The sequence below is a fragment of the Stegastes partitus genome, unplaced genomic scaffold, assembly GCF_000690725.1.
Source record: "Stegastes partitus isolate 25-593 unplaced genomic scaffold, Stegastes_partitus-1.0.2 Scaffold1564, whole genome shotgun sequence".
NCBI classification, from domain to species: Eukaryota; Metazoa; Chordata; class Actinopteri; family Pomacentridae; genus Stegastes; species Stegastes partitus.
The window spans coordinates 58,562-166,866 of record NW_007579295.1 but is presented as its reverse complement, the minus strand read 5'-3'; the positions used below and the strand labels follow the sequence as shown (position 1 = coordinate 166,866).

At 41.3% G+C, this 108,305-nt stretch overlaps 1 protein-coding gene across 1 annotated transcript; it reads right to left on the bottom strand.

Moving 5' to 3' along the window:
- Window positions 1-2,143: 2,143 nt before the first annotated feature.
- Window positions 2,144-79,488, bottom strand: col27a1a (collagen, type XXVII, alpha 1a). Its single transcript, XM_008300599.1, has 61 exons — window positions 79,081-79,488; window positions 74,558-74,628; window positions 67,504-69,008; window positions 63,556-63,609; window positions 56,908-56,961; window positions 54,308-54,361; window positions 54,109-54,162; window positions 45,092-45,136; window positions 42,095-42,148; window positions 41,562-41,606; window positions 40,350-40,403; window positions 39,558-39,602; window positions 35,509-35,562; window positions 32,434-32,478; window positions 30,620-30,673; window positions 30,408-30,452; window positions 29,145-29,198; window positions 28,677-28,730; window positions 27,714-27,767; window positions 27,569-27,622; window positions 27,105-27,158; window positions 26,909-26,953; window positions 25,061-25,114; window positions 24,915-24,959; window positions 24,752-24,805; window positions 24,604-24,657; window positions 22,357-22,410; window positions 21,585-21,638; window positions 17,039-17,092; window positions 16,758-16,802; window positions 15,919-15,963; window positions 15,775-15,828; window positions 13,887-13,940; window positions 13,502-13,555; window positions 13,086-13,139; window positions 12,938-12,991; window positions 12,721-12,828; window positions 12,565-12,618; window positions 12,339-12,446; window positions 12,163-12,216; window positions 12,002-12,055; window positions 11,739-11,795; window positions 11,577-11,630; window positions 11,433-11,486; window positions 11,263-11,316; window positions 10,452-10,505; window positions 10,096-10,203; window positions 9,524-9,631; window positions 8,737-8,844; window positions 8,546-8,599; window positions 7,550-7,612; window positions 7,410-7,463; window positions 6,165-6,200; window positions 6,038-6,055; window positions 5,886-5,921; window positions 5,772-5,798; window positions 5,582-5,632; window positions 5,329-5,497; window positions 5,123-5,232; window positions 4,771-4,989; window positions 2,144-4,658 (listed from the first exon to the last, which is right to left on the bottom strand). Exons 1-61 carry the CDS (start codon window positions 79,131-79,133, stop codon window positions 4,512-4,514), a joined length of 5,289 nt encoding a protein of 1,762 aa, XP_008298821.1. The 5' UTR covers window positions 79,134-79,488; the 3' UTR covers window positions 2,144-4,511.
- Between the last annotated feature and the right edge of the window lie 28,817 nt (window positions 79,489-108,305).

Here is a 108,305-nt window from a genome sequence, read left to right as displayed (position 1 = left end):
AGATTAGTTTCTAAATTAAAATAATATAAAAACCTTGTTTTAAGAGCAACCAAAAGCCTCAGAACACAGGCACAGTTTGAGATCTTTCTTAAAAATGTCAGTGGAGGAGGAACGTTTGATGAAAGAAAGAAATGCCATTTCAAAGCATCTGAGCTGCCACTGCAAAGGAACGCTCCTCGTCCACTAACCTCAATTGTGGGACATTTACAAAGCAGCTGTTTTCAGGATCTAGGAGGCCTCCAGGTAGAGAAGGTACAGAAAAGTTATGCAGTGTACCCGGAAGGCAACCCGTGTGTTGCTGCATAACAAACAAACAAAAAATAACCTTAAAATGAATTGAAAGGATGGCCTGAAACAGATAACATGTGATGTGCGTGCCTTTAATCAAGATGTTAGGAGGGCCCTTCAACGTAATTTGCATGTGTGTGGTGAGTAGGATGTTGGGTGTGTTGCATGATGGCACAGCATAATTAACATTTACTCCAGTGAGTGGCCTAATTATAACATTCAGCTAAAACTGCTCCCAGTAATGACTACACTCAGAGAATTTTATTACCCATTTAGCTGAGTTCAGGCAAGAGTTGGATCTCTAACTCTAACTTCCTTGGTGTAAACAGCTGGCTTGGCTATACAGCGGATGATCCAGAAAACAACAGCGACATCATGTGGTGTAACTCTTAAGTTCAGCCTGGTTATAGAAATTAAAAAAAAAAAAAAGCATAACAGTTTCACAAGGGAAGTGATTGTTGCTGTTAATGTTAATCATTATTTTGTTTATTTTTCTGCATGGTGCAGCATTTTATATCTACCAAACACACACACATGACCTTTTTTTTGTGGAGCCATTCCTTTACCTAATTCATGGTTAGATTACCAACCAAGCACTGCATGCAGCTACGCTCGGCCTCCAGACAGTTACAACCCCTATAAGCATCTGTTTACTGCATGCCAGTTGGTTTTGATACTGGGATTAAATGCAGCTTTGTTAATGGATTTGCACAGCTACAGTGCAATAGGATATGCACAGTACAATATGGTGAAGTATTATTCCAGCGCTGGATTATTGCCACTGGATTTAGCTTGGAGGTAACAACGTACAGGCACACTGCACACAGATCAGTACATGTAGGGCTAAGTGGGAGTCCAACACTGAGTTTTAGCATGGAGTCCCCTCCCAATTTATTCTGGCCTTGGGATCAAGTCACCCTTGACTCCATGGTTGCTCCAAAGATCTATTTTTGACACGAGCTGTCAGTTGGATTTGGAAGCCTTTGCTGGTGTGAATATCATGATTCAGCTGGTGATGATGTTTGCATGACACATTGTGGAGAAGGTTAAACCTGTCTGGGGTCAGAGCAGTGTTGACTTTGGGTGCCTGTGTAATTATAGATACATTGTGTAACCAACGACCTTAACAATCCTTTGCATTGCGTACCTACACACTGCAACAGTGTCTGTGCTGATTGACCGCTTCGAGTCAATGTTCAGATTTTCACCTTTAACATTATGTCAAAAAGCACATTTGCTAATTGCAGGCCATTAAACCTGTGTACTAACTTGATAAACTGTTTTGCACAACGTATTTCACATAAGGGCCAAACAAACAATCAATGTTCGTGCCCCAAAATCGCAATTTGAAACAATGCAATTAGAAAATCACAAAGGCCTCAATTTAGGATATAAGAGGTGTGGCTTTTTTTTTTTTTTTTTTTTAAAGCCTATGTTTCTATTTTATTTAACTTGAGCAAATTGAAACTTTCAGAGATTGATTATTTTTTTGCCAACTGATCAATGTGTATTATTAGGTTCAGGCAGACAGTCTCACTGTGTAACAGCGACACTTTGTACAATATGCAGCACATCTGACCCAGAGTTTAAACTGCTGTGATGATGGTTTTTCAGTCATGCAGTTCACCTCATGTGACTGTCACACTTTTGAGAGTGTCTCATGTGATAATCCTTCATCACATGCTTAAAAATCTAAAAACACAGTGAACATTGACTTTAAAATTATATTACAAAACAAATGACAATATTTGTCAGAAAAATCAAATCTTTAACCCTATTTCACATCATGTATTTAATGCAGTTGGCTTGGGAGTATTCATGCCGTCAAAATAGGTAAAAAGCAACAATCCACACACAAATTGAAAGTATTTATTGAACAAATGGACATTGAACAATGACTAAAGAGTAAACAGATAAAAGATGAAGGCGCCAGATATGGTCTTGTTCAGAGTTTGATGACTTGCTGTATTTGGTTGATATTTCCAAACAGGGTTTAATTATAAAGGCAATAAAAAAATCTTTGCTCCAAGTCCTGTGAAAACTGTGAGGTATTCTTAGCTTGTTTTAACGTCTACAACAGATTTACAAAAAAAGAAGAAGAAGAAAAAAAAAATTCACATATTTGCATAATTCTTTAAAACACAAGTTATAGTATAGCACAGTCCTGGTACAGTACATGGTTGATTATCATAGAGGAAAAAAAAAAACAACATAACAAAAATTAAAAAAATAAAAGAATTAACATTGCAATAAATTTGTTCTCTGGAGCCCCAAATTTACACATTAAAAAAAAAAAAGAAGAGAAATCTATAAACTCCAAGACCAGTTGGGATAACTGATATATAAAGCTGTCAGAAAGAGTAGTATTGCTTTAACCAACAGAAATTTGCTCAGTCAGCAACCACGTTTACATCATTAAATAACATTAAATTAGCAAGAGGGGATCCACTGTATACAGCAAGGTTTACACAATTATACACACTTGTGTCCAGCTACAACAAAGAAATGTTTTACTTAATTAAAACTATCTCCACTAGTTGTTTTTCTAAAAAATATTACATACAGCTGTGGGGGGGCTTTGTACAGAAAAAAAAAAGGAAAACTTTATTCTTAGCAATACTTCAAAGCCTTTGATTTATATGGGACGCAAAAGCAATTTAGAGTTTTTATAGTTTTTTCTAAAATATTTTCCCTCAGAATTAGAATCGCTTCACAAAAACAGTTTGGAATAAACAACAGATGGCTGACTATTAAGGAATTATGTTGTGTTGGATTGAATATTACCATCGTAGTGCATTATGAAGCTATGGCAATATTTTATTTGGGCTTTGTATTCATAAGCAAGCATGCACTATAAACATCAGAATATTTTAGCAAAGTGGTGTAATAACAGCACTATGGTTAGCACCTTAGATCATTTACTTAGCACCATGCATTAGAGGGAGGATGGGACAAAAGATGGAGGTTTTATTTGAATTCCTGCACCCACTCTCCTCTCTCCTGTGGCTCAGTTCTCCCCTAAGGTCTGCCTGTACCTGTAGTCTGTCTGCTATAAGCGGGACAGGAGAGATTCCAGTCCCATGTGGTGTTGACTAAACAATAACACCTACCCTTCTACTTGTTAATCATAAGTAAGGAACTAATTTCACACTCCACAGTTAGAGGATTTAATAAAACGCTACTGAGAACTAGAGCTCCATAGTCATCGTCTTCTTCCTCAATTTGACCTCTAATCTCCATCTAATTCTCCCAAATCATCAGTGGCATCCGGTTTTAATAACGTATGAGTAATAAGTTTCGCAATAAGCATTTAACACACCGACTTTCTCCATGTGGACGGCTTTGCGTGCGTTAGTTTGTGGCTACAGTTGTAATTTACTGATGGCTGACTGGGTGCCACTGGTTTTCCCACATCAGGGAAGGAAACTGAAGTCTCCCGTGTGGAGCACAAGTGAATACAAATGTGACTTCTGCTCGTTTTTAGCGTACGAGTCTTCCTCTGGATTAATTCACCAATGCAAGACCATGAGCAGACGAGCACCAAAGGCAAATGAAATGGCACCCCTGAAAAATCCTTCCATATAAGTTTAAAATATCAAATTATCTTCTCAATTTTTCTATTGCACTTAAAGATTATTTCTTTACATAAGATATACATGTATAAAAGTTAATAATAAGCATATATATATATATATATATATGTACATTTAACTGATCCCAATTATTTTAATTCTTCTCTTCTGACAAAATTGAATTCCTGGTATTTCCAAAATAGTACACACAGTATACAAACTGTATACAGTTATAAAAATAAGTTACTATAATGTCCGCTGATTAACTTGGCCTTGGTCTCCCTTTACTCAGCAATGTTCTGGAGAGATTGTGTGGCATAGAGCCTTTTATTTTTTTCTCCAGGTAGGCGTAACATGTGGAGATCCTTCTTGAGGAGCCTGAAGAAACTTTTGCCATATTGAGAAGCTATTAGTGCAAGAACTCCCCCGCTCCTCTTCAGCTTTTCCTCGTCTCCCCCAGCTCCCCATGCTTCCTCCCTCTGTGTCTGCAGTCCGATGGGAGTTTGGCAGAGGGAAGCAGGATCTGTTTTGGGGGGTGGGGGGTGGCTTTTACTTGCGAGACTGCTCCGATCTCCACGCCTGCATGAATGTGTCTTGCAGGGGTGGTTATACATCCACCCCGCCATGCTCAGAAGACACACACTGCAGCCCTCACAGTAAGCATACAGGACCTACTTCTAGATGATAATGCGAGCCAGAACTAGTTTTCGGGAGGTTGTAGATGTCAACCACAGGGAGCAGGGTGGGGTCCAGGGAGTGGAACACGAAATGGGTCTGGTGCCAGCGCCCATCTTTTATCTAAACATCCAAAACACGAATACCACCATTAGGGCAATTCATTGGTATGTTATAAATATCTGAAATCCAGCAGTGATATAATCTGAAAGTCAGGTAACAATCTTATTCCTACCCAGCAAGAATCCTCCAAGACTTCTGGCTCGAGCTCTCCTCCCACCTCGAACACCTCCCCACTCCAGGCCTTAAATTTCACAGACCCCTGGGTAACCGGCTGATCCTCGGCTGACCTCCACACTGAGACGTTCAGGCAGTGGATGATGATGTGCTGCACGGCCTCGGAGCTCAGCAGGTGCAGAAAGTTCATCTGGACACGACCAACACTGATTGTTGGCTGTGTGAAGGAGAAAAAGAACTGGTTGACAAGTTTGTTTTGTGCTCATGTGGGTCATGTTTACCATTTGATAAATGTCATAATCATCTGGACTTTACTGTTGTCATTGGGGTTGTTATTTTGTCTTAAATACCTTGGATGCTGTTACTGGTTTCAGGCAGGTTTGTCCACCTCCAGTAAAGTTGCAGGAGACTTCTATTGTATCTGATGAGCAACCGAGGTTGGGGTCAATCCAGTAAGTGCCTGGCAATGAAAACATATGTAAGATCATTAGTCTGTCTAAACATAAAATAGCTCTCCCTCTCTCATTAGTCTAACCCAACATACACGTATCCTCACCATCATTTAACTTCTGTTCACAGCTGTGCAGGTCCCTGCAGATGCGGGCGGGGTTGTCCCGAGTGCCCAGTGGGTTCTTCAGGCTCTGTACCAGGTTACTGAGGTAGTGGAGGGTCTTAAAGATCTCTGCACCTTGGTCCAGCATCGGCAGGTCCATCACTGGCTTATGCTGGCAAACAGACAAAACGACAAAACATGAGTGTTTAACAGATTAAAAGATGTAACAATACAAAGGAGTGTTGACTCCGCTCACCTCAGTCCTGAGTGGGGTGGGTGAATCCACAAACAAAAGACCATCTTCTCTCTGTAGCAAAACAACAGAATTTGTTAACATCCTATTTAGTCAGTGCCGTTGTATCTTTCTGGATAACACATGACGGCATATTTTAACTACTTAAATCTGTATTGGATATAATAAAATGAGCAAACACAACATGTCTTACAAATGATGCAGGGACACCTGGGGGGCCCTAAAGACAATAAAAACAGTCATTCAGACAACGTATCATGAAACCTAAATGTTACATTTTGTGACACCTATAATGTTGAAAACTTACTGGAAGTCCAGGAGGTCCACGAGGTCCAGGAGATCCCTAATAAAGAAGAAACACATACATGCTGTATGAACTTCTATGTTCTCAATCAAGTGTCCGTAGTAAAATACAAGTCACTTGTAACAACAGAAGAAGAAAATGGTCTGCAAACATACCCTGGGCCCTTGGAATCCCTGTTCAGAGAGAGAAAAGACACATTTTTAGACTGCATATTATTATCAGGTCCACTTTTCACACAGATGAAACATAAAATAGACATGGTTAGAGGTAAGGAAAACTTACAGTCTCTCCACGATTGCCCTTCTCTCCTCGAGGACCCTGTAAAGAGAGATCACAGTACCATCAGCAAGCTGAAGAACAAGAGCACAAGCCCTTTTCAGACAAGGAACATGTAATAGTCACTTTAATGTAAATGTCCCTCATAGATTCTTTCAGACACATCCAAAACAGTGACAGACAGAGCCATGGTTTGCACATGATATTTGTAATACACATGAGATGGACGGTAGATTAAGTGGCATAATGCATAAGACTGCACAAATAACAAAATCCATGCAACCTACACTTACATCACATGATTTAAGTGCAGGTTGCACGTTATCAACTGCAACTGTATGTGACAGCTCGTCTGTCTGATGTGAAGAACTTTACACTTGCCATTAGATCCTATCAGTCCTGTCTCCATGTCAGGGATTATTTACAATTATAAGAAATTAATGAAGCTGCTGCTATTGTTTGATGTGTAAATACCCACAACTCTCTAACTTCGAAGACATTCATATGGATTCTGCTGTTGTTTGATCCTGCAAATGTTTAATAAACTCAGAAGAAAAACTTCCACAAACAACTGAAACCAACAAACTAAACTTCAACTCTTGTTAGTGTTTATTCAAAACTCAGATTACATTCCTATTTTGTGAGTCTTCACCGCAGGACATTTCAGTTTGTAATAGGTTTGAAATGGTCGTGCAAAGTGAATGATGAAGGTGTTTCATAGTTTTGACACACAAACTGTGTCTTTGGTACTCTGGCCTGGCTCAAGGCTAAACAAAAGAGATGAGTTTATTTTACAGAACCCACAAGAAAACCCAACTTAGCCTAAGTACCACCAGAACAAAACCAATCATGGTGGGAGCCTGGTACGAAAGAGAAAGACTGCGTGACCAAAGCAGCTGAACTGAAACCCCACAACTCTAACCTGTAGACTCCTAGAGGGATAATTCAGCATAGAGGGTGTGTTTAGGTGCTGAAAGGTAGAAAAGTCTTGTGCCTAACACAACTCAAACTACTGTCACTTGTATTGTGTATCAGTTAATATAACAGCAGACTTACACTGTTTTTAAAGTGATACAGAAATGTTAGGAGGTCTGACTTAGTAAAATTGCCCTTTTAACTTTTGCAGAAAAGTGACTGGAGTGTTCATTCAGACACAAAGCCGACACCTTCAGTTGCTGTCAGATTAACAGAAAGATGAACTGAAAGTGGCTATAGAGAAATGTTAAAGCTCATCTCAAGGATAATACGTACTGCACTTCCACTGGGGCCAATAATTCCCACAGGACCAACAACTCCTCCTCTGCCCTGATGGAGAAAAACAAGAGAAACAGAGTGAAACAGAGGATCCAGAGCCTTTTTATCAACATCGTCTAGATCATTAGTCTTCTTACCATTGAGCCCTGTGGCCCCTTTGGTCCCCGTATGCCCTTTGGCCCAAAGTCTCCCGGAGGCCCCTAAGAACAGAAGTGATAAATATTTATACACAGTCATCACTCACCTGTTTAAAACGCTAATGCTCGATGTCAGTTTTGCAAAATGGTCCTTTTACACTCTAACTCCTATCTCTAACTACATCTATGCCTCACCATGGAACATCTGACATCCACTAACTGTTTCCATATTGAAGGCAGCGTTTCCAGCTGTCCTAACAAATTTTGGCTTTGGGGTCTGTGTTGTGATTTCAATAAAATACAATAGATCTTTACTGCTGCACAACCAAGACACAGATGGAATGTGTTTTTGGTACGTGATGGAAATTTTGCTTCATACTTAGATGCAGGACGGATGCAGCGCTAGTGTTTAAAATCATAAACCTATTCTTAAAACTGGTGGTTACCGACGGTTCCAGAGGGGATTATAAGGAACAGATCATGAGCAGGAAGTGAAGAGAAATTTTGTTGGCTTTCTTCAAAGTGTGTTGTTTATAAATGGGATCTTGTGATGGGAGAAAACAGCCTGTAATTTGGGAGAACTTAAGGATAATGTGCTGAAGCCGTCTCACGGAGAAACTGGCAGGGTTTCTTGTCTGACTAGTCACTGGCTCACGCTAGTGTGTTGATGTGTGGTATGAAATGCGACGTATAGTTATGTAATAATGAAACAGACTTGTGCAAGCAGACATGCATTTAAGAAAGCAAACTGTTCAGAACTGAAACACCTCCTCTTCTACAAAGGGCTTAATCTAAAAAATCTATTAAATCACCAATCAAGTTTTAGTGGCTCATTTAATGCTTACTTAAAAATGATGGCTTTTGTTGGATAAGTTTGTAGTGGTGAGAAACAACTTTCTTAGACTTCTTTGTGATTGTTGCACACTACATTTTAACATGTATGTTTTGTGGACACACATTGTGGAAAATTGTGTTGCTGTTTGGTAATCAACATACCCTTGGTCCAAAAATGCCCAGGATTCCTGGAAAACCTGGTTCCCCGGTGTCACCCTGAACAAGAATTTAAGCAGGAATCAGAAAACATAGCATCTCCAAACAGAAATACATATCAAGAAATCATAAAATTCAATGCATCATTGGCTAGTCACTGCCTACATATGTGTACTGTATCTATGGCTGATACTCACAGGCTGCCCTTTCGGTCCTGGATCTCCTCGGGACCCTGGCAGTCCCATTCCACCTTTAAAGCCTCTTTTTCCTGCAGATCCACTGGGGCCTCGAAGACCCTGCTCACCCTGGATGGACAAACAAGCAGTCAAACATCTGGGTTAAGCTGTGAGTGGCATCATCATTGACAATAAATTAACAGAATGAATATGCACACCACTTGCTTTGTCTCCTTTGTAGTGCAGGTAATCAAATTCCCCAGACATGGAACTTATTTGAAAAACTTGCATTGTTTTACTAAAAAGTTTCAGTCACAGGAACCTCCCTAAAGACATACCAATCATAAAGTGACATAGAGCTTAAATACAGCCCAGAGTTTGCACATAACTGCATGATAGACCACAGCTGTGTTAGAGGTGTGTTCCAAACACCCAAGATTCACCCAAAACACACGGAATATATATAATCTTCTTGACGACACCTTTGCAAGTCAGTATACTGTAGAGATATCTACAGTACAAATGCGTCTTGGGGTTCCACAACTTCAGATTTGAACTTCATCAATTTCAGTGTATCAAGGTTGTTTAGGCTGACATTTCTACTTTTTAATAAATTAATGCAGACAATATACAAATATGCAGATTTTTTTTTGAATAAACATCATAATTAAGGCTTTCATAGTCATGTATTCTTTACATAAGTGAATTAATCTAGCTATTGCTCACTTGTAAAAACAGCGTTTTTTTGGGGCTTTGAATCATTGTTTAATAAGGATGCATTATCATGCACACTACTTTTTCCTCTTACCTTTGGTCCAAAGCCTCCCTGATCTCCTGGGAGTCCTGGAACGCCAGTTTTACCACGTGAGCCAGCTTTACCATGAAGGCCAGTCTCCCCATCGTCACCGTGTTCTCCCTGGATACATGTGAAAGTAAGATGACAAAGGATCACAATAAACATGCTTTAGTCCAGATAATAATGGGGCAACAAAACTATATATATGAAAATAAAAAGTTCATTACTTTGGACGAGAGCAGAATGTTTTAACATCTACGGGTCAGACTGACATGAAATTCACTTAATAAATCAATGTTCTCCAGAGGATTCTACCTTTTGGTTTTGGACATTCTATGGCATTTGCTCTTGCACCACTCTGGCCAAAATATCAACTTTAAACAAGCAGCATCTAAAGATTTTATTTGCTGATCATTCATGGTTCCAAATGGATAAACCTTGAAGAACGCCACGACTCAGTGAACTTCCTTTTGGACAAACAAGGCATTTTTGCACCACAGGCAAGAATAGCAAGACAGCAGATTTATCAAGTTGCTGTTTGCCCAACACAATAGTGCTTAAAAACATTTCTTTGAATATCTCACCGGCATGCCTTTACTGCCATCTTTTCCTGGGACTCCATCGATGCCGGGTGCACCCTCCTGCCCCTCTGGGCCCACCACACCTCTGGGACCAGGAGGACCACCTCCACCCTGAGGAGACAAGCGAGCTTATCAGACCAGTACATTAAACAGGACAGTAAGTGTCTCAGACTTCTTTTTTAATGCATATTTCACTTGAGAGAATTAACGCAGTAGTTTTTACATGTCTATGTGAACCTATCTATGTTTTATTGATGCCTTATTTCCAAGAATATGTGCAACAAGTTTAAAGTTTTGAAGGCTGAGAGCCGGTAAAATATTTATCTTTTGCAATGAAACACTGATAATCAGTGACTTACCTCTGGTCCTCTGGTTCCTTTTTGTCCTGACTGGCCCTTTTTGCCTTTCTGACCCTAAAGAGAGAAAATAATAATTTCAAATGTGCAACAAAGAAGCAGCTCTTATTAAATATTACTGCTCTGTGATGAAATCAATTAACACTGGCAATATTATATGCAAAAAAATAGCATGGCATTTTTGTTTGACAGGCCAAAATTTGCCAATGACAGCACTGTACTAATGTATTATTACAATACTTATGGACTGCTAATAGCCTCTTCACGTCATGTTTCTTATCAAGTGCAATTTAAACTAATTTTCTCGCTTTGGAAGAGACGTGATAATGTTTTTTGCAACCCCACGATCAGTGATTAATGTACACAAAATCAGCTAAATATTGCTTTTTTTAATGCGACTTAGGTAGCATTACCCATTCGACTTGCATTTCATTAAAGCTTGCAGTGGAGAAATATTGCAAGCAAACGCTATGCACTAAAAATGTTCAGGAGCATTAACATATACTTATAAGTAAAAGTACAGCTATTAACACATTATTTCCTACATTGCTTTGATGTTCCAGTGGATAATTATAAGGATTAATCATTGCTGACTATCACTACAAGTTAGTTTTTTTTCCACATACGATATCTCAAGTTCTAATGAATAACATGAACAATACGAACACCCGAGTTGGTGAATTGAAGCCAGTGCATTACAGAAACTAAGAATCACTGCATATCCGACTGCACCTCTTCAATCATACACACAGAAACACAATCGCCCTCTAGCACACACAGCAAACACAAAATGTCACCGTTTTCACATCCTTACTTGATCTCCTTTGGCCCCCTTGGGTCCTTGCTGCCCTCGAGGCCCAGGTTGTCCCTGAAATTGGCAGTTATGTAAATGAGAGCATATAAAGACAACCTGTGTGAACATGCCTGGTGTTTGTTTGTGTAGACGTAATGACAGAACTGGAGATCACAAGTTTTAACACTCACTGGTAGCCCATTAGCTCCAGGTCTGCCTCGCTCTCCATCCACACCAATTTGGCCCTTAAACACAATCACAGAATAGCTACCTCATAAACCAAACACTCCCCCAAAAATATCTATTTTAAAATCATATGGAATGATGCTACTCACTTTGTATCCTGGATCTCCTGGTTCACCTCTCTCTCCTCTGTCACCTGGACGCCCCTGATAAAATAAGAAATATATGACTATACTGTAAATGATCTAATTTCTGCAAACTTATAGAAGACAAACAGGAGAAGAAGTGAGAAAAGTAAGTCAGGCGAGACTTACTATGTCACCTGGAGAACCAGGAGGACCCTCTACCTTCCCATCATCCCCCTGCTCGCCCTGCAGACACAGATCAGACCAATTAGACGTTTCATGTAAGACACACATTCCTGATACTTTTGAGCTCCTCAGCTTTAGGAATGTCTCATAAAATGTTATATATCTGAGTGGTGCTGGGATTTAATGGGGGCAGACTGAGGTTCTAAGTGAAGATACAGAGGAAAGAACAAGAGATCCATGTTACAGGTAAAATGAGCCAGGTGTACCTTTTCACCTTTTGGTCCTGGAGACCCCATGGAGCCCTGTGATCCCTGATGGCCCTGCGAAGAAAGACACCAGAGATCATGTTATGTAAAAGGACTATATCAAATAACCATATCAGACATGTTTAATGTTTAATGCCTTCTATTCACATCCAGACACTTACCTCATAACCTGCAATACCAGGTTCCCCCTGTTGACCCATTCGACCGGGAGCTCCCTAAAGAGAACAAACGTTCTATCTTGAGTCACGCTATCCATTAATCATCATTATGCAAAGAGCTTGTGATTTCAGCAGTGAATGATTCTGTAAATATTTATATCGTTAATGTTCCACTTTACCACGTGTCCAATTGTTCCTCTGGACCCCTTTTGCCCAACAAAACCTGGTGGTCCAGTCTTTCCCACTGTCCCAGTCTCCCCAAGGTGACCCTGTTGACCTTTGGCACCCTAAACAGAGGATAAGTTGGAGAATAGTTGACAGTGCAGCGTGTTTATGTCATTTCTTGTAAGTATTTGTGGTTATTAAAGGATTCATCAGGCGTCAGAGATCATTAGATGTTGATACCTTTGGCCCTAGTTTGCCTCGTTCCCCAATTTTGCCAGGTTTCCCTTCTGGACCCTATAGTCAGAAAAAAACATGAGGAAATTATTTAGGAGAGGCTTGAGAGCAGTTAAAATCAGTTTTACAAAAAGGAGTGTGCATGAATTTCAGGTGACTTACCCTGACGCCAGTGAGTCCAGGACTTCCAGGTGGGCCTTCCTTTCCCTTTAGTCCGATTTCACCTTTTTCTCCCTTGTCTCCCTCCTGACCCATGTCGCCTTTTTCCCCCTGAGCAAACGCACATACCAGCACTTAATCTTCTATACCTGTATTTTTACAGTTCTTGGCTCCACATCGTAACCATGCAAAATCAAGGACAATTTAGAAAACATTTCACCTTGGATCCATCAGGACCAGCTGGACCAGCTTCCCCCTCGAGGCCTGGCTCTCCCTGCACACATGCACAAAAATACATACACAAGTCCATAAAATGAGCACCTGCAAGGAATGATGAATGTTTGATAGTTTGATATAGATAAACACACCCGCTGTCCTATCAGTCCTTGTTCTCCAATGTTCCCAGCAGGTCCGATGGCTCCCTGACAAACACAGACATCAAACTTTGAATTGACATATTTAGTACATAAGCATTTGTCTCCCCCAATAAAACTAAATGAATGAAAAAACTACAATATGAATAGACTAAACAGTGCCTCAGCCAGGGGTGGGTCTTTTGTCACTCCAAAATATAGATTATGATCTCATACAACTACTAAATTGTGGAAAATGTAATCAGATCTATATATGTGCCATTATATTTTCTGTTGTCACCCAGTGCCTGACACTATGCACAAGCTGGTGCATAAAAAAATCACAATGTTTCAACGTTTCTCCCCAAATATTCAAATAAAAACCTTTGTTTATTCATCTGGATAAAACTGCAACAGCATTATTGCCTCACCTTCTCCCCTGGCTCGCCTGGTAGACCTGGTTCGCCCTCTTTGCCTGGAGGACCCTTAAAAATACACAGAGGATGAAGGGAGGAAAATGGTGAATGACTTTGGACCAGAAGTGAGGGCTAATTACTCTTTGGCATGACATATGAACAATACGTCAAGGGTGAGTTCCATTACGTATTGTCACAAGAGGGGGAAAGAGGGGAAGAATGAAATTTAATTGGACAAAACCGAGAGCATTATTGATCAAGTGGGATAGGGTGAACAGATGTCGCATATTTAATCATTTAGACTTCACAATGGCCTTTTTGTGTGTGTGTTTTGATGAACACCGTGACCGTACATGTGCTTAAGCGTGTGTGTATGGGTGTTGGTTGTAAAGTCTCTCACCTTTTGACCGATTTCTCCCAAGAGCCCCACAGTCCCAGGTGGCCCAGCTGATCCCTGTAGATGACAGTGCAGGTGCTTGAATGATAATCAGATTTAAAAACCGACCAGAGATGTTCCACACTCGTCAAAATCAGTTTATTGTGTACAAAAAAATAGGACGTTTCTGGCTGATGTTGACTGCAAACGAGCCAATGGAAGATAAATCAGCAAGCCATCTGTAGACAGTTTGGCTGAAAGTACCACTAATTGTGCTTCTAAAACACTGATGCCTTGCCATGGATACTTATTAATCTAAGTGTAAGTGAATAATGTTTGCTCCTTGGTTGACTTGCATTCAGTTCAAACAATAGTAATGATAAAAGCAAAGTCACTTGTGTGGTCTTTTATTCATATTCCTGGGTACGAGCCCAAAGTAAGTGAACAACAGAAGTCAGAAGTGTGTTGTATCAGTGAAGCGGCTATGCAGCACAGGAGATGGAGAATGATAAGGAAGGAAAAGAAGGTTCAAAGTTGCTTTATTTGTATCAGTAGGAAATTGAATAAATAATAAATAAATAAATAGGCTTCTGTCTAGTCTGTGCAATGTTGTTCTGACTTATTCATCTGAGTAATGGCTGCTGGAACGAAATTATTTTTATACAGTTTCATTCTGCAACTAGGGATTGTAAACTTTTGTCCAAGGAGGATGAAGCCAAAACTCGCTGTGCAAAAGGGTGTGAGTTGTCCATTAAAACTGAGCCAGTCAGATGCTGTAACTGTCTGGTGTACAGAGATGCCGGGTCAACCTGTGACTCACCAGTCAGCCTACGAGATAATCAACAATTTGATCCAAACCATGATACCATGATACCAAAACTGTGACGCTTGTTGCAGAAAGTTTCACAGTTTGCGTCAAAGTTCAGATTTATGCCAATAACTGTTCCAAAATATTGCATACCTTCCACTGTCTGACCCTTAATGAGTGTAGCTTTATGAGTATATATCTAATACCCAATATACACTATTGAAACAAACCATCTGCTTACAATGTGTAAAACTATGCAAATGAATAACATCTTCCATGGATATTCATGCACTTGTATATTTACGCCACTACAAACCAAGATACATTTAAATTCAGCCTATCACATCATATTTGTTTTTACTGCTATAGGTATAAACAGTTTGTTTCATGGCGTAAACCACTTGAGATTATAAGCTACAGTTTAATGTTTTAGAAGGAACCAGGTGGATACTAGCCTATGATTCCTTTATACGAATGCAAACAAAGAGAAGCTGAGTGCCTGTCTCTATTACTGCTGAGCTACACTCAGCATGCATGCAGGCTGACACGTCTTCTACGCCTCTGTTTCTGCTCTGACTCGCAAACTGCTCTTAAAATAAAACCACAGGAAGGACAGTAAAGCTTTTACAGTAAATATTGCATTCATTACGGCTATAATCGCATCTGTTGCACTTGCAAGTTCAGCAGTTTAGCACGAGCATTGCTTGCAGTTTGCTTTCCTGCCACTACAGAAGCAGATGTGTGAAGGATGAGACAATTCTCTGGCCACTCCGGAGGAAACATTTAATACTGGTGAATATATATTTTAATAAGCACTAAAATATGTCTCATAAACTACCTACTGGCTGTTATAACTTGGAGCTAACAGGGCTGGGCAGAGTAAACCCGGCTGCTGTTTGGTGCCAAAGAGAAACTAATAAAACTTTCTGAACGGGGGAAGAGGAAAAGTTTGATGAGCTGGAGTGAGAATACTGCAAAAAAGATTGAAAAATGGCGAGAGAGGATGAGGATAACAAGACTATCGAGACAGAGGAGGTGCAAAGATGCAAAGGAGATGTGAGAATTGTAAAAAAAAAGGACGGAAGGAGGGCTGGAGGGTCATACCGGCTCGCCTGCTATTCCCTTGTCACCTGGAGGTCCCGAAGGCCCTTGGATACCCTGGAGATTAAAAAAAAAGTAAATGAATTTAGAACACAGATACAAACAAACCCCAACAACTATTGCTACAGATGAGCATAATGAACTTACAGGAAAACCTTTAGGCCCTGTTTCCCCGAACTCTCCAATCTTTCCCTGCAGAGATAATTAGGATTAGGATTAATTGTACAATCTGTGATGTTCAAGAAATCCTGCAAAACCTGTTCTTGACTAAAGAAAGTAGATTAACACAGGAGCTTAAATGCCTTGTTTCTGACATACTCTAAAGATAAAGACCGGTTACTTTTGCAAAAGTCATCCATGAATATCTGATCTGTACAATACAATCCTGGTAAGTAAAATAACCTAAAAACTTCTCAGCTAACTTTGATGGAACTCTCTTTATATTTTTGTGTGGCTCCAGACAAATTTCCTTATAATTGTATTTGGGCCTTTCTAGTTGTATGTACAATCTTTTTTTTTTCTTTCTTCTTTTATGTCATTCTCTGTTTGTCTACATCTCATTTATCCTTTTTCTATTTGCCCCACAGTTAATATACAGACTCCTACCATGTTTGATTTACAAGCCTCTCTATAAATAAAGATGATTAGATTGATAGGGAACACATGCCCAAATATTTTCAGAAGTCAAGTGGAGTTTCAGAAGTTTAATTGCTCGCAGATAAATATTCTTAAATCCCACCAATGAGCCGTGAAAAAAAACAAAAAAACTGCCATGCGTGTAAATCTGGCTCACAGCTGAAACCTCCCAGTGACAGCTTTCTCTCCTCCGGAGTAATATGCTGTTTCTGACTGTGGGGCCTCCACACTGTGGGTATCGTGTAGGTCGTCTAAATCACGCTGATGTCTCACCCCTCCAGAGGAACATAAGCACCAAAAAATATATGAGAGGAAGGAGTGGGAAAGTAGAAAGTACCCCAGCGCTTTACCTGTGGTCCAGGGAAGCCTATTTTTCCTGGAGGACCGTCAGGACCCTGTGGAGAGAAGGAAAGATGAGAGATAGCCAGAGTCCAGACGTATCAATTTCTTGCCATCTGACTGGAAGGACATGATGTGCAGACTGCTATTTTTAATGCATTAGATCAATGTTCCCCTCCTAAGAATCTATTATCTGTGGAAAATTCAATAATTTTTGTGCTTATACATGTCATTTTAAGACAATGACTCTTGTGTCTTCACTATTTTATTTTGCGATTGCCAGCATCCTTACCTTCTTGCCCTCTAACCCGCTCTCTCCTGTTGGACCGTCAGGCCCTATCGCACCCTGAAACACAAGACAGCTGTCACTTCACCAACAGAGGTCACTGTAACACTGCCAGACAGCCGCAATACACTGTAAACAAACATTGCTGTATAGCCTGACACAACATGTTAGAGGCTGTGTGAGGGTTATGGTGCCCGTAAGCTGCAGGGTAAATAAGAAAGTAATTATAACTGTGCAGGCAAAGCAAAGCCGCGTATGTCTGCACAGAGGGCTGGTGTATGAGCAGCAACATCACCTCACTGTGGGGCGTTTCACATTTCACTGAGAGTCATTGATCTCCAATTTGCTTTATTTTAATACTAGATTGAGGGCACAAAGGCAGAGCACACAGAGTTCACACCTAAACACACACACACTGTCAGAACAGTCCGACTGTTTAGATTACATGGGCGCAGCTGTCAAACAAAATCAATCTGAAGTGCTTAAAGGCCTGCTAGTCCAGTGAGCAGTGATAACAAATGGGAGGCAGACACTGGACCAATACAGTCCATCTGCTTTCCACCTGCACCCAGATAAGTTTCTCATCTATGCTCCCGGACAGTCACACTGAGAGGATGCTCACTAACTGATCATCAACTCTGTGGGTCAATCTCATGTTACAGCAGTTATAAATAACAACTGTGACGCTAAGAAATCAAATATAAAATGACACAGCCGCAAAAGAGGCCTTGTTGTGTGACTGATTGATGACTGGGCACAGTGGGAGTTTGGCCCACTGAGAACACCACTAACCAAAGTGCTATAAGCCTATTATACATAGAGCTGGATGAGCACTGCTCATTAACATTCCTGTCTGGGGTACCTGCTACCCGCTGGTTGAGTTTACATAGCCTGATTAGCCGATGTGTACGGAAAACATCTTATCCTATCCAGCGATTGAAAAACACTCAAAAAGTTGCGCTCGAAAGTTAATTAATCACATTAAGTTACAGTAACACAAGTGCCTGACCTTTTTTAAACAAAGGCAGACATGGAACACGGGGAGCATTAATTCAAAACAATCAGCATTAACTATTTAAATCAGCTCCAAAATAACCGCAGGCTGCCAAGAGGGAGGGATGAGAAGATGAATATGCGCTTCAATATTGAAAACATTTGTGGAGCATTTGTTGGTTAGACGTCATGAGGAGGTACAAAGCACGATTAGTCAGAGTGGTGATTCCTCGTGGCCGAGAGCCACAAGTTTGCATCAACAAGATTAAATATTCAATACGAATGCAAATAAAACACAGACGAAGAAAACAGAGAGCAGCGTTGCTACCTTCCTGATGCCAATGTGCAGTTTTTTATCTACTGTTTCTGATTCCAAAATATGTCTATGTTAGAAAACAGTCTAGTGTCATATCTGACTAGAGCCAGATGTTGCATTTCTGTCAACAATGAGGCTCTGCGCCTCAAGCCAAGTAGCAAACATCTAAAAGACATATGGTGTTATAATCAGTGAAAAAATCTCCAGTTGTATAAGCTCTCATTTTACACTAAGATGTTTAATTCAGGAGCATGTAGACAATCACAGTAGATCAATTTTTTCCCGCTGAGGGGACATTAAAACGCCCTTCTCACCCTAAACGTCATGGTGTTTTGCCTTTTTAAAGACAAGTCAAGACATATCAAATGAAACCTAATTTATTTTGTGCTTATTTATTTTTAATTTAAACAAGGTGAATACACTGTTTAGGCAGTGGTGGTGAAATATGTGTGTGTGTCTGTGGTTGCACACATGTAAGATCACAGCTGTCAGAACTCCCTCTGTGTCTCCTGGCTTGCTACACTCAGGTTTCTAATCTCAGCCTAAGCAACATAAGTCATGAAGCAGCCAGCAGACAGATTTACTGGCAGTGGAAGCTGCTGACATTAGTATTAACTAAAAACACAGCTTGAGACATTAGACAGTGTCCAGGGCAACCACAGTGAGGCCCATCTCCACTGGATGCATCAGATAAGGACGCCCAGTGGTTTTTTTTTATCCCACTTTCTAGCTGGCTCAGTGGACCGTAGCAATAAAAATCCTCTACTGAAAGCTTTTGATGACAACAGCATCCACACATCACAAGAACACAAGCAGAAGCTGAGGTGTGTTTAAATCTGTCAAGCAAAAGTCACCACAAACACTATTGCCATCATCTTCCTCCAAATTCATTATTATTTCCACCATATTCACTTTGAATGCACCTGAGTACCCTTGGTGAATTGCGAATTCAAGAATTTATTTTCTGTATGTTGTTCCAGAGGCCAGATTTTATGAGCAACATTACTTCTTGGGTATAAAATTTCTGTTGATGGTATTCATCCAGCTGTTATTCTCCGCTCTGCTGGTTCTCATCTTTCACAAAATACTCTGGAGTTGTGTACGATTTCACTTGTGCTGAGACTGCAAAGCTGGAATTCGATAAATCTCAACACTGGGAAACTGTTTAGCAGGTTTTAATAGAAAAAAAAAGTACTAGCACTGCTAGAGAAATGTGTTACAGGTGTAACTTGCGCTGTAAAAATGATTTTGGAGGGTGCTAAATACAACTTCTCCGAATCATTAAAATGTAACTTAAGGATGTTATCCACCAAGTGAAATACACTTAATAGCCATAACATCAAAACCACTAACTGGGAAGTGTATAAATTCAGTGTTCTGCTGGGAAACCTTGCATCCTGACACTCATGGTGGCCGACACACAATCTGGAACCCCTGCCTGAACCATATGTAAATGTGTCCTTGTATTCAGTGTGAAACAATCAATGCTTTTTTCCCCCTTTGTCAACCTTAGATGCTATACTCTCAGGTGCAGTTGTTATAAATATCTGGGAGTCATTTTGTGCACTATCCACTCGCCAGTATAGGACGACCACCAAATATGATGACGCTTGCTAACCCAAATACAAAAACCACATTCAAACCTTTAATCAGTGTTCTTCCCAATGTTTGGACTTGTTTCACACGCTACAATATTTAACATGAGTCACTTTATTGTTATTCCAGCACTACTCAAAGGTGGAATTTTTCAGTGACCTACCATATGACTGCAAAATGGCCAGTGGCAAAGTCAAAAGCCATTTAATATTTTTTAAATTCATATCAGATTAAGTGGCGTTCGATATTAATAACACAAAACATTCTGACATAATTGACAGTTCAGTTGCTCATGCTGGATTTTATTTGCCTTCATGCTGGATTAGTGGAGCTGTGACACCACGAGTGCAGCGTTTTGCTGGATTGATGACAATCCCAGTGTTATAGATTCGTTTGTTTAGCATGATGCTCTATGTATTGTTGAAAAACTAACTGTGAAGAGTCACCCATGGCCGCGATGCTATAAATGTATTATTAAAATGATTGCTAAGGACAATGCAGTAAGTTTCTGGATATTGGTAAAAACATGTCCCTACCATTACTACTAAGAAATGTTAAGAAGACTTCACAAATTTTGTAGCTGCACAATATGGCCCAAAACCTCCTAAAATTATTTGAGATTAAATTGTTCACCCACATTTATTAAGTAGATTCTAAGAGTTTGCTAGAACATTGTGCTAACACTGAGTTCTCTTATGGAAGCATCAGTGAGGCACCTAAATGGAATTTTGCCATTTTACATTGTATTTGTTAAACCTGTGACTGATAATGCACAATATCACTAATATTTCTCTGTGCTTATAAACCACCTTTCATAGCAGTAAAGACTAAAACACAGAGTGATGGACTGTACAGATACAGAGTGTTTAATGTGTATTATAATGTGGGGTCTCAATAAAGATATACAAAATGCATGAATACCTAATCTAATATCATCTAATAATTGATTGACGGTCCTTTTATAAGTGCAGCATATTTACATTGAACTGTATGTCTAATAACGGTTACAAGTGTAAAGTTGCAATACGTTTTTTTTAAGATGCTTGCTAAAGTATAAATATTCACAAAACTTAAGAAAAGCTAATACAAGCCTTTGTCGATCCCCAAATAAATCCTGCTTCCCCAGTTCACTATATTTATCTGAAGGCAGTGCTGAGATTAACCACAAAACCCAGGTCACATTTTCCAACCACAACAGAAGTCATGAAGTTGGACTGACGACAGATCCTTCCTATAACCAGAAGGCATTGTTCCATTGTGAAGGAATAAAAAAAATGTCTTGTTTTACATTATTGGAGCTCTTCCAGCAGTTATAATGAGCACTGAAAAAAGGATGAAACGGACTCATTCTTCAACTCTGAACCTTCATATGCGCTGTGCTGAGCACCCATTGTCCATTAAACACACATGACATCAGTTCAGAGGCAGTTCCATATCACTTCATTATGTTCACCCGCTGACATTTTCCAACAGCTCAACGACAGCAGTAGGACAAGGCTGCTATAAACACACACCGGAGCGTACACAAAACAGAAATGTGAATGCGCACTCTGTTGCCAAGTTCTGCGCTTAGGGCTGGGAACTCTGACATGGTGACTGTAGAACACCAGGCAACACTTCATCTGCAAAAACAACCTTCAAACTTACCCGCAAGCCTTTAGGTCCTCTGGTACCGGCTGGCCCAGTCGCTCCAGGAGGGCCCTAATGAACAAAGGAAGAAAGGGGGATAAAGAGGAAAAGCGAGGGGGAGAGGAAAAAGGGGAAGGAGAGCTATAACAAAGGTTTACACTGACAGTCCACAGAGCCCCCTGGCTGTTGACCCTGGGGGGGCAGCCCGACCTCGGGAACACACTATGGGTTTTGTTGTTAGATCTGTCACTCACACCAATTAAAGGGTCTGCTCTGGAATCCTGTCCTGCTGCACCCCAAAGCCTCGTATTTATGTTTGTTTTGGTGGCTCAGTGGCCCCCACCTTCAACCAATGCTCGGCCCGCTCTCTGTCAAGCCCGGCCACGGCGAAGAGACCGCGAGGGGGAACGTGGGGCAGCTTCTAATTGGTTAGAGGTGTTGGGCTTTTGACTGACAGGAGGGTAATGTGGGTTCAGCAGGAGGCTGCCAGCTCTCATAATGCTCAGAGTAACCTCTGCTGCAGACTGCGGGTTACTAACACTATGCAGAACTATCACTACTGCTGAAAAGATGACTTTTGCTGAGAGACATCGACTCAGATAAGTGACTGTTTTATTAGCCATTTAGCTGTTATTGTTTGACAGTCTTCTCTAGTCACAGTTTACTTAAAGTGACTCTGTGCAAAACCTTCAAAACTACCATTCAGTATTATTACAGAGTGTCATGTGCAACTTTGAAGGAGTAAAACGAAAACAGGACATGCAAAATGTGCAAAACAGTGGGCACTTACTGGTCTTCCAGGTGGTCCAGGAAGTCCAGTCTCACCTGGTGTCCCTGGGTGACCCTACAGTACAAGCACAGACACACACACAGTACAAAGGTTACAACTGGTGCAAAACAGGATTACACAAATGATTGACTCCATTAAGATGAAGGATTTGGGAAAATAATGACACTGAGGGTCATTTTTTGTTGTTGAATCACAACAGAAAACACTTGCATTAAACTGTTTGTAGTTTTCAAATGTGACTTAATAAGAAAGATGTTGACATAAAGACACAAACTCAGTCTAAATTGCGAAAGAAATGTTTAAGAAAATAGATTGAACACACATCGGTAGCACAAAGATACCTCTGCAGAAATGTTCTGTGTATTGGGAAGCACATTTGAGGTAACAGTGAGAGCCAATAGGAAAAGAGAAAAACAGACAGCCTGAGGAGATGATTTTATATCAGAAAACATACAACTTCTGGCTAAGTTTCTCTCTCTTTTTTTTTTATTGGCACTCATTTTTTTGGTCAGGACATTTGTAGAAGCATAACTATATAATGGAGACTATTCTGGTCAGACTACTCAGAACAGCTGAGTGCAATAAAATCTATCTAATATGCAAAGCTATAGCAGTTGACAGCTCTGATGTCATGTGTTCATGGGAATGAAACATAGATGCCTACAGTATGAGAGCTCTGTTAGCAGCCATGGATGTCTGCTGGTCAGCTCCCTTCACTCTGAATGATGCAGTCTTTTCCAGAGGGTCTGTTTCTGTTTTGCAGCAGAGGGAGCGAGCCAGCAAGTGTGTGAGTGAGTGTGTATGTGTGTGTGTGTGGTGAAGTCCTCAGAGAAATCCAACTGGCTTTCTGCCAGCAGGAAACCTCTCTCTCTGTTTCAGCAAGAATGATGACTAAATTCTTATCTGCTCCAGCACAGTCATATACATTAGACGGCCCATATAAAATAAAGACACTGCATGACAAAGAAGCCACTCATTCTGTTTGAAAGAGTAAGTGTGTGACGGGCCAGAGTAGAGCTCATGAAGCTTAAACGTCCTGTAAGCTGAAAACAAACTATGGAGACATTATTCTCTTTCTTCATTTCTTAATTTCTGTGAACAAATCCCAGTAGGATTGTTGTTTAACCCTCTAAACCCCAAGTAGTTTTAGAGTGTTTTTGCTCCTGTCACATATGTATTCACTGTACATGCAATTTGAAGTCCTGCACCTCAATGTAAACAACACAACCATGGTTATAAGTAAAACATATCTTTTGGGCACTATGATGAAGTTATAATGCCACAAACCAGCCAAGAGAAATCTAAGCTTAATGTCTTTGATTATTTGTTTTAAAAAATTGAAACAGCCTGAAATCAACATGAACTATATTCTTCCAAAGGCCCACATGTGTTGAAACAGAAATGGTAACTCTACATCCCACAGATATTCTACTACTTACATTTTCAAGTATGTTTACAAACTTGTCTCCTATCTGCAGTGTGAAAGCACAGCCTGCAGTTCATCCCAGTTCAGCTAAAAAGCCCCGAATTACTGTCATGTGACTGTTGATCACAGCTGAGACACCAACAGCTCAGCTGTGATAGGGAGCTCAGAATTTTACATTTCTCACAGAGTTTGGTTGAAGCAAAGAGTTTATTTTTGGCAAATTTTTAGTTTGGACATGTAGAATAGAATGATTTTGATGACATATCACAATTTTAAACTTAGATTTGGGTCATTTTTCCAATCAAATCAGATGAATGGCTCAAGGATTGTCTGAAAGATGAAAAATCTAACGTTTCCTTGTGTTTTTACGGTTTCTGGCTCTGTTTTTTAAAAGACAACATGCCCTTCAAACCTGCTGGCGAGATGTGGGGTTCAGAGAGTTAAGAGGAATCAGCTGTTCCTGTGATATTTAAATACCATCGGGAATCACCATCATTGGCAGGATCCTTTGGAACTATCTTCTTTGTTTGAACCACCTTCAGCTTAAGGTTTCCTGCCAAGTGCCAAACCACTGCTTGGAAAGCACGCTCCTAAGTCATCCATGGGGTGATGTGTTCTTGTGGTATTGACCTAACCCCACACGTCAGTATATTCCCATGGGAATAACAGACAGTTTGGTTTAAGACGACCCTTTCTTTGGATTTCCTTAAAGACGAACCACTTTCTCCAGAAAATCACGCGTAAGCTCATACTTGTACTCCCAAATGCTGCTCTTTGTCAAACGGAAATCCCTCCGCTCTGTCTTCTTCATTATATCTTACCGTTGATCCCTTTTCTCCAGGTGGTCCAGGAAGGCCCATCTCCCCTCGATCGCCCTGTAAATGCACGAGCGCAACTTTCAGTCTTTAAAGTCACGTTAGAAGGACATCTCCAATAAATTTATGGACGGAACAAGATTTTTTTTTTTACCTTCTCTCCTGCCAGCCCCGCCTCTCCCACAGGTCCGATGAAACCCACCAAGCCCTGGAACACATAGACTCAGTGTTAGATGGATGCATGAATGGATATTTTGGGGGGGATAAATGGCTTGGAAAACGTGTAGTTATTCAAAGGAAAAAGCAGGGTTTCTTACTCTTTCTCCCATGGTCCCAACTTTGCCTGTGATACCGGGCTCTCCCTGCAGAGACAAATGTAATATTAGTCATGGCTTTGCAAAAATTAACACAATAGTCCTCTATATTTCAAGCAAAAACAACAAGCGAGTGTGCTTTTATTCACCTTTACTCCCTCTGGCCCAGCCTTCCCAGGAAATCCATCTCTGCCCATTCTGCCCTGAAAAAACATAAATATATAGCATAGAATGATTAATAGCGAATAACAGACATTCACTTGCCAGTTAATGCATCATTAACATTCATCACAAAAACTTACGCGAGTATAACGGATCTGTTTTCTACGAAATGACAGTTTGAAGAGGGAACTGGGAAGTAGCCTGCAGTTCACTGTACATGAAGCTGAAATAAGCACTGGCGTGTACAGGTAATGCTGACAGTACATCTTGGCAGGCCGTGAAAGTGTTCAATGACGATAATGTTCCTCTTGCACAGACACTAATTCCCGGGGTTAAGAGGGGATGGATGGAGGGGCGGTGGGGGGTTGGTGGTTCTGTCTAAGCCAAAACTCCTAAAGATTGAGTGACTCAAAAATTCCAAAGTTTTAGTCCAGATAGGAGAACAGGCAAACCTTTTATTTCACTCAGATGCACAGAGTAAAAGCAGATTTTTGTAGTAAAATGAGAATTAATATGATTTTTCCAGGATTTGTGACTTCTTATCACCTGATACGTCTCACCACATTAAAAGAAAGAAAGGAGCTCTTAGAGAACTTTGGATCAAGACAGAGTGAAGACGAGCAAACGAGAAGGTGTGGGAGATGGTAAAAGAAAAAAACAAAGAAGACTAAAAGGTGAAGAGAGGATGTCATTCTTTCCAGAGCAGTGGAGCTAAAAGACAGCTAGCTGATGAGGTGGAGGAGTGGGAGGACCTGTGGCACATGGCCAGAGATCAATCACAGCTCCAGGAGGAACAGTACACGGCTTCCCCTCGGATAGAGGATAGAGAAGGGGTGAGGGGATGAGGCAGGCGGGTGAGGGTGGAGGGAAAGAAAGTAAGAGGAGCGGAAAGAAGATAAAAACATGAAAAAAGCAGGTAGCATCTGGGATAAGGATTCAAGTCAGAAGCTTGAAAGTAGACCTATATTTGAAACAGTCAATTTTCTTATTCATTCAGTGGATAATTTGAGAAACAAAGTGATTAAATCTATTTCTGCAGTGGCACGTTACCATTTCTAGCATTTTATGACAGCTATAAATCTTGCCACCTATAAACATGTTGATGGCAGTTATCACCCCCTGGTGGCCAAGGTCGGGGATTGCATCGTGAGTGGATGGACTAATCATCCAGAGACAAGCTGCAACAACCCCTATAAAAGCCCATGCTTAACTTCCCTCTAACGCTGGCCAAGAAAAATCCATTATGACGACCTACTTTATCACCTCAGATAGATGTCAGACCAACTCTCAGCTGTGGTACAACAAATTTCGGGATGCATAATTAAAGCTACGCAATGAAATTATACTGCGTTCACTACTGGCTGCTGAGTTTAAAAAGTGAGTGATGCACGATGTAGAGCAAGCCATCTATTGATCTTATAAAGATCCTCCTCCTTTTAGAGCGATATGCTGCCTGGTTTGCTGTAGTTTTACTGCGGACCACCCTGCAAAGGTTTCGTTGACCGTCAAGCTTGCACAGATTTAGTTTTCTGCTGCAGCTGTGTTTTCCGCAGCCTGAGTGAAAGCTTCCCTTCTGTCTCTATTTGATGATGAGTTTACCACTGATGCATATAGGATGAATGCACATCATAAAGGTTTTGACTGTCTTGAAAGGACTACAGGTCAACCAAAAGTTCCAACAGTTCCTCGATGACCAGACACACATGTATAGAATGTTTTCCTTATACATATTATACTGGTGTGAACTGAACACATGAGTTCAGATGGCTTCTATCTGATCCCTTCAATCTCCTGTCTCTACTTCATTTCCACCAGGTGTTTATCTAATAGCTCACCTCGAGTCCTGCTGGGCCTGGTGGTCCGATTGGGCCCTCGTCTCCCTGGAAACAGATGATATTGATCTTAGCATGACTTATGTTTGGGGACATAAAGTGTCCCTCAGCAAAGAAAAGCACGTTGTGTCGTAAAACTTTTAATGCCTTTCTGGCACTTCGAGGTTGTTCTAATGTGGGCGGTGTCTAACGGCCTTACCTCCAATCCAGGCACCCCTCGTGGCCCCGGTAAACCTCTGGCCCCTAGTTTTCCCTGGAGGGGTGAAAAGGCAGTAAAATTAATGCTAAGGTGTAAAGGTAAATGTTGCATTTACACATGTTTTTAGACACAGTAGCAGCATGACTTAAGGGAAAGCTGTGTAGGAGTATTGGTCAGATTGGACAGCCATAAAAATTTGGGGCAGACATTTATTGTCCCCTGAGGATGAATCCTAGTGGGTCTGGTGATTCCCTGGCATTTCCTACAACAGCATCATTGGGAAAAGTTGTAATATGTCCAACACTTTTGTTTATGAACGGACACTTGCAAAAATACTGATATCATCATCAAGAACTGTTATGTCTCTGCTCGTGTGGCTGCAGCTTCTGAATCGGGTTCTGTTTTGTGTTTAGAAACATATGCTAATTGATAGACTACTTAGCTACGATGATGGTTTTCCTCACCTTTGGTCCTTCAAGGCCATTCTCCCCCGGTGGTCCCATGTCACCAGGGAAACCCTGTCATGATTAATAAAAGAATGAATCTCTATTGTCTCTGTGAAATACAGATCAACACACTGAACACAGCAGTCAAGGTGTAAATACAAACCTCAGGGCCTGGTGGTCCAGGTGTACCATCAGGGCCCCTTTCTCCTAGCTTGCCCTGCAAAAAAGACAAATAAAAACATGTCAAATGGGAAATCCTTGTATATAATAGGAAATAGCCATCCCTTTCTTGCAGAAAATTAGAAGTTGTGGTCAATAAAGGTAAAGGTAACAAAATCCAGTTTGTAGCACCTCTGATGCTCACTAATTAGCATGTTGTATTACATGTATTTACTGTGTAGTAAAACCAAAGTGTAAAAATAACAAAGTAGTGGTTTTATGGTGGTTATGAGAGTAAAGATACAAATTACTTAACAGAAAAAAAGTCATCAGTGCAGAGCATCAAACATACATTTCTCCCTCAAAGATAATACACAAAAACTAAAGGTCAGCTACGTGAGATGCATTGAATAGTTAAATGTAAAGAATTCTAAAGATTAGAAGCAAAGACAGCAAATCCACAACCTGCCCTCATTTTAAAGCAGACCTTAGGAACATCTATGCTGCTGATGAAAGCTTCTTGGCTGGATGCAGTGACTTCTGACTCTAATGGTTACCTGGCAACCTCAAGGTGACAATAAAACTTTAGGAAATCACTGTGTCGAGCCAGAAAGTAGCCCTGCACATAACCCCCGATAAAAAGTTTTTGTTATACTTAGAAATAGTATGGATTGAACAAACCAGATGTAATGAAGTGCTGGTAGGCAGATTTTGTTACTTCTGGACAGAACTGTTTTCCTTCTATTTCAAGCCTTTAAGCAAAGCTAAGCTAACCTGCTGCTGGCTGTAGTCTCTATTGAATAGACAGATATTTGACATTTGTCTTCTGATCTAATCTTCTGATTGGCGACAAAGCAAATGAATGAATTTTTCTAAATGCTTATCTAATCCTTTACATCAAAAGACCTCTGTCCACATTTTAGTATTCAAAAGTATTCCTGGTTAGTAAAGCCAGAACACAACTAACCTGCGGTCCTGGTTTCCCACGAATACCTGGTAACCCTGGAGCCCCCTGGATGCCCTGTCAAATGCAAACAACCCACTTAAAAACCAAAACAGACACTCAGACAGCATTCAGAAGCAAAAAAACAGAACCTCGATTTCTTTTCTGAGGAGACAGACATTAGACATGCATGACTGGGCTCAGTATTCTGTTATCTCTTGGGGCCACTCTGTTCTATGATGGGTTCGATTTTGCTTACACAGAGACAAATGTTGGGGGTTTAACATAAGAATTTCCACAAGCTGGACAGCAGACATCTGGCTAAGTCATTTAGCAAAGACACAGCACTGCAACAAAAGATGTGTAACTCGGGATATGTGTGTGTGTCGGAGGTAGCGCGCAGGACAGGGGTTGATGAGGTTAGAGAACGGAGGGTTTTGAGGACATGTGAGCATTTACAGTGTGTGCAAATGTGCAGCAGAAGTGATCTACCTTGTCTCCTTTGAACCCAATCTCCCCTTGTTCTCCGGGAATCCCAACGTCACCCTGACGGAGAGAGGAAGAGACGGAGGAAGATGGATGAGGTGCGGACAGAAAGAAAGAAAAATGGAAGAACATTAGGAGGATCTGTTACTTTCAACTTTGTCAATCACATTCAGCTTTTTTTTTTCCAACAGACAATACCAATTAGCAGTCTGTACATTAGGAAACACACACACAATGAATGTAGTTCACTGCATTAGCCAAGGTTTTCATGTGGTTTCAATCAGTCTTATGAAAGGCGCTGATAGCAATTGCTCCAGTCTGTTACCCCACATGTTTTACAGACTAAGCCAGTAATCAACAGTTAGTAATTAGAGAGTATTAATTGTTTTAACTCTCGTCTGATTAGTTTTGTTATCCATGCAGAGAGGGAAGCTTCTAATGGTGGTGTAGGCTTTTCTTCAGACTGTTCATTAAGTAATTACAATGGGGGGTATTTAAATAGGACACATCACTGAGATCCATTCTATGATTTGCAGATCTGGTAATGTGTGCTTTTATCTCCTTCAGACTTGATCAACGTATTGTGCACTGTTGTGGTTCTAGCAGGAGGAATGTCTGCCAAGTGCAGCAAATGCTAAAAAGATTTTGCTGTTGGCCCTAAAAGCACAACATGTTAAGGTTTGTTCAAATACTTAGAGTTATACCTACTGTATGTCTGTTCACATCTTGTAAAAACTCACTTTGTCAAGGTTTAACAGATCCACAGGGTTTCTAAGTTTTGAATATCCCCGCCTAAGAAGTTTATGAACAGTGTGATCTAATACATAAAAATTCCCCAACCATCTACATTGTGATATTTATGTTGGGATTTTTTTCATCCACTGGGTTATCGATGCAGGACACCCTTTTAAAATGTACAATAAATGTGCTTACAAGTGTATTATTTAAAGGTTTATATCTGACTATTCCTTGAACTTCATTCAGTGGCCTCTCGGCTGACTGTCTACCAATAAAAGTTGGGGTATGTAACAGTTCCTACAATGGATTCCACAACAAAGACATAAGAAGGATTAATATTGCTAAAAACTTGTCAAAACTCATGTTTTCAAAATGCAACAATCATCAGAGGTTTGCTTCAGTGTGTGCTGAAGGTGGGATCTAACGAAAGCATGCTCTATGTCGAAAGGTTCGCTACAGTTGGATGCAAAGGAGAACATATCCATCACATGCTGCTCAAACACAGGCCAATAACAGGAATATTCAGATCACCTTATCACCTTTCAGTCCTGCTTCTCCTGGATTTCCGGGCACCCCCTGGAACAAGCACCGACAGATGGGTTAAAGACGCATCTTCAAAGGCAAACCTCATCTAAAATGTATTCCCGTGGTACTATTTAGTTTTATATCACACATAAAATAACTACAAGCCCGTCCAAACAAATGAATGCAATCTGTGGCTCTGTGTGTGTGTGTGAGATTACCTTCAGTCCATTAGGTCCTGGAAGGCCCATCTCTCCCACAGGTCCCATATCACCCTGATGTCATAAGAAGGAATAAATAAGAAACATTCAGCAATATCACATGCATAAAATACAGATAAGCATGTGGCTTAGGCCCTTGACGCTCATTTAACAAACACACATACAACATTATTGCACATTGGGATTCATTAAATGCAAGAATAAGTCTATTGTCTTGCTTCCAGATCAGCCATGCAGCTATCACACTGCAAGCACCACAAAACAATAGGCGATGATATACGACCGATTTTGGGGAACAGATCTTGCAGACAGAAGCCAAGATTGTGTTACATCTGACGCCTGAATCAAAGAGTGGCATTGGCTCAGCGTATTAAACATTAGTCTCAGTAAACAGCGTGGTATCTGCATTTGTGACAGAGAATGTTATTAAAGTCCTGTCCGCAAAAATGCCCTCCCGCCCCCCCGAAAACGAGTCACTTCGTTTGGCACTGGGAGCTCAAAGGCAGAAAGGTTTCTTCTTCTGTAGTTGGGAAAATCTAATGCAATCTAATGCCTGGGAATGAAGTCATATCCTATTGGAGTGACTAAAAACAACAGGATCTGCTCTGTGGCTCCACTGCTGCAGACCTATAGAGATCCTACTTAGACTTAACTTTTCCTATCAACAACATATTTCCTGCTCACAAATCGCAAGAAATGCATGAAGAAAAACAATTCTTTAGCTGAATGCAGGTTTCTGCTTTTGTTATCAGTGTCTGCCACAGGGGGCACCCAGGTCCAGTTCCTGGACAGTACTGCAACGTTTCCAACCTCCATCATATCAAAGCAGGATGAGAGGAAGAGGGTTTGTGTACACTGTCTGGGAATAACATTTTTATACTGATAAACAAATGCTGAGTGCAAGCAGGGAAAGACGAAGAGAAACGGTTAAATATAAAAGCTACGCTGTTACTCTATCTCTTCTATCTTCCAAATTTCTAAGTGACAGTGGTCATCCAGATGCGTTCCCTTCTTCAACAGTGGCCTGACTTCACCCAAAGCTGAGGGCCTGCAGTCCCCAGATGAAGGGTGTTTGTATATTTATATCTTTGACGTTGAGCGCGGTGCTGCTGGTGTGTACTGTACATCATGCTGTCGGTTCAGATGGATGCAGCGGACACGGAGCTCAGACCAGAGCTGTAATCAGACAGTCCTCCAATTACAGGCCTACTACCACCACCGGTGGCCTAGAATAGACCGGGAGGAGCGGCAGCGACGGGAGAAGACGGGACACGACAAGAGAAACCAGGGAGACATTATAATCAGAGACAATTATGTGGCTGTCGGGCTGGGCAGGCATGGAGGGCAAGGTGATGGGTGGGCAGGGTGGGGGGGCAGTTCCTGTCCAAAAATAGTTAATACAAAAGGGGTTGAAGAAGAAAACAAGATGCATTGTTAAGATTTGTTTCACTGATCAATCTTTAGACAACTGTCATGAGAGAAAGAGCCAAATTGCGTAATTCAGGCTTTAGAGTTAAAGTGAAAAAAGTACTTCCAACTCCAAAAATCATCCACTTTCACTATTTTAAATATGTTTACAATAAAGTGGCTGGCAGCGTAAATGATGATGGGAGCTAATTGAGGGTGTTTTTTCAATTAAGCAGGCATATTGGGTTTCATTTAAACATAGTCCTTTACAGCCATGTATTTATGGAATACGTGTCTGGGAAAAGTAGATGTTTAAAGTGACGGGAGCACACGCACTGCACACAGAAACACACAGAAACACACAGAAACACACAGAAACACACAGAAACACACAAACTGCTACTCACAATAAGTCCAAGAACTCCGTTTGGACCGGGGGCTCCCATGTCACCCTAGACAGAGAGGAGGAGAGAGAGTAAGTGAGATGAAGGGAGAGGGAGAAGGAGTAAGTTTCATGGCTTATTGGCTCTTTTTTTAAACAAACATGCTCAGAAGAGTGGCTCAGTGTTCATCTCAGCTTATGAGAGGGGGCTGTGTGCATGTATGTGTGTGTGTGTGTGTGTGTGTGTGTGTGTGTGTGTGTGTGTGTGGAGGGGGATGTGTGCCCATCGTCCCACTGTGGCTTTTTCAAATATGCAGGTTCGTTCTACCTCGAAAAATGAAAGACAGTGAGAGACACAGAATTCTGTACAGACATTCGTGGACCCCAGAGGATGTATACTAATCTTTGCTACCTATTGATTGGTTCTATAGAGCCGCCAGCAGGTCAAAGCTTCACTTTCATCTCAAGATGAGTTGGTAAAAACATGCATAGCTTCAAGATGATTTATCCTGGCGACATTTCCTCTAGCGCCACCATGAGGTTGCCTCTGAAAGTGAAAGTTCTTGACAAATATGGGATGATTTGGTGTGTTTATGTTGTAAGTTAACATGTTAAGCTTCGATGGTCAGCCTGGTAAACACTGTGTCTACTGAGGCGACTTGATAACGGAGTGGTGAGGACACACATCATGGATGATAATGTGTTCAGCTGTCCTGGGTGTGAATTAAGGCCAGGCTGTGCTGCACATCATTCCCCTGCTCTCCTCCACATTTCCTGTGTGTTTCTACTACAACTATCCATTAACCTGAATCTAACCATGTGTCCTACTGGCAGATGTCAGAGGTATGCCTTTTATCACATCTAACAGGTGCTTTATTCTAGCATTCCAATTATCATGACTAAGTCAATTATTTCATCCCTAATGCCTTCATATCACTGTTTTGTGTTTCTGTTTTTAAAAAATGCAAATTTATTACAAACCCCAGTCAAAAGCATCCAATTCTTCCTTACACAGATAGGACTATTAATTGAGTTCACAGCCATGGGGTATAGTTTACATTTTTGCACACTATTGGACAGGGTGGCACTCTGTCAGACACATGATGATGAATTATCATTGTGGACTGAACTTGGGATAAAAGCTGAAGTTTCTGTTTAAGAAAAGATTATATTTTCATTTTACACAATATGGAAATTAACTACCACTGTCGTAAAAAAATAATAACGATTTTTCTCAGACAACATTATTCACATCAGTAATGTTTTGATAGAAATTAATTAGTTCATATTTTGCGAGGAAGGTTGTTCCTTGCAGTAGTTTGTTCTTGGGGTCACATTTGTGAGTCCTTATGTGTTAAATATGTTGGTAAGATGAGGGTTAAAGGCAAACGTGTCCTCAAAAACATCGACTAAACACATTGCTAGCATTCTCTTTGGACACTGATATTAACATTATGTTGCTCAAATAACCACTTAAGTGCTTCCTCACAGAGCCACTAGTGCAGCTGGAAACACTTGTTTGCCAAGAATTTGTGTTTTTTTTTTGTTTAAATTTCTAAAATTTTAAGAGACACGACCTCCTTCTCTCTCAGACGACAGTTTGCATCAATCTCTTTGAATTAAGACAACTTGAGCTTAAGTTATGTTCAACTGACAAACTACAATGAGTTAGGGAAGTAAGGTGTTTTTAATTACTCCATTATTGGGAGAATAAAAACAAGTTTTAAGTTGACAACTGACTCCTAAAAATCCAGGTGGAATTTCTACGTTATTTTAAAGTTGCTTTTTTTTTAAAATTGGCAAATATGAACATTAAGCTGCCCTAATGCTAAGTAGGTAGGGTAGGTGACTTGAAATCATGACCTCAATGTTAAGAAAGTGTCGGTATCAAGTGCATTTCTTTAAGTTATCTCAACTTGAATTTAGCTTTAAATCAAGCAATTCAGAAATCTGAGTTTAAATAAACAAAATATTAAGTTGAGGCAATTACCGACATTGTTACGTCAACACAACTCATCAAACATAATTCTTGCAGCGTAAAATGGTTATATAAATCATTAAATTATATTTTTTTCACCTTGTACCCATGCATTTAATTTGGAGGTGGGAATGGTCGCCTTTAATTAATGTTTAAAGTGCAGGAGAAAAACACATCTAACAGTTTTATTTCTCAACTGCAGGGACAGATTATGTGAAATATTGTACTTAAAAACTATTCAAGCATCTGTTAAGTCTAATGCATAATCCACAGGATGATAGGTGAGCCTCATTTTCAGGTAGAAGAAAAGCCTCTGGTCACAGAAAGGATTTATAGGCAGTTTCAATCTACAGGGCTGAACCACTGGAAAAGTCAGGGACGTGTGAATGAAGTGTTTCCTTCAACATGAATGCGCTTTATGTTTATTATGTACTCCAGGGTGTGTGAGAGAGCAACTTGCTGATGTGTTTATGTTTTCCTTTTAGAGGTTTCCTCTCTGACTGATGAGGTGCTACATTTGTAGGAGCCACAGTGAAAATCCCAAAATAGTAAAAATGCTAAGATCATATGATGTGATGTCTTCCATATGGACACAAACATGCGACAGAAAGTGTTTGCTGACCCATCGTTGCTGAAGAAGGAACAATTAATCAAAATTACATCCTATTACATCATTTACTATTCTTGGATATCACCTCCTAATAATACCGTATGTGTGTGTGTTGGTGGCCAGTTTACGGCGGTGAGCGGAAAAAGCTGCGTTTGAAACTGGTCTCCCCTTAATGCTGCAGGTTTTTGAAAAGGAGTGCCAAGGAAAATATCTACAACAGTGGAAGGCATGGGATGAAATTAAATACAGTAGTAAAGTGTGTCCAGAGCGACTTCAAAACACACACACACACACACATGGACACACACAAAAGAGGCAAACTGCTGGACTGCCAGATGATTTAACCACCAGCGTTGGCAAAAAGTCACAGCACTAAAACACCAGGGGACTTTGTGTGTGTGTGTGTGTGTGTGTGTGTACGTGTGAGTAAAACCACTGCTCTCCGTTTGTGTGTGTGGGCATGTGGATTGGTTTTGTATTTAGGTGTGTGTGTAACAGAGTGTGTAACATACAGGCTCTCCATCTGGTCCAGGTGGTCCTCTCTCCCCAAAGTCCCCTGGAAACCCCTGAGAACAGAGAGACAAACTTTTATGTTTGGCTGCCCACAAACTCAGACATCCAGTAAATTTATGTCCTTTTGCAGGTTACAGCTGATTTTTTTGGCCACTTGGGGGCAGTAGAAAGTTGGCGATGCCACATTTAATTGATATGGGCAACAGACAGTCACGTATTTCGACATCCAGTATTTACAGAGCAATATTGGTTCAACCCTCTGAACTCTAAAATCCGCCAGCAGGGTTTGAAAGACACGTTAGCTTAAATTTAAATCGCCATAATGACACCACTGATCAGAGCCGGAAACTCTAACAATAGAACAAATCTTTGGTTGATCAACTTTACGAAAGTTCTTGATCTTAACAGCTGGTGCAGTTCCCTCGGACAAATGAACCAAACCAAAGCATAAAATGATGATTTTACAACAAAATCAATTTATTCTACTTGGTAAATTTAAATACTCGCTAAAATAAATTGTTTGCAGGAAGCAAATTTTGCGCTAAACAAAAAAATCTGCACTCCTCAGCGCAATTAAAGACCCATGACTGGAACAGCTGTGACTTGTAGTCATGTGACCAACATTCAGAACGTTTTCAGCTGAACTAGATTGAACTGCAGGCTGTGTTTACAGTGATCATTTAAAATGCAAGTAGTAAATAAAGAAATCTGCATGTACTCGGAAAAATGTTGTACATGTTGATTCCAGATATTTTTTTTTAATTTATGTCTTTTATCTTTGCAAAATAAATAATAAAAAAAAAAACCATGAGTTTATTTCTCCTTTATGGCTGGAATGAAGGCTTTACACAGCAGCGAAATGAATAAAAATGCAACAGTGGCAAAACATGACCAGAAGCTGCTTGGGGTTCAGAGGATTAACTCGTCTTTTTGCTCTGTTTGGTCATCCTGAAGGAAATATCAAGCTTTTTTTTTGCTCCCAAATCCTCCTCTGTCTCACTATCTTCACCAGCTTTTTGCTAATTAGATGTGTATTATTTGTACAGTTAGTTTTTCGAGTCAATTTTACTGGTAATTGCTTGGCACAATAGGAGAGAACCCAAACAGCGGAGTTGCAGACCACGCTACCAAAAGAATGAGCTGAAAGATGGTGTAAAGCTCTCAGGAGCTGAGGGGAAGTGCAGCTAGGTGATTATTCTTTTGGGGCTCATCACTGCAATTCATAGGTGATATGAAAATATTTTGGTTCCAGCTTTTTAAATTTATAGCGGACATAGCTGAATGTAATATTATTGCATCGACTTGCGAAAACAAAATCTGCATTGAAGATGGGTGTGTTTAAGTTCTGGTCTTTCATTACCATAAGTGCAAATGTAAAGTAAATCATTACGTCTTTACCACAGAGTCAAATTCACAGAAAGCATTCTCATAAATACTGCTGACTGTTACACAACCAAGAGTGCTACTACTATAATAGCAGGGCAATTAAAATAATTTCAGAGTCAAATGTAATGTTAAACATATAGTCATTTCAAATATGTACAAAATAAGAGCATAATGACCCCATTAAAAGCATTAAATCTATCAGCTGTAGGGTGTGGGCAGCCAACTGCTCTACTTAGGCTGAGCACACTTTGTAAATGCAACAAGAGAGACCACGAGCCAAGTAATTATTCTGTCCATTTAACACTAAATGAGAAGCTAATCTGAGCTATGCTAACAGTTGGTGGTGCAGCAAAGAGAAACCACATTTGCAGAAAGCACGAGGGCCAATGCACTTTAAACCGAGGCCATTCAGACACACTCATAATGGCTAGGTTCTGCTATTCTGGCCTCAGCGCATTGTTTCAAAATGCTCATTACCGTTACCTCCAGAAAATGTCAGTTATTTTTGTATGGGCAGAGATGATTTAGATATACAGCATGTATATTTATTTTAATCTGTGACTCAACTTAGACATACAATCTGCTGACTAAATGTAACTCTTTGTATTTGAGCTCGTAGTTTATTTTTTTGTGGGAAGTCAGTCCGGGATAATTTTGTCATTTCAACCTCATATTCAAACAATAATAAATCCCTGTGACTGATGTTATGTAAATGTTCACTTATCAGCCGATCCCATCAGGCCAGTGAGGCGATTATAACTGAACTAAATGTTGCAATTGTACAGTGTGAGAAAAAGCACTTTTTTTTTTGTCCTCGCTTGGCTTCTGGGGCAGGTTTAGGACGCCCAATAAAAGCACATTAAAGTAACATCAATGTGATGCATGATGCTTTATGGTAATAAGAAATTGTGCACAATGGAGGAAGCACAAGTGCAACAGAAATCTATGAAGCATGACAGTGACGCAAAAGAGGAATCATGCAGATGTCACTGCGTCTGTACAAACGCAGCTTTGTCAAGTACTTAAAAAGCCTTGGAGGAGAGTCATATTAGCGATTAGTGTAGCTTTTGCATGACATCAGACAACTCTTTCCGTCAGCTTCAACTTCAGACAGGATCAAACAGCGGCACCACTCACTGTCTGATATCGAGTTGATGTGAAAGAACTGCAAGTGATGAGCCCGATAAAGTCGACCAAAGCCAAACAAATATAAGCATAGAAGTCAAAATGAAGAACAGTTGGCAATACAGTTTGGAATTTTTTATGCTCTCCACTGTATCTATTCCCTCGTCACATTTTGGGAGATTGTGTGTCTGTGTGTGTGTGTGTGTGTTTCCTCGACAGAGAACAAGCGCTGTGGTTATGGCCATTAAAATGTCTGGCTCAGGTTCATGTGGTTCTTCTGTTCTTTGTCCTCCATCAGGGAGCGGAGGGATGATCTCTCAGGGATCATCTTGTCAAGTGACCTAGCTTTCCATTTTCCATGCAAGAGCATGGAAATCAGATGACAATGACGACGATGTGTTTTCCTATTCAGTTATCCTCGTCAAAATTTCAGAACTCCTCTGCTGCTCTCTTCGCAGGATAATGCTGTTGAGTATAAATGTGCATAAATACTGTTATTTAGATGCCCTGTCATGGTCTTTAAAAGCAGAACTGCTGCTGTCATAAAAATCATGCCGAACAAAAAGACCCAAATGTGATGACAGCACTTTGATTTTGTATGACCTGAGCCAAAACTGTGAAATAACCTTAAAGTTTTCATGGCAGAAAAGTATCTGAAAAACTTCTTGTGAGTCCCTTTGAAGTGAGGAGAACACACACACACACACACGCAACATATATCAAATTCAAAAAGCCTCACAAATGGTGAATTTGTGTCCGCATCTACTTCATAAACACTCGTCTAATTACAGAATAAGCTTCACTTCTGAAAGCCTCACACTAAGCGGACACTGGCTTGCGTGTGTGCAGACGTTTTGGCCTATAAATGCCTTATTTACTGAAAAGCCAATAAGCAACAGCTGCAGAATGATCTCAGCAGTGTGTTTTTGGGGTTACACACTCTTTCTAAAACACTCTGTCAAACTGACTTTGAACACTATCTGACACACACAACAGAATCGACGGCTTCCTCCAAATGGCTTGGCTCCATGCTGGGGGGGACCAAAAAGCCCTTCACTCCAACAAAAGCCTTTTTCTTGTTGCATCCAAGACCCCGACATGCGGCTGGTGGGACTCCACTGTATTCAGGCAGCAGTTAACCCTTCCAACAGCCATGGAAATACTGAGCTGGCTCAAACAATGACGTAAATGCAGACCTTATAAATTTTCACATGTGTAGGTGTTGGAGTGTTTGCACCAAACGCTTGCAATATGACCCAAATAAAGGATTTTTATATAACTTCAGCAAAAATTGATATCATTGCCTCACTGGAGAGAGGAGGTGAGCGTGCAGCCTTAAAAACCTCGGATCAAATCTTTAATCAAAGCAATCAAGCAAAAATATTGATTTAAATGTTGTTTGACGTGTGTCTTCATTTTCCAATCTCAGTCTTCGAAAGTCATTAATAACACATGATGCATTCAAGTCCGCACGTCCAGCACAATTCATCACACATCAAGAAGATTATCTGTAAAGTATGTTGAGACAAAACTTTACCGGCCTACCCATCTTGCCCCTCTTCCCTGGTTCACCGGGAATGCCCTGAAAATCCAAACAGAAAGGGAGCAGAGTAGAAAACGGAGCAGAAAAGGGTAAAGAAAAACAAAGAAGAAACAGAAAGTCAGACATTATGTAAAACCATATCAAAACCAAAACATAACACTGCTAGGCATAACTGATCCAAGCCCAAAACACACAATTAAAAAGCCATAGCTCTAAGACTCTTTCTCATCTGCTGCTTCAACAGATGTGAATGCAGCCTATCAAACATTTTTCCAGCTCATTATGAGGGATTTAGGCCTTCATCTCGTACATACATGTGTTAAATAAACACAGGTTTCTCCAGGGAGCAGAAGGGCAGACATCGTCTGTTGTGTATGCAGCTAAGGTATGAACCATCTTGCTGGCTGGCAATGGAGAGGTCCTGATTACAGCCTGCTCGGCGCTGACGCAACCCCCTGGAGCATGTCATAAGTAGGCTAATCGCTGCATGTTTTAGAGGCGGTACAAAAAGAGGAGGCCTTGATGAGTTCAGGCCGTTCAAAGGCTCAAAGACGGGGGCTTTTATCGTATGAGTCATCAACACTCCCACACAGCTTAATACAGCAGCATCTCGGACAGCTGGGACTGTTTCTCACATTATAACAACAACAAGACAGCTGAGTGAAACGGCAGGAGAGACATTACTGTCATCTCATAGGGCCATTAGCTGGGTTCACTTGGTGAGCGGACATGTTTTGCAGTTACTGACTGTGCTGGAGAGAGATATACATTTGAAAGAGAACTCACTCTTTCGCCATCAGGCCCAGGCAGGCCAAAAAGGCCTGGGATTCCAATGAAACCCTGCATTAGAGGAGAGGTGAGGAGGGAGAACGACAGGAGAGGGAGGAGAGAGAAGGGATATGGATGTGAGTATTTGGACGACATAAAAGCAGTTGTAAGAACAGTGACTCCCATCGGTTCTAGGGCTGGGTTTCAGTGGCCGACGGTCCAGCATGGACTAGGGTGGGCTTCCATGAAGAACCAAGCCATGAGGCAAGTGTATATGCCCATGGACTGCATGGTGCTGGCTTCCACGATGTAGTCCAAGGGCACATACCCTCACGCCAGGGATCTCTGAAGATAGCCAGGACATCACACTGGGCTGTCAGTGCAGTGGAGACACACAGAGAGGAAAACAAGCACAAACACCACAGTTGAACACCGGAGGAACAGTTGAGATGCTAGTCACAGGCGAGAGTGAGTTGAGCAAGTTCACACAATACGGAATATGCTGCAAAAGAGAGGGCAGAACATGTAGAAAGGTGGCTCAGTGAGAGAGAGAGGGGGGACTAGAATGCCTCCTTAAGACAGCAGGGCCTCATACGGAGCTTAAACAGGAAATTCCAGCCAGTGGGGGCAGGGGAGGCTTTGGAACAGCCAAGGAGAGCTGATAAAGAACCTTTATTGGAACGCAACATAAAAATCTGTTTGTGTCCGTGAGCGTGTGTTTCTTTGTTTGTGTACCTAACGGGTGTGTGTCTGCCTGTGGAGGCTTATCAACAGCCAGTCTTTCAGTAAGTGTCTGTGTACAGTAACACAATGTTTACATTACAAGTGAAGGCTCCTAAGTTTAGCATACTATTAATAGTGGCACACACTGGGTGGGTGTGTATGAATGTGTTCATGTGTGCAGAGGTGGATGCTGGTGCACTTAAGTACACGCATGCTTTCATACATGCATGCATGTGGAAGTTCAAAGTGTACACACATGCTCTCATGCAACACCAGGTTTACAGCAACAAAATAGTGCATGACCCCTAATTAAATAACTTTCTGTGTGCGTTAATGGAGATTTACAGCAATTTTCTATAAATGCTGGGAAGTGTAAAGTGTCAGTAAGCTGTCAGGCTGAAAGTCTTGCCTATAAGCATGTTCAATGATCCTGTCAGAGCACCAGTGTTAGTCATTTAGACAGATAAACTCAATCTTGAGTAAAAGAAAGAAGTTGAGTGTACTTACCCGAACGCCTTTAGGCCCTACTGGTCCTATAGGCCCTGGTAAACCCTAAAAATCAAAGAAAGGAACTTTACATTAACAGCTCAACATTGTTACTAGAGTATGTCTAAATGAATGTGTCCATGGCAAGCCAAGGTCTACAACTTACATCATATGTAAACAACATGATGCAATAGAGACACGTGCCATAAAATGCTATTCAGTTAATATAAGCTGCTTGTTTGATAGTTTGCAAAAACATCAGATACCCCCCTTAAAAGAGATGGACACAATAACAAGTAGCCCTGTGCAATATGCTGTAATACATGTCCAGCTATGTGATGAATGCTCCAACAGAGCGCTAGAACTACATCTGAGGGTGTAGCTTGTGATGTGAAAAGTCTGGTTTTAAAATATTCCAACGTCTCTATACAGTATTTACCCAAACACATTTTCTCCAAGTCATCTGTCCAGCATAACCTAATTCCACTTGGCCCTGTGCCCTTACTATGGCCCTGACTACAACTGTACCAGTCACAGCAGAGGATTTACTGCACCTGCCTGCCAGGATAACCTTTGGCACCTGGGCTTCCGACTGGACCTTGCTCTCCCTGCAGGGAAGAAGGAGAGACACAGAGAGGGAGAGAGAGAGGAGTGAGAGGGTGAGGGAGAGGGTGGGTGATCAAAATTAGAGTATCACAAACACACAGGCAGATCAGTCTGAGGAGTACGAGAGAGGGAGGCAGAGCACAGGGGAGGAAATGCAGTGACATGAGCCAAGGATAGTGAGAACATAAATGTGTTTGCTTGGCATCACAGTCACCTATTGCGCTACCATCATCGTATAAGCCTGTCTGGATATTTTTATTGGCACTGAGCTTGTTTGCTTTTTTTCTCTAAGTGTTAGGGTTTCATAAATATACTGTATACAATTAGACAATATACATTTGTTGAAAGTTAGACACTTTGCTGCACCATTTATGTTATCAGGCATCTAGATGGAATATCTCTGGTTTCAAGTCAATGTAAAAGATTAGTTTCACTGTTCTGTTAAACATGGCAGTCTGTGCAAAATTAGACAAATAAAACTTAATTTGTGTTCATTCTATACAGAATGTAGATGTGCACAACATGAGGACAGAAAAAATAAAACTGATGATAATGGAAAGAGATTGAATATACATATATATAATTAAATGAACAGAATAGAACTAAATATGAAATTACTTACAAAATCATATAATGCATATTTTATTGGAGCCACTTTGGGAGCTTGTGACCATAATATAAAAAGTAACATATATTTATAAAAAAACAACTAATAAAATGTGTGAAAAAAACAACAACAAAATATTTAGCAATGTTTATGTTCTTAACTTTGTTTTCCCCATTTATAATCTTTATGTTATCTGGTATCACTATATATCAGTATTATGATGGAAAGTTACATATCTATATCACCACTAGTGAAAATGAAATGAATAGATATAAATATTCAGGTGCTTCATCACACTGTAAAACACTTAAATGCAGACAAAAGTCATGTGTTGGAAATGCTGCTAAATACAAGTACAGCAGACTACATTATTATTGTATATTATCAATAAAGCGTAGGTTTAAAGTACCCAAAATACTCTTTGGAATGTTATACATAATATTATAGTTACTGATATATAATATATGTGGCCTTTAACTGGTGTAGTTAGCAAAGTTGTGTCACTTTAAAAGTAAGATATAAAGTAACGATATAGTTTGTATTTAAATTTATAACAATGCATTGTAAATGTTCTTGGATTGTGATTAGAAGTCATACAAGAAGAATCTAGTTTCATATATAAATATTCCAGTGAAGTGCATGTACCTCAAACAGAGACCTTAAATGTACTTGTATACATTCCACCCCTCATATGACCTGTTGCTGCTGACTATAGGCTATCTGTTGGTTCCTGGACTCCTAAAAGTTTTTTTTTCCTCCACACTTTTTAGATGTGGTCTGTGTACAGACCATAGACGTTAATTACAAGTTTGGTTTGTACGTGTGTGTATACGTGACTGTCAGAAAGCAAAACACACACACACAGAAGCAGGTTGTGTCCGAAATTCACAGAGCACAAGTGCCCATGTATAACTTGCTTTGACACACTCCGGACGTGCAGCCCTGTGCACTGCTTGCCATTCCCCTCTCTTGGATAAATATAGTGCATAATGCTGCCAGTTAAAGCCAGACAAGAATTTGGCTAAGAGAGGTTTGGACCTTTAACCGGCCAGCAGCGAGGAGGAGCTCTGAACACGGCCTGTGGTGTATTACAGTAACAAAGAGTCATCGGCGCTTTATGCACACCAGCTGGCCTTCGCTCCCAATAGCTGCCAAACAGTTGTGCTTATTACTCAGTTGCTGGTGCTGTGGTGATGTGGAGTCAAGGCCAGAGCCGTGACGATCACCACTAGCAGCAGCAGCAGCAGCAGCTCTGTGGGAAAGAGGGGGGCGTTTGTGGATGGACAGAATGGGAGGACAAAACAGTGAGAGAGGAAAAAGCAGTGGATTCTCTGTGATGAGCAGTGAGGGAACTCCCTGGGCTGATGACGTCACCCTGAGGATGGGGACACACTTTAAACTGTGTGACAGTGAGGAGAATGTTCCACTCTGCCCGTCATGACTAAGGTCTTTCCCTTAATACAAACAGTAGTACAACCCAACTGAAAATAGCTCTGAATACAAGGCTGGATCCTCCACACTTAAAATAGTCTTGGGCTGGACTAAACAGCCAGAGTAATGCCTCCTCCCATTTGGCAACGAGTAAAAGAGTCCATAGAGCTGATTTCCTCCGTTTAAAGAGAAACGGAAAGATAAAAGAAAATATAACAGAAATGGAATACATTCTTGAGAGTAACATCGCATCAGTTTAACCTGCTGTAAGAGAGACCGAGCATCGAATGGCAACAGGCAGCGACAGGTTCAGACAAAGAAAGACAGACAAAGGGAAACTTTCACCAAAGCTGCAGTGTAACAGCCATGAGCGTGTCACTGTTGGCCTAGTTGGCTTGTTCCTGTTTCTCTTCTCTCTATTTTCTCTCTCTCTTTGGCATCACTTTCTGATATCCTGGAGAGCATCGCTGTAACACAGTGCTTTGGCCAGATGTCTGTCCTCACCAGTGCTTCATAACAGGCTAATCTAATCTGGCTGCACTGCAGGCATGCCTGGTGTGTGCACACATACGCACCGACTGAAAGGTTAAACAACCTGGGAGAAATGACGATTGAGCTCTTAAAGAATGAGGAGAGGATGAGGGATTAGACATAATACGATGGACACCACTGTTTAGACACTAAGGCAGACAAATGCATAAAGAACAGGTGATGGGTTGTGCGTCTGGAAGCAGGAAACCAAGAGCTTATTGGAAGAATTCTAGACAAACAGCTTGTCTTGGCACGAGTTGCAAGACGTAGAAATGTGCAATTTTTGCAAGTGTGAGGTTAATAGAACATAAAGAAAAGTAGAAACACAAGAGAGCAAAGTTTACAGAGTGACCATCAACTGCTGAAAGATACTTACAGGCTCTCCAGGGAGTCCAGGTGGACCAGGGTAACCTTTCTGTCCCTACAGAGAGAAAAAACAAGACATAAGTGAGCATAACATGATAGAAAATGAAATCGTGAAAGAAAGCAAACAAACTCTGAAAGGCTTAACAGCTGTGGAAGAATCTGACAAACACAGGAGAAGATCTCTGTTGTTAAGTGAGAATTACAAGTTGAGTTTTCTGCACAGTCAAGTATGCATGTTAATGCTAACAGCACTGAGAGACTTATTCAATGCCATGTGCAAGGAATCAATCTGCCCTTCTGTCAAAGGATCAGACTTTCCACTGGCTGTGTTCACAGAGTTATGGTGCTGAGGAGGCTGTGCCAGGATCATGGCATGTTGAGGATATAAATGCCTTCCTGTTTGAGTCAGATAGCAGGTCCCTCCCACTGCATGCAGGGCAGACTACAACATTAAAGGCAGCCTGACATAGTGCTTTTCTGCAGTTCTGCTGACTTCAGCAGCACAGACCCCCAACAGCGAGTGGAGAAAAACTAAATCAAAGGTGGGAAGACATGACTTCCCAGACCACAGTTTGATAGAGTGAGAGAGCAAGTGAGACAGAAAAGGAAAGAGGGAAAAAACAAAGTAAAAACAGACGGCCGAAGAAAGGAAAGACTCCTGTTGTCCCGTTTTCCTAAACCACAGCTCCAGAGCACCGAGCCAAGACTCCCAGCGTTCCTGTAAACCATCCTTAAGTTCTGTTCTCTGACTGCCGCAGGAGAAGAGAACGCAGCATCCTTCTTCCCATTATGTTACCTGATCACGCTCACTGGCTTAAACCTTCAAACCAGCATTTAAAACTGTCATCCTGAGTAATAAACTCCACATTCTGCACTTTAATAGGTACAGCATCTGTGTCAACAATGCATTTTTTTGCAATGTTATTGTTAGCCGGAGAGTTAGGCAATGTTATTGACAGCCAGTAGCAGCTGGATTAAAGTAGGAGGCTTGAGGCTGAGGTGAGGTGCAGACAGACCAGAGAGGTGTATTACGAAACAACCTTAACATAGCCAGGCTTTCTTTGTGTAAGCTGCCTCAACGCAACCTAAAATCCCAAGCGGAGACAAAGGGTATCATGACTATGGTTATAAACATTCTTTGTTAACCCATTGTTTCTACATCAAGCTCTGTGTGCACTACCATAAGAAAGAGGCATTTGATGTGTCATTTGACTCTATTTCTGCACAAAATGGACCAATGTCATCTACTTCAGTCAAGAGAAACAGATTGTTAGAATGGAAGAGCGATAAAGAATATAAAAATGTATTCTGGTAAAAAGCACTGCTACTGCACTCACTAAGTGCATTGTCAATGCCAGGCGCTTATTTCTAACATGATAGCTGCACATTAGAGCTCCTACAATTGAATCAAAATCTAAACATTTGATCTCATTTAAGTCTTGCATTGTCCTGTGATGAAGGATACATGGAAATGACTTCAGTTTTTGGCCAAAATAAAGAGAAAGTAATGTTAGTGACTAAATATTCTCTGAATTAATACCAATAAATGTTCTAACCTCTGTTCTATTAGCTGCAGTACCAACAGTGTTAATGGAACACAGCAGCAAATCAGTACATATCAACATATTTGTGCATTTTCTGCATCACTGACTGAATGCGTTTACACAATGCATATTGATTTCCTACTGTAACTGCACAGCTTCATTCAGTGGCATACCCTCAGCTGAGAATCTGTGTCTCTCATAGAGAACATCATCATGAAAAGAACTTGTGAAAGGTTCATACAGTCAATTTAAATCTGAAACTCCGAACCTTGCAAAAAATGAAATTGCAAATGTTTATTGACATCATCACGCCTCTTAAACTAATGTGTGCTTCTTTCACAGGATCGTCCTTCAGTAGGGCCAACTGAAAGGTAGCAATCAGGAAAGCACACATCAACAGGGATATGGGAAACAATAAAACCCATTCAAGCCCTGTGTTTTTGCAGTTAGTTCTTACTGCTTACAATGTTCATAAATCAGAAAATCAATGTTTTTGCTTATTCACATGATTAATGAAGAAGACCTTCATCATAGCTTTAGTTAAAATAAACTAGATATCCTTGTATATTTTTATTTCATCACAGACCTAACCCTTAAACACTAAATCTCTCCCTCCCTCTGTATCTAAGCTTTGTTTTGGAGAACTTCTGAGCCCCAACATCATCTGGTGCACATCATGAAAAGACCACTAGGAGGAGATGCTTGGAGCCAGGATGAAAATACATGACTAATGCACCTAAAACAAATAGAGATGTCAGCAGGTGCTGACAGGTCGCTGCCACATCACAACAACACAAGCAGAAATGTGTGTGTCCTTTCCATATTTCTGTGAAAGGCCTATTGGTAAGCACAACTGTGGAGAAAGCAGGGACGGGTGCACTTGCAGACACATGGCGCCTGTGTCTAAAAAATTTCCATCTGTGAATTGTAGTGTTATGATGGTGGGATATTGTAATGAACTGCTGATGCGTTTGTGTTTGTTTGAAGGTCACCTACATTTGTCTGATGGTGGTCCGTTTATATGGACCTCAGCCATTGACTTCATTTATCTCCATAAAATTAATTGTTTTCCAACCACTTTTTGACCCAACACATGTTTTCAGGAGAGACCCACTGCCTTTCCCAGGGATGCAAACACATATACATGTGTGTGCACATACATGACAGGCAGAGTAGTACACATGCACATTCACACACAAAGATACATGCACCTCATTATACTCCATCTTATTACATGGCTTACTTATAGTACAAACATGTGTCTCGGCTTATGTTCCCAAGCTGTCCTGTGAGGCCCACCAGCCACACACACACACACACACACACACACACACACGTTGGGGGTCCTGGGTATTAACCGTAGCCTCTCAACCTCAGCGAGACCATCTCAGATCCTTATCTCACTCATTACAAGCTTGCTAATGAGAGCGGCCATTCCCACCGGCCCGCCTGTGTTTACAGTGCCACTTGTTTAATGAGCATGTGTGTTCAATCAGATAAACCCACCAGAATGCGTTTCATTTACAACAGCTCCCCGGTAGCACCCTATAAGCGCCACCCCTCCTACCCCACTAAGCCGAGGAGCGCCCCAGGGAACGCTAAGCGCATTTTGGCAGGAACAATATAAAAGACACATTGTGTCTGCCGATGACATGTCATTCATCTGACTTGTTCGGCGCGCACTTAGCTTTGTGGGTGTTCAAATGAACACAGACCTCATGTCTCTCAAACCACAAATAATGCGTCTTCCACTGTCTGCCTCCACTGGACAGCACCCTGGTAGCAGAAATATACCACTCACCTCATTAATCTCTGCTTTCATCTTTCAACCTCCAGCTCTCCAAAATCTCTACAGAGCATGGAAGCAGATGATTGCTCAGAGTCATCGTCTGGCTCCATGCATGTGTTGCATGTACAGCAGCACATAAACGCGGATGTCTGGCAGCGTCAGATGAAACAAACAACTGCATGAACGTAACTGGACAATATGACTGAAATCTACCCAGTGGAAAAAGGTTCCTCATCTCATCTCCGTCTGGACCGCAATTTCAACAGCCTGTTTATTTGCACGCAGTATCGCTATTAAACCAATACTACTGAGAGACAGAGCGATGATTTGTTGCACTACTTGTGAAACATGCAACGAAAATGATGGTTGATTTGAATTCTCCTATAATTGCAATGATGATGAGCATGTGGATTTGTTAGTTTGAACAACGAGCAGGAGCTAAATGGAGAGAGCTCGGTTTGGAAAAGGTCTGGGGGAGCTTCAGACAGATTAATGTCATACAATAAAATGTCATGCAGAAATGAAGGAAACGAGTATGATTAATGTAACGTCTAGCCCCTGCAGGGATATTACAGTGTATCGTTGTGCTTTGTGTTCATAGGATGCTCTTGTTAGGAGAACTGTGGTTTGGACCTCACTTGAAAGGGAAAATCTTCTGTATAAAATCGAATCTGAGAGGAAACAGCAATGGAACACTCCAGTATAGGGATTAATTTATAGAACATTTATATACACATATGCACCTTTTTTATTGTGTGCACAGTGGAAACTTAGCCGTGCCAGAGTACCTTGCACATGTTTGCATGGCACTTATGGGAACAGCACATGTGCAGGTAGAGTTCTTAAAGACAAGGACTCAACATAATGTGTCTCAAGACAGCCATATTCTCCAAAAATACTGCATGCTAACCATGTGGGTGTTTATGGATTAGTTTCCCACTGTCTGACTTCATACTGACTCATTAACAGTTAACTGTGCACATCTCTGGCCTAACAACAACATTTTCAGATAGGTACTTTCCTAACTGCACATGATGGTGTTTATTATCATATCCAAGGTAGCTGTGTTGAAGTTGGGAATTATTAGCTTTAAATCCGCAGTAGGCAGAAATGTGGAAAAGCAAAAACAAACACCAGAATTCAAACTTCAGCCCTCACCCTGCAGTCTCCTCTCTCTGCGCTAAGCCCCTCCTACCAGACGACCGACAGCATATGCACACGCTTCAAATACACAAACTAAAAGTCACCACTGTCTTGTGGCTTCACATAATATTTAAATTCTGCTCTCCTGAGTGAAAGCCTTCTGTTTATCTCATTGCAGCACCATATCCTCTGCCCACTGTGCTCTTCAAGCCTTCACTGTGCTCCCTTTGCAGATGTACACAGCAACAGCTGCCAACCATGGACATAAGTTGTAGTTATTATACTACTTTAAAGTCTGCTTGGTATCACTTAAAGGATTCAATTCCATACATGTGAGTTAGATTGGTGTCTATATGCTCTGTGCAGGCACAGTGCTGCCAAGCATGTGCACTACTGCCCTTACAGCATAATTCCCCAGAAATTCTGGATTTCATGTGGATGTCTGTGGAGGGATTTGCCGAATGACACCCAAAAAAATACTGCCTACTTCAGCTTTAACTTTCACTCAGTGGTGATGACACCTACAGCATCTGCACATCTCAAGGTCAGCCAGAACCAGAATGAACAAAAAACTCAATGCTGTCTTGAAGAAAGACTAAAACTATAGCATATATTACTATATGTTTACATTTAGTTGTAAAGTTGCTCAATATTAAATGAAATTTCTGACAAACATGTTATTGCAAATCTAAGTGGATGGATGTTTAATTCTCGGTGTCAGCAACTAACTACAACTACCCAATAACTAAAAGGGGAAAACAGAGAAGGCAAGCTATGATATTTTAAGTGAATACTTAGACAGTTCAGGAAATAATATTTGATTTAGAGCCAAGAATGAGAAGAAATCCCACTCTGATGGTTAAGTGTGGAGATCTGCACTTCAGATTAGTACCTCTGATGTAAGGATGTGTATTTAAAAGTCTGCAAATAAAAGTTACAAACCACTGGACAGTATGTCTTGGCTTTAAGATGGAAAAAACACAGACAGTGTGAAAGACAGATGCAGAAAAGACAAACAAAAAGTGAGAAGAGGCAGTCCAACTAGCAGTGGGAAGAGACGCAGAAGGACAGAGGCAGTAAGGTGAGACGTGTGGCTTGTAACGCAGCCTTGTAGTTGAGGTTTGGCCTGGTGTCTGTCCCCTCTCCCTGACCCTGCCTGACATACTGAAAAGCCATTCAGAGTCTGCTTGGTAGAACAAACGTTGTACAGAGCGGAACATGCTTGGCTTCTCTGACAGTGTAAAATCACACTCTGCTATCGCACATTTAAAAGCATCACTGTTTTTTCCATTAAAGTTTTCCATGGAAAACCGGCAGCCAAATTCCAGAATTCCCGGTCGAAACGTCAAGCTTACGCTGATTTAGAGCATGTATATTTGCATGTGTATTGGGTGTGTGCGTGAGACAGACGGAGAAGGTGGAGGGGAAAAATACAGAACAGAACAGAGGAAAAGCTGCTGTTGTCCCGTTTTCCTAAACCACAGAAATCCAAGCAAAACGAGACCAGAGCAAGTCAAACGGCTAAAGAGGTACGAAGAGGAAGAAACAGCGCATGGGTGTTTCAGGGTGGCCAACAAGTGAAATGCAATGTCAATATAAGTCATTATTTCTTTTCAACGTTGCTCTGACGTTGCAGTGGAGACCTGCATGAGGGAAGAAGAACACGCCTGGGACTTTCCACCTGAGCGGACTGAAAATGAACAGAACAAAGCCTGTTTGAGACAGTGTGGAGACTGACTCACACATCTGTCAAAGTGCTGCAAGAAGGATGGAGATTCATTAAACGCTACAGTGTAATTGAGTAGCCGAGGACCACAACAGTTTATTGTTCTTTTTTTTCCTTTTTTTTTTTGCTTAATGAAAAGGGTTATTAAGCGTCTTGGTGTTTGTACATGGAAAGGAAGTTGACTCCTTGTGGTTAATTTAACAAGTTTCCTTTACAGTCAACATGTCTGTGGTTAAATGACCAATACCTGAGGCCTTCTCTGATGATGTCAGTCTGTGTCTGTTGATGAAGTTGCTATGGAAATGGCTCCCCAGACAACAGGCTATGATGTCACTCTGATAAGTAGGGGTTATAATGTGCCCTTAGGCTTTATTTAAGACAATTTGCTGCTCATCACAGTGTAGACAGGTAGAAAAAGCTGCCGAGGTTAAAGAAGAGGCATGCACTTCTTCCGTCTCAGCCAAATGATCTTATCTTAATGCTAGACAATAATTTTTGCCTAATTTGAGTTGCATAAGAGGTCAATCAGCTGTCACCTGCAGCTCTGATTTGCAGGTCACTGCCTAACAGGCTGATAGGACTTCAAATCACTGCCATTTAGTCTGAAAGGAGTCTGTGTGAATGTTTTCCAGCAGCTTTACGTTTTTTTTTTTTTTCCATTCTGGATGAGTGTGAGTAAAAGAGAGAGGCAGAGACGTACAAATGGACATAGACACACACAACACACACAGAAAGGCAGACTCCTAACAAAAGCCATATGTTGAGCTGGAGGTAGTCGAGCAACTAGAGTCTGACACTTAGAGCACTGTGACTCTGGAAAGAAAGCAAACACACTCAGAAGCTTTACACCTTTCCTGATATGCACACAGTCCACCTGCTATATTCAATCACTCAACTACTTCATCTACTTTGTTTAAAAAAAGCTAAACTGTTTTTGATACTAAATGCAACTGGAAGGTGTTGATAGAATCATCTGTGCCATCATCAGATGTGTGTTTACAACTGTTTGTTTGGGAAGAGCTGAACTGGACTATTCTGGTGCAGATCTGATGAGCTGCCATGACTCAAGAAGCATTACGACATGTGGAGATGACGCTTACATTGCAGTGGCTTTATTGACTTTTACTGACACATTTCATGTTCCAAATTAAATAATTTAAATGATGGATTTTCAGATTCATCATGTCCCAATACATAGTATGTCAAATGCAGTACACCAAAGATATCAGGATGTCCCTTACTGGCCATTTTGACCCACAATCCGCTCTGCAGTGAAAGGTAAGTGACATAGGTGATGATGATGCACAGACAGGTGACAGCTCATTTTACACTACAGACTGTCATGGATACATGAACAAAATTGTCAAAGTTCAGGGCGCAATATTATCACAAAATTCCCAGTTGTATGCATACTGCATGCAATGATACAAATAATGGCAGCTGCAGTATGTACTGAAAGTAAAAAGAAAAAGTAGGCAATTTGGATTGCAGGGTCAGTGTGGTGGCACCGTTTAACCCCATTGTGGGAGTGGCTAACTCCACCAAACTCCAAGCTAGTCAAAAGTGAGGTGGAGTGTAAACGGACTTGAGGCATGCCATGCAAACATCTCTGAGCCATGGACTGTTCTATCCCTCAAAGTGGCCATGCCCATAATTGTGCATAACTTTATACCTAAATACAATTTTGAACAGGTGAGTTATCGAAAAATTCAACCCCCTGCAGTTGTTAGGCACCAAGAAATTAGCCGAAATGAGACCAAAACCACTTTTTGCACCAGGCTGTGAACACGTTTATTATTGCTGTAAAGCTGGCCATTTAAACATGGAGGGCTATGGGGATTGACTCCTTTTTGGAGCCAGCCTCAAGTGGTCATTTGAGGAACTGCTGTTTACTTGTCTTTGTTCATGAATATTCCTTTCCTGTATTTATCTGACTATTCAAACTATTTTTGCATTACCTACACCCTAAAGCGTGCTATTACCCTCTGCTGGCTAGCAAGCATGCATGCTTACCTGCAACACGTAGTATTGGGGTAATTATTTACATTTCTTTTAAATATGCTGAGCTACACTACAATTTTTTACGTAACCACTGGCTGCAGAAGTACCCTCAGGGACCAAGCAATCACCGCTATATTTTGAGGTCTGCTTTATGTACGCACACAGACAGGCACTCAGGAATGCATTCACACAGTTAGGAACATAGACGCAAACACAACTCAGACTTTCCCCTTGAACGTACTCTCAGCTGGTGCTTGATGCACTCCCGTCTACTAGAAGCTCTGTTCCACTTTTTGTTCCTCACACTCATGAATCACTCAAATTGTGACTTCAGTAACATCTAAGACGGTGGTAATTTTGTGTTTGAGTGCATGATCCCCATCCTTTTTCCCTTGTAGACAAAAAAACTTCCCCATTCATCTCTTATAACATCCTTCCTGCCAACACTGAGACAACCTCTGTGCAGGATCCAGAGAACATATGGAAGAAATGGTGAGCGCAGCACAAAAGGAAAAAGAGAGATGGAGAGAATTAGGGAGGAGGAGACGAGGAGAGATCTTTACTGAGACGAGTAAGTTGCACACAAACAACTCCACACAGGCACAATAGAAGTACACAAGGGTTATGAAATGGTGACAATGAGTCATGTGTTGTCTTTCCTAAATATTTCAAGGGCCTCACTATTCATAGAGTGCAGATATAACCAGGATGCTCACTTAAAACCTCAGCTGATACGTTTAGTGACAGCACATTCAATTTAACTGAAATTAACTCTGTGAAAGGGTTGGCGAGAAGCTCTAGAGGGACCTGAGTTGTTCCCTTACCTTTCGACCCTCTTGGCCAGTCAGTCCAACCGGGCCAATAATCCCTGAGTCTCCCTGGAACACAAAGCGAGAATGTCAAAAGGCAAGAATGGAAGAATGCCGGTTTACACAAGCAGCAATCATAAAGGTGCTCGGCGCTCGCCAAACAGGACGTCATTACAAAGTAATGTGGCATATAAGAAAAGGAGGGATACAATACCTTCTCTCCTTTAGGTGCAGGTCCAGGTGAGATGCCAGGGTCTCCTTTTTTCCCCTGAGAGAAAGTAAAGCACAAAAGACAGCTCTGTATGGGTGAAAATTACTCAACTCATTCAGTATTTTCAATCTCTGAAAGCATCGGACTCATAATTATCATTACTGAAGTAATTCCTCTGGCCAACACATTTCATTTGGACTGGAAAGGCTGTTAAAAAGAAGGTCAAAAAGTGAGGAAGAAACCAGAAATCAGTGGTCATGTTAAATAAATTCACTTAAACAGATGAGGTCCTTTAGTCGCACACACACACATGCACACACACAAACACACACACAGCTTCATTGTCAGCAGGTAACAATAAGGGGGCTTCAGCACATCAAAGCTATGGATCGGAAATTACCCTGAGTGCTGACTCTCTCCCTCCCCTCTTCGGACCCCTGCCTTTTACAACTTTGTTTCATTTATTAATGATGAAAGAGCAAAGATTGCGGTGCACCCAGAGACATCAAACGCCTCATAATTTTTCTTTCAACACACGTGCCAGGTAGAAGAAGCCGCTCTGCACCAGTCTGCCTACAGTTTACCGGAGTGTTCATTCACTAAGGCGGGATTTAGAATCTACTGATGATGGCTCCTTTGTGCTCCTTAGTGTTTGTTTATACCTGATGTAACATGTTATCTAGTGAGCTTCACAGCTGCTTGTAGAAAGACTTTGTTAACTTTGGACAGAACCAGACTGTTTACATTTGTCGCCAGTCTTTTCACTGAGCTGTGTTAACCAGCAGATATTTAGACATTAAAGCCCTTCTCATTAAACTCTCAGCAAGTGACTCGGGAAGCATTTTACCTAAAATGTTGAACTAGTCCTTTCAGCGTCTAAACCCCAAAAGGCACCTTAGCCTTTAAAAAATAAAAACAAAAATACAATTTACCAGAGCCAAATAATGTAAAAATGAAGAATTGCTGGATTTTCAACTTAGCAGCAATTATTATAAAACCTGTCATGCTATTTTGTTGGAAAATTTAACCAACTCTAAGCTTTAAATTTTGATATTTTATCAAAATCATTTTATTGTATGTGCCCAAAATTGGTAGAAGCTGCAGATATTCTTTGTTGTCATGACAATGCCTTGGCATTTATTGACAAAATTAGACGTTTGATATAAATGCTGTTGCTGATTATTTAGAATAGTTGACAAGAAAAGAATAAGTAAGGTTAAAAACACTAATTAATCTGCCTCACATTCAGAATACACTGAAGAATTTTGTCTTACTGGCAACAACATCCCATCATGATCCTTTAACTATTTCTCAAAAATGTTGTCCTTTTTTCCAACATCAAAAATCAATACCACTCTCATGAGTTGAATATGATGCTACAGCGAGCAGACACTAAAACTGGAGAAGAGGAGCTGATCTATTGCCAGCTGGTGCGGTCCAAAGGTAACAAAATCCACCCATGTTTCCAGTTATTATACTTAGCAAAGTTAACCAGCTGCTGGCAGTGCTGAATATTTATTGCATGGACATTAGAAAGGTATTGCTACTGTCATTTAACTCTGAATGAGAAAGTGGATAAGTGTTTTTCCCGAGTACAAAAATGCTAAAAGCAGAAAACAGAGGCATGAAAATGGGAAGAAGGTTTGGCAAAAGTGCAGAATGTAAAAGAGACGTAATAATATAAAGATCCCATGCAGAGACAACGACTAGCACAGCCCCTGTGGGACTTGTGGAGGTCAGAGCGTTGGCGATGGGGGTAGGCAGTGTGACCTTACTTGTCATTTATGTAAGGCATTTTTATAATGCTCTTTAAACACAGGTATTGCCCTTCGCTCTACACTCAAAGCACACGGTGTCAGAGGTCAAGGGTGTTTGCTAAGGCATACATCAGTCCAGACAATCACGTGGGGGACGCAGAGAATTTGTCTTGGGCAGGGTCATCTCCTGTTCACACGTTAAAATTGGACAGATTTATTTGGAGTTCTCACTTTTCCGACTCCTAATGTCTTTCCCTGGAGCTCTGATAAATCACTCGACCCCCCTGGTGTCAACCGGTTTGTCTGCTTGTGCTGCAGCGGAAGCCTCAGACTCACATTCATTGCACGCAGGAGTATAAGTGCATGATTTTATATAAACATACACATATACTGGAGAATGTTTTGTCAACACAGAGTGTCGACATCTCTAGGAAACCTTGAAGAGCCTTGTATAGATGGTAATCCTAAGACTGATGTCTGTAGCACACATGTTAAAGTGATGTATCTCCTCAGCACTACGCTCTGTGGTGTTTGTGGTGTTTCAGGTATAGCAGCCCTGCTGTGAACTTAGATGGCCCTGACTCCTCGGCCATAAAAATCCATTACCCTTGTTGCTCTTTATGGATTCCAGCTGATATAGAAAAACTGAAAACTAACATGTCCTCATAGGATTATCATTCACATTAGAGGGAAGAGAAGATCCCAAACTGCTTAATTAAATTAGCAGAATGAGGCAAGCACATAATCCTGCAACTGTTTCATGTGGAAAAATCAACATGGCTCCTGGGCTCTTGGCATTAAAAGAAAGGCTCGCTTGTGATCACGACCTAGACTAAGAGCGCGTACCTTGAGCCCGGGTGGACCAGGTCGGCCAGGGTTTCCATGGGGACCGGGGGCGCCCTGTGGAAAAGCCAGAAAGAGAGAAGCATAAGCAAAAAGGTGATCGGCCTCTCAATCAATCTTCATATTGGGATGAAGCTGATGCGGGCTGCGACCAGAGCAGAGGTGGGGCAAAGACTGTCTGGAGAACCTCAGCCTTCGTGCTTTTTTAACCTATTTTCCTATACATCAGCTGTGTGTTGTGTGTGCATGTGTGTGTGGTGGTGAGGTATTTGGGGTTGGTGTTGGGGGTAGAAACTTATGGAAAATGGGGCTCTCTGGAGCTGCTTCACCATATGGATGTGGTTTTCCTGCCCCCTGTTGCCCCACACACCACTACCACCACTCCACCCACTGACACACACACACACACACACACACACACACACACACACACACAGACACAAACAAACACACATCTGCCAGGCATCTTAATGAGTAACGCAGATCGTCCCATATCATAACATTTTGAATTCCTCTGCTGGTGTGCCTTTCTATCCGCATTGGCAGTTGCTGAGGAAATGAACACAAACAAAGTGGGATCGACAGTGGCAGCATATTGGTAACGTGAACCGTCCCACTCTGTCCAGCAGGCCCCATGGGAAGGTTTAGCAGAACAACTCTGGAAGACAGGGAGCGAGTATTTGGTTTGAGCAGCAGTCTACAGACAGAAGCAAAGTAGGGTCGCTTCGTCTCCGCCGTTCATTCATCTGTCTGACTGTCCGCCTTCTCTTCCTCTGAGTGACTTTTCCCCCGTGGATCGCTGACCTCACTCCTGCCCTCCACGTGGTGCGGCACCCCCGGGCCCCTCACCTACCACCCGTCCTGGGTCAAGGGGGCTGATCGAGTCAGGGAGGGCGGAAAAAAGAGCCACGACCGCTTTAAGAGCTAGGTCAGTGATTTTCATTGAGGTGAGTCAAAACAAATCAGGAAGCCATTATGTTAGCGATCTGGTCTGCAGCATCAAAAGCCAACATCTACCGACGTCCCGACAGACAACTCTCTATTATCCCACGGAGGGGGGAGGGAAAAAAAAAAAAAAGCACTCTGGGATTTGGGTTGGGTTATACAGCTCCACAAAAAAGTGCTTTGAGCAAAGTTCAAAAACAGACGTACTGGTTGAGTGCAGACATGACAACATCAATCCTTTTTTCTGCAACTGCTTTTCCTGTCAAGGACTGCTTTGATGACCGTCATGTCTGATTCACAGGAGACAGAGCTTCTCGTGAATGAACAGGACATTACTAAGCTGAGGTGCTGTTATCTTTTGTTTGAGTCATGGAATAGTCAGGATTTCCAAACAGTCTGACAGCAAGAAAACAGATCTGTTGAAATATATAAAAAAAGATTTGTTGTGTTTTGTGGTTTGCAATCAAGATATATTCATTCCAAGAATTCTAATATTTTACAGAGCTTGCGTCCTTTCCTCCCACACTCCCCCTTTTCAGCTTGCATGCAGCTGGTGTTCCTCGAGAGCTGTCCACTCAGGGCTAAGGGACACTGTTGTGCCCTAAATAAACTTAAACAAACTAGACATGTTTGAATTACATGCTTCAAAATTAACCCAGTGGTTTACCGCAGGTTGGGCAGTACACGCTGGTAGGCACAGGCTGGCACCGACATTTGGTACTGTGCTCTAGCCTCCGTGTCGTGTCCCTTTCTCTCGCAACAGGTGTCTAATTAGAGAAGACCAGGGTGGGGCGCCCACAAGCTGAGGGCTATCAAATAAAAAACCACCAACCTCTGTACAGCGATGCAGGGCGTTACTGCGGTTCCTGTGGTCACAATGCCGCTAGCTCTGTGCATTTCATACCAATTTGGTCGAGACAAAAATCAGAAAATCGAAACAAATAATAGCTCCTAATGTTTCATCGCATGGCAACGTGCTCTGCCGTGTATAAATATCTGTGTTTAAATCTACAAAATTCCCACATGTGCAACTTAAAGCCAAGATATACTGTATGCGCCATTGTGGATCCTAAATCTGGATGTGTGACATCAGTCTCAAGGTTACATTCCCACACAGAAAATTTTTAGACAAGCCCTTTTAATGGGCTACGCTGTAAACATAGTCTGAGTTTCAACACCAGCTCGTAAAAGACAATTTAAATGTATATACAGTCACCGTATTAAAGATAAAAGACAGTCTGTATGATGCCATGCCAAATGAGAGCCGATGGGGCAATGTCTGATTAACTAACATTAGATCAAGAGAGCATGTGAAACCGCTGGACGTCTTTATAATTAAAGACCCCAAGCTGTACACACACACACATGCACGCACAGGACTTAAAGTTTGCCTCTAAGGAATAAGGAAAATATTTCACTGTTTGTTAAAATCTCAACAGCGTGTCTTTCCACTGCTGAATGAAAAGTGTGGAATTTGCAGTCACATAAATTACAGTAAAACTTCATAATAACAGCAGCAGACGGGGTGAGTGAGTTGCTTCAAACGCCAACGTTTTTAGTGCTAAATACATCATTCTTTGCCCAGAGTATGTGAAAAAGGAAGTGGTAAGTAATCCAAAGTATTATTTAGGCATTTACAACAATAACAGTCATAACTCATAACGGCAACGACAAGTTTGAAAATTACGATGGAAACCTAGAGCAAACTTTATGCCAGAACTGTTAAAGTCTGGTATTAAAAAATGCATTAAAACGCCCAAAGGGAATTGCAGAAATAGTGAATTAAAACATGGTCTGTGATTTTTTTTACAGTTCCGAAGTTTATTACAGTAATATTCCAAAGTGGAGACCCTCCCACGCAATTTATTCCAGGGATCTAAAGACCCTTAAGAAGCCGACCTGCCCCCCTGGAGTTACCAAAACAGCCCAACAACCTGCTCCCAGTGGGGTTCAGAACATTTACTTATTTCAAAGTCCTTTATAGTCATAGTTTTCCAGGTTTCTATACGGCCATCTGGGATGTGAGTACGTGCAGGTGAAGCAAGGTGGGGGGAGTTTGTTTAAGTGACAGAGGAACGGTTTGAGGGGAAGCACGAGGAAAGATGGGTGACAGAGATTTTTTTCGCTCAGACAAAGACCCTTTTGACCCAGCAGGCTCCAGACGAACACGGTCCTCGGTTAGATCTCGGCCTGCGCACTCACGATGAATCCACGTTTTCCTCTCGCACCCGTCTACCACGTCGTCATTATGCACCCGCAAACAGACTAGAAAAAGCTTGGCCAGACTATTCATGGACATCTAGAAAAAGCTTCTGTACTGACATCCGTTGCCATAGTGACGGCATCTCACACTCACATGTGTGGGATCAGAGGTCAAGGTTCATGGGTGGTGCTGCTCGGGCTCAATGGTGCTCTGTGTGTCATCATACAGACTTCCAGTAATCCAAGGCTACAGAGGGTCATGCAAAGAAAAAAAAACTAAAAAAAAAAAAGCAACGGTGGCGCTGCTCTCTCTTCAGCTGTGAGCGGAAACTCGTCTTTCACTTCGAAGAAAATGATCAAATCACGCTTCGCCACCTGCGAGCCTGCAGCCGCAGCAGCCTGCAGCATAAATTCAGATTTGGAGTTAATTATTTCACCGATCAACAAGTGCACTTCTTTTTCCCAAATTGAAACCACACGCTCATCTGGCCCAGACGGAGGGAGTTTGCGCGGCATGTGTTTGCGTGGAGTGCGTGTGTGTAAATATGTGTGTACCTCCGTGTTTGCACATACACATGGCAGCGGCAATTAAACTTGATAAATGCTTTTGTTTACAGGAAAGCTCCATAATCTGTCTCACTCTTTATATATGCAGGCCATAAACACAGCCGCATATGTCTGCCCTACACAGTGTGGGATTAGCGCTGCGGCGTGTATTCACTCCCGTGTGAGCGCCAATGTGTGCCAGTGTGCGTGTTAAACAAAATGACTGCGAGGTCAGAGTCAGACACTGCCGGTGTGTTTGCAAGTGACCTCTGTTAAAGCGGCATCAAAACCGATGACCTTTACAAGTGCTTTTTTATTGAAAAGGCTTGTTTTCATTGTTTGCGCTTTGCAAACTGACCACTTCCACTGACAATGCCACAGGCAGTTCAACAGCTGGTTTGCTGTGGCAGACAAAGGCCATGTCTGAGCCGCCAGGATGTAAATCAGTCTGAGGTGATTGGTCGATACATAACGCTGATAAATAAGGTTTGACACAGACATTAAAGCTTTGCCAAGTTGGAGCTAAAATATGCAAACCAGTGCAGGCTCCAACCAAAGCTAAAGGATTACAGATTGCAGTGCAAATTTAGAGTTTTAACCGTTTTGTTGTGACTGATTTTTGTGTTTACTTGTGAAGAAATGATCAATATCACTCAATACACGGATTCATTGCTTGCTGGTCCTGAACAGAGAAATTGTTCTTCACAGCCTTGAGCCTTTTGCAGCACTCTTTGAGTATATTTGGGGAAATTATTTCCACTTAGAATTATACTTGGCTTGACTGAGTTCACACAGCTCACTGCTTAAATTTTTAAGCTCAATCAAAGTTTTATTCCTGGTAAGCTTGATTTGTATCCTAAGAAATACACCTAAGTAGAACTGATGTTGTGGAACCGCTACTAGAGACGAGATGGGAGGTGCTGAATGGACTTAAATAGCTTTAATTAAAGCCAGACAAAGACCTCCTTATACATCTATAGTGGTGGGGGATCACAGAGACTTTAGCTTAAGAGTCACACAAACACTAAGCACGGCTTTAAAAAACATAAATATTGAGCCACATACATCCGTATATACCGTCTATGCAGTTGGTAAAACATTAGGCAATTATTTCTGATGTCTTTAAATGAATCCATTGTCTAGACTGCCTGAATTGCTTGTTTGTAATGTATTCCTTGTAATTAACATCGTAAAACAAGGAGTCAAAGGCTTATCCAAGTCTGTAATACAGAAAAAAAAACAAGTCTAGAGCCACACTCGGAGTTGTGTTTGTTTGCACTTGGGCATAGTTGTGCTGTAAGGTAAATGGTAGTGCCAGTTTGCTAACATGCACACAAAAATAGCACTCTAATGATTAGCAGTTATAATGTTTACATGTCTGCTGTCTTAGATAAAAGCTGCTGAAATATTCAACACCAATGGGACCCCAATTCATTTAGTAGATTTCTGGAAACAAACTAAGGCGCAAATAAGGATTTTGACCTTATTATGATACTGGAAGGGCTGCAAGGTGGCTCGGTGGTTAGCACCGTTGCCTTGCAGCAAGAAGGTTCACATCCCAGTGAGGCAATGGTGCTATTGCTGCGTGGAATTTGCATGTTCTCCCTGTGCAGCGTGGGCTCCAGCTTCTTCCCACACAGTCCAGAAACATGTTGAGGTTAATTGATGATTCTAAATTGTCCGTAGGTGTGAATGTGAGTGTGCTTGGTTGTCTGTCTCTAAGTGCAGCCCTGCGATAGACTGGTGACCAGGATGTCCCCTGCCTTCGCCCTGAGTCAGCTGGGATAAGCTCCAGCCCCCCTGTGACACGAGTGAGGATGAAGCGGTGTATAGATAATGGATGGGTGGATGGATGATGCTGGAGGAAAATTGAGGAGACGACCGAAGTTATCATAATTCCTCCTCCTCCAAGTTTCATGGCAATCCCTCCAAAACTTGTCCAGACATTTCACTCAAAACCACAAATATTAACCCTAAAAGTGCCACTAGTGGACAATGTAGAAACAGAGTGGATGACGACAACAAATCTCATCACAATGCATCCAGAAGTTACAGAGATATTTCAGATTGGACAAAGCAGTGACCCTACAATAAGACCACACTGCCAGCATGGCTGAACACACATATGTCCGTCTGGATGCATACATTAGGGACAGAGAGAAACAGAGGAAGTAACAGAGAATTCCTGAAAGAAGACCCTTGAATGAGACTATATCTATTTAACTGCCTTGGAAAAAGAGGCCTTTCATTAGGCCAGAATGGGATTCCTATGAAGTGTTAGCGCAGCCTGCCGCAAAAGCTCAGTCAGGAGAAGAAAGTCCAGCGGAGCCATGTGTTCTCTGTCTGTTTACAGTGCTTTTATTAGGCATCCTGTGGCACAGGCAGCCTTTTGAAAGGCCGTCTTTATAGGAGCTTTCCTGTTTATGCTTAGGGGTGGGAGGTCAGCGCTCGCAGGCCCGTGCTGAATATGGTCAATCTGCCTGCATAGGAAAACTTTGTGTGTGAGTATATGAGAGAGAGTGTGTGTGTGTGTGTGTGTCAGCTGGTCGATGGGAGGGATTTAAAGTGATGTGGGAGACTAGCTTTGGCAGGTTATTATTGTAACTGCAGAAAACAGTCCAGGACTTCGCCTTTGCTGGGCTGGAACACACAGATACAGTCTCCTCTGTCGTTGTCTGCCTGTCTGTCCTTCTGAGTCACTTCTCTGCCAAGGAGGTTATTATGACTGTTTGTGTTTAGGCTTTCGGTCAACATGTACGTCAGCCACAGCAGAAAAAACACAAACAAACACAACGCACACACAAGTACCCTCCATGAACCTAAATAAAGACATGCTTATTAACATGTTTGCATTGAAAAATCTTGGGATCAAACACCAGACAGTCATTTTTAGAGCACACAAATGGAAGTGAGCTGGATGTAGCTGGAGGTGTTTGAGGGGTGGGTGAGGAGACTTACCCGAGGACCCCTCTTGCCGGGCATGCCTGTCTTCCCTGGAGGTCCTGGCAGTCCCTGGAGAGAGATTATGCAGTCAGTGTTGCATACTGATACACCAAACAAATGATCTTATTCAATACCTAAGCAATCTTCGTCTGCGGTACTCTGTCAAAACCGTCAGGTCATTAAGACTCTCGTGTGTGTTTCCACAGTGAACTCCGCCACATCACACAGGCTGCACTCTGTCTGCAGCGTAAAGAGCGACACCTTCTCCTTCTGAAGTAATTCCATCTCAAGGTGATGAGAGTTCAGCCTTATCCATCATGAAGTTCCGAGCCTGTGCGGCAGGAAACCGTAGAAACACTAGAAATAACAGGTCATTTCCTGCACCACTCAATGCCCCTGTGTGCCTTTATCGGGCTTGTGCTCATTCGTTTTCTTTTAATCAAAAAAGAGGAAAAAGGAGAAGTGAGGAAAAACAGAGCGCGTGTGGTTATTCTGGCTAACAGAACCGACCTGCAGGACTCCGGATTCTGATGTAAGTTTGTGTTAAAGCATCTATTTGACATTTTTTAAATGTTTTGCTCACTGTAAAGTGCATTACAGTGTCCTTACTACATTGTTAAATTTGATGCCTGAGATAACACAGATATGAGAAAGTAGTAAAAAAGCAGCAGCATCGACCATAAAGCGGCGTTATTGATGTGCTGGGGTTATACAATGTCTGTAGTTTCCACATCTCAATTTTCACAAGGCTATGAACTTTAAGAGACAAGGGGCTGCTTCAAAAACAATTTCAACATCAAAACAAACCTGAGTTTAAAGGTTATTGTAAACACAGCCACTACCTGAATACAGTTTGCGATCTGGTTTATATAGCTCAGGAGATTATAATTGGCCCCCCACTGTCTCTTCCAGGATGACCTCCACGGTTGAGACCACCCCTATTGTTGCAGGTGGTGCGCTCCGTGGTGGCCTAAAGACCTGTCAACATGGACACACACTCCTGTCCATCTTCACACTTCCACCCACTGCTTCGGCCTTCCTTCCTTACACTTGTTTGTTTGTTTGTTTATTCCCACTGTCCCTTCCTCTTTACACCTGTCCACCTTTAACGTATCTCATTTTTCCAAAGAGAATCTGTTTCGTTACAGTTCTCTACCCAGAGAGGTAGCAGACACATCACATCCCCACATCAGAAAGCATCTTCCAATCACCACATTTCAAACAAAATGTGATGGCAAAGGCTGGTTTCAGTTATGGTGTTTAGACTTGCTGGCTGTGCCTGTGAGGAAATCTGAACTATGTATTGTTGTGCAAAGAGTTGTGCCGTGATCTAAAAATAGAACTTGCTTTGCTTTCATTATAAACAATTCAAAACTACCTGTACAAACAGTGCAAATTAGCACAATCCTCTCTAATCTTTTATTGCCATAATTCACAAATTAAACCTCTTTAAAACCGCCGGGCGGCTTTTAAGTACAGGCAGCTTGCCGGTACAATTTAACTGAAGACAGAAGCCTGAATAAGCATGGAATTTTACAGAAGGCAGTTTGGGTTCAAAATAAATTTAATCTCCGCACTCGTGCTCCTTCAATTAAAAGATTATCAAATTAAAACGCCAACACTCACTTTCAGCAAAAATTCTGAATACATAAATCACATTCAGGTGTGCAGTGGGACAAATCTCAAAGGAAGTCATTTTCAAAGCATCAGCGAAAGAGCCAAAGGTGCTTCGGAAGAGGAACTGTGCCATATCTGCGCCTGCACTGGATGTTTGTTCTGGCAGCCAGAGTTCAGCTTCTGCACAATGAAAGCCCAAATCGCACTTCTACTGAGTTTCAGCTGAAGACTCTAAATGTTTCAGGCGGAACGGTGAGGGATGACAAGGCAAAACCTGAAATAATGAATCAAGAAGTTTTCAGCCTGGCTTCTGACTTTCACATTTGTCAAAATGTGTGTGCAAAAGAGGTAGAGTTTATGTGTAAAATGCTGTGCAGTGGGAAGAAGAGTGAGAGACAGAGTATGCACAGGGCACGTGTATTTTCAAAATGCAAGGTATGTTAAAAAGGAGGCATAACTGGGTTCTTTTGGGATCTCTCAGGGTACCACTGAGCTACACAAACAGAGAAACCCACACACGTATGCATGCATGTGCATTTAAACAGCTACGATGGTTAATCACTAAGTTGGCAGCTAATAAATTAATTAACTGTTTTGATAATCAATCGTTCCATTACAAATGAATAATATTTGAAGAACAAAAATCTAAATCATTCCATTTTCGCTTCTTAAGTTTCAATTCAAATTGTGGTTTCCTTACTTCCCCAGTAAAGTACATATTCAAGGTTGTGGACAAAACAAGCCACCTGGGGATGTCATCTTTGGATTTGGGAAACACCAATGAACAGGTTTTACTCTCTTTTCTCATTGACCATTAAGTGATTAACTGGAAAATATTCAACAGATACAGGAAACAGTTGCAGCCCTAGCATTTACAATCAATAATCTATTTGATCTAACATATCCTGCCCTCTTCTTGAACTGCATTTATATCAAGGAACTGACAGAACAAACAAAAGAGCAGTGTATGTGCACAGATTTAATGTATTTCTGGGCTATAACTCCACCCCAGCCTACATTCTCTTCTTTTCTTTCAGAGTTTTGCTCGGTTTAATATTTAGGCACAGATTTGTATTAAAAACACTCCTTTAAGAATAATATGATTTATCATACATTTGGCCAAATATGAACCTGAGCAGAGTATCGGCACTTGTTAATGTGCAGCTCTTTGGTAAATTACCTTCTAACTTCCCTTAATGATCCTTCTACAATCTATTTTCTGTGGCAGATTATTGCACTTCACATCGAGATTACAAGTCGTGCTTACTAGATGGCAGTAATTTGGTTCACTGTAATGACAGCAAAGTCTGGCGTGGACATCAGTGCAGAGGTAAATTAGCCAGCCCCAGACACGCTGCTCTCTGCAGTCTGCAGCCTGCAGTAGCAAATTACAGATTACTAGAAGGGCACACGAATCAAACCCACAGGCTCTGCTCACACTTTACACTAAGACGACTCGAATAAGAACACGCCCAAGAGACACTGAGGTCTGATTACGTTTGAAGGTGACAGTTATGTGACAACAATCATGTCAGACTCTTTAGGAAGTTAAAACCCACTCAGAACAACTTGACATTCAAAGAAATCCTTTTCTTTGATCTGTGGCCGATCACATACAGTTTAAGAGTAAGTATGCATTTATGTTCTGTTAAGAAGTAGTCGCAGTTTACCCATGAATGAAGTATAATATGAAGCTGAATTTGTGGTCCTTCAAGATGCAACTGAGATGCCTCTGATGCTGGGTGTGAACTGAAAAAGGGGAAAGTAGCTGCCTCAGCGTTCCTGCTTCAAGTGACCTACTGAAGGCCTAGCCTGCCTTCGCGGCTGCTTTGAGAAGCTAAATGTTTACTGACTGCTCTGACCCTTCACCTTGCTTTGAAAGGGGGGCATGTGACCTCGACTAGCACTCTCTGACAGAGGAATCTGGTGCTGAGACGGCAAGGCGTCAGACCTGACACGTCACACCCAGCCTGCAGGGTTCTCTGCACAGAGGAAGGAGGATAGAAGGAAGATAAAAAAAGGAGGACCTCTAACCTGTGTGGGAAAGAAGATGGTGCCATATTAACCTATATTTCTCTGTGGTCTCCTATTTCTAGCTCCAGAATATATTAATCAAACCTGGTCTGACAAAGACCAGCACAAACTGGGATGACCCCAGTGGGATACTTTACTAATTTTTTCCTCTTTACTAATCTAAACTCACCACCAGCTACTTCCGGCACAAACACCTGAAATTCAGACTGTGAGTTTCTTGTTCATCTTGATTTTGTAGAACCTTTAGCTTTTTTGTGGTATCTGCACACAAAAAATCTCACTCATCATCTCAAGCTAAACAGAAGTTCTTACCGGCATGCCTGAATCTCCTTTCAGTCCCTTAGGTCCTGCCAGCAAGGAGAACTGTGTTGGTGGCACCTCCCAGCTCTGGAAGCCATCAGTAGCAGGTGGTGTTACTGCGTTGTAAGAAGGCTTGGTAGGTCGCGGGGTGACTGGAGCCCTGGTAGTTTTGGGTTGCTTTGTTGACTTGGGAATCTGTTTGGATATTGGCTTGGAGGTTTTAGCAGTTGTAGTTTTGGAGATTGTTGATTTTGAGGGGTTGACTTTGGATATTGTTGGTTTAGAAGGAACAACTTTGACAGAGTTTACTTTAGGTTTGGACGGAGTGGCTTTGGAAGGTTTGGGAGATGTTTTCTTAGCTGTGGTAGGCTGTGGTTTCTTTGGGACTACACCTTGATCTGATAAGGTAGAGCCAGGCTTTGTCTTGGTGGGTTTGGTGCTGGTAGTGGCTGGAATAGTAGGTTTCTTCTTGTTGTCTGCTGCTGCAATCACCTTTTTTGCACTGTTTTGAGGAGTGGGCTTTGGGGGAGTGGGTTTAGAGGGTTTCTGATTTGAAACTTTAGGAGTGGAGGGTTTTAGGGTTGGTGGTTTTGTGGGTGGTTTTTCTGTCCTGAGTGGTGCCGTGACACTTTCGGTCCTGGTCTTGGGAGGTGGAGAGACCAAACCAAGGTGGGCTGTGACTGGCATTACAGTCCCCAGAAGGGGTGTGAGAATGGTCACATGGTTGGGCTTTATTGTTTGGGTGGGGGCTACATATCTGACAGCCGAGGCAGCAGCGGCAGCACTCCTGGCAAGGCTCAATCCTGTGGGCTTTTTGGCGGTTTCTGGGCCACCACGTTTAGGGGTAGCAGCAGTAGCTGTGATGTTTGATTCTCGTGGTAGAATAGGCAGCAAAGGAGGAAGGTTAGGCCTGTATGTATCAGCTTCCCTGCACTGTTTCTTAATGTACCTGCAGTAGTTGTGAGCTGCCTGTGCAGAAGGGACCAGGTCAAACTGGCAGATGGCTCCTTCAAAGTGTGCTGAAGCTTGCTGCTGGCTTGTCCGGCCCAGCAGGAAGGAGCCCTGGAGCTCTGGAGCCAATCCTTCCTCACTGTCCCACCCAAAGTCTGCATGAACACTCTGCTCTCCGCAGGAGGCATATAGAGTCACTCTCTGTCCATTAATTCCCACTGCCAGCTGGTGCCACTGGCCATCATGGGGCTCATAGGGCAGTGCCACTGAGGTGTTTGGTCCTGTGTGGAGGACCAGGCTGCCCGGTACAAGCTGCAGACCAAGCAGGAGCTTCTTGCGGCCTGAGAGCAGGGTGAAGAGGAAAGCGCTGTTGACACGGTGTGAGCGTACACTCAGGACCAGTGCCAGGTTGGGCCAGAAGGCCGCTGGAAGGATCGATCGCAATGGAGCGTCGATGTGCGCCCGCTGGTTGAGGATGATCCCCGATCTGAATGGAATGACCCCTGCTGGCACCGAGCGTGACGGCTTCTCTCCCTTAAGCCCCAACTTTTGGAGGATGTCCACATCTGGAAAGAGGGCAGAGTAGAGTTAAATATGCATGTAACAATGGCAGGTTTGTTATGAATTACTCACTTTAATACCAAACAAATGCATTTTTTGTTTAATTTTAAGGTTAAAGACTTTACATTATCCTTCTTAACACATCTGTTTAGTTGATTCTCGATCATTTGTGTTTTGTCTAGTTCATACTTCAGTTCCTCTTTGGTCTGCAAAGAAAGGTTTAGTATTAAAAAGTATAAACATCACACAAGGAGTAGAACAGGGAAGTTGTACAGACACAGGAAAGGAATGAGCTTCACACTAAGCATCAAGTCTAATTAGAAACTTTCTGTGCCCAAAATGGGTTGTTCACATGTGAGTTCAATAATATACTGATCACAATCATCTGTGGATGTTAAATAGTGTGAATGTTGCTAAAGAAGCAACATTCACACAACCACAAATAAAAATGCATTAAATGAAACGATTTAAAATGTTGTTTCTTTTCATACAGTCTGACCTCATGTATACAGTTGCTCTGCAAAATATTTAACCTGAATACAGTGGATTAACAGCCAATTTTCCAAACATGACTCTTAGCAGAATAAAAGCATTGCATGTACTGTTATCATCACGTCCATACATCATGTACGACTGACCTTCCAGCCGTTACTGAACAGCAACAGCAATTTACAAAATGATGGAGCTGAACCACTGCAGGGTGAACAGATGGAGGAAAAGAATGAGAATGAAAAAAATGAAATACTAACAATAATAAACTCACTGGCTTTTGAGGTCACCAAATTGCTTCTGTAGGCTGTTTACTGCAACTTGTGGCCAAAACAAATTTATGTCCAGACAGACATAAAACTAGGAGGATGATGGGGGAGTATGGAATGACCTTGTTTGGCAGCTTCCTGCTCTTTGAGTGGGTAGATGCTGCACAGAGGTGCTGTGGCGGCTACTGTTTCAAATGCCGGTGGTTTGCAGAATCACAGCTCTCCCCAATATGGCTGCATGACTCTTGTGATGCAGCAAACAGCTTTAAGTATGCCCACAACAAGTGCTTCATGTTTACTGCTTCATAGGGTTTGGCAAATTCTTAAAGGAGCAGCACAAACAAAATCTGATTCTGCCTCTGTGATCTCCTAATTTAAAACTGCATTGAAGTTTGTAAGGCTACAACACAAACAGTAGCATCTCAGCCTAATGTGGCAACTATTCTACTGTGATATAATTTAAGAGTCTTGCAGCTAAAGCTAAGCACATTTCTAAATGTGTGGCCTTATCTTTATGTAATCTCTTCTCTCAACCTATAGTCCTATAAACTACAAAGGTAATGTTTGTTAACACAGAGCAGAAGATAATTAAAATATGATCACAAAAAGTTTAAAATTGCAAAATGATTCTAGCAAATCTAGGGATAGCGTATGTTTTTTTAGTTCACACTTTTCAAAGCATGGAGCAGGACAAGACTTTGTTGTTGGTATTCACCCTGTGGTTTTGGAAACATGATGCCTGATAGAGGTAATTGTGAGGGAACTGAAGGCCAAAACAGCCAGTACCAGGAACGCACAATCAGGCTAAAGACTCTAATCCTTTCTTCGGAGCCACCTGGCCAACACACAGACAGACCAGTGGATGCTGTGTAATGCTGACGAATATATGTAAACACAATGGGAAGAGCTGAGGTTCCAAACGTACATTTAGTGGTGAAATTCTATTACTTACACATCATTTAGCACATCTGCATGCTGTTGTATTGTATGGTAAAGTACATGTTTTGGAAATGTTCTTTGTTTAGTGGCTACAGAGGCTTAATGAACCAAAGGATATCATCAGACAACCTCTTCTGCTGCTCCTCTCTGTCCCTCTCATCAGCAGAGTAATGTTCGGACATTCAGAACATGGCCACAGTAACCACATAGTAACCACAACATCTCCCTGCCTGGAGGCAGAACACAGTTTCCAGCCTTTTCAGCCAACTTTGACTCTCTATTCAGCGCTTCAGTCTCAGTAGTCCCAGCGCTCATTCTCCCGATGACCTGTGATCTCAGACCTATAGGCCCCTCACATCTTTTATTGTCTCTGGGCTCACTCTGACCTGTGGTCGCCGGGCCTTGTCTAATGGGGACATGTGTATAGAAGCCCTGCTTGTGGAAAGATAGAAAAGTGGGAAAGCAATGTTGATGAGATGACAGACAGTGGGGAAGATGAGGGGAAGGACAGATGGGATGTCCTAACGGTTGCTGTGCTGGTAAGACATGCAGAGTTAGAACGTCAATGAAATGTTTGTCTTTCTATAATGCAGGATTCATTAAGTGTTGGGCCCCACAGCTTGTAAATATATAATTGCACGGAAAGTGTAAAAAAGAAAAAAAAAATTTAAGCGAGGACATTTTATTCCTAGTTGCACTGTTAGTTATCAAGGAATTTGACCTGAGGGAGGAAGCAGCTCAGATCTCTTTTGCAGAAAGCGCCTGTATATGTATCATGTCAAACAAACCTTCAGTTAGGCAAAAAAACTATTGAGTACTACTAATATATAACACATTTTAACAATTTTGCAATCAGATTTTATACAATCCTGTACATAAACATATCCAAACCAAACAATTTTTGCAGTGAAAAGTGATCCAAATGGAGGTTTGCCTTTCCTATACCACCAGCTCTTTATGGTCTTTCCATGTTCTCTATAGGCTGTAAGACTTTCCTTTGCCTCAAAACATTAGGGCTTTATAAAATAGAAACAAGACCTACATTGGGTATAGTGTATACCCATCCACATAGTGAATTCTCCTCTCTGTGTGGTCTCTTGTGCAGTAAAGGACTGCAGGACTTGGCAGTGAGGCAGGGGGTGCATTACACGTGTCTGTTCTGTACATAGACTCCTGTCTCCAATGTCTTCACTTAACTCGTGCCATTACTGCGGCATATGCTGTATTAACCATGCGGTTTTACATGTACAGCACACTCTATGCATCTTTAACACATGGATAGAGCTCATAGATTCACTTGGTGCCAAGTCACTCAAGTAGGACAGCGAGAAAGTCCAAGGCTCTTCCCTCTGTAATCATATCCCTTGTAGAGGATGAAGTCACCGATTCAGACTCAAATGGTCTTTCTCTGGCTGGCCTGTGCTTGTCCACAGTGAGCCATTTATAATATTTCCTAATCACTCTTACAGTAACACATTACATGTATTCCCAAAACATCCGATTTGGAATCAGCACTTGTGAAAACTAATTGCATGCTTGCTAATGTTTATAACAGAAAATCAAGGCTTTGTCTCATAATTACGACTAAGATTGGGGACAACACATGGCGCAATATGCTTTGTTGAAAAGTTAGAGTTTTTCTGATGTAGAGGGTTTATGACATGGAAAAATGTCCCCGCCAGAATAAAGAGTGACGAGCGGGTAGGAAAATGGTATACAATAAGATACAACATACAACTTTTTAACTGGGTTCATGCTCCCAAAGGGAGTGTTAGGCAATCATCTAATCAGAACTGAGTCAGCTGTCTGGGATCCAGAGAGTGATCATATGGCCTCCACAGCCGCTTAACAGGAGGATCAGCGGGTGATTTTTCACTTGGCATCAGTCTTGCCTTTTGCTTCTACTCACTGTGTGTGGTGGTGATGATGGCAGAGTGCGAGCAGCCAAACTACGCTGTCAGAAATTAAACAGGACTTTTTTTGTAACAACAGACAACAATCTCGGCTCTCGAGGGGATACAGCGCGGTTGGCGAGACAAAGGATCAAAAGAATCTCACTAAATACAGTTTGGGAGGCTGGGAGCATCCAAACTGTGGCTGAAAAAGTCCCTGTTGATGTCTAAAAACACTATGCGGTATTCGAGAAAAAGACAGAGAGAGGCGATTGGCATTCCAACTCCTGTTGTTCACCCTGCCAGAGCCAACTGTGGAGTTTATCGAAACAAAGACTCTTGATTGACTATGAGTCCACCACTGTTAGTAGCCGAATCAAACCCTAAAACCAGTCCCACTATCACAACAGGCCTGACATGCTCGCTTTTAAAGGGTCTGAAGTGAAATTTTCTGACAACAACACCCAACTAGACCAATCTAGATCTAAAGAAATCTAATATATGTTTACAACTGTAAAAAATGATCTCCATCAAGAGTTCTAGAACAGACAATACTGTAGTAAATGTCATAAAATCATTCCTTAGGAGAACAGCTGTAAGATTTCCCGAAACTCATCACAGAAATGACTTAGTAACAGCATGACAGTTGAATCTAGACAAAAATATTTCAGCCAGGATATAATGAAGAGAAATGACACTTGGTTTTGTCAGCCATCAGTCTTCAGTCATTGCTTCATCGTGCCTATTGAACCCTATAACGTGTCAGTCTCAATCATAATAACTAGAGAAGAGATAGGACCGATTCACTGGACTGCATCTATAACTTTTTTTATCTGGGGAAACTGTGAAATGGTACAAAAAGTAGCTCAACTACCCACAAAACATCTTTAGGTAGTGAAACTGAGATGAAAACCGGCACATCTTGTAGCATTGACAAGCTGTCAGTGGATGCTAAAATAATTACCCAAACTACAGGGCACACTCTCAATTACACCTTGGCGATGTAGGGAGAATTTGGAATATCAGTGAAACCTCACTCTCTTTTAGCTCTGTTTTGGTCTCTGCCAACTCCTGAGGGAAATGTCTTTTAGCTGCTGAATGCTTGACTATGCACAGCAGGCAACAATGACACAATGAGTTCACAAATCAAAGTCACAGAGCTGTGTTTAATTGACTGAGTTTTGTGATTCCAGTATCTTAAATTCAAATATTTTCTAGTTTCTTTACTCCTCAGTGACAGTACACTAGCTATATTCAGGTTGTGGAAAAAACAAGAAATCTTAAATTGTCATCTTGGCTTGAGGAGACACAGATTTTTCACCAATTTTCTGGCATTTTATGCACTAAACAACTAATGGACTCATCCAGAAAACAGTCAACAGACTCCCCGACAATGTAAATATTCATTAGTCTCAACCCAACTAAGCAATAAGTTGAAACTTGCTGCAAAGCTGTGAAGGTTGCAGATTTGGGTTATAACTCTCTGTACAAGACATTCATCACTACGAGTGACATTTTCACATTGTCATATTGTTTTCCCCTCATCCCTCGACGTATTATCATAAAACATCAGCTGTAGACTTTTATAGATGCTTTGCTAAGAAGAATCTTCTGCAGCGGTTGTACATCATCTGAAACAGTGACTTTTACATCCTGTCAACTGAATCTTGTAAATCTCTGAAGTGAGAAAGGAGCGTTTCGAGAGTATCGGTCAGCTTTGAATCTATGTCACTCCCCTGTGTTCACTCAACTTAGCTTACTCAACACCTGTTGTCATGGAAACGGTTGGCCCAATTCTCATAGCAATGTGTTTACGTGCTTGGGCTGGGACCAAAACAGGCAAAGAATAACTCCAAAATCTCCCCCGGTGCTCCAATAACTTTGACAATTTTTTCCACTGGTTAAAATTTTCAGTGCAGACAAAAGAGGTGAGAAAGTGAAGCGAGTGGAGAAGCTGTGTCTTACCTTCAGAGTGTACTTGCGTAAGTCCCAGGTAACAAGTACAATATAAAACGGTACAGAGCAATAGGGCTCTCCTGGGGGAAGAGAGGAGAAGGACGTTAGACAACTTCTTAACCCATGAAACAGTTCCATCATTTTCTCATAAAGCTATTTATACAGTGTAAATAAGAGCTTTATTAATATATCATTAAAATAATAAATCAAATCATTACCGCTGCTTTATAGATCATTTACAAGCCTGTATGACAATACACAAATGAGTTTCCAGGTTCTTAAAAATCCTTCTGGATGGCGTTGATCCTTTCCATTTGGTAGGAATCTTGTTATATACTCCATTAATAAAAGTTCATGCATTTTTTTGAAATAACTCATCAGTGTTTGAGGTATAAATGTAGTCATTAATCAAAGGTTTAGTCATCAAATCTGCACTTTATAAACAGTAATAGGTTCTGGTCCTGCTGGTGAAACTGTCCAACAAGCCAAAGGGATTTTCCACAACTTGGCCATGTGAAAGTCTGTATTAATGCTTGTAACAAATTCATAAAGCACTAGTAAATGTTTTAGGCCCTTAATAAAAATAATAAAAAAAAAGCTTTGTCAGAAAATGGTACCAAAATTAGAATTACTTGCATTTGACCCTGAGAGGAATGTCTCAACATCTCCTTTAACAATGGCAAAACTGTTGTCATTATGAATTCTATGGCAGATATCAATGGTCTAAGATTAACTAACAACATTAACATCATCACCAAAAACACAGACTCAAACAAAAACCACATGTTTCGCAATTGACCTAAGATGTGAATAACAAATGGGGGCTGGATTCTGCTAAAGCACTTACAACTCAGAGCACCTCTCATTCTCTGAAACACACACACACACACGCACACACACACACACAAAAACACACACACACACACACACACAGACACACACACACACACACACACATGGCTTCAAGTTGCGGTTTTGGAGACAAAAACACTATCGTAGGACTTATCCATTAACTCTGCTCCCAAAACCAACATGCATATGCACACGCACACAGAAAACAAAAACAGAACAGTCTCTTTCAACGCCTTCACCGCATCCAGGTGTGCAGTAAAAAAAAAAAAAAACTTCAGGGAGACTGGCTGGCAAGTGGATTGAGAGCTCAGCGGGGGACCGAGATCTGGTGACAGGCAGGGGAGCCACTGTTTACCGCTGGAGGTCACCCAGACACACATGGTCGCACACACACATATCGGAGGAGGAAATGTGTATAGCAGCTGTGGGCTGGAAGGGCCACAGAGAAGCAGGCAAACAGGGGTTTGAAATATATAAATGTGGGAAAGACGGTAAGTGTTGCATAAACATATTTACCTGCGCTACCCCAGACAAAGATGTGTCTGTTAGAAGTAATTTTCGGCGTTAAAAGTGTGGCTCCTTCCCCTAAGGGGCCTGAATGATTATAATCAAGGTGTGTGTGTAAAATGGTGTGCTTATATGTATGTTTATGGTGTCTATGTCTCCTGCTCTTTCAGCTCCTAGTTGCTAATAAAGCTTCATCACAGCCATCCACACACACAGCTGTCTGTGGTTACGCAGGATGTTTGTATCTGCCAGACTCCGAGCTGATTACAGTCTGATTCAGTGTCTTATCAGCTGAGGAGAGATCCGCTTTCCGAAAATGAGTCATGAATGCTGAGATTTCTTTTTTTTTTTTTAAACTGCGGCATAAACGACTCTCATTCTGTTCCCCCCCGGCTGTTTATATCTGTGGAAACTGGACCAAGTTTCCTGGGAAACGCCGCTGTTTTCTTTGGCTTTTCACGTTAAAAGTTCTCGGTAGCTTGTTTAGATTTTCATTAGGCTGCTTTTGAAGTGTACGTGACAGGTTGGGATTTCTCCTCTGTGGAGAGGTGGCTGCCCTGAGGGAGGGGTGGGAAGTGTGTACGCTGCAGACGTTTAAATCAGAACGACTGGCATCTGTACGCTGACCCTGTCTTGTGTGGTTTTTCTGACTGCAACAGTGAGCTATGACATGACTCCCCAAGGGAATTCTCCACCAAGCTGACTGGACAAAACACAGGCAAGATGAACAATCCCTCCTCCTCCTCCTCCTCCTCCTCCTCCTCAGTCATCCATTAAACCAGACAGTTGATACAGTGCTGTGAGCAATTGAACTCACATTTCACAGACAAAAGAGGGAGGAACGCTGCTCTGCGCTGCTGATACCATCTCTCCCTCCACTCCAGCTGATCTAAACTGTGATTATCTTTGCTATCAAACAACCAAGTCATTAAAAAAAAAAAAAAAGTAGTGAAGGGACAGATGCCACAGCGATCAACACAGCAGTGTGACTGAGCAATAAAGTGATGGAGAGAGTGAGTCAGAGCATCTGAATGTTTGTTACATAATTTCCCTATGTGGCTAAAGAAATTCAGTCACTCTAATTGACTGAGATATCTAGTGCCACATAATTCAAGCTACAGTAGTAAAGATGCAAACAAGATGATTTCCTCTTTCTCTGCTGTATTTCTTTTTCCAAATCTCACTCTTTGATCATATGTTTATGCCATTATTGTCTTTATCACCCACTCCTGAACTCTGATTCTAACCTCTCGACCCCTCAAAAGAACCATCACCGCCCCCTCAAACAGCAACCTGTCTGCAGGCCGACAACCAGTCAAAGGTTGAAGAGAGAAGAAAAAAAAAAAACACAGAAAGGCCAGTGTAGTTTCCAGTCACAGCTTAGGACTACTCATTGATTCCCTGAGAGGATTTCCCAAAGGTGATCCTGCCTCCGTGAACACACACACACACACACACAGCGGAAAATTCCTCTGGATGAGTTGACACTAACAGAGGATGATGAGGAGGAGAGTGTAGAGACCAGTGTGCTCATCATCTGTCCTCTCTACAATCAAGAAATCCCTCACTGTTTACTCCCTAATTAGTTTATAAAATGACCTAGACCAGTCTTGTTCCAGCTATTACTCTACTTTTAGAACAGATGAAACATAAACATATCTGGATTTAGGGGTAACTGAAAACAAAAATGATGCACTCAATTTTTTTTCCATCTGGCTTGTTACCACATTTTAAGATTTTACTCCAACAGCTGTTTTCCAGTGTGAAAAATGGCACAATATGGAAAGACATCGCCTAAGAATTTACCTGTGAAAAATCAAGAGCCAGCCATAAAGGGCGACACCATGTGGACATGTAGTGAAAAGACGCTCCCTGCAGATGACACCTCGCAGGTAGGTTGTCTTTATCGCAATCCACGCGCATAATAATGCATCACTGCTCGGTCGTGGCTAAAATTAAACCTCTTAAAGCCATGTTTTGCTTTTCTTTACGCACGACGCGTAGCGCCTGCGCGTCATCCAGGTAGCTGTTACAAACTGACACAGTTTGACAGACTTGTTGCACTAACAAATGAGAAGACTTTGGGTCCAGTCTCCGGACTTTCCTGCTCCCCAGATGACTGTATCCCCACTATCTCGCCAATGATCCATTAGCTAAACCAGATGTTCAGTGCGCAATAAAACCAAAAAAAAAAAAAAAGAAATCAGCCTTGGGTGAGAATGACGCATGCGTGTAGAAATGAATGAACAAATGCATAAATGAATGAATGAATGACTTTTCAGTGTAAATTGAGCAACATCAGGCTGCTGCATGTACTCCCCTAAAAAAAACGTCAACACTACAGCCAAGAGTCAGGAGCTAATATTTTGCTCCATATATTACTAGAATCCGTTATGTTTTCACTGTCTGCGAAGACCTTTGCTGTAAACACTTACATAAAACATCTGCATTTTAAATCTCAGAGCAAGTAATATCAGATGCAGAGGATTTCCTAAATAAATTTAGATTAGTTTTTAAAACCGTTTCTTTACACCTACCTTAACTACCCTGCGTAAATGTGGCTTTGGAGAATGCGTAAATGGAAAAACATGGAAAGCATCCTACCAAACAGTCTAACTTCTCGTGAAATTTTATAGGTCTGAATGATTGCCTGATTTGCTCGTGTTGACAGATGAGTCAGCTTAGTAAACACTACATAGCAAAGATCCTGCAAGCAACTTGAATATATTTGCCAAAAAAACTTTCAGACTCTTAAATGAACTACATTTCTCTGAGCATCACAGTCTGTCTTGTGCAAAAAGCGCACTAATTTGTAGGACAATAAAAACGCAGCCTGCACAAATTGCTTCCAAATGAACCAGGTGATAAATGAAAAATAAAAACAGGGGAAACAAACATTTGGGCAAACAGATTCATTTTTGGCAAATGTGCGCCACTGTTAAATGCCATACAAATGACACCACAGGTCCAAACAGAGCCCATTCAGAGCCTCTGGAGTCCCCCATGTGGACATGATTCCTGCGCTGAGCTGGACCACAGCCAGCCGGCACATCACAGGTACGCACATGGAGGCATCCACGTCCTTTATCCTGTCTCTCAGTCCCTGCCAGTGCTCCCTTTCCATCATCCTCTCATCAGAACACAGAGAAACTGTAAAAATAAACGTTACTTACTTTGTGTCTAGATGAGAGGTTCTGCAATCTCTCCTTCGGGTGCCTAAATTCATTTGTATTCATTTGTCCTGGCAGTCAAAAACCTGATCCGTTAATCACAGCGTGACTCCTTTGCAAGGGGGGCAGAAGACGCCGGTCGCCGTTTTACACATTTGACAAGCTGGGGATGAAGTTCCAGAGGAAAAAACTCATGTTGAATTGCCTGTCAAGCCCGACATAAATTCCTTCTGGCAGGCTGGTTTGACAGAGAGTTTTCCTGTGCGATTGTCTGTCGATATTCCCTTGTGTTTCATTCATTTATGCCGATCCAGATTTAGGGACGCGCAGCCGGAGAGAGAAAGCTGAGGGATCTTTTGAAAGGGGGCTACGGAGTCAGGAGCGCTGGACTCATCCCTTTCCTTTTTAAATAGGCTTTCTGTGGGTAAAGCGATGGCAAATGCGATGCACCGCACGGCCAGGTGTCAAGTTTCAAGCCCAGCGGTTGCATCGAGCAACTGCACGCCTTCTCCAGGGGGTGGCCACATGGATCCTACCCAGAGCCCCGCGAACCGGTTAACCATATGAATGAACCGCGGTGACACGGTGAGCAAACAGAGCAAGGACTCCTAATGATACTCCAGAGATTCTCCTTTGTAATAGTCTAGAATAATTGGGGGTATTTCTAAGTAACCAAGACACTTCTTTGGAATTTCCCAGGTAGTGAGTTGGTTTGGTTACCAGAAAATCAGAGCTTTATGACTTCACTATAAACTTGGCAAGTGTGTCTCATCTCCGCTTGGAGTACAAATGGGGAAAATATGAGGGTTTAAGATGAGTAACCCATTGCAAAACACACACATAGACTGATGTTCAAGGTGTTGATATTAGTCATTCTCTGGAAACAGCTCCCTCCTGTTTGGCCATGCTGTGCAAAAAATTGTTGGTTCAAGGAGATATTTTTGCAGCGACCTCTGCATTGACATCAGTGTTAATGGAGACATGCAGAAGGAGAAGCACCTGGATCAGCTCCTGTTACCTTAATAGGGGTCGTGGCCTGGTGCAGGATGAAACTGACCAAAGGCCTTCTCACAGCCACCAGAGCCAGTAATTACCATCTGACATCTGTTTGGGATGTTTCGTGAACATGCACACAGACATATGACATAGTATTTTGAGTTCCTTTTGAAATTGTTAGAAGGAAAGTCCTTCCCAAAGGTACAATTTCACTTCAGTTGAAAGTGAAAATACATGTGAAACTTCTTCACAACAAGATCTGTGGATTATCTAGGTGAATAAATCTGCAGAGAGATGCAGCTGTTGAGTTTTTATCTTCATTGTATTCGAGTGGAGGCAAAAATATTGGAAAAATCTTAATACATGGGCAAATATAGACAAAGCTATCTTTATAAAATAATACAATGGGTTTTAGTTTTATTTAATTTCAGTGCATTTCTGAGAAACACACGCCTACTTTGGCCTTATTACATAATCACAGATCATTTTCTAAATACTGACTTAATTTTTTAGTAGCCCTGTTTTAATTGTAATTAAATCAATTTGAAGGGAATATCTGGGTCATTTCTGAGATAGGGGGATCTCTGACCTCTAAATCTGAATGAACATGTTCAAACACTCTGGTGTTACAGCAAACTGCCTGTTCAGATGAATGAAGCACACAGCACCATCAGTGGATAAACAACTAGCCAGGAGGCTACAGAGTTCGGATGTTGGTGACTTGGGCCCATTAGTGTTCGCTTTTTGAGCTGACCGGCCGGAGGCCTTTGGCGCTGAAAGGTCGCCTTGAATGACACTCTGTTGGGTGGGGCTGACTGCGTGTGTCAGCTACGGTGATCTCCACTCATTTCAGCCTCCAGCCGTTGGTCAGCCAGCCTCAGGGGTGGGTGCTAATGGACGTAAGTCATTAACATCCTCTTTACAGTCCCCTTCACACACTCTGCGCCTTGTGTTCGAGTGTTGGGTGCCACCCGACCCTCCCATGTACTTCCAATGAGCCACAGCGACTCTGCCCCCTTCTTCCAAATTACAAACTCGGTGCTTGCTAGCGCGCTCACTGCCACCCCTTAAAGCTGCTTAATTATGGTCATTGGCACCAAGTCTGAAAGCTCCCTTTATCCCCCCCACGCTCCAGAAATAGGTCCTGCTGAAGCACACAGGCAGCCCAGATCAAACGCTCCCCATAGGGAAGGGGTCATTACTGGTACGCAGGGCGGACACAGCCCGATGGGTGCCGGGCCACGCCTTGAGCCCAAATTGCAGCCTGGGCCTAGTGAGGACACAAAACTGTTCTTTGATGCACGGCAAGAGTAACAGCAACACAGCCTGTTTGGATATCAGTGTTTACAGTGAGCTATGTACTGTACATACACACAAACAGCCAATACAGTGTTTTACAGACTAAAAGCTAAGAAAAGTGGGCGCTGGGCTTGGTTGGGTGTTCACATGTTTCTCAAGGTTTATATTTATCTGAATGTCACCGCTGTTTTACATAAGTAGCATGTCTCGAATTGTTTCCAGGTGACAAAGCTCTTCAGTAATACAAATCAGATTACAGATGAAAAAATATAGACATTTATCACGCTATCTGTGTATTTTTGACAATTTTAAAAACACCTAAGAGCAAACTAATAAACAGTGGTGTTTTGGCAGCACGCTGCACGTAAAATAACATCATGTCACCCAACAAATAAATAGGTTGTAAAGACAGTCACCTCTGTGTGGGTGTGTTTTCACGGCGGGCAGTGGCAGAGGTTACGGAGGTGGTGGCGTTGAAGCAGACAGTGCTGTCTCTCTCAGCACCACTGCACACAAGAAGACTGTTCATACCAGGAATGTGTGCGAGTGTGAGTGTGCGGCTGCACGTGTGCATGTGTGTATATATGTGGAGTGTCTCAGCGGTTTGTGTTTTTCCTTTACAGGTGGTTGTGTCCACTTGTTTGTGTTCCTGGTTCTGTCTCCTTCCTGTGCAGGGATGGTTTGGTGATGCACTGGGATGTGGAAAGTGGTCAAACAAGCTCCTGTCTGCTGTGATCTCTGCAAGTCTCAGCAGTTCTCTTTCTATTCCTCTTTGTTTTTTTCCATGTTTAATCTGTCACCATCTTCCCACACTCACTTATCTGTTTTTCTCACTTTTGTCTGCTGAATCCTCTCCGCATCATTTCTTCGTTGTCCTCGATGTCTGTTTCTCTTTCTCTCTCGCTGCCTTTCCTTCACCACAAGCATTTCTACTGCTGGCACACCAGAGTAGACAGCCACCCTGAAAACAGTGCCACAACCATAATGAGCATGTTGAGTTCTCATAATAACACCAGAATAACCTGCTGGGGGAGACAAGCTCTTTTGGGGGCAGGCTCTGAGACCTGGCCAGGCTGGACTGTCAACACTGCACAGATCTGCACTTGTTGAAGTGTGAAATATGGAGTTAAGTTTCACCGCCATGTGCCGTTTTTAGACTGATTCATGCAGTGTTTGCAATTTTCTTACTGTATTTTGTGTTCAGGGTTGATTTATACAGTAGTTGTAAGGTGCTAAAACGATGCGCATTTGCTTGGAGGAGGATTCAGAAAGAAGGGAGGGATTTAGATTTATATTTTGCTGAAGGCAAGCTACACTAAAATGCGTATGGGAGAGTTAGAGAGCGATTGAACTTTATCTCTCCAGGGATTAAGTTTATGGCCACATGTCAACCCCCACTTACACTTTAACGGTAAACAGTCAAATATGGAATACAAAAATGTGAATGCGTCATATAAAGTGGCAATCTATTGTACAAAAAGAACGTTTGGAATATTTGCTGAGCATCTGTCTGTTATGTCATAACTTAGTCAATTGCCATTTTTACTTCTTTTTTCCAATGTATGTGAATTTCGTTCTTCCATGAATGTTTGAATTGGAGATCTCAAACCTGCAATTGCTGACTTTTAGAAGGCAGCGGAAATAAGCTGTCAAAACATTTACGTTTGATCACTTTTTAAGTTAAATTTGCTAAGTTGTTAGCAATCAGTCACTTATTTACCCTTCCTACTGGCCTCCTGACAAATGTAACTCCATTAGTCACTCTAATATTATGTGTCTGCAGTGGAGGAGGCTGTAGTTTCAGGACTGTGGAGTTTGTGGGACTATAAGGATTAGTTCGGGAGGTTAGGGGTTGGGTTAGGGTTGAGGTCGTTCCATAAGTTATACATTTCAGTAGGTGGTGCTGCTCTAAATAACAAAGGTCCTAGAAATGTTTTCCTACAGCTGCCATCCTGAAAAAGTAGCATCCTTCACTGCAAACACATGCTGCTCAGTCACTCTGTTTCATCCAGTGGTGATCCTAGAGTCTAGGAGGCCTCAGACGAAGAAGCCCACTGAGGCCCCTCATTGAGTTTAAAGGGATTTATAGTTGTCATTGCAAAATGTGCCTATAGGTGGCGTTCCACTGCAGGGACTCAGAGTAAATACAAGGTGGCATGACCGTCCAGAGGAACACCCCAGTAATGTGCCCTTTCAGCCTTTCTTTTTCTATTTCTGTGCAGGATCCAACTGCTTCGACCACAACATCGAGGACTAGTGAGCCAAAACAAACAGTCGTTACTCGCCAGAACTCCAGTTCTTTGAGCACACAGGAAATAAAACAATATAACATTATCATGTGAGCGCATATGGTACATTTATGTAGTTAATGGCAATGCTGGGGAGGAGAAGCTATTCAACTAGGGCAGAAAAATAACACTTGTTGCCCTCTAAGAGTTGAACCAATCAGCATTTAAATTTCACAAGTTTTACCAGTTATTTAGGGCTGCTCAGAAGTACCTATCCTGGCATAGATACTTTTTTCTCCCCAAAACTAAAACCTGGGGCACCGCTATAGCTTACCTGGTTGAGCTGGTGTCCCACGTATAGGGGCTGTAGTCCCTGATGCGGAGGTCATGAGTTTGAATCCCGCTCATGGCCCTTTTCCGCAGGGCCTTTCTTCTCCCCCACTTTCCTGTCTCTCTCTCAACTTCACTGTCAAATAAAGGCAAAAAGGCCAAAAAAAAAAGCCCTAAAAGAGCTTCTACAGGGGTAATTCTTGCAGTCAGAACATACACAAAGGTTCAGGTTGCTCTAAAACTGCAATTTTCTGCAGTGGAAAGTAGCCAAATATGAGTGGCCATAAGGGGGTGGCTTTACCCAGATTTTTTTGAGGGGCCCCAATTTGCCCGGTTTGCCTTTCATAATGTTGCATCCCTGCTTTTGTCTGTAATTTCAACTACATCTCCTGAGGGAAATTTTTGGCTCCTTAACTGCAAAATGCCCTACCATGTTCATCAAGCTAACTGTCTGTCTGCGGTTTTGCGCTAAGTAATTAGTGTTCGGTATGTGAGAGCTATGATAGTGCAAAACAGTAAAGCTGTTGGCCAGACAGGTAAATGACAAGCTGAAAACTTACTCGGAGAGTGAAGAGAGGGAAAGTTCAACACTACAAGTGACTGTTTTCAAGTCGCCTAGTTTTTCAATACTGTCATTTCAAAGATTGTTGTCATAAAAAATAACTTGAGCACTTCAAAAGTGTTATCCTCTGATACCGTGGAGGAAACATTGTAGGTTTTTGCTCAGTATTTTGCTCAAATAATGTTTATCTCACCTCCTCGCTCCAATTATTTCCAATTTATGCTATCCTTTAAGTGAAGAGTGGAAACACTCATGCGGCAGAAAAGGCTTGAAAATGAAATATTTTGCAATACGTGAAAGTGGAGCGGTAGAGTCCTTGGCAGTATAGCGTTTGACTCTTTTCATTTCTGACACATTTTTCGCCAGCTACAGAGAGTATTGACACAGGAGTGACTTGACACCATCAAAAAGGTGCAACGCACTAAGAAGTTCGTCCACACCTGTGTGAGCATAAGCATAGAGGATATACTGTATACGCATACTGTAAGTGTGTGCACAGGTATGCGAAGTCTTAGATATGTACTGTATGTGAGAAAGAAATTGGCTGGATCGTCTGCTGTGAAATTCCATCTTTGAAGCTCCTCCCTCCATAAACAGTCGACCCTGACAGCATGTACAGTAGGAGAAGCCCTCATTTTAAATTCCAGGCGAGTTTTCATTCAATTCACTGTATAATGAAATCCCACCTAAGTGTGCAACTCATCTCCTGATTAAATCCAGCTTCAATTTCCGATTCAGTGCTTATCATCTGTCAAACAGAGACATAATTCATTCTTATTCTGGACACAAGGCTCTGTATTGAATTTGGATTGGGCCACCAGAGACCAGGGCAGCCTAAGTAGAAACAGCAGGGCCTATAGTGAAACCTGCTCTCTCTGGCATCAAATCAGTGTCCAGATTCCAGTGATGCCTTCTGTAAAAGGACTTCATTATGCTCTCAGAATATGGACTAGACAAATATTTGGCTTGGTCATTATGATGCTGTATCCACTCCCCCCATGGATCCAGGTCCTACACCAGGCTCAGTGTTTCTGCATCCCAGAGATGGTTCACCCTACCCCCCGTCGGCCTGACGCTGTCTCGTTCCCTTCAATGGAAAGAAAGGAAGAAAACTAAATTCTGCAAGAAATACAACTGTATGTTTTTTTATATTACACCAAAGATTTTGCCAATCATAAACTAGCTGGAGCAGAATATCTAAGTTTTCGATAGTCAGAGTAGAACTTTGCTGATGGATTGTTTTTTTTTTTATTAACCTGCAGCTCCTCTGTCGCCATCATTCTGACATAATTCAAAAGTGGTCAGGAAGTGTCGCACCCTCAGACCCTAAGACCCCACTGAACAGATGGTCTTTCACTTGGATATTTCAGCTACTGCTCCACGACTCCCTTCTGCACCCTCACTCCCACCTTCCTCTGCATAAAAAAACCCCCACACACACTCCACAGTCATATTTCCATCACTTCAGAGGACATTACACTCACTTACTTTCATTTCATATAACTTAGCATAACCCTAAATCAGGTCTTCTTCCTTATTGTTCACAAAACAAAGATGAGTCTCCACAATGTGGCTACCTGAGCTGTATATTCTGTACATATCGTTAACGTAGCCCTTCTAGATGCTAATGTGGATTTCAAAGGATATGCTGGAACATGCATATATCTGCTTTCTTTGAAAGAATTGCAATGGAGAACTGAAACCGCTGATCACAAAAGGACAGCTCTAGGTACATGTGTGATTGACGAATTGAGGACACTTTGAGATACAGCTGTTCAGACCACATTCTAAGGTGGTCTCGGCCACACGTGGCCACATACTTAAACCACTGCATACGAATGTCTCCTGAGCCACATTAAAGGACTGCCTACTCAGCTGATGTCCTAAGCAGAAGAACAAACTTATACGCAGACCAGTGGCATCGTTTTTAAGTTAAACAACAGGCAACAACAACAGGCAAAATAGTGATTTCCTCCTCTTATAATTTCTGGTAGACTGAGCGCTTGAAGTGCATTGCTGCCTCCTGCCAGTAAAAACAACACTGCACTTAGTCTTTGCAAACTGAAATGATCTACATGTTTACTTGCATTATGCAAAAAGAACATGAGATCTGATTGCAAGTGGTTGCACATTTTGAGAGACATTGTAATGCCAGGTGTGATCTGATGTTTTTAGAGCTGTCCACTTGTGACTGGATCACCCAGGATGCACATTAAGCCTTAGTTTGGGGTCATTTTGCCTCTATAATAGTGAAAACTGAAGTAAGGCAGAAAGAAGGGGTATGACAAGCAGCAAGGGTGTGTTGGATGGAATCAAGCCCAGACTTCTGTAATAAGGACTATGGCCTTGGTACATGAAATTACACCAGGTGAGCTATCAAGGCACCCAAAGAATGCCATTTAACGCAGGTGTTAACAGGAACTGAAGAACTGTTTCATTCTGACACTTCGCTTTTTTTTGTAGTGATTAACCAAACAAGACATAACACGTAAAGCGGTTTACAGGTGCTTCTAAGTATATTTCTGTACCTTTTGGCAGAGCCAAGGAAGCTATTTCCCATTTTTATAAGCTAAGTAGATGCTAGAAAGAGTAAATAAGATCCAGCGTGTTGGGTGGTCAAACAATGTTTGAAAGAGGGTGCTGTTCTTGACTATTTCTTTAACTTCCCAATAACTTAATAACATTAACACCCACGTCCTACATCGAGTGGCCAGATGTGTGGAGGTGAGGCGGTAAACAAGTTTAACATCTCTCTGTGTCTTCATTCAAATCCTGTGTAAATACAAATGAGCACAACAGAAGATCTGGATGAAAGTGAGTTGGAAGGTTTGACATCCCTCAATTAGACACAGCTATTCAGAGCAGTTTGTCATCCAACAAGGTCAACATTTTAACAAAACCCTTCATTTTTACTGGACAGACATAAGAATTGTATCAATCTTCTCATTACCAGGAAAGCAAATTTCTCAAAATGTTCAACTATTCATTTAAAACGAGTGACGGCAAAGTTTCATAAACATGACAAAAGAACTGGCGGACTGGTTAATGCAGCACACGAGCTCAAGCCCTGTTTGTGTGTGTTTTGTGCAGCTGCAGTGTGTGCGCGTTTGTGTGAGTGAATGTCAACCTTTAAACTGTCCTGTAAAGCAAAACTGTTCCAGGCCAGTGGCTGTGCCTGGGAATCACTTTCAGATGGTTCTGATAAAGTGATATTATCCGACTCACTGTGGCTGCAGTGGCTGCAGGAAATTGGAGAATTTTCCTATAGACACGAGTAATGGTGCCATATGACCCTGTGTCCTGTCCACACCAGTGAGATAACTTCCTCTTCCGCACTATGACACAAGCCATCACCATTAGCATGGCCAAACTGAATGTCCCTTCTCATTAAAGAGACCCTCACTTGGAGCGCAGCGTCCTTATGCAGCAAAATGTGGCTTACTGTACCTCGCTTGGCCCGAAGCGCTGGGCTTTCCATTAATGACATATCTGGCATATCTCAAGACTTACAGATAAGAACACTACATTTTTTTCCCCCCAAATCTACAATTGGAAAAAAATAAATTGGGTTTCCTGACGCAAACAAGCCCTTAGGTAAGCCTTCCACGTTGGCTCCTTTTAAATGCATTTATTTCTAAATCTATCAGCTTGGCCTTGATTTATCTAAACCTCTGTAGGGAAAGTGAGAGATTGAACAGATTTAGCGTCATCCATCGAAATGAAAGCCTTCCGGTGGGGAGGTCATGAGGCGCGTACGTGCTGCAGAGCCATCCCAGGTGTGTGAAAGCTCTTTACTGTGGCAGATGAGCTTGTGCACAGCTTTGTCACGTCCAGCGGTGCTCGTAGGTCAAGATCGGCAAAGCCCCGACTGTGCTGCCAATCTTAACTCCTTTGCCCCCTCTTTCCGGTTCTTTCATTCCCTCCACTGGTTCTGCTTTACTATTTCTGTGACCCTACCTCCACCTCCTGCCTCTCATATGCCACGAGAGGAAGCCAAGTTTGGAGGGGAGGAGGGGGGGAAGCTTATCCTTTCTTTAAGTCCACCAAAACTCTCTCTGCAAAAGCCCTCAGGGCTATACAATAAACATTTCATTTCCTCTGGCAAGCAATAGGAAGGCTTATATGATGTAAAAGAGCAGAAATAGCTACTGAAAAATGCTTGTCATTCTGTGTTTCTCGGGCTCGGTTCATTCCTGTCGTTGAGGGCCTAAATCTCTGTATGAGGAGTTTAGTTATCTTATTACAGAAGGATAGAACTGCTTTATTTTAAACAGAGCAAATAAAGAAGGGCATGTTTTATTCAAAGAGACGGGCAGAGAAGGATCACACGAGGAATATTGTATGATCGGTCAGCCCTTGATACATAAAATGTCTTCATCTGTTGTGGTCGATGACAGCTGTGTTCATCAGACCGCTTTAGTCTTTTAATGTCACTATTCCAGTGACGTCAGAAACACTGAACAAAACCTTTCTTCACCGAACTGTTAAATGTGGTATTTCTAACTATTCTGACAGCATTTTAAACTTTGCGTCTTAAAAAAAATGCCTCAAAAGACCTTTTACAAATCTTTACACTATTATTAAATATTATTACAGAGTTCTGTTGATAGATGGGATTTTTTTTGGATGCTCCCAAGTTTTTGAATCTGTACGTAGCCAAGCCACACGTCCCATCATGGTAAGGAAAAAGACCACACAGATTTTTTACTCTGTGCTTTTAGAAGGTGAGAGAAACCTTCCTCTCTGAGTTTTTTCCCTCGTTTGTCTTCCATCATCTTGACACCGAGCTCGCCCCTCCATGAATAATATTAAAGAAGCCACTCCATCACGTAGTCTCTAGTTGAACTTAATGATTTAAATTGCAAGTGTGCAGCATATATTTAAAAACATAAAAAAAAGAGACATTTCTCATCAAAATCAAAGCTATGTGAGAAGCAGTTATTTGGTCAAATGCCAGAAAAGTATGAGAAAAAGTGGAACGGAGCTGATCGACCTTGGTAAGTTTTGCTCACTTGCAGTTCTAAAACAAGCTGGAATTTCCTTGACTTTCATATGTTCATTAGTCAATCTTTGCCTGCTTATTTGGCATTTTTGTGCCTTGTGAAGTGGGAACAGTGGTGCTGGAGTGGGTGGTGCATAAAATGCAACAAATTGAAAGTTCCAAGTAAATGTGGTAGTTTAAGTTATCGTGAAAATCTAATTCAGCACGGAGAACAAACACATACGGATATTGTGTATTCACAGATCATTCTGAATTCATTCAAAAGGTTAAAGTCCCTCAGTGTTACATAATTAGAGTTTTTTCCCCCAAGACAATCATTTCTTCCTACCTTGAGTCTCAGACATCAATTTAAGGAAGTTACACAGAGGTCCTGAAAGACAAAAATGTTAAAACTACTGCCACTGAAAATATTTTACATCAACATTATTTTCCACTTTCACTGAGATTTTTTTTTAAACCAACATCAGTCCTGATCATAACTACTAAATGTAGATACATTTGTAGGATTTAAACTTTTTAAATACCAGTTTGCTTAAATAATATCAATGTTGACTTTTATTAAAACAAAAATGAAAAAAAAAACAAAAAACAAAAATGTAATGTTTTCCATTTTCCAAAAACAAAGAGGAACTTTTTTTTTTTTTTAGTTAGGGGTATGTCAGTAATTCCGAACAGCAGTGATTCTGATCCTGATTATTTTGTCCTTTTTTGTGTGTCCTATTTGTTTCTCAGATTTTAAAAAACAAACCCAAAAAACCCCTCACATGCAGGACCTTAAAGACATAAACGACATAAAAATGTTACATATTAATATTCTTTTCCACATTCACTGAGTATTTTTTAATCAAATTTAGCCCTGATCATAAGCATATCAAAACCTTTTAAAAAACAGTGCCACTATTGTTTTTTTTAAAGAAAGAAACACAAAAATAAAATATTTGTTTACTAAATGTAAAGATTTTGTTGAGTATTACAATTATCACAGATTCTGACGCTTTATTATTTTTGTTCAATCTCAGATTTTTAAACAAAGATGATAGAAACCTCACACATAAGACCTTAATGACAAAATGTGCCAAAACAAGTGCCATAAAAAGGTATATTGTGAATATTAGATTCGTCTTTGACGGACTACATTTTTTTTAAACCAGAAAAAGCAAACGTAAAAGCATTAAAAATGACATTGATTTACCATTGATTCTGATGCATCAAGATTTTTTGAGTGGTCTTAGATTTAAAAAAAAGCAAAAAATAAACAAAAAAAGTCACACTAAGGATGTTAAAGACCAAAATGACCAAAAATATTGATCTACTTAGTGCCTACTTATCATTCCCCTCACAGCACACCTGTCATACACATTTGATCCCAAAACTGATTCTGAAGAAGAGTAACGATACATAAAGCTCCAGTCCACAAGCTGACAGGTTGGTTCATCAGGATATACAACCCCTAAAGTCTGGATCCATGCTTTTTTCACTGTCATCGGTACGATGCAGTTTCATGGTGGACATTCTCAGCCATGGCGTTGGCGGGTTATTTCACTCACTCTTCATGTTAAGCTATAAAGTTCTTTCCTCTGGAGTGGGTCTTTAATAAAGCAGATAATATTAGTCAGAGGTCACATATGAACTCTTCGCCTCCTCTTACACAGAGACCCTTCACACTCTCCTCTTAGTCCCAGACTGCCTATTATTCTAACAGATTGTTACGCCCAGCACACATTGCCATTTCCTTCCCAGCCAAAATAAATACTAGTAATGATAACACTTAGGTTTCCTGTGTGTACCTGCAGTGTATTTAGATATGAAAAAAAAAGACATCTTCCATGCCGTCGCTAAACCATCTCACGGTATGTGGGATGACTGGGAGGATGAGGAGAATAAAGCGTTTCCTTCAGACTGTATGCTTATTCATTTCTGGACAAATAAGCACCCACTGCTCACCCCTTAATTTTTATAGTTTCTAATCTGAGAGCTGAACCTTGCCCTTAGCCGCTTTCTGCTCCCACCTTCATGCTCTGATTGTTGAGTTATGTCGTCTCCTTGTCTCTAGTTGTTGAATTATAGTCCCTGGTTTTACATCATCTTTTTTAAGCCACGTGAGCAGTGTGTGGCTCTAGAGACGGGGATGTCTGCTGGCTGGTCACTCAGTCCACTACCTTGGTCCAGACTGATACAGAATCTCTTAACAGCTATTGGGTGGATTGCACTGGAACGTCACAAACATTCATCCGTTCACGGTCCACGGAGAATGAATCACGCGGACTTTTTCCCGTGGCTCTAGGTGAAGGGAAATTTGCTACAGATAATAAAAGGTCACTGGAGGATGAATCCTAATGACTTTGGAAAACTTCTTCTTTTCCTCTTGTGGCAAAACAGATTCAATTTTGCATTGATTCAGTGCAGTGAAATAGTTTGAAATCCTCCAAGTGGATTTGCGCACAAGTTTGTACAACTTGTCACGGATTCCAGACTGAAGTAACTTTTCCTCCAGCAGGTCGGAGCAGAGTGAAATTAATCAACAATGAGATGGATGGCCATGAAATTTGGTACAGATATTAAAATAGTTTGAGCATTTTCTTTCTTTTTTTTGTTTTGGTTAGAGTCATCATTTTTCCGTCCCCCTTTTGTTTCTTGTACTTTTGCTGTAAAATAACACACAGAGTCCCGTCACATTGAGAGCATAAATGATAATGATACAGCAGGATCCGACCCTTATGATGTAGAGACTTTGTAAAAACGGAGGGAGAATTGCTGGGTGTGGACTGTAAGCACAGCGTGATGCGCCCACAAAGACATCTATGAAAACGACTTCTTGACTGGAGGATGACAAAAATGTTCAGTTCAAATTAAAAGCAGCATTCTCACATTAATTTAAAGAGCATGTTTTTCCAATATTTAGTCATTCCAATAGCACCTATTGTAAATATTCCACCATCCAGCGCTTGACAACCAAAAAGGTAATGTCATCGTTTGTCTCGCTCAGACTGAAACCATTCTGATATAAAAAAGACACAAAGGCTATTTGTAAATTCCTGCAGTCATCAAATTAAATCTGCATTATGCTTCTACTTGTAAAACATTACTGAATGGTTTTATGACTCAGTAAGTGTTAAAATCTGGAAATGATCATTTTTAAAACTTTAAAACAGATGCAAGCTTGGAGGCGAGTAGTACATCATCAAAAGGAAATAATTACAACACAGTATGAATAACTGCCTTTCCTGGACACAAAGAAGGAGCTTGTTCCATAACATCACTGTAACTGTAAGTGCTTTTATTGCACATTTCCACCATCTTGCCTCACATTGTCTTTATTGTGAGTTTCTGCTGGTTTCCACTCTCTCATGCAGTGCACATGAGAAGATTTATGCTTTATAATTAATGGGCGAGGCTCCTTTTTATGTGTATGGTGATGATGTGCCTCTAAGCATGTGCAATGGGATGCATTGCAACATGCTTATGATCCTGCTATTTATTTATTAGGCTGTTTTTTTTTTTTTTTATTGTTTTACTGTTGGTGTTTTAATGGGTAACGCAGGGTCTCACAAACTTTTCTGGGATGCGGCCCAATTTTTTTTTAGATCCCAGAAATCCCATAAACCAAAGGCTTTCCTGCATGATGAGTATGACACACATTTCTGTTTTATTTTCAGTAGTGCTTTATGTACTCTGTCTTGAGGCATACTGCATTAATATGAAACTCTGGGGGAAATGCCACATTTTAGTAACACAAATTGTGATCACATTAAGGTGAACTTCAACTGAGACTTGTATATCTGTGACAAATTAAAGGAAAAACTAACCGTTAGTGTCTTAGTTAGAGGTTAGCTCACCACCTGAACAGTGTCAGCGAGCCTTAGCATTGATTTTGCAAGTCTTTGGAACTCTGCTGCAGAGATGAGCGCCATTCTTTCAAAAGAAATGCCCTCATTTGGTGTTTTGATGATGATGATGGAGAGCATTTTGAACACGTTGGTCCAAAATCTGTCTTTGGTGTTTAATTAGGATGAAAGTTGGTGACTGTAATGGCCAAAACACAGGATTCACACAACTGTCAATCCATTTGGTGACCCCATTCATCCATCCATTATCTATACACCGCTTAATCCTCACTAGGGTTGCAGGGGAGCTGGAGTCTATCCCAGCTGACTTTGGGTGAAGGCAGGGGACACCCTGGACAGGTCACCAGTCTGTCACAGGGCTACACTTAGAGACAGACAACCAAGCACACTCACATTCACACCTACAGACAATTTAGAATCACCAATTAACCTCAACATGTTTTTGGGCTGTGTGGGAGGAAGCTGGAGAACCCGAAGAGAACCCACGCTGCACGGGGAGAACATGCAAACTCTACGCAGAAAGATTGGGGACGCGAACCTGCGACCTTCTTGCTGCGAGGCAACAGTGCCACCTTGCAGCCCCATTAGGTGACCCCTAACGCCCTATAGATGAAGGCACTGTCATCCTAAAGAAGACCACTTCAATCAGGACTTCACATTGATTTTCAGTGTCTCCTCCCTCTGAAGAGACAAGTAAACCCGAACCATGCCAAAATCCCCCACACAGCATAAATGATCATAGTACCAGATCCTTAAAGTAGGTGACATTTTTGAATAAAAAAAAACAAAGATTTTCAAAACTTTAAGCAAAACAGATACTGGAATAGCTGCTCTAGTTTTTTTTGGCTTTCAAAGAAAGGTTCTGACCATCATTGGGTAGATTGCCATTAAATACTTTACACATTCAAGGTTGCCAAATGATGTACTCATTTGACTTTGGCAATCTACTGCCATTGTGAGGTTTAAATTTATAGTTTAGTCTCAACACTGACTGGCTGGACTGACATGAAATTGGACACAAACATTCCTCTTCTATCTCTATATACTCAACATTTCAGTGCATCTGATAATCCTAACGGCCTGTACTTTGGTATAACGCTGAACCCAGATGGTGAACATGGTAAACATTAAATCAGTTGATCATCTAATTGTTATCTCATTTAATACTCACGATATGAATGTATACAAAGGTGTGTCTTGTCTTTTGTCTGCATCATTCAGCAGTGATAATATCCTTGAGTTACTACCACAGCACCTCAAAATCCTATATTCATTTTCATATGTACTTATACGGTAGATACACTGTAAAACAATGACAACAAAATACTGTAAAACAATGTCATACAAAAAATCCTACAAAATCCAAACAGTGGAACCATTGTTAGCAAACAAATTTGACTATAACTACAACAATGTACTGCTACATTTACATCACATCCAATAAAATGAGTTTTTACATGTAACTGCAAGTAAAAATCTTGTATATTGAATTTATCTTTAAAAACTTATGCCCACTTATAAAATGAATGCATTTACCTTTGAAAAAGATAAATCCATTATCTATTATTATCACTATCATTAAATAAACACTTCAATATTAAACTGTATATATGAGGGGGAATTTCTCTTCAATGGAAACAAGAGGCGTAACTCCCATTTTGGGGTATAACTGTAAACAATAAGCCTTTCAGAAACTCAAATGTTTAAAGCAAGAAAAAATGGGAGCAAAGATTTGAGCTGCCTGCTGTTGCTTCAAGACAATGCATCCGTCAACACAGCAACAGGTGGCAGAAGCAGCTAATGTGACTTTGAACTGTTTCCATGAACTTTTGTCACCCGAACTACACCGACTGACTTCTATCTGTTTTCCAAACTGAAATCCCACTGGCTTGGTAGCCATTTTTAAGTTGATGATGCACGTAGTCATCCAGGCTGTGGAGGAGAATCTAAAAACGCAAGATGTTACCGTCTTACGCAAAAGAATATGTTGAGAAATAATGCAAGAACAAACCTCTGCTGTGACATTTTTTAGTGTGGTCAAGAACTTTTTGAAGTACCCTCGCATTATATGTATATAATGTATGTATATATTATACCTATATATTATAATTACAATTAACAGCTAATATTAGATCATGTCAAGTATGAGCTTTTGCATGTAACTGTACATAAAAATCTTGTATATGTGATACATCTTATTTTACATAACACGTCTATTTTTGTAATTTTATTAATATTTTTGATTGTTGATCTACCTTCTGATCCTAATATGAATGGCCCTGCATTTCAAATGTGCTCATGTGTCCTATGTGCCTGAATTCAAATTCAAAGCAATTTTTAACCCTTTTTTATAAATGTTATCAAGCAAATATAACAGCAAGCACACCGGCCTACTTTTTCAGCAGCATTCTGCATCTCCATGCTGCAGCAGCTTCCTTACTGGCTTCTCTCTCAATGCCACTGGTTAAACAGAGACTTTTAAAAAACTATTTAAAAAACAGCACCGGGTGAAGGGCCCAGCGCAAGACACAGAATTTCACCGTTTATCTGTAAAGATGTTTAATCTCCTGATTTCAGGCGAGCTCATCTGACCTCCGGGATATTTCAAGACGTGACATCAGCTCCCAGCGTGATCCTCTCCGTGGTGATAATACGCTATCTGCAGTTAAAGAGTGAATCGGTCTTTATGGGAAAACAGTGTCCACGCTAATGACAGACGGTGTGATTCTCCTTCAAACAAACAATCTCTCAGAGCTCATAACTTGCTTTGTTCTGACCTGGACTCCGACTGTGCGCGGAGCCATGTTAATCTGCGGCTCAGGCACACGTGACCGACTATAGCTGGACTGACTTATACTTACATTGAATACAGTCTCTATGTGCCTCTGTTATTTCTGTGGGTGGGAGGGAGCTGAGGAGAGAGACAGGCCATTCCAGTGCCATTTCCAGTGGCAGTCAACGAACGCTGGTCCTCTCAGAGCACAGGAGGCTGTGAAACGCTTCGAGCTCCTTGCGTGTTCGAGTAAACACTCTCTTTTGGTCTGGGGCCCCTCCAAGGGTCAATACACTGTTACATCACAAAAGCTGGATTCATGGTTAGCTGCTCCAAGGTCTAGAGGAGAAGAAGGAGGGCACAGAGCTGCCTCTCTTGCGCTCTTTGTCACTTTTACACGACTGTCTTATCTAGCTTTCTTCTCGCATTGTTATCCTTGTCCCTCTAATCTTTCGCTGGCATCCTTTCTAATTAAAAGTCTTTCATTTTATCGTGCTCCCCTCTTTCATTCATTCTAATTTTGTCTGTGCTGGCTCACCCCTCCTTTCCTGCCTCCTCATTTTAGCACAACACACACCCTGTCGCTGTTTCTTTTCTGTCTTCCATTTTTTCCTGGATCCAGGTAAATGAAAGCTCTGAGAGGCAGTTTGGTCTCGGTGGCCGCCGGCCGCCCACGCCACAACGTAAAATGAACAAACTCCTAGGCGGAGGTGGAGGTGTGGGAGGAATAAGATGTGTCTTTTGTTGACCAACAAACCAGCAGCATCACCGCCGCCACGGCTCTGTAATTTAGAAACCTGGCTTGGACGTCACTGAATCTTCTCTGAATGCTTTGCTAGGGAAAACGAGAACAACTGGGATATCAGAGGGAGGTAAAGACTGAAGCGAATTAATTTTTCCAAATGTGCATTTCTTTGATATTTCTAAACAAGGACCTGATTGCAAATGTTCATGTAGGACTCAACAGCTCTTAGAGGAACGACGCTACCTCTGGTGGTTGTATGTGCGCAATGCATGCAGAAGAATTAGTCAGTTATTGAAGGGCTGGTATTAGATTTGGAATTTTTGTGCAGAATATACACAATTAAATGTCATAAAATGAATTCCAGGAAAGAAATTCACCATCAGGTTTAACAGGATGTATATGATCTTAAAGGCAAAGAGAAAAAAAAATTGATAATATTTCCACAACAAGAAGCGACTGAACAAATACAATCCCATAATCCCGCTTTACATGGAGACGGCTTGTTACTGAAAGTCTAATAGTCAAGAGACAGGGAGAAAATTAGTAGCTAGCTACAGCCTACTATATTTTTCTTTGAGCATATACAATAATTAACTTTATATATACGTTCCCAAACCCAATCCTTAGCCATCCCCAGCTGTGTATTTTTAGTGCCAGCAACCAGGCTGAGGCCACTGTCATTTCCCAACAAGGATTCAGTCTTATGCAGCCTTGTCTCAGATGAAGCCTCCTGGCTTAAACCGCCACACTTGTCCCAGTAAACCAAACCTTAATGACAGGCTTGTCTAAAGCTGGAGTCTGTAAAAATGCCTCTGGGCACTTCTATTTGTCTATGTCTATTTCCTATATCTTCTGTTCTGACTTTAAGTGTGCTTTTCTTTTATATTTCTGGTTTTTGCTTCCGGTTATGGGACAAAATGTTATTTCAGCAGTAAAAAAAAAAAAAAAAAAAAACTGGCACTGGGACATTTGTCTCTGGTTCCAGCCACTGAAATAGAAGATAAGTGTGCAGTTTATACATTTTGATTTCACTCCTTCCTTCTCTCAGAGGCAGGCAGGATGCAAGCTCAAGTGAAATCCCGGTGGGGCACGTTTTTTTTTTTTTTTTCTCCCTTTTTTTTCAGGGCCTATTTTGAATGGGGCCTTTCTACAAAACTCATTAATATCATAGTACAGTCACACCTATATTCGCTCGCTGAACTTCCTGTAGAAATCCAAACAGGTCCGAAAGAGACAGATGGACTTTTGAGAATTCCTCATGTTTGCCTCCCACTAGAACAGCAGGTCTGTGTAGCGCCAGGGCCCGGCTTTATGAAGGGCATTCACTAAGGCATCACTGTGACTCGTTTCACTGAAAACATCCATCAAAAGGCTTCATTTAACGAGAGATGAAAGGTGAGCCTTTTAACTCCTTCCTCTACCCTGAGCCTGGCCTGTTGACTTTCTCATCTGTTTACGTTCTGATGCACAAACATCGAAAGCAACCTTCTGTGTGTGAGGCTCCTTCCTTCACATGATTAGTGATAGTCTGCATGAAGTCCTCATATTTTCTGCGTGATGAAAAAGCATATGGCTGCCTCACTGGACCAAATGCGCGCACTGTTCTGCTCGCTATGAGAACATGTACGTTTCACTCATATGCAGCAAACAGCAGCATCGCTCTTAGTCATTTGTACAGTTCCTGGACAGATTTCCTCGACAGTGGATGTTTCTGCATGAGCTTCCGTGTGTGGCGTCAAAGTCTTTGCACTGTTCAACCCCGATGATGTGACAATATTGTTTAACAAAACTGTATGGAAATGATTAAGAAATGTTTTTGTTTCTGTCATAAATGAATAATAAACTTTGTCAACTTGTTCATATGGTGTTATTTTATATAATAGAAGACATATGGATGAAATAAGCAGTCGGTGACATTCTCAAAAACAAGGATTCAGACCTTCGAGGTTTCATACATGACAAACCTACAGAATCAATCCTGTCAGCTTGCACGGTGAGACTTTTTGTATCAATAAACCTCTTCAGAATCAGTTTCTGGCTCAATTTTTCCAATCTCACAAGTGAGCTGGTGTGCTTGAGCTGCAGTAAATGAGGAGGTGTGGGTAGAGGAAGAGGCATGGACTTCCTAGATCTGCACAGACAACAGTGCAGAGTTAAAGGTTAGCAAACTTAAGACTGGTAGGGGATATTTTCATGGGGGAAAAAAAACAATTTAATAATCAGTGGCTTGAACATTAAAGCAACAACAGGCATTCTGAGCCAGTTTATTAGAGCAGCTGTGTGAACTTCACCAAGGTATGACCAACAATATGTAACCCCAAAACTAAGAAGCAACACCATGTTCAACCACTCTAACACCCCCGACACATACACCACCATGACTTATACAGCAATCAATTGACAACAATGCAAACAGAAGAGAATCAAAGATTGCAAGAACTGAGAGCTGCAGGAGTTAAAATTCTACCCTAAAATGTAATACTTCCCAACTATATGAGTGACTAATTTACAGAGTTGATTTAAATCCTACTGTTCATTTCATTGCCTCTTCAGTTGTCTCCCTCCACTGCCTAAAGCTTTGCTGTATCCTCACTAGGTGTGGCTCTGAACCATCGCCCTTGAGGATGATTTAAGTTATTGCTTTTGCCTTCAGTTTTGCTGAGTAAAAAATACGCTTTGGGTTGAGGTTGTAAAACACATTGCATGACCTGGTGTTACATATAAGTTTTATGTTTTGTGAATACTGGCTGAACATGGCAGGTTTAAATGTACCATGTTGTGACAGAGCTGTGCTCAAGCTAAAACATGTTGTTAAGCTGCTCTTTAATATCTTTAAGCTTGCATCAGAATACAGCTGCCACACAGAGGCCTGGTGCTCAATCCTAAACGTGCAATTAGATCATATATGAATGAATATCATTTTAAAGCCAACTTCAGCTGTGGCTTAATTTCTCCACCTGTCACAACATTGAGGGGTGTCGCTGCTGTGATTTCATCATTTATAGTCAATAAAAGTGGTCATAATGCATCTGTAGCACCTGCAGAGAGGATTTATGTAATTAGATGACAAACTGCTCTACCTCTGTTTTCATGGTTGTATGTGCAGTAATTTAATGGCTCACCATAATATTGTTTATAGCATTTTGGGTGTTCAAGATCTCCTCAAGGTGTCAATCAGATGTATAAGGGTGATCCAGGGTCTTTGGGTATCTCGCGACAAACTTGTGGTTGGAGTAAATTCTCCACTCAGTAGTCATTAATTTGCACAGTTGTCACAACTACCATTGTTTTCCAGATTATAAACTAAGTTTTAGGGCGCCTCGCTAATGGCTAGGGTGTGCAAGACATAATCGCAATATCCACAACTCACAGCCATACTCCCCTCTCTCTCCGTTTCATGTATGTACATCATTGTCCCAATATAAAAACATAAAAGTTCTTTTAGGTTTCGTTTCTGTAAAATGTTGCGGTAATCAGCAAGATCATAGCCTTAAAGGGGCAGGATGTTCTTTGGAGCCAAAAATAATCGAAAACAGCAACAATCATGAACAGACACGCAGCGTTGACATGAAATAAAACAAGGACACACAGTATCCAACATATTCATAAGTCCAGAACTTCATACTTGAAAAGGGTGGCGCTTTTCCTACTATTAAAAGACGACATTCAGGCTGCCATGGGGTTAGAAGGAATGTGTGTGGGAGCAACTGGAGCGTCCGCACTGTATGGACAACAACATAAATGGCAAACATATAGTAAATCAGAAGAAATGGCAGCAATCCCACAGCAGACACAACACTGCATACAAACCACACCTCCTGCACTGAACTGCTGCAATTTTACTTCTAGATTCAATAAATATTAATAAAGCTGCAATTATTTCTGTTCAATATCTACCTGAGTATAATATAGAGGAAGAAACCCGAAATACATTTACAGCATCCAATGGTCTCAACTCTGAGGTTGACATTGAGAAGTTGCTGTAATTATAGTCACATCACTTCTGGTAGAAAAACACAAAATAAAAATAAGTTATGTAATTACAAATGAACTCTAAAACATATTTATTTAGTCATTCACATACACTGATCAGCTAAAGCATTAAAGATACTGACAGGTTAAGTAAATACCACTGATCATCTCTGCTATGAAACTGTGGGTCCTGACATTCATGTGGATGTTTCCTTGACACATACCACCCAAAAAAAACCTTGTTTCAGACCAAGCAGCCCCAACAGTGGCAACTAAACTCCCTTAAGCGAGCAACCTCCCCCAGCCACACTGCAAAAAAAATGCTGAGGAACAGCTTGAGGAACATGACAAGAGTCCAAATTGATCAGAGGTCAAACTCCCCAGATCCGAGTCTGATTAAGCTTTTGTGGGATTTGCTGTAAGAAGACTGATCAATGGAGGCCTCACCCTGCAGCCACCAGGCCCCGAAGGCCAATGTCCCAGTGCCAGACACCACGGGACATCCCCAGAGGTCCCATGTCCATTCCCTAACAGGTCAGAGTAGTTTTGATAGCGCAAACGGGGACCCACACCTTCATTATTAGTGCTTATCAACAGCAGGTGGTTTTAATGTTGTGGCTGATCAGTGTGCATATGCATACGTCTATTGTTTGACATTTAATGCAAAGATTGTCAGCTAATGACTACAAAGCAACCTACACTAGACCAGTTTATAAGACATATTACAGAGATGTATTGGTAGGATATAGACATCTACAGGACACCTAAAAAAAAAAAAAAGTCACTCTCAGCAGCCTGAGGCAGCGCTCCAAGCACGAAACACATTACAATCCAAAGTAGCTGCTCATAAAAGCTATTTCTGTGTCCCACATCACATTTGTTACCTGTATTGCTGCACAGACGTATGAAAATCTTTCACTTTTTCAATCTACGCCTCCCTTCATTCATTATTTTGAATTTCTGAACATCAGTTTAATGTGTGAGCATAAACACTAAAAGGAGCTTCAGTGATGGAAATGTTATAGTTTTCCAGGTGTTTGATGATAAACCAAAGAATAGAACAAAACAACACAAGCAAAAAAAAAAAGAAGGATATCATTCCAGTCACAGCGGTCTACATTAATGCATTCTAAGGAGGACATGAATGTTTGTGCAAAACTGAACCCATCAAATATTTTCATTACCAGATTCAATAAGATTCAATGTCTAGAAAACACATTTGTTGCTTTAATAATTCAGTCAGGACCAAGTAACAAATAACAAATATCAGCAGCATATACTCTACATTTCTGAACCGCTGTGACAGAATGCATACAATGAAAATACAAAAATGAGGGGAGAGTAAAATCATTTGTGCACCTGGTGATATTACTGCTACCATGACCCTAAAATGACATTTTCCCTCTGATTTCTACATTCTACATTGTCACCATTACACTATGAAGTGAGATTCTTCTGGCAGCTGCAACACGTTTCATTTCATTGCTTTTAACATTGTGCACTGTGACCGTACAGCAGAGCAGCTGTGTGAAAAGTTGACTCTCAGCCCAGGAAATCATCAGATTTGGATGTTTTCATACCATCCAAGAGGTGTTATCATAGCACATCTTTCTCATGTACTATATGGGCCCATAGGGACCTTCTCCACCCCTTGTCGGCTCAGCAGCCTGTTACCCCATTTAATAGTGGAGAAGCTGCTATTTTGCTCTTACAAAGAGGAACAAAAGTCTGCATTTGGAGGTTCTCTACCTGAGAAGCTTCCTGTCAGTGTTTCAGAGGCTTAGAGTTTGTGTTTACTGACATCTCTTGACTATATTTAGGTCTAAAGTGGGAGTGGTTTTAAAAGAAAAAATGGAAGTTCTGCATCATTGTGAGTTCTACATCCTTGGCCAACTTGTGGTTCTTGTAAAGGTTCAAATGCTGAAAGAGTGTATTAAGGATGACATAACACTGAGAAGTCCAAGAATTTTCCCAATATTCTTGCATACAGACAACGTACACATGCCTATTAAGATGTCAGCAAGTCTGTCCACCCTTCTTTAGGCTAAAATCTGATTTTAGATGTTTACAAAGGAAGCACAATCGATAAATGAATTTTCACTAAAGCCTTTGGCAATTTGTGTATATTCCATTACAGCATCTAATATGACAACATTTTCTTTGAAAATCTTACTACTGCACATTTTTTTAAATTGATGTTTTAAGGTATTGTTTGCCTTTATAGAGAGGTTTTCCATTCAGCAACCACTAGGCAAGAAGGGTGAATCAGTTTTCTGTACAAATCCATCATGTTCAGCCTCACAGATATAACTCATGATGCCTTTAATGTCTCACGTATTCAAAAAATTATCTCTTTATGTGTTGGCTGAAACATCCCTCTGATGTGGGAAAGAGAGTTCAGGGTTTAGAATCAGAAAGAAACAAAATGTCTAGAGTTAAAGATGTACTCCTGCAGTATTTTATAACGTTGGGGGATTTGCAACGGACAGATTAGATCAAAATCAAGGACCAGACTGACATATCCTGACTTCTAGTCCCCTGCATGGTCCAAAAATGGTGGATTCTACATTTTCATGCCATGCGAACCACAGTGACGCCATCAGGGTTGGTCATTTTGCCACGAGTAACCTGAACTTCATGTGAAAAATCTGTCCCTTTAAGAAAAGCATTCCTCCCAGCAGTAGACCAGGCTTTTATGGATGCGAGACGAGTGAAGACCCTTTGACCAGACAATAGAGATGCACACCCAGCATTCTTGACATAGCAGCTGACCAGGCGACAACATCAAACCCTAAAATATCTGCGGAGCCACAGGAAACAGACACGGCCCATCGTGCCAGTATCACCCTGGTGGCTGCTGACTGGTCCGTCCATTCATCTTTCCGTTTCACTTGCGTCACTGCATGCCTGGGTGTGAAGACGCAGACATGCAAATGACCGTGAGACGGCTGTGAAAGTGAGAAAGCATCGTTCAGAATTCAAACAAAGATGTAAACAGAGGCAAAATAAGAGGGTTAGCAAGATACAATAATCCCAAAACCAGTTCACTGGCACCTCATCCAACACAGAATAATTTGGTACCAGAATAGAGCTCGCATAGCTGAGCACACCAAGTCAGAGCTATCATTACCGAATAGCTGCTTCTCTTTCTCAATAAGAGACAATAGACTGTGTCTGTTTTAGCACAGACATGTTTGTGCTTCTCACTGGAAGGCTCTTCAAATGAAAATGAAGGAATTTCAGTAAAAGAAAATTACAAACACAAGTCAGATGTCAAGCGTCAAGCGTGGAGACCAATAAAGGGTATTATAAGATCCCTTATGATATAATGCAACAGATAAAAGACACCAGTAAACTCGGCCGACCAGCAGAAGCTACAAATCTTTATGCTATGAAACCTCTGCTGCAGCCCTCGCAGTGGAAAAGCAGCTTACTGCAGAGTGTCTCACGTATGACTGGTTGAAAGTCCTCGCTGAAACAAAACCCTATTCAGGTCAGATTAAGATCACATTCGGAGGCAGGACAATGGGACCACTGATCTGAGGCCAGTAGAAACAGAGAAGATCGCTTTGCTGACTTTAGCATGAGATCCACTTCCTTCCAGATGCAACTAAAGACAGTATTACAAACACTTAAGGTAAATCTTCAATCCACAGGCATTTAATGAGAGTGAAGGGAGTCTTATACTGCCAACTGCCAACTTTATTCCTCTATTGGAAAGCACTTTGGCTGAGCGTCTGTTGTTTTAAATGTGCTATATATATATATATATAAAACCGTGACTTGCCTTGAGTTGAACTGACTGCCAAACACTTCTTTGATTACATATATAGTCGGAGAATGGCTGTAACATAAAAATTCATTAGTTCATGACAGCAATAGCCACAAGACTTTTCAGTGGGACTTTTATTCTCGACATCCAAGACCCTAACCCTAGCAGTTAATATGCTCTGCACTATGGACTCTTGAACAAGGACAGTTTACCATTTTTGAAGATACATTTATTTGCTTTCTGTTGATAAATTCAACAGGAAGCCATTAAATATGAGGCTCCTGCCACCGGCCACTTAGCAACAGAGAGGCATAGTTCAACCATTTTCCCATTGGACCCTATCATGGAAAAAATGTGTCCAGTAGATAACAGAAAGAGACAAAAGCTGCAGTTCGTCTTAAAGGTCTCTAATGGTGAATACAGAGGATGCAGCTATATATAAATATACCAATATTCCCCAAAAGCTCATTAAATAACATCTTGTGTTGTAAAAAGGGTAAAAGCACCACTATTTCTTATCTGCATCTGATTCATCAAACAAGATGGACAAGTGAAACATTTGTAGAAACGTTTTCTTTCGTTTTGCGACTCTCCACCAGAATGCAGCTTATTATGTCAAATCTGGTGCTCATTCTGCCTTCTTTCTTTGCATTTGAACTCATTTTCAGGTTATACAACAAAATGTACCATAGACGCCATGCTGTGGGACATAACATCGTGCTGACTGGCCAGCAATATAAGACTGGGACATGTAAACTCTGCACTTGTGGTCCTCTTTAAGTGAGGTGGTAACCACACTGTCACGCTGCTGAAACCTAAAAACAATCAAGGACAAGGTTTCGCGATGCATTTAGCTCCTATAGCCAGACAAATATAGCATACATCTGTGGCAGCTGTACGGTCGGATCTCTAAAAGTCAACCATGACCGCAGACGTTAGGTTTGATATATAGATTGGACATATGCGCTATCCTCGACCCTGTCACGGACTCGGGGTGCTGATAACCCGTCAGTTCCTGTGAGCCTCGGAGGAGGAAGCTGTAATGAGATGTGTTGGTTTTATTGGGAAACCCAGCGTTTATAATGACTGTTATTACAAGTCCAGCCTCCCTGTAAAACACTTGCGCGCATATTTGCTCTCTCACTCTTTCACCCTTTCCTTTCAAGCGAGACTCTGGTGATTAGAAGACAGCGGCTCTGTGACACTTGTAATTTCAAGTACTTTATCATTTCATTACAATAAAGAGGAGATGAGGAGATTGTATTATCTAAATTAAACAACATGTAAACTTTTAACGGTCTGCCATACTTTTATATTTAAAGAACTCGAGACCCGGTATATTAAACATTTCTATTTTGTAAGAAAAATATTGACAATTAATACATGTTAATAACAACTTATGGTGTAGTAGTGAAAATTTTTTATGTGTTTATCAATGTTTTCCGCTCCTCTGATATATAAGTAATGCAATTAACTGTATATCTCTATATCTTTGATGTATTTCTGTATAATTTTGTGGGGTATTAACCATAATTAGTCAGGTAAATATATATACAATCAACAATACTGTAGGTTCTAAGCTTTCATTTTTAAATTAGTGAGGAACATTTGTATTGTAAGACCTTAAATTTAATGTTTACATCAGTCATGTAAATGTATGCAACAAATATTATCATAGAGTCGTAACCTTTTTATATTAGCTGGTTAAATAAATGTGACTTGACTTAATATGCATCAGTTTTTAACACCTTCATAACAGCAATAAACCCGTCTGTGAAGGAATATTAAAGTTGATGATTTATATGAAAGCACACTATAAATATGTGGTTGTGTGTGTAATCATATAGAATTAAATTTGAAAACACATTATACTGTGTCATTATTTACGCTTATGCTCCAGTGCAGGATTATGTATAAGAACGTTAATAAACAGTTTACAGTGATCCTGTATCAGTTAAGAACTATGTTTTGGTGTAATATAAATCATTCATGAAATATTTATGGTGCATAGTCAAGCGAAAGAGTTATTATTATTTCTAGGCATGATGCTAAATGCTTCATGTAATAGTTTGGCTTTGATGTCATTTTATAGGGTGGCTTTATAGTTGTGTAAACTTTACAGTAAAGCTTATACTGAGGCTTTAAATGAACAATGAACCACAAACAAGCTCAGAAGCCTCCATGTAATTATGCATAATGTTAGAATATTATTTTGAAATAGCCTTGATATTTGATTAAGTGGATTTCCTTGAGTTTGGATTGAAATACGGAACCCAAGAACTGCGGTGAAGTGGTGAGAAGCTCAAGGAGAACAGTGGAGCATTGAGTGCTAGCAGATGTCTTCATCATCTGGCAGTGAGCGTTCAAGACAAAGTAGAAGGGAAGACACCGTACTGCCAAGCCAGAGCCCAGCAACAAATACAGGACAAGCCTCTAATAACATGCGATCTGATATGCTCCATTACAGACCGAGTCTCCACCCAGCACTGATCCTGACAGCAGTGACTGAGGATCCCTTTCATAAATCAGTCAGTGCTTCAGTTCTCTGACAGGACCAGCCCATTACAGCCAGCAGTACCAGTAGCAATTACCAAAAGATTGATTCTTTTTTGAATTGGACGCCTACAAATGTCCAAACCTTGGCATGACTACGGGTAAAGGAGCCAATCGCACGCTAATCTAGAAGCTTAAGAGAAAAAGATGGAGATAGCCAAGCTTTAGCTACCGTTGAGGGCAAGTTTTCTTTCTGCAATTACAAACATATTACACATTAAATGCTGTTTTATAAAGATGATTCTTTTAGTCATGGCTCTGTGGATGGTAATATTGGTCTGTCATTTGTTCTGTTGCGCCAATTTGATTCAGATTTCTTTTTTTTCCCATGGATTGCCATGAAATTTGACCATCCTTTCCTTATGGTGGCACTGAGACTCATATTTCTGACTCAGAAAATGAAATGCCTCAACAGCTGTGGGACGGATCGCATTAAAATTAGTTGCAGATATGAATAATGCTCAGAGGATGAATTCTAATGACTTTCCTGGCAGTGCCCCCAGTTCGAAGGACAACTACAATAGTCATCTGTAGGAAGTTGCCCAACAACAACAGAGTGGTTCTTCTTCGTGGGTTTTGTTCAATACGGTAGTTTAAGAGGAGCAAAACAAAATGCTACTTAAAAAGATAACATGCAAATTCCAACTTAGCGGGTATATATTCAACTATCCTGTCGTGTTTAAATGTACCTTTGTGCTGTTCTCAAATAAATGTTCACAGAGGAGCTACAAGGACACAAAAGCAAATCTTTTTGTTGTTAAGAAAAATCATTCATACAGATTTGTAGATTTGTCCTGTTTGGGTTATTTTGTGGGTGTAGTCTCAAATTTTGAGTCAGACTCTTCAGCAGATTCATGTGGGGACCGTAGACAGCGAGACAAACATGAAATCATTTAATCTGTATCTGTATTCCTCATGCAACAATTTTCCATGTGGAATCAATGAATTTTCGCCTATTTTGTCTGTCCTATCTTATGTCTACAGCAACATTATGCAGTGACACATCATCCCATCTGGTCTGCGTTTCGTAGGACATCAGCATACATTTTCTTGCTTGTTGCACAAATCCAAATAGGCCAAATCAAAGGTTTGTTGTCTTTATGTTTTATTCTACACTTTGGAAAATAGTAGAAACAAAGAAACGCACAAAA

Coding starts and splice junctions, on each gene's coding strand:
- col27a1a (XM_008300599.1), bottom strand. CDS start 79,133: ATGAATTTAGGCACCCGAAGGAGAGATTGCAGAACCTCTCATCTAGAC. Junction 69,009..74,557: donor TACGCAAGTACACTCTGAAG/GTAAGACACAGC, acceptor CCCTCTTTCCAG/ATGTGGACATCCTCCAAAAG. Junction 16,803..17,038: donor GCGGGTTAGAGGGCAAGAAG/GTAAGGATGCTG, acceptor TTCTCTCCACAG/GGTCCTGACGGTCCTCCAGG.